Source organism: Sinohyriopsis cumingii, chromosome 14, assembly GCF_028554795.1.
Source record: "Sinohyriopsis cumingii isolate HCF-2022 chromosome 14, ASM2855479v2, whole genome shotgun sequence".
Taxonomy (NCBI): Eukaryota; Metazoa; Mollusca; class Bivalvia; order Unionida; family Unionidae; genus Sinohyriopsis; species Sinohyriopsis cumingii.
Genome location: NC_142974.1, coordinates 32,314,924 through 32,459,102, shown reverse-complemented (window position 1 = coordinate 32,459,102; position 144,179 = coordinate 32,314,924). Strand labels below are relative to the sequence as shown.

General features: G+C 38.9%; 2 protein-coding genes across 9 annotated transcripts; one reads left to right on the top strand and one right to left on the bottom strand.

Moving 5' to 3' along the window:
• The first annotated feature begins 30,725 nt into the window (after positions 1-30,725).
• LOC149783528 (copine family protein 1-like) lies at positions 30,726-40,494 on the top strand. Of its 5 annotated transcripts, none has more exons than XM_089931775.1 (6): positions 30,730-30,927; positions 32,179-32,363; positions 34,424-34,524; positions 35,440-35,556; positions 37,148-37,279; positions 38,150-40,494. In XM_089931775.1, exons 2-6 carry the CDS (start codon positions 32,198-32,200, stop codon positions 38,465-38,467), a joined length of 834 nt encoding a protein of 277 aa, XP_089787901.1. In that variant the 5' UTR covers positions 30,730-30,927; positions 32,179-32,197; the 3' UTR covers positions 38,468-40,494. The 5 variants fall into 5 exon arrangements, with proteins under 5 accessions (XP_089787903.1, XP_089787901.1, XP_089787905.1 ...); XM_089931776.1 differs by lacking the exon at positions 30,730-30,927 and adding an exon at positions 31,137-31,424; XM_089931777.1 differs by lacking the exon at positions 34,424-34,524 and having other exon boundaries at positions 30,726-30,927.
• A 7,084-nt stretch (positions 40,495-47,578) lies between these two features.
• LOC149783527 (uncharacterized) lies at positions 47,579-125,643 on the bottom strand. Of its 4 annotated transcripts, none has more exons than XM_089931774.1 (6): positions 125,511-125,643; positions 62,101-62,293; positions 56,389-56,489; positions 52,944-53,060; positions 50,694-50,825; positions 47,579-48,457 (listed from the first exon to the last, which is right to left on the bottom strand). In XM_089931774.1, the coding sequence occupies exons 2-6, from the start codon at positions 62,288-62,290 to the stop codon at positions 48,146-48,148; spliced, it is 852 nt and encodes a 283-aa protein (XP_089787900.1). In that variant the 5' UTR covers positions 62,291-62,293; positions 125,511-125,643; the 3' UTR covers positions 47,579-48,145. The 4 variants fall into 4 exon arrangements, with proteins under 4 accessions (XP_089787900.1, XP_089787898.1, XP_089787897.1 ...); XM_089931772.1 differs by lacking the exon at positions 125,511-125,643 and adding an exon at positions 64,724-65,224; XM_089931771.1 differs by lacking the exon at positions 125,511-125,643 and adding an exon at positions 64,798-65,223.
• Positions 125,644-144,179: the final 18,536 nt, after the last annotated feature.

Genomic DNA, 144,179 nt, shown 5'->3' with positions numbered 1-144,179 from the left:
CCTATAAAACCTACAGACTAAAACAAGCCGGATATTTGGGGATGGAACACGAAGACACTGGCGCAAACGTTTTGATTGAAAACAAATGTTGCACAAGGATAAATCTTGAGTTGGGTGAGTAATCAGGTCATGAAAACTGGGAGATCATACCTTTCAATCGGTGAATGATATGAGGGTTGAGACAGTTCTTGTAAACGTTTGCATTTTCAGCAGTAGTCTGTAATATCGCATTTAAAATGACAATGTGCTTACTAAATGAATAAATGAAGGTGGGTTCTGGGATCCGATGATGGTGTAGTTGAAAAAAATGGCGTAACACACACACACACACACACACACACACACGCACGTATGTTAGGATTGAAATGGTAGGAATTTTTATTCAATGCATGCTTTACTCTTAAAATGCAATTGTGTATAATAGTTTGTCTTTTTGTTTTCTACGTCAGCGAATTCTGTATTCAGAAATATTGTACCAGTCTAGCTAGGAAGAACTCGAATTTATCAGCAAGTTCTTCTTGACTGGCGTTCATTAGCCCATCATGAAAGTGCTTCTACAGACACGTTTTTCTATAATGACGTGTTTCAATCTATTAGAACAGGTACTGGAAAGTTTGTAAACTATGAAGTTAAACAGAAAGTGAATGTTCCCAAGAGGCAACCATATCTGTAAAACAAAGTTATTATATTACAGTTCGTAAATTTTTGTAAAAAATCCAGAAAATGGACCTTGTAGTTTTTCTGAACGATAAAGCATAGGTTAAATTAATCACTCGAGGTCATTACCGTTTTGGGAAGCGAGTTATGATTTTCCTTTTTCCAGAATTATGATAAGCAACGCCTTAGCCGTGCGAGATTAGGTTTCCGCTGAACTTCATGATGAACAGTTCGCCTTTTCTATACAGCTGGAACCCATTACCTCTCGCACCCTAACGATGTAAAATAACACCATCATTGCCAGTGGTGACACCTCCGTAAAGGAGGCTCGAATTATCTGTCATCTCTCTATTTATCGGAGAGTGCCCGTGAAGAAATTGGGCATGATGAAGAGAACTCTTACCATCATCACATCATAATACGCTGAAATTATCGGCAAAAACAATTCTCATAAAAGTTATGAGAAAAATCTCTCATGACACATACATGCATACATTCAGACATACACATACACACACACACATACATACATACATACATACATACATACATACATACATACGTACGTACGTACGTACATACATATATACATACGTACGTACATATGTAGGTACGTACATACATGGAACTGAGAGAGAGAGAGAGAGAGAGAGAGAGAGAGAGAGAGAGATGGGTAAAGTGGATAAAGGATTTTCGGAGTATTTGTAGCAAAGCTTTTGCCAAAAGTTACTCAAGAGAATGGTGTTTAGTATACTCATATGATGCTGTGAGTTCGTTAACATTTTAATGCCGCGATGGTCTCGGCGCTGGAATGTTTTTGTATGTCTGAAGGCCGTTTAAGGTGTGTGATGTTGACGAATGAAACGATGGGACAAAGGAATTTTGGCGTTTTTATGAAATAATCAGTCTGCAGCACAACTGATCTTAATCTATCTTACGTGCACTGTTATGTTCGTGAAAACCATTAACGTGTACAGCGCCGTCCTAATTTAACTCGATCTTAACATTGAACAAAGTCAAATTCGGAACACTGTTGGCCTTTTCTATCACTACATGTGTGGTGTTTTCCTCTGGAGGAGAATCATCAAGTCCATCAAATTCATGTGTATTGCTACAGCAACGTTGGAGGTTATTTGACTGAAATGACTGAGTAATGTTCTCAGTGACAGCCACGAGTCTTGCGACGATGTATCGCCGCTTAGAAAGTGCATCTTTTTATCTGGCGATCCACTTTATGTTGTATATTATCCCTACTCCGGCCAGGTGGTTGGACACATGCATGTAAAGACTACCAAAATAGTTCCACATATTTAACCCCTTTACTTTACTGTGATGCCTTGATAAAGGCCGTATGTTATATCCACTGATTGTAATTTCAACTAAATGTGTGTGTGTGTGTGTGTGTGTGTGTGTGTGTGTGTGTGTGTAACCTCGCGACTGGGATTTTCTTGTCTTGGTACAAAAGCCGACATAAATTATTTATCTCACCCATTTTGTCCTGTTTAAATTAAAATAACTGTGCTTTTGCAATATATTTATCAGATTCAAAGCACAGTATTCATCAGGTACAATGTGTTGCTTTTGATCCTATATAAAGTTTTTGTACTCTTTTATGAAACTCTGAACAATTGTCAAAACGAATATTGCTATAAATGCTGCTCTTAAAAAAGAAACACAAAATCAATTAAGAAAGTTATAATTTTTACATGCTGCAAGTATTGCATCATGAGCGTCTCGAGCCACGTGCTTTTAGTTTTGTAAACGCGCATTAAATTGAATATGTTAATGGGGGCAAAAGGGTGCCCAGTCGATTATAACTGTACAAGTTCTACGCCTAAAAAGATAGAAACATAAAATCATTTGATATTATTAATGTATTATCACATTTAATCGATGGATGTCATATGAAAATAAGAATAAGTAATTAATATATATTATAACGATAACTTTTAACTTTCTTCCGTTCTAATTTGGAAAAGCTCTATGGTAGGCAACAGTACAATAAAGTACACAGCTTTAACGAAGTGTGTAATGATTGTGAGGTGATTTCTGATTCATGATATTCTTGGAAATTTATATTTTCTGTCCTGGAAATGTAATATGATGTGCTATTACTGATACTATAATACGCTTCATGGAAAGTTTCTTGTGGAATAGCGTGTAGACTGATGAATGAACAACTCTGATTGGTAAGTGCAGATATTTTCGTTCGTTTAACATGTTTGATCGAACTGGGGCTGGTTGGGGGTGTTTGACAAAGTTTGAAGAACGCAAGTCTGACATAACATATTTCTGGTTGTTGCCGGTTTTGTTAATGTTCTAGAGAGTTTGGATTTGTGTAGCCAGTGATGAGTATTGTCTGTGTGTCTGGAACAGTGTTTCCTTTATATTTCGTTCCACACAGCATCGTGAATTGTATCCTATTTGTAGCACAGTACATTTTCAGGACATCATCGTTAAAACTAGCTAAAAATACCTAATTCGTTTCACATTGATTATTTAAAACTAGTTAGATACTTTTAACTACATTGAATGACACTAACCTGAAGATTTACTGTTATAGATAGGATATAATTCGCCACGATGTAGGTAGTTTCTAGCGTAATACCAGATAGCTCAACTTTGTGTGCGTGTGCTGTCTCTCTCAAAATGTTTTGTATGATGTGTTATCAAAGTTGGAAAGACCTTCGGTTGCTTTTTGAGTGAATTTCTTCTTGTCATATATCTGATATTGCTGTTTTATGATTTTATAACAACTTCGTCAGGTGCATTAAAAGACAATAGGGGTTTATTCTTTTTAAAATTAGTTTCTGGCGTGTGGACACCATGGATGGGTACATAAACGTCTTGCATATAGATAAATCATTTGTAGTAACTGCCTGGTTATAATAGGTGCATAATTGTCTTGTATATAGGTATATTAACCACCTTGTCTTGATAGACCCACGAGTGTCTTGCATATAGATAAGCAATGTTGAATAACCGTCTTGTATTGATTGAAACATAGGTGTCTTGCATATAGATAAGCAATGTGGAATAACCGTCTTGTATTGATTGAAACATAAGTGTCTTGCATATAGATAAGCAATGTGGAATAACCGTCTTGTCAATATTGACTGAAACATAAGTGCATATAGATAAGCAATGTGGAATAACCGTCTTGTATTGATTGAAACATAAGTGTCTTGCATATAGATAAGCAATGTGGAATAACCGTCTTGTCAATATTGACTGAAACATAAGTGCATATAGATAATTAATGTTGAATAACCGTCTTGTATTGATTGAAACATAAGTGTCTTGCATATAGATAAGCAATGTGGAATAACCGTCTTGTACTGATTGAAACATAGGTGTCTTGCATATAGATAAGCAATGTTGAATAACCGTCTTGTATTGATTGAAACACAGGTGTCTTGCATATAGATAAACAATGTGGAATAACCGTCTTGTATTGATTGAAACATAGGTGTCTTGCATATAGATAAGCAATGTGGAATAACCGTCTTGTATTGATTGAAACATAGGTGTCTTGCATATAGATAAGCAATGTGGAATAACCGTCTTGCATTGATTGAAACATAGGTGTCTTGCATATAGATAAGCAATGTGGAATAACCGTCTTGTATTGATTGAAACATAAGTGTCTTGCATATAGATAAGCAATGTGGAATAACCGTCTTGTCAATATTGACTGAAACATAAGTGCATATAGATAAGCAATGTGGAATAACCGTCTTGTATTGATTGAAATATAAGTGTCACGCATATAGATAAGCAATGTGGAATAACCGTCTTGTCAATATTGACTGCAACATAAGTGCATATAGATAATTAATGTTGAATAACCGTCTTGTATTGATTGAAACATAAGTGTCTTGCATATAGATAAGCAATGTGGAATAACCGTCTTGTACTGATTGAAACATAATTGTCTTGCATATAGATAAGCAATGTGGAATAACCGTCTTGTATTGATTGAAACATAGGTGTCTTGCATATAGATAAGCAATGTGGAATAACCGTCTTGTATTGATTGAAACATAGGTGTCTTGCATATAGATAAGCAATGTGGAATAACCGTCTTGTATTGATTGAAACATAAGTGTCTTGCATATAGATAAACCATTTCGAATAACCGCCTGGTATGGAATGATACATAAGTGGCTTGCATATAGATAAACCATTTCGAATAACCGCCTGGTGTGGAATGATACATAAGTGTCTTGCATATAGATAAACCATTTCGAATAACCGCCTGGCATGGAATGATACATAAGTGTCTTGCATATAGATAAGCAATGTGGAATAACCGTCTTGTATTGATTGAAACATAGGTGTCTTGCATATAGATAAGCAACGTGGAATAACCGTCTTGTATTGATTGAAACATAGGTGTCTTGCATATAGATAAGCAATGTGGAATAACCGTCTTGTATTGATTGAAACATAGGTGTCTTGCATATAGATAAGCAATGTGGAATAACCGTCTTGTATTGATTGAAACATAGGTGTCTTGCATATAGATAAGCAATGTGGAATAACCGTCTTGTATTGATTGAAACATAGGTGTCTTGCATATAGATAAGCAATGTTGAATAACCGTCTTGTATTGATTGAAACATAAGTGTCTTGCATATAGATAAGCAATGTGGAATAACCGTCTTGTATTGATTGAAACATAAGTGTCTTGCATATAGATAAGCAATGTGGAATAACCGTCTTGTCAATATTGACTGAAACATAAGTGCATATAGATAAGCAATGTGGAATAACCGTCTTGTATTGATTGAAACATAAGTGTCTTGCATATAGATAAGCAATGTGGAATAACCGTCTTGTATTGATTGAAACATAGGTGTCTTGCATATAGATAAGCAATGTGGAATAACCGTCTTGTATTGATTGAAACATAAGTGTCTTGCATATAGATAAACCATTTCGAATAACCGCCTGGTATGGAATGATACATAAGTGGCTTGCATATAGATAAACCATTTCGAATAACCGCCTGGTATGGAATGATACATAAGTGGCTTGCATATAGATAAACCATTTCGAATAACCGCCTGGTATGGAATGATACATAAGTGGCTTGCATATAGATAAACCATTTCGAATAACCGCCTGGTATGGAATGATACATAAGTGTCTTGCATATAGATAAGCAATGTGGAATAACCGTCTTGTATTGATTGAAACATAAGTGTCTTGCATACAGATAAGCAATGTGGAATAACCGTCTTGTATTGATTGAAACATAAGTGTCTTGCATATAGATAAGCAATGTGGAATAACCGTCTTGTATTGATTGAAACATAGGTGTCTTGCATATAGATAATTAATGTTGAATAACCGTCTTGTATTGATTGAAACATAAGTGTCTTGCATATAGATAAGCAATGTGGAATAACCGTCTTGTACTGATTGAAACATAATTGTCTTGCATATAGATAAGCAATGTGGAATAACCGTCTTGTATTGATTGAAACATAGGTGTCTTGCATATAGATAAGCAATGTGGAATAACCGTCTTGTATTGATTGAAACATAGGTGTCTTGCATATAGATAAGCAATGTGGAATAACCGTCTTGTATTGATTGAAACATAAGTGTCTTGCATATAGATAAGCAATGTGGAATAACCGTCTTGTCAATATTGACTGAAACATAAGTGCATATAGATAAGCAATGTGGAATAACCGTCTTGTATTGATTGAAATATAAGTGTCACGCATATAGATAAGCAATGTGGAATAACCGTCTTGTCAATATTGACTGCAACATAAGTGCATATAGATAATTAATGTTGAATAACCGTCTTGTATTGATTGAAACATAAGTGTCTTGCATATAGATAAGCAATGTGGAATAACCGTCTTGTACTGATTGAAACATAATTGTCTTGCATATAGATAAGCAATGTGGAATAACCGTCTTGTATTGATTGAAACATAGGTGTCTTGCATATAGATAAGCAATGTGGAATAACCGTCTTGTATTGATTGAAACATAGGTGTCTTGCATATAGATAAGCAATGTGGAATAACCGTCTTGTATTGATTGAAACATAAGTGTCTTGCATATAGATAAACCATTTCGAATAACCGCCTGGTATGGAATGATACATAAGTGGCTTGCATATAGATAAACCATTTCGAATAACCGCCTGGTGTGGAATGATACATAAGTGTCTTGCATATAGATAAACCATTTCGAATAACCGCCTGGCATGGAATGATACATAAGTGTCTTGCATATAGATAAGCAATGTGGAATAACCGTCTTGTATTGATTGAAACATAGGTGTCTTGCATATAGATAAGCAACGTGGAATAACCGTCTTGTATTGATTGAAACATAGGTGTCTTGCATATAGATAAGCAATGTGGAATAACCGTCTTGTATTGATTGAAACATAGGTGTCTTGCATATAGATAAGCAATGTGGAATAACCGTCTTGTATTGATTGAAACATAGGTGTCTTGCATATAGATAAGCAATGTGGAATAACCGTCTTGTATTGATTGAAACATAGGTGTCTTGCATATAGATAAGCAATGTTGAATAACCGTCTTGTATTGATTGAAACATAAGTGTCTTGCATATAGATAAGCAATGTGGAATAACCGTCTTGTATTGATTGAAACATAAGTGTCTTGCATATAGATAAGCAATGTGGAATAACCGTCTTGTCAATATTGACTGAAACATAAGTGCATATAGATAAGCAATGTGGAATAACCGTCTTGTATTGATTGAAACATAAGTGTCTTGCATATAGATAAGCAATGTGGAATAACCGTCTTGTATTGATTGAAACATAGGTGTCTTGCATATAGATAAGCAATGTGGAATAACCGTCTTGTATTGATTGAAACATAAGTGTCTTGCATATAGATAAACCATTTCGAATAACCGCCTGGTATGGAATGATACATAAGTGGCTTGCATATAGATAAACCATTTCGAATAACCGCCTGGTATGGAATGATACATAAGTGGCTTGCATATAGATAAACCATTTCGAATAACCGCCTGGTATGGAATGATACATAAGTGGCTTGCATATAGATAAACCATTTCGAATAACCGCCTGGTATGGAATGATACATAAGTGTCTTGCATATAGATAAGCAATGTGGAATAACCGTCTTGTATTGATTGAAACATAAGTGTCTTGCATACAGATAAGCAATGTGGAATAACCGTCTTGTATTGATTGAAACATAAGTGTCTTGCATATAGATAAGCAATGTGGAATAACCGTCTTGTATTGATTGAAACATAGGTGTCTTGCATATAGATAATTAATGTTGAATAACCGTCTTGTATTGATTGAAACATAAGTGTCTTGCATATAGATAAGCAATGTGGAATAACCGTCTTGTACTGATTGAAACATAATTGTCTTGCATATAGATAAGCAATGTGGAATAACAGTAGTGAAAGGGGGCACCCTACGTACAATGGGAATTAGCATTACAGGGACCCCTGGGTCAATCTACGTACAATGGAAATTTAACATGGCGAAAAATCGTGGGTCAATCTACGTACAAGGGGAATTTAACATGGGAATAAATCGTGGGTCACTCTACGTACAAGGGGAATTTAACATGGGGAATAGAGTTTGGGCTTGTTTAGGGACAAGGGGAATGGAACATGGGATTTTTTTAAAAAAATTTTTTTAAAAAAGGGGTAGGCAATTCAAAGGCTACCTCTTTTCGAGATATATGGCTGGCCCTGAAAAGGGCCTTTGGTTTATGTTAATATGCCCTTAACATAAAGGGCATTTGCGACATCTTCTTTTCCTCAAACTTCGTCTTACAGCAGGGCCATACATCAGAGTCCTCTTGAGGCAACCTTGTCTCTCTATATACACTCTTCTTATCCACAGACTGCTGTTGGTCCTGTAGACAACGGTCCACTTGGATCGGACATACATGAGCATGTCCGTCCTGAACATCATTGTTGACACAAGGGTTGAAGATTCAACGTCGGTCCACATGTTGAGGCTCCGAGAATAGGTGAATCAATGCAGTGAACTGCGCTTATTTATAGGGACAGAAAGGATTGAAACGGATTGAGTTCATTCACCAATCCGAACACGCGTTACAGAATTCAGTCAGCTCGCATCCAATCCGAAGAGAGCAGTCTGTGACGTCACGTAGTCAATATAGATTCGCTAGCGCTTGTGTGCAGTCAATCTATGCGATAGTGATTCAACATGACGGAAACTCAGAAAACGATCCAGTGGGGTGCACCAGCAGGGGAGACCGCCCAAGGGAACCCGGACTTACTTTCAGAAGAGGTACATTGGGATTTTGTGGATTTTCTCTCCTCGCAAGAATTTGTTCCGGAACCTTCGTTACCTTCTTCATTACCGCAAGTGGAGAATTTTAGACAGAGACAGAAAGAAGAATTGGAGAAATTTATACAACGACAAAAGGAAGCGGAACAGGCTTTTCTCCTACAGCAACAGCAACAAGAAGAAGAGGTAAGAAAAAAACAACAGCAAGAAGAAGTAGCAGCAAAGAAACAAGAGGGTGAAAATCAAACGGTCACGGTACTGTTGGACATTTTAGCGGAGTTAAGAAGTCTGAAACAAATGTATCAGACTTCTTTATCACGACCGAAGAGAATACGACCTTCCCGAGCTAAACACGTCAACCCTGTGACCAAGCCTACCGTACCACCCTTAGTGATTTCAACCCAATCATTATCAACATTACGCAGTCCAGAAGTAGGCCTTGGCCGTGGCAAAGGCATAAGGCAGTTAAAGTTGATTGCTTAAACTCACCCCTTCACCATGAAGAAAAAGGCCCTTTTCAGGGCCACCCACATTTCTCGAAAAGAAGTACAATTTCAATTTGCCAATAACTCAAAAAAAAAAAAAAAACCACCCATTTTACCCTTATCGTACGTGTCTGTGTATGAGTGCGTGAGTGTAGCTTCTTATTTTAAAATCACAACTCAAAGACACTTACCTTTTATCATTCATTTATTCTTTTCTCCATTTTTTACAATCCAATTCACAACACATCACTTTAATAAAAAGTTCATTGACTTCTTCTTTCTCCTTGTTTACTCTCTCTGTTTTTTAAATTTCTTCACCGTCTTTTCCTCATTTTCTTCCCTTCTTCTTTTCTTCTTCTCCTGTTTCTTTGCCTCTTGTAAATAGAATTGTCTTTTTTCTTCCTCTTCTTCCTCAGAAGAATCCCTCTCTTCCTCTGAAGAATCCCTCTCTTCTTCTGAAGAATTCCTCTTTTCTTCTGACTCCTCTTGTTTCTTTTTTGGGCAATCTGGAGACCAATGTCCTTTTTCTTTACAATAATAACAGGTATCTTGACTTTTGTCTTTTTTATCCCCTGTTCTTTTTCTTTTTTGACGGTCTGGACACTCTGAAGACCAATGCCCTTTCTTCTGACAGATATAGCAAGTATCTTGACTTTTATCTCTAAAGGAAGGAGAGTAGTCCGTAGGCTGGTCTGAAGAGAATTTTCTAATGACCCCTCGCAAAGCTCTGACGAAACGTTCCATCTGGTTAGTCTCTTCCATCGTTGTGCTCGGCTTGAGAGTGAAATGAATAGTGAAAGGACAAGACACACACCCTTTTATATACGCTGGTCTGCTATGACTATAAAGTAGCTTATGGTGTTTGAACTTGAGTCATTTGACTTTTTGCTTTCAAGATGAAACGATCCCATTCATTCGAGAAGAAAGAAGAAGAAAGTAAGAGGCAGAAACGTGATCTATCGCCTCGTACCAGGGCTGAAATCTTGGCACAAATTCATGCCAGTGATTTTGAAGAGGACATGAGTGAACCAGAATCCGAACCCTCTAAACCAAGTTCACCACCCTTAGTTAACCCTGAAAATTACTATTCCATTCGAGAGACGGAAAAGCGCTCCTCTAGAAAATTTAGAACCACGGCTTACAAATACACGGTGAAGTTTAAAGATTTCAAGGCTGAAGTGCCGTTAGAGAAAGCAGAAGTGTTCATCACTGAGGTGTGGGATTCTTTGCTCACTGCACTCAAGCGACAATGTCAACCCAAAGAAGACGATCGCTTGAGACTTTCCATACAACACGACGGTTTGAAATCCCCTGTTTGGATCGAGTTTAGCACCCCTGCAGAATTGACTGCTTCCAAAGTCATGGACAAGATTCAACACGTACAACAATCTAATGATCAGTTTGACATCACCGATGGTAAAGCCACACTGGACATGACCCACGTCTCTCCTCCTCAAGGGACAGGACGCAAAAAGATGTTATTGGTGGACGACCTTCGCAACACCAAAACGAGTCTCGTCCGAATTAACAACCCTCATGACCAGATGTGTTTAGCCCGTGCCATCGTGGTGGGACGAACCTATGCCAACAAGAACGACACGGTAGAATGGAAAAGAACCTGGAACACTATTCAACGTTCCGACCGAGCCAAACAACGAAACGAAGCAGAACTCCTGTTACAACAAGCCGGACTACCCAAAGACACACCCTGTGGCATTCCTGAGATGCAAAAATTGCAAGATGTCCTAGCTCCACGATACACCTTGAAAGTGCACCCTCAAGAAATGCGCGGGCCTCTATTGTTTCGAGGCCAAGATTTTAAGGACGGAAAATACATTCACCTTTATCATCACGATGACCATTTCGATACCATTACCAGTATCACTGGATTCCTGGGATATACTTATTATTGTGAGAAATGTGACTATGGTTATAATAATCGAGAGCAACACAAACATTGTGGATGGAAATGCTCAGGATGTTTGGCCTCTCCACCCTGTCTGAGCGAAGAACCAGTGCCTTGTTCAACTTGTCTGCGCACGTTTGTCAGCCCTACCTGTTACCAACAACATTTGAAGACGCAAGGTTCACAGAAGAAATGCGCTTGTCAACTGCTGAGATTGTGCCCTACGTGTGGACAAGGCATACGTACCAATAATACCAAGGCACACGTATGTTCAGGAAAGAAAAAATGTCACATTTGTCACCACATCGTGGACTTGGAACACGAATGTTACGTGCAAAAATAACAACCCCCACCAGAGAAAGAGGACGGTCACAAGAAGAAAGGCAAGTTCATCTTTTTCGATTTCGAATGCATGCAAGAGACCGGCATTCACGTTCCTAATTTTTGCGTGGCTCATCGAGCGTGCGAGAAGTGCATTCAAGAACCTATCTTCAGTCATTGCCCTCACTGCAGCAAGATTCCTGGAGGGCGTGAAAAAATCTTTCGGGGACCGAACACGTTAGCCGATTTTGCCCAATGGGTCTTAGACCCCGTCGACAAGACGTGGAGCCAAGAGGACATCGAACGTTACCGAGATTGTCATCGCCATGCCACAGTGATGGCTCACAATTTCTCCGGATACGATGGACAGTTTCTTTTGAGGTACTATACGGAACATGGCACCGAACGTCCTAAAGTCACTTTGAACGGAGCCAAAATCATTTTCATGCAAGTGGGACAAGTGCAGTTTAAAGATTCGATGAGTTACTTGGCCATGCCTTTGAGTCGAATGCCTAAAACGTTTGGAATGACAGAAATGGCTAAAGGGTACTTTCCACACTTTTTCAATACGGAAGCCAATCAACATGCCGTTCTACCCCATTTGCCTGAGGCTCACTATTACGACCCCGACAACATGCGTACCGAACAACGAGAAGCTTTCTACGCTTGGTACCAGATTCACGCCTCGGACCCTTTCGACTTTCAGGAAGAAATGCTAAAGTATTGTCGTTCCGACGTGGACATTTTACGGCGTTGCTGTGGAAAATTTCGAGAACTGTTCATGGAACACGGAGGGGTCGATCCTTTGAAAGAAGCTTGCACCATTGCCAAAGCGTGTTCCTTAGTGTATCGACAACGATTCATGCCTGAAACGACCGTGGCTGTCATCAGTCCTCAAACGACCCACTTTGTCAAACGTCAATACTCGGTCAAAGCCCTACGTTGGTTACATTACTTGTGCGACAAGGAAGACAAGTGGATTCAGCATGCCCGCAACGGAGGGGGCGAAAAGACCATCGGAACGTATTCGGTCGATGGTTGGGACTTAGAAAACCCCAAGATCGTGTACGAGTTTAACGGTTGCTTATTTCACGGATGTCCCGTCTGTTACCCTGACCGTGGCACTAAAAATCAGTTTTTGCAACGAACCATGGAAGACTTGTACCAGGACACTTGTCAGCGTCGCCTAAAGTTAGAACAGGAAGGATACCAAGTGGTGGAAATGTGGGAACACGAGTACGATCACCGTATGAAAACCGATCCCGAGTTTAAACGTCTCGTGGAAAGTTACCAGTTCATGGACCCGCTGAACCCGAGGGATAGTTTGTACGGAGGAAGGACCAATGCCACCTGTTTGCTGTACCAAGCCGACGAAGAGAAAGGAGAAGAAATCAAATACTTGGACGTGTGTTCGCTGTATCCCTACGTGTGCAAATATTGTCGCTTTCCTGTAGGGCACCCGCAATTGTTAACGGAACACATCGACCTGAAAAACATTCGACAATACGAAGGCTTGATCAAGTGTAAAGTTTTGCCTCCCACGAACCTATACCATCCCGTCTTACCTCACCATTGTCAAGGCAAACTGATGTTTCCCTTGTGCCGTACTTGTGCCGAAACGTGCAACCAAGACCAGCCTTGTCAGCACACCCAGGAAGAACGGGCCTTGACGGGAACCTGGGTCAGCGTAGAATTGTTCAAAGCTCTGGACATGGGATACCAACTGTTAGAAGTGTACGAAATTTGCCACTTTCCCAAGACACAACAGTACCGCAAGGGTGATCCCAGTCAGAAAGGCATTTTCGCAGACTACGTGGATGCCTTTTTGAAACTGAAGCAAGAAGCCAGCGGCTATCCTTCCTGGTGTCACACTCCCGAAGACCAAATACAATTCAAAGAGAAATACTACGAACAAGAAGGCATCACTTTAGACCACATCGAGAAAAACGAAGGCAGGAGATCGTTTGCCAAAGTGATGTTAAATTGCTTGTGGGGTAAAATGGCACAACGACCGTGTTTACCGAAGACGGAATATTTGACAGAACCTTCCCGCTACTTCCAGATGATTCACGACAAAACCAAATACATGAAACACGTGGACGTCGTTCGAGAGAATTTGATCTTGGTCAATTACGAAGAAGATCTGGACTTTGTACAAGACGACCCTTTTGGAAATGTCATCATTGCGGCTTACGTGACAGCCCATGCTCGCTTAAAATTGTACGAAGCTTTAGAACTGTTAGAAGAACGCGTCCTGTACTTTGACACGGACAGTTGCATTTACATCCATCACCCGATTCAACATCACCCTAACATCGAAGGAGACCGTTTAGGAGCCTGGACAGACGAGCATCCCGACGACAAGATTCTAAGTTTTGTCAGTGGCGGTCCCAAAAATTACGGCTACGAATACCGTGACAAACAAGGAGAAGTGCACACGACGTGCAAAGTGAAAGGACTGACTCTGAATCATCGTACCAGTCGAGTGGTCAACTTTGGGGTATTGAAAGAAGCCTTGCAATCGGGAGAGGATGGAAACTTTAAAGTGACCACCTATCAACCGAACAAGATTGTACGTTTACCCACTCACCACATCGTCAGTCGACCCTTGGAAAAAGTCTATCAAATCGTGTACCAGAAGCGAGTTCGACTTCCCAATCATTTCACCTTGCCGTATGGACACGTTGGTATAAAACATTGGTTGTAAGAGGATAGTTACCCCACCAGAAAGATGACTTCGCCACAGCAAGAATCGAGTGAGAAACCCGATGAGAACTCCAAGTTCAAACCCTACCATTTTCCAGCCTTCTTACCTGACTATTGTGATTGTGCCCGTCGATTGGACACGTTTCAGAAATGGCCTACGGATAGGGAAGGATTACCTTCTTCGCATGTTTTAGCTAGAACAGGATTTGTCTACTTGGGACCTGAGTCAGGATTGGGATACGAGGTACAGTGTTTTGCTTGCGGACTGAAGTTACGAATGGATCTATGTATCTATAAAGATTCAGCTATTCTGGAACATACTCGATGGTCTCCGCACTGCCCTTACCTTTCTATGGCCTTTCCACCCATCACACTACGGTACAATGTTGACGGTACCTTAGAGACGGTACCTTCCGAAACAAGACATAAAAAACGTAAAAAAGGAAAGATGTACAAGCTGGAGACTGCATTGCGACTAGTATAAAAAGGGGGCTATGGTCAAGATCGATAGTTCATTGTGACTACCAAGACCGAGCGAACAAGATGAATACTTTGAAAAAGACATCGTTCCAGTTTGGGGATTGTAAAAAAGTTGTATCTTCCTCTAGTGTGACTAATATTGGATGGATAAGACCCAGGCATTGCGACGGAAAATGTCCGGAAGGAAACTGCGATTGTCCATGTGGTTACCATTGTAATTGCGTAACGGAGTTTGCAGACGAGTGCGATTGTGAGCCTTGCGATGGGACCGATGCTGTACGTTGTGACCTGAGCGATGCCGTAAAGCATCATGGGAACTTTGTTCTCACTGCCCCTGTCATGGAAAGTGATGCTGTGCGTGTCAAACCTGAGGGATGCGAAAGCGATGCCGCTCGTCCTCTTAGACATTTTACCGGGTTTAAAGGGGAATGTCAACCTTCACGTTTACCTCCCTACGGATGTCATCCAGCCCTGAGCAAACTCCTGTTCCTGTCACCCAACCCTCATCGAAACGAACCTGTGAAAGACGAATATTCGTTCCCTGTGCGTTTGTCGGAATACTGCGACTTTGAAAATCGTCTTCAATCGTTCAAAGGAAAATGGCCAAAGTATCTGGGAGGACCGACCCCCGAAGAATTAGCCAGAGCCGGATTTTTCTACTTGGGCTAAGGAGATAAAGTCAAGTGCTTCAGTTGCGGTGTGTCACTTCACCACTGGGAACCGCAAGATTCGGCCTACGTTGAACATGCTCGATGGTCACCGAATTGTCATTACTTACCCTTAGTGGGACCGAGACATTGAAGTAACTTCTTACCATAATAATCTGTTCATGGATACTTTACAAGAGAACATTCGTGCTTTGCCTGTGGAGTTGAGAGAACGCATTTACCGAGAGCTGGTCAAAATACAAGTGAAACGTAAAGAACAATTGCATCCGTTACGTCACCGGTGTTTGAACCACTGGTACCTGAAGGCTATACAAGGACTGATTGAGTTGAAAGTGTTCCATTGGACAGACATTGATCAACGATCCTCTAGTTTTAAAAAGGATTGGTTTGGTATGGACGATTGTAGTTACATCATTGTAAACGTACTGCATCGAATTCCAGAGGAAGAGTTAACGAATTACCAACATCTTGAACACAATGTCAACTTGGTGAAAGAGGAAACTTCTGAACGAATTGTAATGTGTAGATTAGTGACTCAACGATTTAAATTCGACACTGAAGTAAAACCATGTTTGTGCAAACAGTACATTTCTTGTGTCAGACCAAAGAGGATTTAGTATAACCTATTCATGGATACTTTACAAGAGAACATTCGTGCTTTGCCTGTGGAGTTGAGAGAACGCATTTACCGAGAGCTGGTCAAAATACAAGTGAAACGTAAAGAACAATTGCATCCGTTACGTCACCAGATCTTTAACCACTGGTACCTGAATGGTATAAGAGAACTGATTCGTCAGAAATTCTTTCAATGGTCAGACATTGTTCAAAACTTTGAGGTCGCTAATGATCGACATGTTCATAATTATGGTTACTTCGAGATTCACCTACAGCAATACATTGAGGAAGACAAGGTAAAGGATTACCAACATTTGTTACGTGGAATCTACTTAGCGGATAAGGAAACTTCTAAACGAACTCTGACGTTTCGGTTACAGTATGCAAGTTTTAGATTCCCTACTGAAGAACGAAGATCTCTGGCTAGAAAGTACGTGTATTGCATCCAAAAAAAAGAGAATATAAAAACAGGCTGCCATGCCACGGTTTATGTCACATGTCATCCAACAGATTCCGTGGAAGGAACTCCATGACCATATTCAAACCGTGGATCATTACCATCAATTATTACAAGAACTGTATCCATTCAATTTTGGACGACAAGTGGTGTGTGTTTTAGTGACTTGTTTTCTGGGATTTCGTTTACCAGCCGATTCTTTGTGGACTCTTTACGATCAGTACTTACCACCTCCATGGCCTTAAATGGTCACGAAAAACTTCTTTTGCTCAAAGCCTTGCGTTTTCATCTGGATACTTCTCGACCTCAACAGGAAAAAAAGATTCGTCAACTTTTAGCTACCCAAGACGTGTATGACGATGTGTGTGTAGCTTGTGACTTACATCCCCATTGGACAGATGTCCGTGCCTGGAAAGAATGGGATTTTGAGGCTTGGACCCAAGAAGTGGCCCAGTATGCACGAGAGTTGTTCAAGGAAAAAAGTTACTTTTCAACCCGTGTTAGTGACGGTGCCAGAAGAAGAACCCGTCACCCAAGACAGGACTGTCGTGGACAGACCTGAAAGACCCTTTCGGGAGGACACTTGTGTGACTTTACCCCCTGTTGAACTGGTTAGAACATTACCCAAAACATGTGGTTGTTGTACAGACACTTGTGTTTATTCCACGTTCATCGTTATCATGTGCCTTTTATTCTTGTACTTAAGCCTTTGGCTTTTATGTATTTTTGTCTTTCGTATTCATGTTTGAAACATTCAATAAACGTGTTCTGAAAAAGTATATAAACTCTTGTCTTGTTTGTTTTTCGTGTCACAAGTGACATTTCTCACACCATGGCTACCTCTGCTGTCTCTGCTCCCTCTTCCTCTACTGTCAAAGTCATCGACGAACACTTAGATCGTGCCAGTTGGGAGGCTTTGTATCTTCGCCATCCCTTTAACATGCTCATTGCTGGACCTAGCGGTTCAGGCAAAACCGAATTCGTCAAACGTTTGATCGAACATAAACATCATTTGATCGATCGGCCCCCTCAACGGATCGTGTGGTGTTACAAAGAGTGGCAATCGGCGTACAGCCTCTTGCGAGAAAGTCAAGGCGATTCCATCGTGTTTGTGGAAGGCATTCCTAAAGAAGACGACGGCATCGTCTCTGACTCCCGTCTAACCCATTTGGTCATTTTCGACGACATGTTAGGAGAAGACGAAGAAGAAATTAAATTGTGGTTTACGCGCAAAGGGCATCACCGTAATGCCAGTGTCGTTTACATCACACAAAATTTGTTTCAACAAAGTAAAGCCCATCGCACCATCAGTCTCAATGCGCATTACGTGGTCTTGTTTAAAAGCCCTCGAGATAAATCGCAAGTGCAAGTCTTAGCCAAACAGTTAGGAACGCCTTGGCTGACTCAGGCGTACGACGATGCCACTCAAACTCCACACGCCTATTTACTCGTCGATTTGACACCTACGACCCCCGAGGATTTGCGATTTCGTACCCACTTGTTTCACCACTGGTGCCAAGACGGAGGGCCTGTCCTGTACACGTCTCCGTCCTCGACTTCATTTCACTCCCCATGAAAAAATCTATAAAAACCTCAGACCCTTTTTCGTCTGTCTCACACAGTGTGAACATGACGTCCCTTCAGTCGCATCTTCCCGTCAAATTGATTCGTGCCTTGTATGGCATCAGTCGAGAAAAAGATCCACAAACACGAGCCCGTGTCTTAGAAGCTAGTCTCAAAGAAGTCTTACGATGGTTCACGGTGACGGCACGTCAATTACTCCAAGGAATCATTCAGATTCCTCATCAAACCCAACGCTTTTTCGATCGAAACAAAGTTGCTTTGGTCCAACTGGCCGGTCCCCGCATCGACACTCAAACCAAAAAACAAATCATTTTGAAACCTGGAGGGAGCGGTACTCTAGGAGGGGTCATCATTCGCTCACTCTTAAGATGGGATCCTAATGCCCCCAAAGTTATCCCCAAGACAAAAGTCCAACGAAGCCCCAAGAAGAAAAAGAAAAAGACCAAGTCCCCAAGAAGAATAACTTCTCCAGTGGCAGGACCCTCCTCTGACCAGACACCACCACCCCGGAAAAAGAAAAGAAGCCCCCAGAAAAAGAAACAGAGAAAAAGTCCTCAGAAAAAGAAAAGTCCACAGAAGAAGAAAACTAGTCGCAAGAGAGGCACTTCGGCCAGGACGCAACCTTACACTCGCAAACCACGACCTGCCACAGCGTCTCCGGCAGCCTCACGTTTGTCCACTTCTCCGTTGATGTCACCAGGAACTGAAGAGTACTTGGAGACGTTGATCACACCAAGAACTTCTCCGTTGATGACCCCCAAAAGAACTTCCCCAGTGGCAGGACCTTCCAATTTAGCAGCAGTGGCTGCTGCTCACAAAGTACCTTCTCCCAAAATCAAAGTCCATGAAAGATCGGGCATGTTACAAAGTTTACTGGATTTGTCCAAGCAAGAACTGGCTCGATTTAGTCCGTTACGTACCCCTGCACGACGTGTCATGCCTGTCCTCAAACTGATAAAACGTAAAGACAATCAGTGGCGACGCGTTCCAGTATAAAAAAGGCCTGTGACCGAGTAGGGTATCAGTGTTTTTAGGTGCTCCTAAAGACTCAAAGATGTCACCCTCCAGAAAACCCCAAGGAAAGAAAAGGAAAGGACTGCCACCACGTTTAGCCAAACATGGGGACATGTTATCTGTCCTGTCCAAAGCTTCTCCACCCCTACGAAAAAAACTCATTCAAACGGCCTCCAAAGAGGTCATCGATACCGTGTGCGAATGTTGTTTGAACGTTTTGAAAGGCACGATCCCTTTGTCCAAACACCAGAAACAATGCTTAGGCAAACATCGTCACGTTCTTCGGAAAATGGTTCAAAAGAAAGTTCCCATTCGTCAGAAAAAGAAGATGTTGGTCCAACGTGGAGGCATTTTACCTCTCTTGTTAGGCCCCATACTGAAAGGAGTCTTGGGAACCATGTTGGGAGGACTGGTGGGAGCAAGATAAAAAGGCTTCGGAAGTCCCAAGATCTCAGAATTCACCCCTGACAACCCCATGGAAGGACGAAAACTAGCTTTAGTGCCTTACAAACGATGGATGGAATACCATCGGTGGCAAGAACAACGCACCCCGCATTTACCTCCCAATCCCAATTTGAGCGAGATGTCCCAGTTACAACACGAATTGCAATCCTTGATGGATCGCCAAGATTTGTCCGAAACAGAAAAATCGCAAAAGTACGGTCAACTCTTGCAACGATTGCAACTCTTTCACCAGAAAGCTTTAGACGAAACAGCTTTACCCACTCTAAAAGATTTTAAGACCTTGATGAAAAGTCCAGCACCAGTACCAGTACCAGTACCAGTACCACCAGTACCCGTGACCAAGACAGAAAAAGGAGAAGAAGAGGAAGGGTTTCAAACTCCACCAGAAAAAGTACGCAAGTTAACAACACCACCTACCTCCAGAATTGGATGGATTAAAAAGATGATGGCCACCCCTTCTTCCTCACAAGAGAAAAAGAAAGTGAAGACAGAAGTGAAGACAGAAGTGAAACAAGAACCGATATCCCCCGCTCAGACATCCTCCTCCTCTTCGACACCTATTGCCGGTCGCACACGCAAAGCCTTGCAATCCAAGAAAATACCCCAAGAGAAAAAGAGTAGCCTCTTCGAAGAGTGGGTGCCTTATTAACACACCAATCAACACAAAAATGGAAAAAGTCTTAGCCAGCATTTACTACGATCCCTCGCATCCTGCAGGTTACGCAGGAGTTCAAAAATTGTATCGTGCTGCCAAAACGCGACTGAAAAGTCTCCGTTTACCTCAAGTGCAACGATGGTTACAAGAACAAGCTACCTACACTTTACACAAACCCATTCGACGCAAGTTTGCCAGAAGTCGCACCCGAGTGGAAGGCATCGATCATCAATGGCAAGCCGATTTAGCCGATGTCTCTCATTTGGCCAGCTACAATCGTGGCTACAAATATTTGTTTTGTGTCATCGACGTCTTTTCCAAATTTGCCTGGGTCGTGCCCTTGACTTCCAAATCGAGCAGCGAGTTAGTGCGAGCCCTGCAACGGGTGTTGAAACAAAGCGGTCGTCACCCTCTTCGATGGCAAACGGACAAAGGCACCGAATTTCTGAACCAAGCTTTCCAAAAAGAATTAAAGAAACGTGACATTCATTTTTTTACTACCGAGAATCCCGAAACCAAAGCCAGCATCGTGGAACGTTTTCAACGCACTTTGAAAGAACGCATGTGGAAATATTTTACGCATCACCACACTCTGAAGTACATCGACATCTTACCGCACCTGGTGCAAGCGTACAACCAATCTAACCATCGAAGCATCGGACGTGCCCCGCAAGACGTGACTCCCGACAACGAAGTGCTAGTGTTCGAGCGCCTGTTCGGTACGTCCCCGACGAGGGCTGTCCCCAAGAAAAGTGGAGAGTTGACCATAGGAGATTGGGTGCGCATTGGCAAAACCAAACGCACTTTCGACAAAGGTTACTTACCTAACTGGACGACCGAATTGTTTCGCGTCACTGGACGAGTACATGGCCGTCATCCTGCCGTCTATAAATTGGAAGACATGAACGGAGAAGTACTCAAAGGAACGTTTTATTTGCCCGAGTTACAACGTGTCACCAAAAAAGAAGACGACGTGTACGACATCGAAAGCATTCTCGAACGCAGAACCCGTAAAGTGGGCAAACGACGTGTCAAAGAAGTCAAAGTACGTTGGAAAGGATATCCACCCAGTTTCGATTCTTGGATCGACGCTTCGCAAGTCATCGACTATAAAAAGAAGAAGTGACCATCATGCCCTTTCACACATCAGACGCAGCTACGTCGACCAGTCCTTCTTCCCCTAGTTCTTCTGTGCAAGATTTACAAAAACAACCCTTGTGGGTGTGGTGTGGAGAACGTGTGCCTAAAACGCAAATCGTCTTTTTCTGCCAAATCTTCGTGGTGTATTGTGTCATCGGGGCAGCCATTGCCAATTTGAGTTTGCAACAAGGAGACAAACAATTGTGGACCATTTTATTGAGCAGTTGCATCGGTTACCTGCTTCCCAATCCCTCCCTGAAATTCTCCTCGAACGGGAACGTTGTGTCCAGTGCCAGTGCCAGTCACCACTCCAACAACCACAACCAGAACCCCATTTTGGGCGGAGACACGCCTCTGACATCCACTAACCCCTCGGACAGCCACAGAACTCTGGAATTATGAGTCACCAAAACCAATTTTACTTAACCTTACCCAGTGACAGTTCCATGGAGGTGTTTCCCCACAACACGTTGTGCTGTTAGACAGCCAAATTACCTCAGGCCATCCCCTTAGATCACGAAGCCCATTGGGAAGTGGCTTTGGTAGAAATGATTCACCCGACCCAAGTCCTCAATGTCATTGACGATCAAAGTATATTTACGGTGGAAGTTTATGACGAACCATTGCAAAAGTGGATGAATGACAATAACTATAACAAATATCCCCATAAAAAACAAAACAAAGTCAATCCAAAGTGGACCGACTATGAGTTGTTCATCCCCTCAGGCTATTATTTTAGTGGTCAACATTTGGTCAGCGCCATAGCCTCCAAGTTTAATGGCGTGTTTGGGGAAGCTTTTAAGACTTTCAAGTCCAAAGCTGTCACCCTGGAATACCACAAAACAGCTCGTCGCTTCCTGATGAAATTTCCTGAGGGGGAAAAAAATCATGGGTTTCTATTTTAATGATGAATTGTTTGACATGTTGGGTGGTGACATAAAGATGAGGAAGAAAGTAGAAAATACACTAAAAGAAAAAACCGTCATTTACAGCAACGAGTCTTTTGGCCAGTATTTTCGTACCCCGGTAGAACTGAACCAAGGACTGAATTTGATCTTTGTGTATTCCAATGTGGTGGAATACAACGTGGTGGGACACACCTCCGTGCCGTTACTGCGTGTCATTCCTTTCAAAGTGGATTCTGCCACAATCGCTGACGAGGAAGGTGGAAACACTTACCACGTCCACCGCGAATTTGTCCATCCTCACTATTTGCCGGTCAGCAAATCGTATTTGGACACGGTCAACATTACTATAAAAGGAGATTTGGGACAAAATATTCCATTCACCAAAGGAAAAGTCACGGTGAAACTCCATTTTCGAAAACGGTTCTCTCACGACTCGTAAGTAAGTAAGTCATGTATCCAGTGTACCGAGGGGTTGCTCGACAGCGAGGACACGGTTTAGGAGACAAGTTAAAATCGGCCTTTCGTTCGGTGGCTCCAGTCTTGAAACCGATGGTGACACGAGGATTGCACGCCTTGAAAGATGCGGCACTGACGCAAGGCAAAGAATTTCTCCAAAATGTCATCATCGACAAACAAAACCCTAAAGAAGCCTTCATGAGGGCAGGCAAAAATGTCTTGCTGCAAACAGGCAAAGACATTTTAGGCCGACGAGACACACCTATAAATGCCCTGCACGCTACCGAGTCAAGCATTCAGCAAGGACAAGGCAGAAAGAGACGACGAAGAAGAAAACACCCTTTCACCAGACTTCAAGCGAGAAAGGCCAAGAAAAGAAGAACCGTTCGAGACTTAGACGTTTTCGATTATTGAAACACAGAAAAAATGATGCACCGAGAGTCTTGTGCTTGTTCCAAGACGGAACTGGATCTGTTTGCCATGCCCCCCACCATGATGACGATGCAAGAATCCCAATGGGTGGAATTTCTTCCTATCTCCTCTTTGACCGATTCTGCTCCCATCGAGTTCGAAATCAAAGGACAACCCGAAGATTACATCGATCTAAATAGCAGTTACCTGTACTTGAAAGTCAAAGTAACCGAAGCGAACAACGATGCCATAGACAATACTGATGCAGTAGCTCCCGTCAACAATTTCATGCATTCCTTGTTCAACGAAGTGGACTTGTACTTGAATAACAAACTGGTCAGCAGCAGCATGGATACTTACCCTTATCGAGCGTACCTGGAAAATCTCTTGACGTATGGAATAAACGCCAAGAATACTCATCTAGATGCTTGCGTGGTATGGAAACCTGACCCAGCAACTAAGTTCAACGCTATTGTACTTGCTGCGGATGCTGCACATTCAAAGGGATTTGTAGACCGACGAGCGAAAATTGCACTAAGTCGTAGTTTAGAACTGATGGATCGCTTGCATTTGGACATGTGGTTGCAAGAAAAGTATTTGCTGAACGGGGTGGATATCCGCTTGAGACTGAATCTCAGCAGTGCCGCTTTCCATTTGATGGCTGCTCATGATGCCACTTACAAAACCAAAATCCTAGAAGCCAGACTCTACGTACGTCGTGTGGAAGTGTTACCTAAAGTAGGTAACGACATCAGTCAAACATTGAGCAGAACGACCACCAAGTATCCGATCCGACGTGTGGAAGTGAAAACGTTCACCATTCCTGCTGGACATCGATCCATGATCCAAGATCATCTGTTCCAAGGACAGTTACCCAAACGTTTGATTGTTGGTATCGTCAAGAATTCAGCCTTCAACGGAGCCTACCACGAAAATCCTTTCAACTTTCATCATTACAATGTGTCCAAGATTGAAGTCAGTCACGACGGCAAGACCTTGTGTACCCGGCCTTTAGAACCTAACTTTGGTGACGGGAATTATTTGAGGTCGTACTTGTCCCTGTACGAAGCTACCGGACAGTTAGGAACCAACACCAGTCACGGCATTACGTACGACGATTATGCAGGAGGCTACGCTTTGTGGGCTTTCGATTTCACTCCAGACCAAGGCAGCGACGAGGGACATTTTCACCCTATAAAATCAGGCCAGATTCGTGTGGAACTTCAGTTTGCACATCCACCTCCAGATCACACAGTGAACGTCATCCTGTATGCAGAATTTGACAATACCATAGAAATCAACAGTTTGAGAGAAGTCATTCTAGATTACTAGAAGTCATGGAAGACTGTTATCCCTCTTTACCTAGTGGAGAAACTTTGGACATGAAATGTGAGGAGACTGTGGAAGAAGAAGAAGTGATCATAATGAAGTCGAGATGGCCAGAACAAGAAGCCCATTTAGTCTCCTGTTTTGCCAAACACTTGGTCGATAAAATGACGGAATTGATCAAGAAAAATTGCTATGGATGTCAAAACGATCATCCCAGTCAAATTCAACACGATAAATGCCTAATGTTAAGTCAAGAAGAAAAATTGGACGAGTATCTGGACGAAGCTTGGAGTCTCATCTCGAACAAAGACGTGTTGCACCAGTGGTATAAAGACTTGCGTGAACATTCTTGTCCACCATTAACCACTCAAGAGATCCATCGTATCGAAGCTCTCCTGAATCAGAGTGAGGAAACAGAACGAATAACCGTTTATTCGTCAGACATTTTCAAGCAAAAAGTCAGGATCGAATTGACGACTTATTATTACCTGTGAAGAAGAAAACACAAAACAATGGATACCTGGGAACTTTATTACCTTTTGAACCACAGTTCGTATACGGCTTCTTGGAATCCCGTCGTCTGTGCTAAAGATGAACTCCCTCATCGCAAACCTAAAGACCATCAAGCTTACGTAATCAACACGGACGACAGTCATCTCCCAGGAACCCACTGGGTAGCCGTCTACTTTCCTCAAGAAGGATGTGTGGAATATTTCGATTCGTACGGATTGCCCCCTTTGGAAGACGATATCATCGACTTTATGAGAAGAAATGCTCAAACCACCCGATTCAATAATGTGAAATTACAAGGCACAGATTCCTTGGTGTGTGGACAGTACTGTGTGTATTTTCTGCATCATCGCAGCCTGGGCTATTCCTTAGAACATTTAGTGACTCATTTCGATCCTCGTTCTTCTGCTAGAAACGATGTGAAAGTAGATCGATGGTTTTGTGACCATTATGCTTATCTTTTGTCTCAAGCTAGGAAACGTAGTGTCCATCAATGGCCTAATGATTTCCAACAGTGGAAATCACAATTTCATTCACAACGTTGTCAGCCCTGTTTAAAGTAGATTGTCCATTGAGAAAAAAATGTTTGGTATTTGAAAAAAAATTGTTTGATTTTATAGTGTTATATTATTGTTAAAAATGTTGTTGTTTAGTGTTAAGTGATTTTTGAATAAAAATGTTGTGTTTTGAAAAAAAATGACTTTGTGGTTTGTTTAGCTATAAGAATGTTGGATTGATGCTCTTTCATTTCTTACTATCCCTCTCATGACACTCACTAAACGTTGCGGCTCGAAAACCGTGTGGGGGATGTTTTCCTTCACGTCCGCGCTTTAACTTTAAGAACCGGTTTGTTCCCAGTCTAACCATCCATTGTCGACTCATCCTCCTACGAAGATGTGCTCCAAACTAGCTAAGCTCAACGAAGCCTACGTGAATTTGCATAGGGTCAGACACAGTCTGATATCGAAGCCAGAAGAAATAGAGAATGTGAGAATGTTAAAAATCACTGAAGACCTGATAGAAGAGCTCTTCAGAGAAGAAATGAACAGGGAAAAAGAAGAATGGACAGAGAAGTACAGACTTCAGAGACAGCAGCAACAACAGCAACAACAGCAGCAACAACCTGAAGCTGACAGAGGCTTTGTCGATTGTCGTATCGACACCAAAGAGTTCTTCTTCTCTTTCCGAAGAAGCAGACCTATTGCCAGAAAGTCTATCCTCAGAGGACATCGCATTCTTAGAAACTAAAAAAAGAATGCCATAGCAAAACAAAAAAACAGCCCTTTTCAGGGCTACCCAATACTCTAGAAAAGAAATAACGATCCATTTGCCAATGTGTGTAGGTAGAGTAGTGTGAAAATAAACACTAACTCTTTATTAATAGTGGAAGTGTATGTGTTTGTGTTAGTAAGTGGTTAAGTAAGTTGGTATGGATAGTAGATTAAAATGATGTTTGTTTTTTTTGGCTGTTAGAGGTGTATATTTTGGGTTAGATTGGATTGCTTTGCGTATGTGGATAGTCTGTTGAAGTGATTTATAAAAATTTTACAATAGTGATGGGTAGCATAAAAAAGTGAGCGAGTGTTTCTTTTAGGTCCGCGCGTTGTTGTTGTTTTTTTGGTCATGATCTAGGTAAGATGAATTTTATGTTTTTAGGGGGATGTTTTCCATCACGTCCGCGCTTTCACTATAAATTGAAACTCGTTCGGCAGTCCAGCTACCCTTTTTGATTGATCAACAGTAAAAAATGAGCAGCAGACTGACTAAATTGATGGAACTTCAGATGCATCTGGAGTATGCCAGATACCTACTGAACGAGCTGACTGCGGAGGCCCTTGTGGAAGAAGTGAGAATAGAACAGGAGGAGGAGGAGAGAAAAATGAAAGAAGAGAATGAAAGAAAGAGAGAGATCAGGTGTCACCCTATGATGAACCATGTGTGCAAGGTGACACCTGAGGCAAGGACATCTCGCCAGCCTGTAGCTGAACCACAATCACAACGACGACAGAGGGAAGAAGAAGTGTTCACTATTCCGCAAACGGAGGAGTGGGATAGTGAAGCCACTCACCCCCCGTCTGCTCTTCAAACAAGTCATGTGAATTGGACTAATGATTGGAGTAGACGTTGTGTCTGTGGTGCCAGACCCGGAAGGTGCCACCATTAACCAGGGGTCTCTGAAGTTAAAAAACAGCCCTTTTCAGGGCTACCCAATACTCTAGAAAAGAAATAACTATTAATTTGCCAATGTGTGTAGGTAGAGTAGTGTGAAAATAAACACTAACTCTTTATTAATAGTGGAAGTGTATGTGTTAGTGTGTTTGTGTGTTTGTGTTTGTAAGAGTTGAGGTATGTTTGTGTGAATAGTAGATTATGGGTTTCTTAGCGTATGTGAAGAGTATAGTTAGGGTTTTATTATATGAAAAAAGTAGGGGGATGTTTTCCTTCACGTCCGCGCGTTGTTGGGTCATGATCTAGGTAAGATCCATTTTATGTTTTTTAGGGGGATGTTTTCCTTCACGTTCGCGCTTTCACTATAACAACCCACAGTGTTCGTCGTTCAAACCATTCTGCAAAGAATAAAAAGAAGATGGCGTCAAACCAAATGGACAAAATACAAACCTTGCAAGACGTTTTAGACAACTTAGGAATAATGGAACAGATGCTAATAAGACTGGTTGAAGACCATTATTCCTATAGTCCCCATCGTGTAAAGATGGAAATTAACAACTTAAGAAAAGCAAAGGACAAGATTAGTGGTGTGATGAAGGAAATAAAGGAGGAGAAGGAGGATGAAGAGGAAAAGATAAGAATAAGAACATGGAACGAAAAAATTGAAAAAGAAGAAGAAAATGAGAAGAGGAAGAAAGAAGAAGAGGAGGAAGAGAAGAAAGAAGAGAAGGAGGAGAAAAAAAAGAAGAGAAAGAGTGTTGGAGATAAAATAAGAAGTTGGTGGAGGAAAAGAAGAAATTAGAAGCAGAAGAAAACCCAAAGGCCCTTTTCAGGGCCCCCATATTTCTCGAAAAGAGATAGCCTTTCCATTGCCTACCCCTTTTTTAAAAAAATTTTTTTAAAAAAATCCCATGTTCCATTCCCCTTGTCCCTAAACAAGCCCAAACTCTATTCCCCATGTTAAATTCCCCTTGTACGTAGAGTGACCCACGATTTATTCCCATGTTAAATTCCCCTTGTACGTCGATTGACCCACGATTTTTCGCCATGTTAAATTTCCATTGTACGTAGATTGACCCAGGGGTCCCTGTAATGCTAATTCCCATTGTACGTAGGGTGCCCCCTTTCACTACTAATAACCGTCTTGTATTGATTGAAACATAGGTGTCTTGCATATAGATAAGCAATGTGGAATAACCGTCTTGTATTGATTGAAACATAGGTGTCTTGCATATAGATAAGCAATGTGGAATAACCGCCTGGTGTGGAATGATACATAAGTGTCTTGCATATAGATAAGCAATGTGGAATAACCGCCTGGTGTGGAATGATACATAAGTGTCTTGCATATAGATAAACAATTTCGAATAACCGCCTGGTATGGAATGATACATAAGTGTCTTGCATATAGATAAACCATTTCGAATAACCGCCTGGTATGGAATGATACATAAGTGTCTTGCATATAGATAAACCATTTCGAATAACCGCCTGGTATGGAATGATACATAAGTGGGTTGCATATAGATAAACCATTTCGAATAACCGCCTGGTATGGAATGATACATAAGTGGGTTGCATATAGATAAACCATTTCGAATAACCGCCTGGTATGGAATGATACATAAGTGGCTTGCATATAGATAAACCATTTCGAATAACCGCCTGGTGTGGAATGATACATAAGTGTCTTGCATATAGATAAACCATTTCGAATAACCGCCTGGTATGGAATGATACATAAGTGTCTTGCATATAGATAAGCAATGTGGAATAACCGTCTTGTATTGATTGAAACATAAGTGTCTTGCATATAGATAAACCATTTCGAATGACCGCCTGGTATGGAATGATACATAAGTGTCTTGCATATAGATAAACCATTTTGAATAACCGCCTGGTATGGAATGATACATAAGTGTCTTGCATATAGATAAACTATTTCGAATAACGGCCTGGTATGGAATGATACATCAGTATCTTGCAGACGTATAAACCACTTGAAGTAACCGTCTGGATTGATTATGGTATATATTGATAGATCCACTAATGACTTCTTATTCTTCCAACTTCTTATTCTTCTTATTCATTTTTTATACGCTAACCATTGTTGATGTAGTATGATAGTACTGACATCATTGTATCTATCTTATAAACCTCTTATAATTCGACCCTTAATGCTTTCAGATCCTAATGTTCAAGGTTACTGAATGAGTCGACTGAAAAATGGTCAGTTGTCTATGTGTCTAGTTAATTAGGTCTTATCAGCAGTAAATGTCATATGATTGGTCAGATCTTATCTGTGGTGGATGGGTATGATAAGTAAAGGTTAAGGTGGATAACGATGGGTCAAACTAATTTTTTCCTAGTCAACGGATATAAGGGAGGTAACTCTTAGTAATTTTGAATAAAATCGGCGGAGTTGTTTCATTCATTGTTTTCTGCTGTCAGCCTCAGTTGAATGTGGCAGCTCGGTCTGGGATCTGCACGTAAAAGGAATTATCAATAAAACTGAGATGATGATTCCGCACTTTCGTATGTCTGCCATTCTGCCGATATTAGGATGGAGGGTTTGGAACCGAGAAATGTGAACGTAGGTGAAGTTAGTGGTGGGTTTGATATGTTTTCGCTGCCTTACTATTTCTCATAGTAAGAATTTAATATTGACGATTAGCAGCAAACTGTCACAGTCTTCCAGTACGAAACTTTGGTAAATCTTCGCCAAACTATTTTCCTCAAACCCAACTAAAAAGCCATAATTATCTCACACTTGACATGCTGCTGGTGAGAGAAGAGAACGACATCCACTTATTCTGACGTGTTAATTCTTGACACACGCAAAGCTACCTCAGGTAAGGACGAGACAACAACAACTTACACACACATGTACACAAACATACAACACATACACACAGAGACATAGTAACACACACATTCACACATACACATACACATATACACAGACACATACACAAGCACATACGTATAGGAAGTATAATTTTGTAAGAATATCAATCATTAAAAGACTTCTTTCAAGAAATATGCTAATTTGAAACTTTGATTAAAATGAAACCCTTTAAAACTTTAATGATTCTTTTCACTTTTATCTATCCATACTATTATTTGGGCTACTAATTTAACTCCTAGCAGAGCTTTGGATAATACTGTAGGATAGAATAACTTTCTTTTCGTAAAATGTAATTACCTTTCATGTATACGTGTAAGGAACAAAACTTGAGGAAATCCTTTTACTTAATTTGTAATAAGTAACGAATTTCATACTTAATTAGTACTAGGCAATGACTGAACATATATTGGCTTCGTTTTAGTGAAGACATAATCATGACCTCAAGAAAATGGCGACTAACATAAAGATCACGTACATTATATTGGGAAAACATCATTTCCCCGAATGAAAAGGGCGAGGTCAAAGTGACGAAAATAATCCCCTTGCAGTATTTACTGACATAAATCGTATCGGTGTGTATTTACTGGGGAGGGCTAACACGAGTAATTAAATACTTCCTGTTCGAGAACTAATATAAACGATCCACATTGTTCCAGATCCTAGGTAGTGTATTCTGAGTCACACATGGCTATTTTACAACACAGAAGAATGCTTCCATACCTATGTCCTGCTGGTATTGTAATGGAGTGTGATATAGCGTTCACTTGAGAAGGTGAGTTTTAACATGTTCTCTATGGGACTAATTGGTAGCGTCGATATGTGGACAGCTCAAAAGAAGGGTGAAATTCCGTTAATTCCCCTACCCGGAACTGTTATGTATCGGTGAGTGACACGGTTACTGCTTGACGGGAAAGGGGTGGGTTGGGTGGTGATATTTTGAGCTGGGATATTACCGTTTCATTTACCTTAAGATTTGATGTTGTTTTTTCGACTGATATAACGAGTGTAGTATATTTGTTGTTTTGTTATAAAACAGTGTAAAATATTTGTTCTCAAAAAGATCTCAGGCCCCATCTCACAATTCCACCTCCCGCCATTTCCTCGAAAATGAAATGGTCGGTGCCAAAGTCTCCTACCTCGAACTGTTGTTTATATGTTGGTATAGTACAGAAATGTAACATGGACTTCACTAGGGGAGAAGGGGAGTTTTAACAGTTAATCCTTGTTACATATTGGCGGCAACTAGGTGTAATGTGTACAGTTCACAAGGTACGTGATATTCTGTTACCTGTAGCTGTTCTTTTGTATTAGTATGGCATAGTTATATAATATGACCCTTGCTTGGTAGGAATGTATTTTTATGTCAGTAGACCAAACAGTTGTTCTGCGACAGTTCATATTTATGTGCTACTCTGCCTGGTGCTGTTTTGCAGCAGTTAGTGTGGGCAGTTCACGAGGGACGTAAAAAGTTAGTCGAATCCGAACACCTGTAAATAACGCAGTCCAAAATGGCTCTTCAGTACAAATGTCATGTGTCAAAATGTTTAATTAGCCTCATTATGTATGATGTAGGTCAAATAGAAAGATGTCACGGGAGTACGTATTCGTGGTAGAAAGAGGTCGGAGGTGATCAGCAGTAATTACAACAAACCAACATGGCAATCCATATTTATGCTGTGTTTAATTCTACTGATTTTATGCTTTTTTAAATTGAATGCTCAAATATCTTTTACAACTGGAAATTGGGGATAGGGGTAAAGATCGTGCGTATTTGTGTGTGATGTGGGGTTATTGGATTTCGTGATTGATTACATTATAATATGATTGTTGCTCTGCATGTATAATAACACACACACACATACACAGACACACACACACACACACACACACACACACACACGAGATAATATCAGAAACTGAGAATACGTATCATGTACCTACATTCTTATGTATCCATGGATGGATGTACGAGTTGGTTCGTGCATGCTTTTAATTGATTTAAAAAAAACCCAAACTATTACAGGTCTAAGCTATTGCTAATCATGAGCGAAGAGGACTACGATTACTTGAAGGCTAGCGATGTTTTCGAAGAACGGATGCTACGCAAAGCAGTTTCTTGTCCCATCATACGGGACAGATTTACCTCCCTTGAGGCAGTTAGCAAGGCTATCAAGTTGGAAGGGGTCAAAGAATGTGGACTTATTCTGGGTAACCTTCTGATTTCATGTAATGTTTTCCATTTTTTGTTTACATTGTGTAGGGTTTACAAACAGTGTGCTATGTACAAATGTTTCACGAACCACCATGGTCCAAGGTCTTTCATTACAGTGTGCACACAGTAAGACATGTGTCGCCATTGGCTTACTAACGGGGTGGAGGGTGGGGAGACGGGTCGCTTGCCGTGGCCTCCAGAGGTTTTGGGGCGCCTAAATAGCTTATAATTGTTTTTCAAAAATGACCAGATTTGTGTGTTTGTAAATTTGTTACTCTTGAATCTCTACCTTTCATCAAATTACATAACGCATCCGTATAAAAAGAATTTGAAAACTCATTTCTGCTGCCAGCGTGTGCTTCATTAACAAATTGTTATTCTATCCATCGGCGCCCAACAACACCCCGCTAATCCTCTGTCTCATCACAGTAAGTGAGAGGGATCCAAACATCGATCAATACTGTTGCATCAGTTAAAACGGACGTATATCTTCGAATAGTAATATGTTTGAGGTGAAATTACTACGCCTAATGTGGAAATGACAGACATGCATACAGTGGTACATGATTGTCCTGTGTGAATTAGAGAATGTATACGTTTGGAAAAGTCACCAATTAGCATTAAACTGCAGAAAAATCTCTTGCCTAGAGTATGGAGCACATGTGTAATAAACATGGGGATGGACGGGGGAACGAACCAGTCGAGTCGGGTTCTCCGCTCTGGTTTTGTCCATCTCCCCATCCCGCTCTTACTCCCATGTTTGTCAAACCATGAAATAACGTTGTTTATTTTGTGTTTTTCCCGACAGCCAGAAAGAACGGGGAAGTTGTGGGGGAAAAACCTGATACGGCAAGTTACATTTTTTTTTTTAGTTAAAACTCAGCCAGGTCTGGGTGGCCGGTCCAGATACCCAACCATCCCAAAATAGGTGCAGTTCTTTTAATTATGACGTATCTTATTACCTAAGTTCTCTTTTTTTTTTCTTTTTTTTTTGGGGGGGGGGGGGCGGGGCGGGTATCCTATTGAAAATGACTTCCATTTCATTGTTACAAGTATACTATATAATGATTAATTCTTTTTTTATTGTTTCAGGAACTCAAAGCTATTAGGTCTGATATTGATATTACAAACTTTTGATTACAGAATGACTCTTATTCCGTTTAACAAAGCATTGCTATTCAAAAGCCAGTGCAGAAATCCATGATCAAAACAAGATTTCCTAAGACATAACTAAAATTAGTTTTCAACAAAATTACGTATAGTCCTATTCTGTTGTCATCGCCAATCACATAATCAGTAGAATATAACATACACAGATGGCAAATCCCCCCCATATATAGTCAAGTTCATTTTTGGATTGAATATTCATTTTGCTTACATATTTAAACTTCCATAATAGAGAGCAACCAGTGACGTGGACAGCTTGATTCTGAATTATTTATCTTGTATCAGTCATCTCTGTGCAATGAAATAAATTTAATCTGTTGTGATCATATTTATTTGCTTGATTTATGTATACATTTTAGAGGAAAATTCTTTTAGTTTAATCAACTACAACCAATTTCATCTATCTGTACCTTATTTCCAGGTGACACAATGTTCTCTAGTAAGGTAAAGTAAATATATTTGCGTGGACAATTCCGTCAGTAAAATGGTAATATATTTTCTATTAAGTTCAGTTTTATTAAAACAGACGAATTACCAACAAAGTTCAGAATAAAATTATGACCTAGTGGTCTACCAAGAAATAAACCCGATAGTGCAGATTAAATATAATCCAAAGCCCAAATCTTCAAAATCTTCTTATGTGTCATCAAGAATTAACATCTTTTGGATCAATATTTGTATAATCCAGCCCATCACCTTTGGAGAAATAACAAATTATGGCATCACATTATATCGTTCTAGGCTACTTGCCTTCAAGAAAATGGTAGACCGGGCCCTTCACTTTGGTAGCCACTGGGCACTGGCCATACGATTTGTCCACTTTGGTAGCGACTGGGCACTGGTCATGCGATGTGTCAGTCCCTGATGCAAGAATATAATGTCTTTTCAGGAATAGACTACACGATAAGCAATCGCATACAGGGCCAGAAGACATTCGGTGGAAAATCGTTACACGATGTCTCGACTACAGTATTCAACCCATATCAACAGGTTTTCCGTCTCGTGCTCTTTTATCTTATCTGCAACACATATTACAAGAAACAAAACAAACCAGGAAATAAAAGTTAATACTCATTTATTCCGCTTGTTGGTTTGTCTTCCATCGAGTCATGGTTTGTGACGTTTAAGGCCAAAAAGAAAAGGAAACTTCAGAAGCATTTGCACATGGGTTCACAAAAATGAAGTGCCAAGATATAGATTACAGGCGATAGTCACGAGTATTAATGTCAAGGAACATAGAAATGTGAATAGAAATATTTTTATTGCCAGAAGTAAACATTAAATGTTCTAATGATATTAAAGGTTCGACAGAAATAAACCGCCTCGAATGCGGGTTCAAACCCTGGCCGAGTCATATCATTGACTTATGAAATGGTACTAGCAGTTGATTCGTTTGGTGCTCAGCATTAAGAGAGGTTAGCGTTAGGACTGGTCGGCCTGGTGTCAGGATAATGTGACTGGGTGGGGACATGACGTTACGTGTCTGTGGCATGATGCCTCAGTACTAGACATCGCTATAAACTTCCACACTGCAGATATCGTAGTGATGTGACTGAAAAATTGTTATGCTACGTTAAAAATCCAAATTCTTTTCACACACACACACACACACACACACACACACACACACACACACGGAGACACGCAGAGAAGTAACTTGTCTGATGATATTTCTGACATGGAATACTGAGTCGAAAATGAGATTATACAGTTTATAAAATTATCTAATAAGCTAGGAGTGTGTATTAAATGTGGATGGGAGACAGATATAGTACATACAACTATCAAATATAGATGGAAGACAGACAAAGTACATACAATTATCACATGTATTTTAATCGTAATATTAATTAAATATTGTATAATTATCATTAAAATGTAGGATATCAATTCAATTTATTGCAGATAATATGCATATTTGGGGAAACACTGGAGTCATTTGATGACGATGGAATGATCCCAGTTTTTGGATTTGGTGACGCAAAGACCAAGGGAGAGACCGTATTTTCCTTGAAAGAGATGGTATGCATTTGTTATAATGAGTTTGTATTATATATATATATATATATATATATATATATATATATATATATATATATATATATATATATATATATATATATATATATATATCTTAACCTTCTCATTTCTTGCTATGAGAAGGAAATGTTCATAATTTAAGAATGTCTTTACCCATGGTTAGCGAGAGGAAGAATGAGTGTAGATGCGTCTGCATCTTGGGTAAAATGGCGATGAGAGGTATGGAATCGCTGTAAGGAAAGACAGTCATCTGATTCTCGATGAACGAATTTTATTTAAATAATAATATATTTAGAGATACATGTCTAAAGCTTTATATTTAAAATGCACGAAATACATATAAAATTACACTTTTCCTTCGAGCGTACGAACTTTATACATTTGTATAATTTTTGCCTTTAGAATACAATACAGATAATTAGATCTCGACTAAATTCATGATAGCCAAAAATTCAATAGTTGTAATATAATGCAAGAATCATTTTGAAGAAATGTATTTTACTAAATTTAAAATAGAATAATAATTTGGATTAGGTTACTAAAACATTATTCTTTATTACTTAAAGAATCTTTTTTTTCCAAATTAAATTTAAACATGAAGTTGGTAGCGAATTCGTCTTTTCAAGTAATATATACATAAACACAACTGAATAGAAATTCTTTACAACAATTAAACATTCCATTATATTATAATATAAAATAGAAAGAACTCGCAAAATATTGCAAAAATATGAAGTCTAGATTGAACTTTACCGTGAAAATCTCAACATTAAAATGTCCTTATACTTAAAAGAAGTTTATGAACACAGACGATTATTACCTGTAAGGAAAGACAGTCTTCTGATTCTGCGATGAGCGAATTGATTTTTTTTTTTTACGTAAGCTTGCTCTCAATTTATAAGCAGTTGTGAACGTGGTATCACGACCAAATATGGACATTCGTCGAATCAAAACAAGGCCCTCGTCCTTTCCCACGAGAAAAGTGTGAGTCATCTAGCTTACTCATCCATTACGGATTTAGGAATTTGCCTGTTCAGCAGCTGCTCACCAAGTCTAAAATTTGCTGACCTTTGGATTGAAGTGAAATGTATTTTATGGGCTTTTTGTACTTGCTCGTAAAAGCGCGCTCTTTATTAAAATAGTATACAGTTGTAGTACATAAATATATAAAATTAATCTCAATATATTTTAGTGGAAAATTACTTTCAATATAATGTAATGAAAAATTACTTTTATTATAAATTTAGAGAAAACTTAATACTTTTACTAAAAAATTCTGTCCTAATACATTCTTTTTCAAAGTAGAGTGCACACACCTGCAGTTTGTTACCAAACGATATGACATACCTGTCAATTAATAGGTAAGCCTGAAAGGAAAGTTCTGTGTACCTACATTTGCCTTCTTTTACCCCCACGTGTATATATGCTTTAATGTATATGCCTGTTTATGTGTAAGGGCAAAAAAGTAAAGAAAGAAAAATAGGCAGATAGATGGAAAGATAAATATACAGGCAGCGTTTTTTTACATTAATCCTGAGTGAGATTCAGAATAATTTTTGTATCCTTTTTTCAGGGAAACTGCAAGGGGTTTGATGAAGTTCTGAGTATATACAATACAGTCACGCCAACTGTTAAAATGAGCGGTCCGACCAATCTCGCACCACTGATCAAGAAAGCAATTGAAATTTGTAAAGAAACAAAAAAGGTTTGTTCATTTATTCTTTGAACTTAGATAGAATTTCACTTTCTCAATGTACACAAATATCTTGACGCAGCATTCCGTAGAAGTTCTTTCACGCTATTCTCCCATTTTACTTTTCAGGGCATCAATGTGGGCTTCAAAGGTTCAACAAAAGGATCATTTTCTTCTTTCGATGAATTTGCTAAATACACGTTTACTCTTTCCTTTACTTTATATCACTGATCTAAGTAACGCTAATATGTATTTAATTAATTCATTATGACGCATGTTAAATTCACGTATTTGTCGGTATTGTTCTGTTCGTGCTGCATGTATTGGGGCTGATGGCGGATAGCACACGGCAGGCTATACAGAGAGGCCAGTATATTTGGTGAAGAACGCGAGAAGACCCCTGAAGAGCTACTGATCCATGGGAAGCTACTGGCAGACTTTCTCACTTACCCACGTTGGTGGAGCCGAGACTCAAACTCACGCATATACAGGTAACATGTTTGAGTGATTGTGTAAAGGCGACCGCTTGAGACTACTCGGCCACCCAGGGACCCCGCTGAAGTCCGGGATGGATTCTGATGGAAGTGGATATTCCCTACCCACCCCCTCTCTCAATATGAGTTTTTAATATTCAAAGGTCTAAAATCAAAGTTTGAAGAACTAAGTTTAATTTACTTGCCTTTTGAAAAAATACAAATAAAATGTATTAAATGAAATATAAATGAGTGACGTTAAAAACTGAGGTTAATGTTCATGAAAGCAAATATGATCATCATCACAAAAATATGAAATAAAATCGGTAGCATATCAGCTGGATTACTTGTTTTTGAGATCTGTAAAAGTAAATATAACGATTCCATATTTTCTTCCTTTTAATTCCAGTACCATATTCTCGTGATTGCTGCAGATGGCCAAGTCACAGACGAAGTTAAGACAAGGGAGGCCCTTGTTGAAGCATCTAATTATCCCCTGTCCATAGTAATGGTAGGGGTAGGCGATGGACCCTGGGAGGTCATGGAAGAATTCGACGATGGGTTGCCCGAACGAAAGTTCGACAATTTTCAGTTTGTGAACTTCCATGAAGTTATGTCATCGAATGCACGAAATCCACAAGCTGCTTTGGCCTTGCAGGCATTGATGGAGATACCGGATCAGTATAACGCTATCAAACAATTGGGACTTTTAGAACAAGAACTTTGATCTGACTGGTATAATGCTGCAATTACAATGCTTTGACGAGAACACAGATTTTACTTGATAGAAAGGAATGTTTAAATCGATCAGTGAAATGTGGTTATGCTCCTGCAGCCCTTTAATTGCTAAATGTTGTCTCCCTGCCTCGCATAAACCGGGTTAGTAGCATTAAGCTGGCCACCAGTATTGTTGGTATTCTTTTATGGTGCCAGTGTTGAAAAAGAATCGAGGCAATCGTATATATCAATATGTGCATACATGAACATTATGCTATGCATAGGTATACATATTTCACCTAACTACCAGAATTCACACATATGCAGAAATAAAACGCACACGCACAGGCACACACACACACGCGCGCGCGCTCTCAATTCAATGACACAATTCTGGTGGAAACGAAAGTTTTCATTCATGAAATAGAAGGTGATTAAGCTTCCCTTTTATAGATAATCTCAACCATTAACTCGTACAACGCAAATGCAATAAACAGGGAACTGTTATATAGGCGTGTGTGTGTGCATTGATATCATGTGTGAACACGTTTAAATCGTGTGCATGCACATACACGTTTCTTCGGTAGTCTCCTTTTGGTTACATGTGAGTCATTTCTTACACTTAATGATCCCTGGAGTCCTTCTTTAATTATCACAAGATATTTATTATGTTGAATGACTATGTAAGTCTATCATATTTAATGCAAATCGAAATATCACTCGACATTTTGCGACAAACTAAGATAAAAAATTGAAATGTAAATGTAGGAGTACACATGTATTTCAACAGTTGAGGCAATTCATACAATAATTAATGCAGCGCGAATAGTATCTTGGCATCCGTCCGTCTACGAGAGACGATGGCATAGCTCCAAAGTACGCTTTTGCTTATCCTTCTAATTCTGATTCTGATTATCAATCTATATCTTTTCGGTGTATATATATACCGTCTATAGTCGCTTATAAGTCGAGTCCAACTACAAACAAGATTAACCATGATCTGCCCTGGCATAATGCGTTGGTAGGTTCGGGTCAGTGTTGGTCATTCTACGGATTACTACAAACTTCATAACTCCAGATGTGGATGGCATATCGTGTCGAGTTTATTGTTGGACTCGAGTTATAAGCGAGTGCATATGGTAATTGCATTTTATTGGCCTCCATATATGCAATGCTAGCCAACCCTTTATCTTTAAAGTTTGTAAGTGTGTCAAACGGTATCCTAAGTAGCCAGTTACTATCCATTGCACATGTATACTTTAAGGATGTATGTAATTTTAGAGTGGACTCTTCGTGTATATTGACTTCTCTATCTTGAATCTTTGATAAAAACAAAAACTTTTAGTTTAATTTAATGCATTGTAGCATTAAAAGAAGATTGTGAGTATGTATGTATGTATGTATGTATGTATGCTTATTAAAGATAATTGTTACATTATTGTACATTATCTGTAAAATATCTCCCATTAGATAAATTGTTCTTAATTTTTAAATGCAAATCGACTTTAAAGAAGATTTATCGGTGTCTATTGCCCGCCATATATTGCTTTGTGATAGTGTGATCAAAAGGTTTCAATAATGTCCAATCACACAATTTTTTATTTACTTTGTGTGTGTGTGTGTGTGTGATGTCACATGTGCTCTCTCTCTCTCACACACACACACACACACACACACACACATATATATATATATATATATATATATATATATATATATATATATATATATATATATATATATATATATATACAAATGCAATAAACTGACAAGTGTAAAACTAGTATCTAACTAGCCAAAGCGCTTTCGACTCTTAATGAGTCTTTTTTAAAGTCAACTACAAAACATAGGCAAGACAAACAAATAAAAAATGAAAAAACGCTGTGCTTGCAAAACACGGTTGAAACAGCCTTGTAAAGTTTTGCAAACACAACGGTTTTTCTGTTTTATTTGTTTTATATGCTGTTTGGAAGTTGAAATAAAACAATCTCAAGATCCTGTTACAAAACATACATGAATAAATATAATGCAAAACAGGCTTTCTGTTAATATCTATACTTATAACTTATAAGTTTATTTTGTCTCAGCGTTCCTTGTTCAGTATGGTCAGTTTTGATGGTCACATATATGAGAAACTACCAGGTTGCCCATCGTCCAGGTAAAATGGACGGAATATCGTCTGCTATTAATCTTATCGGGAAGCATCTTTTGAGCTCGAAATTTGTGTTTCCCAAAATTTCAGGTTGTCCTGCCATATGCGTGCCCGGTTCTTTATAACTTATTAGTCGGGGGAAAGGCCAGCGCGAATGAAGGCAGATGGGGTAATATTATGTAAGGTGAGGGCGGACAAGAATGTCTGACCAAAGGGCGGATGCGAAATTTCGTGTTAGTTTGACACCGTTGATAGAGGTTTGACCGGAATCATTGAAAATACCCCATGCAGGACACAAATAGACCAAACCGAGACACAAAGTACATACTGAATAACACTTAGCTTAAAACCCTACTAAATTCTTCTATATCTTAAAAACCATACAGCTCAAGCACTGTATGGTTGACCAATACACAATGATGTGGTCTCGTAAATAATTTTGGATCTTTTCAATAAAGAATAATCAGATAAACTAAATAAAACTCGATCCAGGAGAAACACAAAGAGAATAAAAAAGTATGGATCTTGGATCGAGTGTAACCTACCTATCAACATCTTTAAAAACTATTACGAGGAACCACACATGTTATCACTCGAATAATACAATAGGAAACGTTTCTTTTTAACAAAACCTAAACAGTACACCGTTCCATCGTCAAAATTAGAAAACCAATAAATAAATTAAAACAAAATAATATAATATATCATAACGGATCTTAAATCCAAATTAGGAAGAAATACAACTGGGAAAGATATTTGATCTATACTTGCTGTCTCAAACATACAGAAAATATAGCATACACACAATATAACACCACTACATAAAGCAAACACTGAGACCTAGGCGACTTCTAGCAAATGTCACACAAATTTCAAGGGAAGGAACTTCGAGCAAGGTGAAGAAAACCAGGCTCGGACGAACAACCTTTTAGATAACACTAAGGAAACATAAATACCCCATCAAAATTTCTAAAACAAAATTTTTGAAAATAAAATTCTGTTTTAAATAAAACATACAACACATCTGAGGGGGAAACACAAACATAAAATACTTTTTAAGTATTTTGAAAATGGGGGGCATCTGTCTGGTGCCACCCCCCATAAGTAGTGATATCGTTTTGATAAAAAGTATCTGCACAATACAAATCGCTCCGGTGGCCTAGTGATCAGATCGTCTGCCTCGGATGCGGGAGGTCGTGGGTTTGATCCCCGGCCGAGTCATACCAAAGACTTGCAAAAACGGTACAAACAGCTGCCTCGCTTGGCGCTCACCATTAACAGGTTAGTGTTAGGGCTGGTCAGCCTGGTGTCAGGATAATGTGACTGGGTGGGAAATCATGCTACATGTCTGCGGCATGATGCCCCAGTGCTAAACATCACTATAAGCTGCCACACTGCATACATCGTAGCGATATGACTGAAAAATTGTTAAAGCTACGTTAAAAATAAAATCAAAATCACACACACACACACACACACACACACACACACACAGCACAATACACAAAAAAGTCAAGGGAGGGGCTACAAATAACATCATCAATTAAATCCTTTGGATAAGAGGGGGTATGATGGGTTCACAATAAAGGAGTAGCTAAAAATGGCAGGTAAAAAAGGAAATGTGCATAATAAATTATGTATCTCTGTATTTTTGAACTTACCGAGATACGTACCATGGTATGCAGCAATTATATTAGGGGCTAGCGATTTGATTATCTGGACGGCAGTCTTTAACTTTTAAAAACAAATTTTCCGGCTTTCAATTAGCCGAAAAAGTGTCTTATTCTGATTCATAACTGAATAAAACCATATTATACCCGTTGTATTATTTCAAACAAATTAACTGTCTCGTGTTGAAAGAAAATAAAATGTCTTGTGTCGAAACAAATCGTAGTCCCCTCCCCCATAAAATGGCAAGTACCTTAAAAGTAAATGAATATGCTATATGTATATTAACTGCTGCATAAGTTGTCATCTAAAAAACTGTAAATAAATCGTGATGATTAAATTAACACTATAACTAAAACCCCGTGAAACACAGTATGCTGACATTAGAGACCTTGTAGATATAAATACGTGCTGACATTGAATAGGGCAGTTTATTGCTACACTATTGGTATAATTGGCAAGGAAACTTTTGGTGGGATGCTGATATCTTGGACTAGATATTTATCAGAGAGGTACACTGAAAATAAATCACATTGACTCAAGAAACGAGAAAATATTGCTGGACTATAGAAACTGTGTAAAATCCAGGCAGAAAACAAATGCTTTCATGAAAATATGAGAATGATTATCGGTCTTGGAGTTAACCAGGATATCTTTCACAACATCGCATTCGGATTTCATGCTGGCATGCGTGACACGTTTTAAAGATATGATGAGAGAGTCGGAACATGATTATATTTACAATATTTTGGAAATTACTTTGTGACATATACAACTGAATGGTAAAAAGATAATATGTTTTGCAAATTATTTTGTTGTGACGTGTGAAAACACGCTGTTATTATCATAAAATTAATAACAAGATCCCTCGGGAATTTCAGCGCATTCTTTTCTGACTCAAGCTAACAAGGTACCGGTACAGTGAGAATGTACAACGGAAAAGATGCCGCGGTAAACCAGGATATTGGTGTTACCTCTCCTCTAATATATATATATATATATATATATATATATATATATATATATATATATATATATATATATATATATATATATATATATATATATATATATAGAATTACGATATAGATTTTAACAAACATAAATACAGCATACGTTCATGTTCTGAACATGAGCTGCCTTATTTATATGAGCATGGAAAAGATTTTTCCATACTTATTCTCTGGACCTGGCATCATAGTTACTGTATGCAACTAATATCACGGTTATTCTATGTAACTAGTATTAGAGTTATTCTGTGTAATTAGTATCACACTTATTCTTTGTAACTAGTATAACATTTATTGTATGCAGCTTGTATCGTAGTTATTCTATGTAACTAGTATCACAGTTATTCTATGTAACTAGTATCACAATTGTTCTGTGTAACTAGTATCATATTTATTCTACGTAACCAATATCATAGTTATTCTATGTAACTAGCATTACATTTATTTTATGTAACTAGTATCACAGTTATTCTATGTAACTAGTATCACAGTTGTTCTATGTAACTTGTATCATAGCTGTTCTTTGTATCATAGTTCAAGTTTAAAGAGATCTGACTAAAATCGTACTGAAAATGTTTGATGTAATGTTAGTCATGAACTAAATATAACAAAAAAGATTTACTCTGAATAAACCTTTGTTTCCACAGACAGAGAGGATTGGGTTGGAATCAAGGAGAGTTTTCATTATTCTTTTCACAATCTTCCCTTATATATGTATCAGTTTAAGTCATATCCTTTTGTGTATTTACTGGTTGCGCTAATCGGGCGTAAATTGCTTCTTAATAGACGGGATGAAACGCTTGAATGGTTTACAATATGCAGTGAATGGACTTAATATAATAGCAAAAGCTGCGGGTACTTAGCACGATTAATGGTTCGAACTAGTCAGTTTATAAAGGTGTATTGTATCCATTTCTCTATTGTATTTTAATGACCACGTAGGGGTGAGGGTAAAGACATTAGATAAAAATGGGGATGTTAAATGTAGCCAAATCCAATAAGGGAAGTAACTCTAACTGAAGAATTGTGCTGTAACTAGCTTCGGTTATTATTACCCTCTTGCTTGCAAATACAAAATTGCTAGACATATTTGGGTGGAAAAGCCGGAGTTTGTCAGTGATGTTAGGAAGGAGTTCTTTGGGGATATGTATGTATGTATGTATGTATGTATGTATGTATGTATGTATGTATGCATGCATGCATGCATGCATGCATGCATGTATGTGTGTGTGTGTGTGTGTATGTATGTATGTATGTATGTATGTATGTATGTATGTATGTGTGTGGGAAGAGATAAAGTGTTCTGATCAATCTGATCAGAAACTTGATTTCTAATAGTTGTGCCAGAATGAGATTTGGAAGTTCTCGTATTAGACTGAAATTATCTTTTACCAGAAGACTGCTGAGTGGAAGATATACTGCCATATGAGCTAAGGAATAATCGTCAGCTGTATGAGCAGCATTTTCTAAGTTTCGACCTTGTGCTCATTTGCAGATGAACACTCCTTAATCAAATGCAAAGAACGTTTATCCAAAACATTCATTTCAAACAGCTATTGGGCCAAAATAGTTTTCAATTCTTGCATTCGCCTCAGAAAGATCATAGTTTCTAGACAGCTGAAGCAATTAATCATATTTCAAAAGAGTCTAACCGTTCATGGGTTGGAAATAGAATAATTTGAAATAAATTTCTTCCCGTTCGATGACATTGTAAAAAGTTTGTTGGTTTCACCAAAGATTTCAAAAATGTGAAATAATACATGGGACTTAGAAAATTTCGAAACAAAGTGAATTTAAATTTTAAAAATACATTTTCTGAAATATTTTAGAGCTTCCACATTTCTATTACGAATCTATGGTCTTAAAGTAAGTAATTGAAAAGAGCAAAAGCCAACGAATTGCGTCAAAGTCAATAAATAATTTGTTTCCTTAGAACACAAAGTGAAAAATGTGTGTCAATGTACATCAATGTACAATATAAAACACAGTGAAAAATGTGTGTGTTAATGTACATCAATGTACAATATGGAACACAGTGAAAAATGTGTGTGTTAATGTACATCAATGTACAATATGGAACACAGTGAAAAATGTGTGTGTCAATGTACATCAATGTACAATATAGAACACAAAGTGAAAAATGTGTGTCAATGTACATCAATGTACAATATAGAACACAGTGAAAAATGTGTGTGTCAATGTACATCAATGTACAATATAGAACACAGTGAAAAATGTGTGTGTTAATGTACATCAATGTACAATATGGAACACAGTGAAAAATGTGTGTGTCAATGTACATCAATGTACAATATAGAACACAAAGTGAAAAATGTGTGTCAATGTACATCAATGTACAATATATCAAAAGGTTGAGAGTTACAAACTCGCTCAGTACACTCTAGGTCGGCGGCCTCTGTTTGCCCTTGGGAAGGAAACCATGCTCTCATTGCACTGGCAGTTCCACTGACAATATAGCATGAGTCAAATAACATAAGTTTTCCAATATTGTTTTACGAATCCTGGTACCGAATACAAGCGAGTCCAGCTTTTGGCGCTTGTAGTTTTATACGTTTAATTTTAAGGGTGTGTTAAATGCATAAAGACGTGTCAGTTTAGGACCGGCGAGCTATAATGCAACCCACTTTTTTTCACCTGACAGGGCACATAGTGGTCTATATAATAGTGTAAGACACCCTACCACTATCCACACAGGAATTAGATACAGGTCATATTTCGGACGAAGAATAGCCCTTTAAGGACTTTCTCTTTTAACTAAAAAATTTAAAACATTGAAATAATATTTCTCAATCTAAGAACTAACGTTACACATTTAAATTTATCTCGTTTTTATGTCTTAATTGTTTCTAATATAAATGTGATAAAATTAAACTTGCTTTTGATGCTTATCAAAAGTCATTCGTAGGTAACTCAGACAAGTTCATTCCATACGCATTTCAACCCATGATGATTTTCCGTAACTTTATCTTTCCCAATATCTCATGAACTAACTTTGTAGTTTTTTTTTCTTTGTATCGGACGTTTCTAAGAAATCATTGAGACAACGTCTTTTTTGTGCAACATATCTCTTTTGCTTTCGTCTGCCATGTCATTTATTACCCTGCTAGGAAATTGTTTTCGCCTTTCTCATGTATATACTTTTCTATTGCACCTTTTGTAATTGGACATGCGTATTCTGTTTGTCCACATGTCAAAAATATTTTACTTCCTTTATTTTCTGTTGCACCGTTTTGCACATCTGGTATGTTCTATAAACTAATTATAAAAAGCAAATATTTCTTGCTATTTGATTTGGAATTTATGCATTGCTTTTTCTTCGGAAATATGTACTTTTGGAACATCGTCTCAGAAAGAGAAGCGTCCCTTTAACAGTTTCTTTCTTTAATGCTATTTTTAGCTGTTTCCGTACTGTTCAATGATTCATGTTATCCTTTGGATTTGACGAGTCTATACTTTTTACCATTCATGGCCTTTAAAATTTTTTTTCAACTTTATATATGTCATCTTGTTTTTCATATACACATACATCTTGTCTAAAATACACCATTTAATCCTACCTCTTAAAATTGTTTGTTCCTCGTGTATCTGTTGCATGCAACAAAATATGTTGTTCCATGCCTCTGATCTGTTTATTTCCTTACTTGCTTCTATTGCAGTTTAATCTCCAGACATGCGATACGTGTTACTGTATCCCTCAATGGCCATTGGTTGACCAGTAAATACTATCTGATCTCACTTTGAGCGAAATGCGTATACGTTGTTGTCTTTATAGTTTTGTTACAATTACCCGCCAACATGTGCTCTTTGTCTGAGTAAGGTAAAAGAAATCGATATTTTCTTTACCAGTAAACCAAGGACTGACTTGTTGTAAAATGTAGACTTTATCTGCTTGAGTTCTCCCTCTTCTAGAATCTTCTCATCGTTTATGTCATGTTCCTATCTTGTTTTAACGTTTTTAACCCAAGCGTATTTTTAAAAGATATATATCACTGTCAGAATTGCTTTGTATCTATCGTCGTCTTTGCTTTAAGACTGCATATAGCTTGTTTCTAGACTGTTCAGTGAACGATTTTTATAGCTTTTGGCGTGTTTTCTTTTCTTTTTTCTCATTTAATGTGTTGTTGCAATTGACTGAGGTTTGTTTAAGGACTATCTGGATGTAGTAAATTATTTTCCTTCTTGATAAATGAAAATTAAATATAAGATTCAGGGTCTATGTTATGCTTGATAAATTGGATTTGGAGTTATCAACAAGCCAATTGGACACCCATCGACAACGCAAAGTTTATTTGCATCAACGTGTAACATAATCCTTTTAATCCAAGTCATGCAACTTGTTGTAGCCATGTTCAAGAACTATGTTTGTTTTCTGTTACTTTGCTCAAATGAGGTCGGATGCATTCCATATTCAAATCATGATTAGACAAGTATGTCTGTTTACAACTTTGTTCTTCACAGAACATATAAAGGATGAGGCTTATGATATTAAAGGCACAATTTTGACTGCTTGATATATAAAAAACGGCAACAATCTCCGAAAACAAATGAAGGTTTCAAAAATATTGTGCTATGTTACTTAAATAAATGCTGAAAATAACATTAAGTTTTTAAAACTCTGGATAGAGACTGATTTAGTTTGTTAATTTAATTGATGTGATCTTCACGTTTTCAGTTAATTATTTATAACCAATGTCATTCGATTGGTAAGGGAATGGGGCTCTTTAGGCATGTGTATAAAAGGAGCATAGTGCTACAATAAATTTTAAAGGTAACTTCGTAAAAATATGAGACGTGTACGTAGTCCAACTCGAGGTTTCTTTAACGATCTGCGAGTAATTCATCTGTTCATCAAGAGTTCATGGTCCTTGATAATCTGATATTGTTCTGGAATCTCCATTAACGCACGTAAAGCAAGGGCTGTATTCGCATTCTCTGCACCTGTGACAGTTTCGTGAAAGTTCACAAACTGGAAGTTGTCGAATATGCGGTCAGGTAATCCATCGTCAAAATCTTTCATGGCATCCCACGGGCCGTCCCCAACCCCTATCAAGACGATGGAGAGCGGCCATTTTGAGGCCTCCACAATTGCATCTTGGTTGATTTTCTCGTTTGTTACTTGGCCATCAGCTAAGATTACCAGGATGTGATACTAAAATATACAAAAACAAAAGCCTTTTAATAGAAAGATTGTCTAGTTTTCCATTTTCTTGCCGATGAGTGCCCAATCATCATTCGTATTAAAAAATATCAACATCCACATCAAATAAAAACTTGATGGAAATGGCTTTTAAATTTGCTCGACATTTTGTGGAAAGCAATGGCAAACTAAATACATCTTTGAATCCCTCCTGTGTAACGTCTGATATATTGCTTGGGGTATTCATTTGATTGCATAAGTGAATAAATTGTTAGGATGGACGGGTTGGGAAATTTTGCCGGGTACCAGGCAGGGAAATACCCGGCCAGGTCGGTTTTTATCGGTTAGGTTTCTTAACTCCCATTTTGCCCAGTTTCCCGAACACCAGATCTCACCCCCCCCCATATGTTCAAACCACAACATAACGTTTCATTTTTAAATTACCGACACCAGAAAGACGGAGTTAGGGTGGTGTGTGTGCGTGTGTGTTTAATCCGACCTGGTCGTAAGATCAAAGAAATAATTGTGTTAGGGTGAAACAAATAATCAAAATCCGATAAGTTAATTTTTGGCCATATTTTACAGACACACTCAAAGAATAATTGGCATAGTAACAATAACTGGATCAATAATTGGAAAATTATGAATCTTAAAATAAATAATTCTTTAGTGAACTATATTTACACCTAAAAAAACCCTCACAGGATAACTAATTTCGTATATATCGTGTGGGGCACGAAACCGTACCTTCTGTTTACGGTCAATTTGACTATCCTCGAAGAAATATATAGGTCCCCTAGAAAGCAAAATGTAGATGCGTTCATGATTACATCGTTTGTTAAGATTACTCTTGGAGGCATTACTATGATCGTGTCTTCTAGGTATGGTAATCGTAATAGCAATAATTGTGCCTGTAACTTTAATTTTGCCACTTGCATTTTCCTTTAGTTGCCATATCGATATGTCGTAAATGTTTTATTTTATAAATACCTGATAATTTTATTCGTTCCATACGTTTCTTCTTCGATTCTATATGCCTTCATTCTACTGTGAATTCTGGAATATACACTATGCTAAACGTAGAGGTTGGTTTATGCAAATGAGGCATCCGCAAAGGTTAAATTCTACAAACACCAAATAGCATAGTTTGCAGAAGGAAACAAAGGTCACACGAGGTGTTGCTGCAGACAATACACGTGCCATAAATAATGTTCACTCCATATAAGGAAGAATGTATTTCTATCAGCAGTGGCATAACTATCTCACACTGAGCCACACAGCAAACCTTTTGTACCGCATCCCCTCCCGCTCTTACTGTCACTTTAACTTTGTTCTGGTTGGGCTAGGCCCCCGTCAGAACCGGGCCCTACATCACGGCTGTATCTGCTATTACTGTAGTAACGCCCCAGTCCATGAAATGATGATGATGATGATGATGATGATGATGCGTATAACTGCAACAAATGTACTATTGCTGCTACTACTACTACTTCTTACAGGAAAAAATAGATTACTAGTATTGGTTTTGTTGTTGTTATTATTATTATTATTATTAATCCACTTTAAACATACTGCTGATGTTGAGGGCGATGATGTCCTTGGTGATATATAAAAGTATCATTTTGAAATCTTCACGACGTTGTGTTTAAGGTAGTATGCGAGATATTTCATAAACTTTAATGAGTGTGGAATGGGATGGGAGAGAGTTTCAATAAACTATTAAGAGGGTACAATAGTATGAAATAGAATATAAAAAACTGAAAAGAGGCTGGAATGGGATGGGACAGAGTTTCAATAAACTATTAAGAGGGTGGAATCGGATGGAATATAATTAAAAAAACTACAAGGAGGGTGGAATGGTAAGGGACAAAGTTTCAACAAACTACCAAGAGGGTGGAATGGGGTGGGATAGAGTTTCAATACAATTAGATGTAATGTTTGCTTCCCGCAGTTCTAATTGAATTAACGTTTTCATAGATTTCAGTCTTTGAAAATAAGGAAATGCATTTATTCTGAGAAAAAAAACCTGATAGCTATAATAACCTCTGAAGATTTCTTCCTCCTTCGAAAAAGTACATTTTTATAAGAAGCATTTAAAAACTCATCCTTCAGACCTATATTACATTAATCACAGGTAAAAAAACCCCACAAAACCCCCCAAGAAAAACAAAACCAACTGAAACATATAATTTATTACCTAAAATTTATTGCAATTTGATGTACTTGAGTAAGCATGGTTCATATCTACCTTTTTCGTCTCCTTAACGATTTTCACTGCCTCTTCTATGAGAGGGACGAAATTTGTCGGTCCACTAAGTTGTACTCCAGGTGTTATTTGAGTGTAGATGTCCAAGACCTCGTTAAACCCCTCGCACATTCCCTAAATTTAAGTACAAATTAGATACTGCATTGAAACCTAATTTTTATGATTAGGGAATGTATGAATTATTTTGTTATGAACAATGAAAACATGCTGTTAAGATCATTAAATTCGTGACAAAATTACTTAGAAACTTTAGCACAGTCCTTGCTGACGGAAACTACAGAACTGCCGGTAAAGTTAACAACATAAATAGACAGCGATGTAACGTATTTTCCCTGGATCCAACAGGAGGATGTGTGATAACATAAAGTGGAACTAGAATGTTATCACACAAGACGAATGCTATTTAATTGCGTCAACTACTGGAATTGGAACCCATGTTCGCGGGCTTATATCCCAATCGCATTTTCTTCTCGCACAAATCCGGACACCATCTCGCCTAGGCGTACCTTCTCAAATGATTAAACGTAGACTTGAGTATAATCATTCTTGCGTAGTTGACACATTCGGATGACGATCCGGTAATTACCTCTCATCGAAATACAGTCCCCCCCCCCAATTCATCTGTCATAAATCAAGTCATATAGCGGTTAATATAGAACATTATAAATATAAACCTATGCTTAAATCCGCGACTAATGGGGATGTGCACTTGCTCGAAAATGCATGTGTATGTGTGTGGATGTGTGCATGGGCTAAGGTTCGAATCTAGGTAGAGTACGAATTATATGTGTCTGTGTGTGTCTGTGCTCAAATGCAATAATATCTATAACAAGCAATAACATGAGTATAAAATGTTATGATGCTGAGACACCAAAATAAGTATAATTACAGGGACACCAAATAAGTATAATTACAGAGACACCAAATGAGTATAATTAGAGATACACCAAAAAAAGTATAATTACAGAGACACCAAATAATTATAATTACAGATAAACCAAATAAGTATAATTACAGATACACCAAATAAGGATAATTACAGATACACCAAATAAGTATAATTACAGAGACACCAAATACATATAATAATATATGTTGCATTTAGATACCGTTAAATAATTAACGAGTGTCTAAAATCATTCAAATCACGGATAAGCCCAGAGAACCAATAAGATGCTATAGTTTAGACATGTATATTTTGTCTACACGCATGCGCAGTCCTAACACTCAACATAACCTCGATGCAGTTCTATTTAAGATACATGTCATAACAAATATTAATTAGCAATTATCCGTTTAATGTACGAGATAATAAAAAATTGTGAGTTTGTTATCACGCTCAGCGAATAAATACAATGCACAGATCGTACAGCCAAAATATAAATGTACTATGGCGTCATTATGGATGGTCCGTTAAGAGGCTGTGCTTTGTAAAGTCATACAATTAATTTGTTGCATTGTTGCAGAAGATGCGTGTAAAAATGCTTCTTAAACATTTCCAATAGGTCCCGAGTGAACATATTAGTGATAATTGATTATCGTGATTGAATAGAAATGAACAAAACAAACACCATTACAAAATTAAACAAAAGCAACACAGACAATTATTAGAAATAACAGCGAGAAATATAGTACCAAATTAACCTTATCTATATAATAAGGGCAGTTAGGATTACTGGGCAGTTATCCCTTTGCTCTTGTAATCTTTTGTTATTTTAACTTTAGACTTTATACTGTAATCATTACATATTAAAACCATATGCGTATTGCTCTCTTTTCACAATCAGTGGATATTTTCTGTATGGAATACACGCATTGTAACCACCGAAAATAAAAGCTTTGCACTATACAGACTTACTTAAAAGATGAGAGATTTATCAACGTTAATGTTGATATGATTGTTATAGCATGAGTACATTCCGTTAGTAAATCGTACAATTGATTCTAGTAACTATTCCGTTAGGTAATCGTGTAATCGATTCTAGTAACTATTCCGTTAGGTAATCGTGCAGTCGACTCTAGTAACTATTCCGTTAGGTAATCGTGTAATCGATTCTAGTAACTATTCCGTTAGGTAATCGTGTAATCGATTCTAGTAACTATTCCATTAGGTAATCGTGTAATCGATACCAGTAACTATTCCGTTAGTTAATCGTGTAATCGATACTACTAAGTACGTTTTATGTCTTTTTATCACCAGAACTTTCACACATATATGTTCGTGCAACATACCTCAGATTTCAAAGGGAATATGGATTTGTCCCTGGTTTTTGAATCCCCGAAACCAAACGCTGGTATTTTACCGTCGTCATCTAGCTCCTCGAGTGTTTCTCCGAGAATATATATCGTCTGGAGAATAAAGTCAATAGTAACTATCAGTTTTCTGTTTAGCTAATAAGCCAGAGTTGTCTTTAAAGTCCCTTTGAACTTAATATGGACTTTTTGTAAAACTTTCATGTTCTTTAGAGTTTCATTACTTTCGGATATATATATTATCCTTCTTTGTTCCTAAATATTTTCAAACAAAATTCAACCTCGTTACATGTACTTATTTTGCCGCATATTTTAAACTGCTGACTGATAACAAAAATACCATAACAAACACCATCAGTAAAAAAAGAAGTAGATGATAACCAACTTCGGACTATTCACGAATATCAGAAGATAAATTAAGATGTTTCCCCCCCCCCCCAAGATTTGCAAAATATGAAAACATTCAACACATTCTACTTGAAGTACTAGTGTTTGAGAAATAAGTGTCATAAATGTAGAAAAGACGACAACCTGATAAAATGACTGTATCTAATGAGTTAAAAACAACTTTTTCATGTTGTGTTATTTGACAAACACACATTTAGGATATAAAGTGTAGTGTGTATCAAAATGACTGTCTGGTGTGGTATATATAGTTAATAGTATATACATAGGACAGTCTCGGTTAGGATATATAACTAATAGTAAATTGGTAGGACTGTCTCAGTTATCGCTCCGGTGGCCTAGTGGTTAGAGGTGTCCACGTCGGATGCGGGAGGTCTTGGGTTCGATCCCCGGCGGAGACTTATAGAAAGAGGTTAGTGTTAGGACTGGTTGGACTGGTGTCAGGATAATGTGACTGGGTGGGACATCATGCTACATGTCTGCGGCATGATGCCCCAGTGCTCGACATCACTATAAAGTGTCACACTGCAGACATCGTAGCGATATGACTGAATTTGTTTTAAGCTACGTTAAAAATCTAAATCACACACACATACACCACACTGTCTTAATTAGGATATATAGTTAATAGTATATCAATAGGACTGTCTCAGTTAGGATATCTAGTTAATTGTATATAAATAGGACTGTCACAGTTAGGATATATAGTTAATAGTATATCAATATGACTGTCCCAGTTAGGATATCTAGTTAATTGTATATAAATAGGACTGTCACAGTTAGGATATATAGTTAATAGTATATCAATATGACTGTCTCAGTTAGGATATCTAGTTAATTGTATATAAATAGGACTATCTCAGTTAGGATATATAGTTAATTGTATATAAATAGGACTGTCTCAGTTAGGATATCTAGTTAATTGTATATAAATAGGACTGTCTCAGTTAGGATATCTAGTTAATTGTATATAAATAGGACTGTCACAGTTAGGATATCTAGTTAATTGTATATAAATAGGACTGTCACAGTTAGGATATCTAGTTAATTGTATATAAATAGGACTGTCACAGTTAGGATATATAGTAAACATATATCATTTTATCAGGATATAATTAATAGTTTATCAGTTTGGATATATAGCTAGCAGCTAATAGTATATCAATAAGACTATCTCAGTTAGGATATATAGCTAGCAGCTAATAGTATATCAATATGACTATCTCAGTTAGGATATATAGCTAGCAGCTAATAGTATATCAATAAGACTATCTTAGTTAGGATATATAGCTAGCAGCTAATAGTATATCAATATGACTATCTCAGTTAGGATATATAGCTAGCAGCTAATAGTATATCAATAAGACTATCTCATTTAGGATATATAGTTCAGGATGTATTAATAGGACAGCCTAAACTAGGGTAGCTAAAGTTGTATGATGAGTATGTGAAATTTCATTAAATTCAAAAGCTTGATATCATTATGGAAATCTTGTCCATCCCCGTAGCAAAAATAAAACTACTGCAACCCCACCCACCCCAAGCACATCAAATAAAAAGATTACAAAACAAACTAAAGCTAACAAACACACGGAATAACCAACAAACGAAACTAGACCCGAACATAGTCGAAATTTGAAAGGAAATTATACATTAACAAGTATGTAAACACAGTAGTATGCACTCATTGTACATACTGAAGAGGCACAGAGGTATGCGTGGAATGTACATGCAAAAAATAGCACAGTAGTATGCACGCATTGTACATACTGAAGAGGCACAGAGGTATGCGTGGAATGTACATGCAAAAAATGGCACAGTAGTATGCACGCATTGTATATACTGAAGAGGCACAGAGGTATGCGTGGAATGTATATCCAAAGAATGGCACAGTATTATGCACGCATTGTACATACTGAAGAGGCACAGAGGTATGCGTGGATTGTACATGCAAAAAATGACACAGTAGTATGCACGCATTGTACATGCTGCAAAAGTCACAATAGTATGCACGCCTTGTACATGCTGAAAACGTCGCAGTAGTATGCCATTCGACAATTGGAGAGCTGGGTGGGAGGTCAGAACGGCTTCCTTGTTGCACAGTCAGATTTTGTCTAAACCGCGATTGGCGGCATAAGCTAGCCGATTATTTCCGTGCCTAATCAACTTAAGCGAACTTGCATATATCCCTACTTGTATGAACTAGATGTAAAATTATCAAAATACATTTCATCTCTCTTAATAAACGAACACTCGAGCCAAAAGCACAATGCTCAAGAACTCGATCTTGTATAGCCATATCTCATATTGCTTGCTCACATGATCCAACTCTAATGACGTACATTTTCATCAACATCGAAGTCAAAATAATTTGGTATGTGTATGTGTTATTTATATCGCTACGAGGTCTGCAGCGTGACAGTTTATAGTGATGTCTAGCAATGTGACATCATTCTTCAGACATGTAGCATCACTTTATCCTGATACCAGGCCGACCAATCCTAACACAAATTCTGAATGATGAGCGCCAAGCTGCAAGTACCATTTTAATAAGTCTTTGGTATGAATCGGTCGGTGTTCCCTCGACCTAGCAGATCTGAGGCAGACGGTCTAACCACTTACGTTTCCGCAACGGTTCAAACTATTTTGGAGGAGAAAGACCGACGATAAGTCAGTTGCGTTCGAATAAAAGTAAGCGGTGCGTAAGTAACTAGTCTACGCCACGATTGCTAGGTTTAAGCGAATTATAACTTTTCAATCCGGGATGAGATTGACTTCCCATCCATACATAAATGGCCATATATCTAATTCAGGATCGGAAATAAAATCATATGAAATTTGACTAGCCTTCCAATAATTATATTTGATGATCCCAGGCGTCAGAATATTCAGCTGGAAGTTCAAACGGAGCAGATCAGTGTTGTTGGCCTATGCGTTAATTCATATATGCATGCTGGCATACAAACACGTAGATATATACATGCATTCATCCATATATACATACATATTTGAACATTACCTGCTGGTAGGGGTTCATTTGGGGCCCGCTGGTGTCGTGTAGGGAACGTCCCCCAAATGTCTTTTGACCCTGGATGCGGTTGCTCACCGTGTAATCAATACCTAGGCGAAACGAACTAGTTAACGAAATATTTTTATTTTGTGCGTTTGTCATCCCACTTTTTTCCAGCTGTTGGGTATACCGTTATACCTCTGTCTCTGCCTGTCCGTCTGTCGTCTATCCGTTCTTTTGTTAATTCATGTTAATTAAGCATTCGGGATTTACCAAACTTGTTACTTGATTTGTCAATGGGGTAACTCTATGCAAATAGAATAAATATGTTTAACCTTAATAACTGACACATTTATATTTGCGCTAATATACACAGATCGCTGCGTAAGAAAGCAAATCCTCATCCTGTTTAGGAAAACTATATCAGCGCTGTCAAGTACATACCCGGCTAAGTACAAACCTATATTGTAAGTTTGAGTTCGGAATAATATATTGGACCCTACAAATCCAAATCTCATCCAAAAAGCACGCAATTATTTATTTGATATTTTTTAATGACAGACGACAATTTATGATTAAATAAATATCCCCAATACTCTGACAGTTTCCAATCTGTATTACTATGTATAAATTACAATGGAGTCTCCTGTCCTGTATTACTATGTATAAATTACAACGGAGTCTCCTGTCCTGTATTACTATGTATAAAGTACAATGGAGTCTCCTGCCATGTATTCCAATGCATACATTACAGTAGAGTCTCCTGTCCTGTATTACTATGCATACATTACAACGGAGTCTCCTGTCTTGTATTACTATGCATACATTACAACGGAATATGCGAGAAAAAATATAAAAAATAAAAAACAAACAAAAAACAAGCAAAAGACAAACAAACCAAAACACATAAGTAATGAGCCGGATATTCAATGATAAACCAACAAAATAAAAATATTTATGGCACAATTTTATCAGACAAATAAAATCGATGCTAATTAAATAGGGCTTTCACAATTCAGACAGAAACAATGACACAATGACCCTCAGAGAATCTACTGCAGTTAGTTTGATTGGCTGCCCAATTTTAAATCCTTGTTTTTACCAATTAAACACAGAAATTTACTTCACTTTGTCCATGAGTTGAAAGTTTCTACATCAAATATTGGGTCTAAATCTTGATAGAATTTTATGTCATATTATGTCACACTTGAAAGTTCTTCGATACATTTTGAAGAAGAGACTTTATGAAATGCTTCGTATTATTTCACACTTGAAAGTTGTTCTATACATTTTGAAGAGGAAACGTTATGAAATGCATCAGGCGAAAATGCAAGATAAAATCCGAGATTAACACAAGTGGAGATGTCTACAAAATGAAGCCTTAGTTTGACGATTCATTTGTATTGCTTGACCATTATGATTGTATTCAAGACATGCTCCTACCTACCAGAAGTAATTTCTATCAAAGATAATGTATGTGATTACGAAATGCGCAACTCTGCATGTTTAATAACTATAATTGGTCATTCATGCAATGTCTGGGGTAATAATACATTTACTTGCATAACGCAATTTGATTATTGATTAATAATTTTTAGCAAATTGTGTTATTATGAATTTCATATCAGGATTTGATGTTTCTGACGCAGATGAATAAATACATAATGCCGCTTTTGATACGCTTGTTTGGACTTCGTAGTGGACACAATAACTTAACTGAAAATTGAAAAGTAACCACACCTAACAGATAAGATGCATGCTTTACGAATACAGAACATACTTTTCAGGGCTGTCCGCATGAAACCTTTAATGATATTTACACGCAAATCTGAATTTAGTAATTCTCTGCAATAACATATACAAGCTTTACAGAACTACCATACTGACGTACGGGCAGGAACTTCAGAATGTCACGCATTGTTACTGTCTGTAGGTAAATGACAAAACTTTATGGTAACTTGTATTCGCTAGAAACGTACAAACTATTAGTGTTGTAAATATATTTAGGTTATATTTAGGTTTTATTAATATGCAGTCAAGATCGTAGGCGATAGTTTGTATTTCTGTCGAGACAAAGAATTGTGTGACGTGTTCAAAGTGCTTTGCAAGCCGTGCCGTGAATGCACGTTAGCTAACGAATTTAAGAAAGGATGAAACGGCTGGATGTTATGTACAAAATGTATAAATAAATGAAAGACAGAATGGAATAAAACCGTTAGGATACCAGAAATTGAAAACATGGTGGTCAAAAGTAAATTCTCATCGTGTCAAAAGATGGAAGCGAATACGATTTAAGGAGAAAAGAGTCAATAATACTAAATTCAGTGATGGGAATGACCGGAATCTATATGTGTTTCTTTTCCAAAGAAAGTCTCAATGCAGAAAATAAAAAGTATACTTTTATTATTTAAATAATGCAGCTTGCTATCAAAAATAAATTTGCAAAGACAACTTTTAAAAGATTCGGATTTTTAGAATGAGAATGGAAAAAAAACGTGTAGTATTCAAGTACTTTTAAAGTAATGACGAACAAAGCAGAACTAGATAATGTATTAAATACTATGTCCGATGACCTAACAACTCAGTTCGAGTAATAGATCACAACCAGGTTTCAACAAAAATGAGGTTCTATGTTTGCCTCACATTCAATGTTAACTCTTCTCCATAAAAGTCTAACCTGGCGAAAAATCACAAAGCTATCATTAATGTTAAATCTCCAGAAATCTAAAGGAATCAGGTCGATAATAAAAACACAAACTCAAGACCGACAAAATACAGAATATACTAGAATGGAAAATGATTTTATTGATCTCCGATAACAGTTAAACAGATCACTGTTTTTGAGGGCGTAATTAACATATCTCTTAGGATCCAATGAATAATAGACCACACATGTATTAACTTGATTAGGGTTATAGAAAAAGAAAGGGGTCAACATTGATACGTTGATCATTTTCCACTGTATACATACAGGCCTGAAGCCAGTGCAACATTCATTATTAAGAAATGCCATATTCATTTCAAAATACATGAAAAATAAACGAATTTAAGATGTTCTGCTACAAAGTCCGTAACAACACGGTTGGTATCACACCAGTCGACGGTAACAACATTATGCGTGGCGATGGTTTAATTGCAATCGTCAACACATCATTATAGTGTTCTCCATAATTTATTTTGATGTTAAATCTCCTTCGGGTAAAGCTAACAATGGCGAAACATTTCTCAAAGTACAGGCATTAAGGGCACGGTACATATACCCAAAAATGACATCCGGGTTTTGCGCATACCTTTAGACAATGGCTGGGACGTACAAGCCGATAATTAACAGAGATAGGGATTGTCTTTTTATGAAAAATTCGATGAAGTTTTAAATTCATGTGTAGACTTAAATAAAACCCAAACTTATTTTATTCCGTTCATTTTTGTCACATTTGTGAAAGAAGATAAATAACACAAAAACAACATTAGCGATCATAGCTACTTAAATGGTTTGCGTACAGGTCAACTCCTGCAAATTTTAATTTTATCTTCAGATTCGTCAAGTTTGTCTTCTTCATCATTCACTGCTTATCCGTATATGATCTTTTCATCAAGAATCCAGGCAGCTGAGACCGTGATAATGAGGGTCAAATTCGGATAATAAAGGTATTTTGTTTCTAAAAGACTTCATAGTTGACAGGTTTATTTTTAAAAGAAATATAACATGGAAATTACTCTCAGATGAACACTTAGATTTGTTGATATTTACAGATTTGTGAGCAATCGTTTCAAAACCGGGCTAAAACCATGGAAGACGAGATGTTCGTTAAAAAGACGCGATGGACTGAATAAACCCAATTATGATTCCCATGCTTATACGTAAACTAATACGAGTAATTTGATAGATTTGATATGTTCAACGAGTCCTCATTTCAAGAAGAAAGAAAAGTTATATCCAACATTGCTTAAAAGAAATATTTCATATGTTGACTATCAGTACGCGCATAATGTTATGACACACTTCAACCTTATTACAGTAGATGACTTTTACGACGACTACATTAAGATGGATACATTCATGCAGTAAGAGATCTTCGAATTATTTAGGAATGTGTGTATAAGCGACTGCAAACTTGGACCATATACTCTGCTATCGCACCAGGACAAGCAAAATATACACGTTTGATATTACAGGTGCAAATCCAGAGCTACTGGACATGTTTGTAATGGTTGAGAGAGGGATTCATGGGAAAATATCATGATACCAAGTAAACAAGCTAAACTTTATAATATATGATGGCGATGAAACAAATATATATGATGGAGTGTACGATAAGTCCAAGATAATGTACTTTTCAATTTATCTCGTAAAAATAACCTCCATAAATAGACAATGATCCCATACATGCCAGTAAGTAAGAAACTGAAAGCTAAATTAAATTTGATGAGTGACACATGCTAAACAACCAGGATGACAATTATACAGGCTATACGTTAGAAGCTGATTTGAAATTTTAGAACATCTACACGAACATGCTAAAGACAATCCTCGCGCACCTGAAGAATTAGTAACAACTATGGAAGGTCTTTCCGATCTGCAAAAACAATTCACAGGAGAGAAAATGGCAACAAAACCAACCGTGCTGAATATATTATGCACGCAGAGGAAAAAAACAATAACTATGCGGATGAGAATATAAAATGATTTATACCGTTGAAAAGGATGAATACAAGTGAAGACAAACATTGTGTATTTGCACATAATGTAAGATTTGATATTATATTGATGGTTTATTAAGGCATGAAGACAACTATTAAGATATAACATTACTTGGATTATACAATCATAAAATGTACACGATAAAGACAGGTAAGTGGTCTATAGCGTGTTATGATACTATTTTGAACTGGTAGCGTATATACATTGTTTACGGCGATGTAAATTAAATACATTTTAAAGATTTATAGCTTATATCAGTTCAATATGAATGTCACACACACTAGATACATCCGTTATTCAATGCATATATTGGACCGGTCCAATTTGTCCTATAACATATATCGGTGACAAGACTAAAAATTTACAAGTGTCCTTAGTGTTTGATGTTTTCTCATAGCTTGAAAGGAATATAAACACATGTCTAGCTTACACAAATCCAGGTGTTCATGGAGTCATTTACTACGAAATCATGAAAGAGTACAGTATTCCTTCAACATTTAGATAAGTAAAACAGATTAGGCACACACAATCGAAAGAAATAAAAACAAGACCTATGTTCTACTTCTGGACGAGTTTCACGTACTGATGTACCTATGGTACACCTCGATGGCAGGGCCAACAACGAAGGGGTATCAAGTACTAGCATAAAATACAGTTGTAAATACAGTTCATGAAGGAATAACACGCAATTAAGATTAAAAAGTCCTAAACTAAGAGAAGAAGGAACACTAATAAAGATATTTCAGTTTACAATTTATTTAAATGTTTTGTGTAGCAGCAGAGTGAAACAAGGCTTGATTCTTATTTGGTATTCTATCCGTTTCCTAGCATACCTTAAAAATGAAAAGAATTAGCCTCCCCCAGTAATAATTACCCCTTCAAACATACAAAGGCAATAACAACAAAACCACCAAATAAAACGATAGCAAATGCGCTAGAAGTCACCATTTCTGTACAACTAGGAATGGTGCCATCATTTGCCTTTTAAATGATCTACACGTTAGGGTGCAAAAACGTACCGAATATAAGTCCGCAATCATTTACACCGGCGGTTTTCATAGCTTTAGTGACGTCCTTAAGAGATTTGAAATTATCCCTAATGACGTAAAATTGCTTCACGCTTGGTTCTGCCTCCTCCACGTCGTCCGAGCCGATACTACTGCCATGAAAGAACGCAGTAGGCTTTCCATGCATGCTCATGCCAGACATATCCTTAAATAGGAAATAAAAAAACAGATCATTAAAATCTAAATCTTAATCACGCAGTATATATGTGTTGCATTTTATGTGACTTCAATAGTTATTGTATTTTGTATTTATTTTTCTTAGAAATATTTATTAGTACTTGATTTCTGTGTCCTATGCCATTATATTTTATTATGTTCTAAGCACACATTTTATGCTTAAGTCTGAATATTTATAATTCAACACTAATCCCAGTAAAATATGATTTCAAAATTAGATGTTTCGAACTCTTCGAGTATAAATCCATGTCCCGTTCTTTACAACCAAAAAGATTGGGTTGTAAAACTTGCCAGTTCTTTAAATATAATTGTGCATGATTAGCACGCATTTATGTCCACACACCTTATTTCACTTTGTACTGTTATTCTCCAGACCAACGTTGTATACTTATTTGTACGTCGACCATAAATGTTTTAAGGTCAATTAATATTATCCATGTATGTCTGTCTGTCCGTATCTCCGCAAAATTTGCATTTAGATCCTTTTCTCGGACATCATAGTGAAGCATTTGTGTTCCATGAACATATTGTGGCACATATTGCAATTGTCAAGTAGAAATTTAATAAAAATGCAATCATTGATACAAATCAGTGAACCGGTTTTGCTTTAACTTGTGCGCGATAGATAATTTGGGTAGCAATCGAATCCATACTAATTATTGTTATGGGATTTGACCATAGATCTATATAACTGGTCATTACACCAACTGATTCATGAAGAAATGGATACATATATACATGCAAGCATGCATACATAAATAAAAAAATAAGGAAAGAAAGAAAGAAAGACAAATATTTGCTGAAAATAAATTTTGAATTACGTTCTATCTTTTTAAATCTTCTCTGTATATATGCACGCGCGCGCGCGTGTGTGTGTGTTTGTGTGTGTGTGTGTGTGTGTGTGTGTGTGTGTGTGTGGAGAGAGAGAGATTATATAATTAGCCAATTTCTTAAAAGAATAGATCTAAACATGCAAATCATATGTATCTCAAAGGAGTTATTCTGATTTAAATTTGACAGTACTCATCCAGTAAACAGGTTAAATCTTGCTCGGCATAAGAACGCGTTTCATTACTTTTTAAAGACAAGTTATGATTTTGTATCATGAAAGCGACGAGGATTATAACTTCCCTCAATGTCAATGCAATATCCATCCTTTGAATGAAATTAAATGCACAGAAAAACAAACCCTTTGTGTGCACTCAGAATATAGCAGTTATCCCAATCACTGCACTGCATAACACAACGGCTCTTCTAGCTTGAATGCAAATCCTTGTTTCAACACTTGCCAAAATCAAACCAAGATTTATCTCCACTTTGTTGTTATTTCAACGGTACAGATGTCTCTCCTAAGCTTATCTAGACTAGTGTTTTATCCTAAGTCATATAGATAACAAAATTTATTACCGTTTTCACTCGCTTATAGGTTCAATCCTACTGCAAACCGCATATACTCTGATATGCGGTCGCATAATGCGTGGCAGATCTGGGTCGATGCAGTTGTCGGGAACAACCAGTAGTAACAAATCAACAAAGAGCCAGATCTGCCATCGCATGATTGCGACTGCAGATTGGGTTTATTTTGTTTGTAGTTGGACTTGGACTCGTCTATTCGCGAGTACAGATGGTATTGATAAGGTGCTTGTCTTAAGTTAATGACAAGGACATAGGTAAGAATAGCAGACACATGTTAGTTAATACTTAGTCTACACCTAACAACGTTGTACACTTGTATTGAATATTGATTATTTTCTAGAGAGTTAAATATCATTTGCTAATATTTGCCGTTTGTATTAGTATCTATTAATGAGTAATAATATGATATATGCGTCACATATGTTGGATAAAATAGTATTTTTTTTATAGATATATGTAATAATATTAAATTTATATATGTGTCCAACTATACACAAAACAAGAATAAGTTTGGAAGAACTTAGTTATAGTGAGCAATAACAGTTCACGATTTTATCCATCTAGCAAGTCATAACAACGCTGGTTTGGATTGATCTGATTACATACAATATACATATATTTTATAGTTGATTCACATATGTGTTGGTATCATACATACATGCATACCATACATACATACATACATACATACATACAGAGAGATGCTAAGAAAAACATATACATCATATTAACTTTCTTCTAAGCTCTAATATATATATATATATATATATATATATATATATATATATATATATATATATATATATATATATATATATATATATATATACATACATACATACATAGAATCCTTGCAGTGTATTGCTTTATGATGTTTCCCAAATACAAAGATATCAACATACAATTTACTTTAAATAATGTACAGAATTGACATTCAAATAACTATGTTCCCATATATTTTCAGAATATTCATGTATATTACCTTTTATTCCATTTTGTCAAGTACATCCAAAATATACTGATCAGAATATCTCTCTCTACCTTTCACTTGATTACCTTTCTTTATCCGTTTATCCGCTATACACCCAACAATACTAATTTGTATTTGTACAGGCGGTCATATATGTTTCGTTAGACATGAATTGGCGATACAGTTCTGTTCTTTTCTGTCCCTTAAAACAGCATACATGTGCAAACACCGATACTTGGCTAAGAGTTCGATTTATTCACATTATCACTCGCCTAAGTATATAACATAGTTGTAATTTCATCTGCACAGACAAGTCTACCTGTACCGTTTTGAAAGATACACAATGTATAAAACCTTAAAATATTAGTCTGCATGTAGATAAAGTAATCGGCCAAATCAGGAAGTGAAATGTATTCAAACAGGTGTCTGCTTATGCAGACACAAACACAAATATGCATACACTTCTTATAAGTGTGGTTTATCACACGAACATAAATACCATCAGAAACCAAAGAGTTTTATTCGTTTTCCTGTGCGTTTCGTAACTCATACACATGTATCAATTCCACATTAGGCGGAACCGAGGTGCCCGGAATTAGAAGTATTCCTTCTGGCCCTCAATCAACAAGAACAGCAGCATGAAGTCCCACTATGAGAAATAGAATATCATAGATATGGTAGTGTCTCATGGTTTAGTGTGTCGTATGGGAATATCACTCATGGTTTTTGTGTGTCGTATGGGAATATCAGAAATTCAATAGTATCACATGGTTAAGGTGTCGTACGTGAATAATATAGTTACAGTAGTGTCTCATGCATTTTTGTCTCGTATGGGAATATCATAGATACGGTAGTACCACATGGTCTGTGTGTGTCGTATTGGAATATCATAGCTACAATAGTGTCTCATGGGTTCGTGTTTCGTACGGGAAAATCATAGCTACAATAGTGTCTCTTGGTTTTGTGTGTCGTATGGGAATATCATAGATAGTATAGGGTCTCAGGGATTTATGGGTCATTTTCGATTATTCTAGCTACAGTAGTGCCCCATAGCTTTGTGTTTCGTATGGGAATATCATAGCTACAACAGTGTCTCATGGTTTAGTGTGTCGCATGGGAATAACATAACTACAGTAGTGTCTCATGGCATTTTCTGTCGTATGGGAATATCATAGCTGCGTTATTATCACATGGATTGTGTGTCGTAGAGGAATATCAAAAATATAGTAGAATCACATGGTTTGTATGTGGTGTGGAGATATCATAGCCACGGTAGTTTTTCATGTTTTCGTTTGGTATATAAGAATATCATAGCTGAGGTAGTGTCTCATGGTTTTGTGTATCGTATTATAATATCATAGCTACAATAGTGTCTCATGGTTTTGTGTGTCGTATGGGAGTATCATAGCAAGATTAGTGTCTCATGGATTTTTGTTTCGTATGGTGTTATCATAGATACGGCAATAACGCATGGATTTGGGGTCGTATGGTATTATCATCACTACAGTAACGTCTCGTGGCTTTTTGTGTCGTATGGGAATATCATAGGTACACTTCTGTCTAATTGGTTTGTGTGTCGCATGGGAATATTATAAATTCATTATTACAACATTGTTTGTGTTTGTGTTTGTGTGTCATATGGGAATATCATAGCTACAGTATGTATCATGGTTTTGTTTTTCGTACGGGTAAATCAGAGCTTCGGTACGTCCCATTGTTTTTTGTGTCGTATGGAGATATCATAGCTACAGTAGTGTCTCATAGTTTAGTGCGTTGTATGAGAATATCATAAATACAGTGGCATCACACGGTTTGTGTGTCATATGGGAATATCACAAATACAGCAGCGTCTCATGGATTTTTGGGTCGTATGGGAATATCATAGATACAGTGGTGTCTCATGGTTTTGTGCGTCGCACGGGAATATCATAGCTACGGTAGTGTTTCATTGTTTATTCTTTCTTATGGGAATATCATTGCTACAGTAGTTCTCTTGTTTTTTTTGTCGTATGGAAATTTAGCTACAGTGATGTCTCATGGTTTTTTATGTGTCGCACGGGAATATCATAGCTACGGTCTTGTCTCTTTGTTTATTCTTTCTTATCGGAATATCATAGCTACAGTAATTTCTCATGGTTTAATGTGTCGTACGGGTATATCATAGCTACGGTAGTGTCTCCTGGTTTTGTGTTTCGTACGGGAATATCAGGTCTACAGTAGTGTCTCATGGGTTTGTCTGTCGTATGGGAGAATCATTGCTATTGTAGTGTCTCATGGGTTTGTCTGTCGTATGGAAGAATCATTGCTACAGTAGTGTCTCATGGCTTTGTCTGTCGTATGGGAGAATCATTGCTACTGTAGTGTCTCATGCCTTTGTTTAGTCGTATTGGAATGTAGTATTACGTGGCTTTGTGTGTCGCATTGAAATATTACTTCAGTAATGTCTCATGGCTTTTTGTGTCGTATGGGACTAACATATCTACTGTAGTATCCCATGGCTATGATTGTCGTATGGGAATATCATAGCTGCAGCAGTGTCTCATATTTTTGTGTGTCGTGTGGAAATATCATAGCAACAGTAGTGTCTAATGGTTTTGTGTGTGGTAAGTAGTTAAGTGGGCCACTTTACCGTCAATGGGAATTAGCATTACAAGACCCCTTGGGCAACTCTAGCGTCAAGGGAAATTTAACATGGAGAAAAATCGTGGGCAACTCTAGGGACAATGGGAATTTAACATAGAGTTTGGGTCTGTCTAGGGACAAGGGAAATTAACATGGGGAATAGAGTTTGGGCTTTTGGGATTTTTTTTTTTTTTTTAAAAAGTTTTTTTAAATTTAAATTTAAATTTAAATTTAAAAAAGGGGTAGGCAATGGAAAGGCTATCTCTTTTCGAGAAATATGGCTTGCCCTGAAAAGGGCCTTTGGGTTTTCTTCTGCTTCTAGTTTCTTCTTTTTCTCCACCAAGTTCTTATTTTATCTCCAACACTCTTTCTCTTCTTTTCTTTCTTTTTTTTCTCCTGCTCTTCTTTCTTCTTCTCTTCCTCCTCTTCTTTCTTCCTCTTCTCATTTTCTTCTTCTTTTTCAATCTTTTCGTTCCATTTGCTTATTCTTATTCTTTCCTCTTCATCCTCCTTCTCCTCCTTTATCTCTTTCATGACACCACTAATCTTGTCCTTTACCTTTTTTAAGTTATTAATTTCCATCTTTACACGATGGGGACTATAGGAATAATGGTCTTCAACCAGTCTTATCAACATCTGCTCCATCATTCCTAAGTTGTCTAAAACGTCTTGTAATGTTTGTATTTTGTCCATTTGGTTAGAAGCCATCTTCTTTTTTTATTCTTTGCAGAATGGTTTGAACGACGAATACTGTGGGTTCTTATACTTAAAGCGCGTACGTGAAGGAAAACATCCCCTAAAACGTAAAATTGATCTTACCTAGATCATGACCAAACAACGCGCGGACGTGAAGGAAAACATCCCCTACTTTTTCATTTCATATAATAAAACCCAAACTTTACTCTCCACATACGCTAAGAAACAATAAACAAATCCATAATCTACTATCCACACAATCGTACGTGAGCGGGTACAAACACAAACACACAAACACATACGCTAAGAAACAATAAACAAAATCCATAATCTACTATCCTCACAATCGTACGTGAGCGCTTACAAAACCCAAACTATACTCTTCACATACGCTAAGAAACAATAAACAAATCCATAATCTACTATCCACACAATCGTACGTGAGCGGGTACAAACACAAACACACAAACACATACGCTAAGAAACAATAAACAAAATCCATAATCTACTATCCTCACAATCGTACGTGAGCGCTTACAAAACCCAAACTATACTCTTCACATACGCTAAGAAACAATAAACAAATCCATAATCTACTATCCACACAATCGTACGTGAGCGGGTACAAACACAAACACACAAACACAAACACACAAACACATACGCTAAGAAACAATAAACAAATCCATAATCTACTATCCACACAATCGTACGTGAGCGGTTACAAAACCCAAACTATACTCTCCACATACGCTAAGAAACAATAAACAAAATCCATAATCTACTATCCACACAATCGTACGTGAGCGGGTACAAACACAAACACACAAACACATACGCTAAGAAACAATAAACAAAATCCATAATCTACTATCCTCACAATCGTACGTGAGCGCTTGCAAAACCCAAACTATACTCTTCGCATACGCTAAGAAACAATAAACAAATCCATAATCTACTATCCACACAATCGTACGTGAGCGGGTACAAACACAAACACACAAACACAAACACACAAACACATACGCTAAGAAACAATAAACAAATCCATAATCTACTATCCACACAATCGTACGTGAGCGGTTACAAAACCCAAACTATACTCTCCACATACGCTAAGAAACAATAAACAAAATCCATAATCTACTATCCACACAATCGTACGTGAGCGGTTACAAAACCCAAACTATACTCTCCACATACGCTAAGAAACAATAAAGAAACCCATAATCTACTATTCACACAAACATACCTTAGCTCTTACAAGCACCAACACACAAACACATACCCTCACACTATCTTAGAAAAGAGTTAGTGTTTATATTCACACTACTCTACCTACACATTGGCAAATTGATGGTTATTTCTTTTCTAGAGTATTGGGTAGCCCTGAAAAGGGCTGTTTTTTTGGAACTTCATGGACACCTGGTTAATGGTGGCACCTTCCAGGCCTGGCGCCACATACACATCTTATCCCCCAGTTACTTTTTACTTTTTTGGGGGAGAGAGCAGAGGCAGGATATGTCGCTTCAGAATCCCAATTTTCGCTCTCTGGGATTCTGAAATTTATTCTTCTTCTCTTCTTTTCCTTCTCCTCCTCCTCCTCTTCTTTGTTTCTTCTCTCCTCCTCTTTGTATTTTCTTTCCTCTTCTTCTTCTTCTTTATATCTTCTCTCCTCCTCTTCTTTTTTTCTTCTTTCCTCCTCCTCTCTTATCCTTCCCTCCTCCACAATGGCTTCCGCGGCCAGTTCATTCAACAGGCGCCTGGCATATTCCAGATGCACATGAAGTTCCAACAGTTTAGACAGTCTCGTGTTCATTTGTGGTGTTGATCAATCAACAAGGGTAGCTAGACTGCCCAGCGAGTTTCAATTTATAGTGAAAGCGCGGACGTGAAGGAAAACATCCCTCTAAAAAACATAAAATTGATGTTACCTACATCATGACCAAAAACAACAACGCGCGGACCTAAAAGAAACACTCACTCACTTTTTTATGCTACCCATCACTATTTTAAAATTTTTTATAAATCACTTCATTAGACTATCCACATACGCAAAGCAATCCAATCTAACTCCAAATATACACCTCAAACACCAAAAAAACCATGATTTTAATCTACTATTCATACCAACTTACTTAAGCACTTACTAACACACAAACACATACCCTCACATTTTTTAAAAAAGAGTTAGTGTTTATTTTCACACTACTCTACCTACACACATTGGCAAATCGATCGTTATTTCTTTTCTAGAGTATTGGGGTAGCCCTGAAAAGGGCTGTTTTTTTGTTTGCTATGGCATTCTTTTTTTAGTTTCTAAGAATGCGATGTCCTCTGAGGATAGACTTTCTGGCGATAGGTCTGCTTCTTCGGAAAGAAAAGAAGAACTCTTTGGTGTCGATACGGCAATCGACAAAGCCTCTGTCAGGTTCAGGTTGCTGCTGCTGCTCTTGTTGTTGTTGTTGCTGCTGTCTCTGAAGTCTGTACTTCTCTGTCCATTCTTCTTTTTCCCTGTTCATTTCTTCTCTGAAGAGCTCTTCTATCAGGTCTTCAGTGATTTTTAACATTCTCACATTCTCTATTTCTTCTGGCTTCGGTATCAGACTGTGTCTGACCCTATGCAAATTCACGTAGGCTTCGTTGAGTTTAGCTAGTTTGGAGCACATCTTCTTAGGAGGATGAGTCGACAATGGATGGTTAGACTGGAAACAACCCGGTTCTTAAAGTCAAAGCGCGGACGTGAAGGAAAACATCCCCCACACGGTTTTTGAGTCGCAACGTTTAGTGAGTGTCATGAGAGGGATAGTAAGAAATGAAAGAGCATCAATCCAACATTCTTATAGCTAAACAAAAGACAAAGGCATTTTTTTCAAAACACAACATTTTTTATTCAAAAATCACTTAACATTAAACAACAACTCTAACATTTTTAACAATAATCCAACAATAAAACATCAAACAATTTTTTCAAAACACAACATTTTTTATTCAAAAATCACTTAACACTAAACAAAAACTCTGACATTTTTTAACAACAATGCAACACTAAAAGTTTCTCCACTAGGTAAAGAGGGATAACAGTCTTCCATGGTTTCTAGTAATCTAGGATGACTTCTCTCAAACTGTTGATTTCTATGGTATTATCGAATTCTGCATACAGGATGACGTTCACCGTTTCATCAGGGTCTCGGTCTTTAAACTGAATTTCCACACGAATCTGGCCGGATTTTGTAGGGTGGAAATGTCCCTCGTCGCTGCCTTGGTCTGGAGTGAAATCGAAAGCCCACAAAGCGTAGCCACCTGCATAATCCTCGTACGTAATACCGTGACTGGTATTGGTTCCTAACTGTCCGGTGGCTTCGTACAGGGACAAGTACGATCTCAAGTAATTCTTCTTGGTAAAGTCAGGTTCGAAAGGTCGGGTACACAAGGTCTTGCCATCGCGACTGACTTCGATTTTGGACACGCCAAAGTGTTGAAAGTAGAAAGGATTTTTTTCGGCAGCTCCGTTGAAGGCTGTATTCTCGACGATACCAACGATCAAACGTTTGGGTAACTGTCCTTGGAACAGATGATCTTCGATCATGGATCGCTGTCCCTTGGGAATGGTGAAGGTTTTCACTTGCACGCGTCGTATGGGATACTTGGCAGTCGTTCTACTCAACGTCTGACTGATGTCGTTTCCCACTTTAGGTAAAACTTCCACACGGCGTACGTAGAGTCTGGCTTCTAGGATTTTGGTTTTGTAACCGTCACTATCAGCCATCAAATGGAAAGCGGCACTGCTACGATTCAGTCTCAGGCGGACATCCACCCCGTTCAGCAAATACTTTTCTTGCAACCACATGTCCAAATGCAAACGATCCATCAGTTCTAAACTTGTGTCGGCTCCCGTGATTCTCTTTCTTCGTTCTAGAAATCCATCATTGTTGTCTTTCTTTTCATCAGTTTCCAATATTTCAAACTTGGTAGGTTCGTCAGCTTCCCATAGCACACAGGCATTGAGATGAGTGTTCTTGGCATCTATTCCGTACGTCAAGAGATTTTCCAGGTAGGCACGATAAGGGTAAGTATCCATGCTGCTACTGACCAGTTTGTTATTCAAGTACAAGTCCACTCCACTGAACAAGGAATGCATGAAATTGTTGACGGGAGCTACTGCTTCATCGTCTATAGCACCTCCAGTCTTATCTAGAATTTTGACTTTCAGGTACAAGTAACTGCTATTCAGATCGATGTAATCTTCGGGCTGTCCTTTGATTTTAAACTCGATGGGAGCGGAATCGGTCAGTGAGGAGACGGGGTGAAATTCCACCCACTGGGATTCTTGCATCGTCATCATCGTGGGGGGCATGGCAAACAGATCCAGTTCCGTCTTGGAACAAGCGCAAGATTCTCGGTGCATCATTTTTTTTGTCTCTTTTTTATCAATAATCGAAAACGTCTAAGTCTCGAAAGGTTCTTCTTTTCTTGGCCTTTCTCGCTTGAAGTCTGGTGAAAGGGTGTTTTCTTCGTCGTCTCTTTCTGCCTTGTCCTTGCTGAATGCCTGACTCGGTAGCGTGCAGGGCATTTATAGGTGTTTCTCGTTGGCCTAAAATGTCTTTGCCCGTTTGCAGCAAGACATTTTTGCCTGCCCTCATGAAGGCTTCTTTAGGGTTTTGTTTGTCGATGATGACATTTTGGAGAAATTCTTTGCCTTGCGTCAGTGCCGCATCTTTCAAGGCGTGAAACCGCGTGTCACCATCGGTTTCAACACCGGGGCCACCGAACGAAAGGCCGATTTTAACATGTCTCCTAAACCGTGTCCTCGCTGTCGAGCAACCCCTCGGTACACTGGATACATGACTTACGAATCGTGAGAGAACCGTTTTCGAAAATGGAGTTTCACCGTGACTTTTCCTTTGGTGAATGGAATATTTTGTCCCAGATCTCCTTTTATAGCAATGTTGACCGTGTCCAAATACGACTTACTGACAGGCAAATAGTGAGGATGGACAAATTCGCGGTGTACGTGGTAAGTGTTTCCACCTTCCTCGTCAGCGTTCGTGACAGAATCTACTTTGAAAGGAATGACACGCAGTAACGGTACGGAGGTGTGTCCCACCACGTTGTACTCCACCACATCGGAATACACGAACATCAAATTCAGTCCTTGGTTCAGTTCTACCGGGGCACGAAATAACTTGCTAAAAGACTCGTTGTCGTAAACGATGGGTAATTCGTTTTTCTTGAGCATGGCCTTTCTCATGTCCATGTCTCCGCCCAACATGTCAAACAATTCAGGACAAAATAAAATGGACATGATTTTACTTCGTTCAAATTTCATCAAGAAGCGACGAGCTGCTTTGTGGTACTCCATGGTGACACTTTTGTTGACATGCTCCAAAGCTTTCAGAAACACGACATTAAACCTGGAGGCTATGGTGCTGACCAAATGTTGACCACTAAAATAATAGCCTGGGGGAATGAACAAGTGATAGGTGGTGTACTTTTGTGTACGGGTTTTCTTGTCATATTTGACATTGCTATCCATCCACTGTTGCATTTGCTCGTCATGAACTTCCACATCAAAAAAATTTTGATTGGGAAGGACATTGAGGACTTGGGTCGGGTGAATCATTTCTACTAAAGCCACTTCCCAATGGGCTTCGTGATCTAAGGGGATGGCCTGAGGTAATTTGGCCGTGTAACAGCACAACGTGTTCTTGGGAAACACCTCCATGGAACTGTCACTGGGTAAAGTTAAGTAAAATTGGCTTTGGTGACTCATAATTCCAGAGTTCTGTGGCTGTCCGAGGGGTTAGTGGACGTCAGAGGCGTGTCTCCGTCTAAAATGGGGTTCTGGTTGTGATTGAAGTGGTGACTGGCACTGGCACTGGACACAAGGTTCCCGTGGTTCCCGTTCGAGGTGAATTTCAGGGAGGGATTAGGAAGCAGGTAACCGATGCAACTGCTCAATAAAATGGTCCACAATTGTTTGTCTCCTTGTTGCAAACTCAAATTGGCGATGGCTGCCCCGATGACACAATACACCACGAAGATTTGGCAGAAAAAGACGATTTGCGTTTTAGGCACACGTTCTCCACACCACACCCACAAGGGTTGTTTTTGTAAATCTTGCACAGAAGAACTAGGGGAAGGAGGAGTGGTCGACGTAGCTGCGTCTGCTGTGTGAAAAGGCATGATGGTCACTTCTTTTTATAGTCGATGACTTGCGAAGCGTCGATCCAAGAATCAAAACTGGGCGGATATCCTTTCCAACGTACTTTGACTTCTTTGACACGTCGCTTGCCCACTTTACGGGTTCTGCGTTCGAGAATGCTTTCGATGTCGTACACGTCGTCTTCTTTTTTGGTGACACGTTGTAACTCGGGCAAATAAAACGTTCCTTTGAGCACTTCTCCGTTCATGTCTTCCAATTTATAGACGGCAGGATGACGGCCATGCACTCGTCCAGTGACGCGAAACAATTCGGTCGTCCAGTTAGGTAAGTAACCTTTGTCGAAAGTGCGTTTGGTTTTGCCAATGCGCACCCAATCTCCTACGGCCAACTCTCCACTTTTCTTGGGGACAGCCCTCGTCGGGGACGTACCAAACAGGCGCTCAAACACCAACACTTCGTTCTCGGGAGTCACGTCTTGCGGGGCACGTCCGATGCTTCGATGGTAAGATTGGTTGTACGCTTGCACCAGGTGCGGTAAGATGTCGATGTACTTCAGAGTGTGGTGATGCGTAAAATATTTCCACATGCGTTCTTTCAAAGTGCGTTGAAAACGTTCCACGATGCTGGCTTTGGTTTTGGGATTCTCGGTGGTAAAAAAATGAATGTCACGTTTCTTTAATTCTTTTTGGAAAGCTTGGTTCAGAAATTCGGTACCTTTGTCCGTTTGCCATCGAAGAGGGTGACGACCGCTTTGTTTCAACACTCGTTGCAGGGCTCGCACTAACTCGCTGCTCGATTTGGAAGTCAAGGGCACGACCCAGGCAAATTTGGAAAAGACGTCGATGACACAAAACAAATATTTGTAGCCACGATTGTAGCTGGCCAAATGAGAGACATCGGCTAAATCGGCTTGCCATTGATGATCGATGCCTTCCACTCGGGTGCGACTTCTGGCAAACTTGCGTCGAATGGGTTTGTGTAAAGTGTAGGTAGCTTGTTCTTGTAACCATCGTTGCACTTGAGGTAAACGGAGACTTTTCAGTCGAGTTTTGGCAGCACGATACAATTTTTGAACTCCTGCGTAACCTGCAGGATGCGAGGGATCGTAGTAAATGCTGGCTAAGACTTTTTCCATTTTTTTGTGTTGGTTGGTGTGTTAATAAGACACCCACTCTTGGAGGATGCTACTCTTTTTCTCTTGGGGTATTTTCTTGGATTGCAATGCTTTGCGTGTGCGGCCAGCAATAGGCGTCGAAGAGGAGAAGGATGTTTGAGCGGGGGATATCGGTTCTTGTTTCACTTCTGTCTTCACTTCTGTCTTCACTTTCTTTTTCTCTTCTGAGGAAGAAGGGGTGGCCATCATCTTTTTAATCCATCCAATTCTGGAGGTAGGTGGTGTTGTTAACTTGCGTACTTTTTCTGGTGGAGTTTGAAACCCTTCCTTTTCTTCTCCTTTTTCTGTCTTGGTCACGGGTACTGGTGGTACTGGTACTGGTACTGGTACTGGTGATGGTGCTGGACTTTTCATCAAGGTCTTAAAATGTTTCAGAGTGGGTAGAGCTGTTTCGTCTAAAGCTTTCTGGTGAAAGAGTTGCAGTCGTTGCAAGAGTTGACCGTACTTTTGCGATTTTTCTGTTTCGGACAAATCTTGGCGATCCATCAAGGACTGCAATTCGTGTTGTAACTGGGACATCTCGCTCAAATGGGGATTGGGAGGTAAATGCGGGGTGCGTTGTTCTTGCCACCGATGGTATTCCATCCATCGTTTGTAAGGCACTAAAGCTAGTTTTCGTCCTTCCATGGTGTTGTCAGGGGTCGATTCTGAGATCTTGGGACTTAAGAAGGCCTTTTCATCTTGCTCCCACCAGTCCTCCCAACATGGTTCCCAAGACTCCTTTCAGTATGGGGCCTAACAAGAGAGGTAAAATACCTCCACGTTGCACTAACATCTTCTTTTTTTGACGAATGGGAATTTTCTTTCGAACCATTTGGCGAAGAACGTGACGATGTTTGCTTAAGCATTGTTTCTGGTGTTTGGACAAAGGGATCGTGCCTTTCAAAACGTTCAAACAACATTCGCACACGGTATCGATGACCTCTTTGGAGGCCGTTTGAATGAGTTTTTTTCGTAGGGGTGAAGAAGCTTTGGACAGGACAGATAACATGTCCCCATGTTTGGCTAAACGTGGTGGCAGTCCTTTCCTTTTCTTTCCTTGGGGTTTTCTGGAGGGTGACATCTTTGAGTCTTCAGGAGCACCGAAAAAACACTGATACCCGACTTGGTCACAGGCCTTTTTTATACTGGAACGCGTCGCCACTGATTGTCTTGACGTCGTATCAGTTTGAGGACAGGCATGACACGTCGTGCAGGGGTACGCAACGGACTAAATCGAGCCAGTTCTTGCTTGGACAAATCCAGTAAACTTTGTAACATGCCCGATCTTTCTTGAATTTTGATTTTGGGAGAAGGTACTTTGTGAGCAGCAGCCACTGCCACTAAATTGGAAGGTCCTGCCACTGGGGAAGTTCTTTTGGGGGTCATCAACGGAGAAGTTCTTGGTGTGATCAACGTCTCCAAGTACTCTTCAGTTCTGGGTGTCATTAACGGAGAAGTGGACAAACGTGAAGCTGCCGGAGACGCAGTCACCGCCGTGGCAGGTCGTGGTTTGCGAGTGTAAGGTTGCGTCCTGGCCGAAGTGCCTCTCTTGTGACTAGTTTTCTGTGGACTTTTCTTTTTCTGGGGGCTTCATTTCTTTTTCCTGGGTGGTGTCTGGTCAGAGGAGGGTCCTGCCTCTGGAGAAGTTCTCCTTGGGGACCTGGTCTTTTTCTTCTTGGGGCTTCGTTGGACTTTTGTCTTGGGTATAACTTTGGGGGCATTAGGATCCCATCTTAAGAGTGAGCGAATGATGACCCCTCCTAGAGTACCGCTCCCTCCAGGTTTCAAAATGATTTGTTTTTTGGTTTGAGTGTCGATGCGGGGATCGGCCAGTTGGACCAAAGCGACTTTGTTTCGATCGAAAAAGCGTTTGGTTTGATGAGGAATCTGAATGATTCCTTGGAGTAATTGACGTGCCGTCACCGTGAACCATCGTAAGACTTCTTTGAGACTAGCTTCTAAGACACGAGCTCGTGTTTGTGGATCTTTTTCTCGACTGATGCCATACAAGGCACGAATCAATTTGACGGGAAGATGCGACTGAAGGGACTTCATGTTCGCGCTGAGAGTGAGACAGACGAAAAAGGGTCTGAGGTTTTTATAGATTTTTTATGGGGAGTGAAATGAAGTCGAGGACGGAGACGTGTACAGGACAGGCCCTCCGTCTTGGCACCAGTGGTGAAACAAGTGGGTACGAAATCGCAAATCCTCGGGAGTCGTAGGTTTCAAATCGACGAGTAAATAGGCGTGTGGAGTTTGAGTGGCATCATCGTACGCCTGAGTCAGCCAAGGCGTTCCTAACTGTTTGGCTAAGACTTGCACTTGCGATTTATCTCGAGGGCTTTTAAACAAGACCACGTAATGCGCATTGAGACTGATGGTGCGATGGGCTTTACTTTGTTGAAACAAATTTTGGGTGATGTAAACGACACTGGCATTACGGTGATGCCCTTTGCGCGTGAACCACAGTTTAATTTCTTCTTCGTCTTCTCCTAACATGTCGTCAAAAATGACCAAATGGGTTTGACGGGAGTCAGAGACGATGCCGTCGTCTTCTTTAGGAATGCCTTCCACAAACACGATGGAATCGCCTTGACTTTCTCGCAAGAGGCTGTACGCCGATTGCCACTCTTTGTAACACCACACGATTCGTTCAGGGGGTGGATCGATCAAATGATGTTTATGTTCGATCAAACGTTTGACGAATTCGGTTTTGCCTGAACCGCTAGGTCCAGCAATGAGCATGTTAAAGGGATGGCGAAGATACAAAGCCTCCCAACTGGCACGATCTAAGTGTTCGTCGATGACTTTGACAGTAGAGGAAGAGGGAGCAGAGACAGCAGAGGTAGCCATGGTGTGAGGAATGTCACTTGTGACACGAAAAAACAAACAAGACAAGAGTTTATATACTTTTTCAGAACACGTTTATTGAATGTTTCAAACATGAATACGAAAGACAAAAATGCATAAAAGCCAAAGGCTTAAGTACAAGAATAAAAGGCACATGATAACCATGAACGTGGAATAAACACAAGTGTCTGTACAACATGTTTTGGGTAAAGTTCTAACCAGTTCTATAGTAGGGGTAAGGTCACACAAGTGTCCTCCCGAAAGGGTCTTTCAGGCCTGTCCACGACAGTCCTGTCCTGGGTGACGGGTTCTTCTGGCACCGTCACTAACACAGGTTGAAAAGTAACTTTTTTCCTTGAATAACTCTCGTGCATACTGGGCCACCTCTTGTGTCCAAGCCTCAAAACCCTGGTCTCGGTGATGTCCAACATTTGACTCCTAACCAATCTGGTTTCTTCTTCGTCAACGACATGGTAAGTTTCTTCAATGAACAATGAACTATCGATCTTGCCTAGGGTTCCTTTTCATATACAGACCAATACCGACGTGACCGTACGGTAAGGTGAAGTGATTGGGAAGTCGCACTCGCTTCTGGTATACAATTTGATAGACTTTTTCCAAGGGTCGACTGACGATGTGGTGAGTGGGTAAACGTACAATCTTGTTCGGTTGATAGGTGGTCACTTTAAAGTTTCCATCCTCTCCCGATTGCAAGGCTTCTTTCAATACCCCAAAGTTGACCACTCGACTGGTACGATGATTCAGAGTCAGTCCTTTCACTTTGCACGTCGTGTGCACTTCTCCTTGTTTGTCCCGTTATTCGTAGCCGTAATTTTTGGGACCACCACTGACGAAACTTAGAATCTTGTCGTCGGGATGCTCGTCTGTCCAGGCTCCTAAACGGTCTCCTTCGATGTCAGGGTGCTGTTGACTCGGGTGATGGATGTAAATGCAACTGTCCGTGTCAAAGTACAGGACGCGTTCTTCTAACAGTTCTAAAGCTTCGTACAATTTTAAGCGAGCATGAGCTGTCACGTAAGCCGCAATGATGACATTTCCAAAAGGGTCGTCTTGTACAAAGTCCAGATCTTCTTCGTAATTGACCAAGATCAAATCCTCTCGAACGACGTCCACGTGTTTCATGTATTTGGTTTTGTCGTGAATCATCTGGAAGTAGCGGGAAGGTTCTGTCAAATATTCCGTCTTCGGTAAACACGGTCGTTGTGCCATTTTACCCCACAAGCAATTTAACATCACTTTGGCAAACGATCGCCTGCCTTCGTTTTTTTCGATGTGGTCTAAAGAGATGCCTTCTTGTGCGTAGTATTTCTCTTTGAATTGTATTTGGTCTTCGGGAGTGTGACACCAGGAAGGATAGCCGCTGGCTTCTTGTTTCAGTTTCAAAAAGGCATCCACGTAGTCGGCGAAAATGCCTTTCTGAGTAGGGTCACCCTTGTGGTACTGTTGTGTCTTGGGAAAGTGGCAAATTTCGTACACTTCTAACAGTTGGTATCCCATGTCCAGAGCTTTGAACAATTCCACGCTGACCCAGGTTCCCGTCAAGGCCCGTTCTTCCTGGCTGTGATGGCAAGGTTGGTCCTGGTTGCACGTTTCGGCACAAGTACGGCACAAGGGAAACATCAGTTTGCCTTGACAATGGTGAGGTAAGACGGGATGGTATAGGTTCGTGGGAGGCAAAACTTTACACTTGATCAAGCCTTCGTATTGTCGAATGTTTTTCAGGTCGATGTGTTCCGTCAGCAATTGCGGGTGCCCTACAGGAAAGCGACAATATTTGCACACGTAGGGATACAGCGAACACACGTCCAAGTATTTGATTTCTTCTCCTTTCTCTTCGTCGGCTTGGTACAGCAAACAGGTGGCATTGGTCCTTCCTCCGTACAAACTATCCCTCGGGTTCAGCGGGTCCATGAACTGGTAACTTTCCACGAGGCGTTTAAACTCGGGATCGGTTTTCATACGGTGATCGTATTCGTGTTCCCACATTTCCACCACTTGGTATCCTTGCTGTTCTAGCTTTAGGCGTCGCCGACAAGTGTCCTGGTACAAGTCTTCCATGGTTCGTTGCAAAAACTGATTTTTAGTGTCACGGTCAGGGTAACAGACGGGACATCCGTGAAATAAGCAACCGTTAAACTCGTACACGATCTTGGGGTTTTCTAAGTCCCATCCATCTACCGAATACGTTGCGATGGTCTTTTCGCCTCCTCCGTTGCGGGCATGCTGAATCCATTTGTCTTCCTTGTCGCACAAGTAATGTAACCAACGTAGGGCTTTGACCGAGTATTGACGCTTGACATAGTGGGTCGTTTGAGGACTGATGACAGCCACGGTGTTTTCAGGCATGAATCGTTGGCGGTACATTAAGGAACACGCTTTGGCAATGGTACAAGCTTCTTTCAAAGGATCGACCCCTCCGTGTTCCATGAACAGTTCTCGAAATTTTCCACAGCAACGCCGTAAAATGTCCACGTCGGAACGACAATACTTTAACATTTCTTCCTGAAAGTCGAAAGGGTCCGAGGCGTGAGCTTGGTGCCAAGCGTAGAAAGCTTCTCGTTGTTCGGTACGCATGTTGTCCGGGTCGTAATAGTGAGCCTCAGGCAAATGGGGTAGAACAGCATGTTGATTGGCTTCCGTATTGAAAAAGTGTGGAAAGTACCCTTTAGCCATTTCTGTCATTCCAAACGTTTTAGGCATTCGGCTCAAATGCATGGCCAAGTAACTCATCGAATCTTTAAACTGTACTTGTCCCACTTGCATGAAAATGATTTTGGCTCCGTTCAAAATCACTTTAGTACGTTCGGTGCCATGTTCCGTATAGTACCTCAAAAGAAACTGTCCATCGTATCCGGAGAAATTGTGAGCCATCACCGTGGCATGACGATGACAATCTCGGTAACGTTCGATGTCCTCTTGGCTCCACGTCTTGTCGATGGGGTCTAAGACCCATTGGGCAAAATCGGCTAACGTGTTTGGTGCCCGAAAGATTTTTTCACGTCCTCCAGGAATCTTGCTGCAGTGAGGGCAATGACTGAAGATAGGTTCTTGAATGCACTTCTCGCACGCTCGATGAGCCACGCAGAAATTAGGAATGTGAATGCCAATCTTTTGCATGCATTCGAAATCGAAAAAGATGAAATTGCCTTTCTTCTTGTGACCGTCCTCTTTCTCTGGTGGGGGTTGGTATTTTTGCACGTAGCATTGGTGTTCCAAGTCCACGATGTGGTGACAAATGTGACATTTTTTCTTTCCTGGACATACGTGTGCCTTGGCATTGTTGGTACGTATGCCTTGTCTACACGTAGGGCACAATCTCAGGAGTTGACAAGCACATTTCTTCTGTGAACCTTGTGTTTTCAAATGTTGTTGGTAACAGGTAGGGCTGACAAACGTGCGCAGACAAGTCGAACAAGGCACTGGTTCTTCGCTCAGACAGGGTGGAGAGGCCGAACATCCTGGGCATTTCCATCCACAATGCTTGTGTTGCTCTCGATTATTATAACCATAGTCACATTTCTCACAGTAATATCTGTATCCCAGGAATCCGGTGATACTGGTAATGGTATCGAAATGGTCATCGTGATGATAAAGGTGAATGTATTTTCCGTCCTTAAAGTCTTGGCCTCGAAACAACTGAGACCCGCGCATTTCTTGAGGGTGCACTTTCAAGGTGTAGCGTGGAGCTAGGGCATCTTGCAATTTATGCATCTCAGGAATGCCACAGGGTGTGTCTTTGGACAGTCCAGCTTGTTGCAACAGGAGTTCTGCTTCATTTCGTTGTTTGGCTCGGTCGGATTGTTGAATAGTGTTCCAGGTTCTTTTCCATTCTACCGTGTCGTTCTTGTTGGCATAGGTTCGTCCCACCACGATGGCCCTGGCTAAACACATCTGGTCTTGAGGGTTGTTAATTCGGACGAGACTCTTTTTGGTGTTGCGATGGTCGTCCACCAATAACATCTTTTTGCGTCCTGTCCCTTGAGGAGGAGAGACGTGGGCCATTTTCAGTGTGGCTTTACCATCGGTGATGTCAAACTGGTCATTAGATTCTTGTACGTGTTGTATCTTGTCCATGACTTTGGAAGGGGTCAGTTCTGCGGGTCTGCTAAACTCGATCCAAACAGGGGATTTCAAACCGTCGTGATCTATGGATAGTGTCAAGCGATCGTCTTCTTTGGCTTGACATTGTCGCTTGAGTGCGGTGAGCAAAGAATCCCACATCTCGGTGATAAACCCTTCTGCTTTCTCCAAGGCTACGTCGGCCTTGAAATCTTTATACTTCACCGTGTATTTGTAAGCCGTGGTTCTAAATTTTCTAGAGGAGCGCTTTTCCGTCTCTCGAATGGAATAGTACTTCTCAGGGTTGACTAAGGGTGGTGAACTTGGTTTAGAGGGTTCGGATTCTGGTTCACTCATGTCCTCTTCAAAATCACTGGCATGAATTTGTGCGAAGATTTCAGCCCTGGTACGAGGCGATAGATCACGTTTCTGCCTCTTACTTTCTTCTTCTTCTTTTTTCTCGAATGAATGGGATCGTTTTATCTTGAGTGCAAAACGTCAAATGACTCAAGTTTAAACACCATAGACTAATTTATAGTCTTGGCAAACCAGCGTATATTAAAAGGGTGTGTGTCTTGTCCTTTCACTATTCATTTCACTCTCAAGCTGAGCACAACGATGGAAGAGACTACCCAGATGGAGCGTTTCGTCAGAGCTTTGCGAGGGGTCATTAGAAAATTCTCTTCAGACCTGCCGTTAGACTACTCTCCTTCCTTTCGAGATAAAAGTCAAGATACTTGCTATATCTGTCAGAAGAAAGGGCATTGGTCTTCAGAGTGTCCAGACCGTCAAAAAAGAACAAAAACAGGGGCTAAAAAAGACAAAAGACAAGATACCTGTTATTATTGTGAAGAAAAAGGACATTGGTCTCCAGATTGCCCAAAAAAGAAACAAGAGGAGTCAGAAGAAAAGAAGGATTCTTCAAAAGAAGAGAGGGATTCTTCGGAAGAAGAGAGGGATTCTTCAGAGGAAGAAGAGGAAGAAAGAAGACAATTCTATTTAAAAGAGGCAAAGAAACAGGAGAAGAAAAGAAGAAGGGAAGAAAATGAGGAAAAAACGGTGAAGAAATTCAAAAAACAGAGAGACTAAATAATGAAAAAGAAGAAGTGTACGAACTTTTTAAAGTGTTCTGTGGTGAATTGTGAATTGGATTGTAAAAAAATGGATAAAAGAATACATGAATGATATAAGGTAAGTGTCTTTGAGTTTTGATTTTAAAATAAGAAGCTACACTCACGCACTCATACACAGACACGTACTATAAGGGTAAAATGGGTGGGTTTATTTTTGAGTTATTGGCAAATTGAAATTGTATTACTTTTCGAGAAATATGGCTGGCCCTGAAAAGGGCCTTTTTCTTTATGGTGTAGGAGTGAGTTTAACCAATCAACTTTAACTGCCTTAAGCCTTTGCCATGGCCAAGGCCTACTTCTGATGATTGGGTTGAAATCACTAAGGGTGGTACGACAGGCTTAGTCACAGGGTTGGCGTGTTTAGCTCGGGAAGGTCGTATTCTCTTCGGTCGTGATAAAGAAGTCTGATACATTTGTTTCAGACTTCTTAACTCCGCTAAAATGTCCAACAGTACCGTAGCCGTTTGATTTTCACCCTCTTGTTTCTTTGCTGCTACTTCTTCTTGCTGTTGTTGCTGTTGTTTTTTTTCTTACCTCTTCTTGTTGCTGTTGCTGTTGCTGTAGGAGAAAAGCTTGTTCCGCTTCCTTTTGTCGTTGCATAAATTTCTCCAATTCTTCTTTCTGTCTCTGTCTAAAATTCTCCACTTGCGGTAATGAAGAAGGTAACGAAGGTTCCGGAACAAATTCTTGCGAGGTAAGAAAATCCACAAAATCCCAATGTACCTCTTCTGAAAGTAAGTCCGGGTTCCCTTGGGCAGTCTCCCCTGCTGGTGCACCCCAATGGATCGTTTTCTGAGTTTTCGTCATGTTGAATCACTGTCGCATAGATTGACTGCACACAAGCGCTAGCGAATCTATATAGACCAACTGACGTCACAGACTACTCTCTTCCGATTGGATGTGGGCTGACTGAATTTTGTAACACGTGTTTGGATTGGTGAATGAACTCAATCCGTTTCAATCCTGCCTCTACCTATAAATAAGCGCAGTTCAGTGCATTGATTCACCTGTTCTCGTCGCTTCAAGATGTGGACCGATGTGTAATCTTCTACGCTTGTGTCTTCCATGATGTTCCGGACGGACATACCCATGTATGTCCGATCCAAGTGGGCCGTTGTCCACAGGACAAACACCAGCCTGTGGATACGTAGGATCTACGTAGAAAGACAAGGATGCCTGAAAAGAGTGCTGATTTACGGACCAACACTGAGACGTAGCCTAAGGACAAGAAGAAGACCAATGCGGTATCATTTATGTTAATGAATACATTAACATAAACCCAAAGGCCCTTTTCAGGGCCAGCCATATTTCTCGAAAAGAGATAGCCTTTCCATTGCCTACCCCTTTTTTTTAAATTTAAATTTAAATTTAAATTTAAAAAAACTTTAAAAAAAAAAAAAAAAAATCCCAAAAGCCCAAACTGTATTCCCCATGTTAATTTCCCTTGTCCCTAGACAGACCGAAACTCTATGTTAAATTCCCATTGTCCCTAGAGTTGCCCACGATTTTTCTCCATGTTAAATTTCCCTTGACGCTAGAGTTGCCCAAGGGGTCTTGTAATGCTAATTCCCATTGACGGTAAAGTGGCCCACTTAACTACTGTGGTATAGGAATATCATATCTACATGATTGTCTCATGGCTTTGTGTGCCGTATGGGAATTTGATAAATACAGAAGATATACAAGGTCTGTGTGTCCTATGGGATTATCAGAGCTACATTAGTGTCTCGTGGTCTTGTGTATCGTATGGGAATATCATAGCTGCATTAGAATCAAATCGGTTGTGTGTAGCATGGTAGTATCATAACAACGGTTTTTTCTTATGTATTTGTGTAGCGTACGGTAAAATCTTAGCTACGTAAGTGTCTCATGGTTTCGTGTGTCGGATGAGAGTATCCTTGGTACAGTAGTGCCTCATTGTTTTGTATGTCGCATTGGAATTTCATAGCCACATTAGTGTGTTATGGTTTCGTGTGTCGTACGGGAATATCATGCCTACAGTAGTGTCTCATTGTTTATTCTTTCTTATGGGATTATCATGTCTACAGTAGTGTCTCTTGCTTTTGTGTTTCGTATGGAAATATCTTTGATACGGTAGTCTTTAGTGGATTTGTGGGTCGTATTGGAATATCATTGCTACAATAGTGTCTCATGGTTTCGTGCGTCATACTGGAGTATCATACATTCAGTATTGTCTCATGGTTTAGTGTGTCGTATTGGAATATCATTGCTAAAGTAGTGTCTCATGTTTTTGTGTGTCGTATGGAAATATCTTTGGTACTGTAGCGTTTAGTGCATTTGTGGGTCGTATGGGAATATTATAGCTACAGCAGTGTTTCCTGGGTTTGTGTTTCCTAAAGAAATATATTATAACAACAGTTTTCTCTCACAGAGTTGTGTCGTATGGGAATACCATATCTACGATAGTGGCTCATGGTTTTCTGTGTGGTATGGAAATATCAGAGCTACCGTAGTCTCATATTGTTTTGTGTGTAGTATGTGTAGTATGTGAATAGCATAGCTACAAAATTTGTCTCATTGTTAGGTGTGTCGTTTGGAAATAGAATTGATACCATAGTGTGTCAAAGATTTGTGTATGGTGGTAGTGGTGAGAAAGCGTACAATTCAGTGTTCGAATCACTGACACTGGTTTGTGCCAAAGTCAGGGTCAAATGTCTGTAATAGACGTTTTCTAAAAATGAATGGAAATATTAATTACTCTGCCATACACTTAATTAAAATGGGACACAATATAATAAATTCATTCAAGATGTGTATGCATCCATTATTATTCGATTACATATGAATGCCGTCCTTTGCGATGAATGTCTCATATATATATATATATATATATATATATATATATATATATATATATATATATATATATATATATATATATATATATTAATGAATAGATGGATGGATGGAGGAAAAGATGGATGGATTGATGGAGAGAAGGAGGGAGTGGGAGGAGGAGGGAGGAGGGAGGGAGGTAGGGAGGGATGAGACTGGTCTTGGTCTCATTGATAATCAAAATCCCATTCGGTATATCCATGTGACAATGGTGTCAGAAATGGGATTAAATCAGTATTGAGATTGTACAATTTATCTTCTAATGAAAAACATGAGGAGTGAGCCGATTCATCTGGTGCGCGTTGTTAGCGTGTAAGGTACTGAATACATTCTCCTTTATTTTATTGATTTATTATTGGATTTAATCAAGACGTCAGTGAAAGAGTTCGTACAAATGAATAACAGTTGGTATATGATGGGAGTCCCTTAGCACGGATGTCTGATATGAGCTTTCAAAGGATATATTACATGTATTAAAAAGGACACGGATCGGAAAGGACAATTTTGTTTGAAGAAACATAGCATAGATACTAACTGTATAGTTTCGAAAGGTATGCTACTGAGCAGAAGTAGAAAAGAATTGATTGGTCTCTACGTCTTAGTGTCCTGTTATTGCTGTTGCTTGCCTTGGAGTTCAAAGACAACCATGACATTACTAACTGGCCTGGTTTCTGTGAGCTTCTGAGTAGCAAATTCAGGCAATTTGTGTACTGAACTATTTGTAGGACAATGGACGGGATATGCCGCTTTGGGAGCAACAGAGGACGTGAGATTTACTCTGCTCGCACTGCAACATTGCCTGTGCTCTCCTTTGTAGGGAATGAAGAGGCTCTCGAGAGATCCTTCTACAGACTGGGAGGTAGGGTCATATGTAGTGACTCCTTTATTATCGAACAGATTTGATATCAGTCCTGTCGTTTCTCCTGACTTTGACTAGTCATCAACACCATATATATATCCCATGTTCTTTACTGGGGTACTTATCCTGGACTACAAAGTGACTGCAGGAACTCTGTTTATGTGTCATGCACAAGTCGCCAGCGTTTTTAGTCCTCTGCTGGTGTAAGATGTGCTTCGCCATTTGACAGCTGGTCAACTGCTTTTGCAGTTTTAACTAGCCTTGTAGAATTTGTAAATCATGTGCTGATTTCTATTTTAAGCAGTTCATCATTTGCCTCCTTGCTGGTAGATGACTGTTGATTGAGGATGTTACTGAGTTTCGTAGTTTCTATGTTTTGTCAATAAAAGACGTCATCCTTTACTTTCAAAACATTTCGTGCCTGAAGAAGCATACATTAAATGCGAAACTAGCTGCACAGAATTTTCGGCGTTTGTGTTGTTTTTTATCACAATTATGTTTTGTCAATAAACAATGTGGTGCCGTCAACAGTTCGTTTTGCATAATTTGCCGATGACCGTAGCCCTTAGACTGCTGTCAGAGCATGATAAACGTTCTTCCTGTCATTCCTGTCTGCGTAGGTCCGATCCTTCTCTGCCTTGTTGCTTAGCATTATCATGAATATAATTGGACTGTCTTCGTGATGCTGTTGAAGGCTGCTTTCTTCGATGACGAAGTGCTGGCTCGGAAATAGGCTTTTTGGAACCGACATTTTTCGTTTAGTAGTCTCCGTATGGCAATATGATCATTAACATCAATCCAGTCTTGATGTGTACGTGTGGTGGGACCGGGGGTTTGAATGATGCTTATTACCGAATTCTCTGACGGATTCCCTGTTGTCCTCTGAGTTCTCTTTGTGCGGATCAACTATTTCACCTTGGCTGCACGAATATCTAACAAATGTACTTATCACCAACTACTGCTTCAATTTGGAGACATTGGTCTTTGCGAGTGGTTCTTTTGTCTTGTGGTCGGTGTTTGGTTCATCAGATGTTTATATGTTCTTAGGACTCTCCTTTGATTGAGAAAATGTGATAATGGCTGGTCGATATTTCACTTCTGATTTTAGCACTTGAGCTTTAACATGAAGTTCTTCTCCGTTCAGTCCAAGTATTTTATGTATTTCCTTTTCTTCCGTTTTGTATCCTCCGTTGTCTCTTTTTCTACAAGTCTGAAAAAAGCTATAATCACTTATTGACAACACGTTCTTTGAAGCCCTGTTTCTAACAGGTTTACTGTTTCGACAAGTTTATTAAGTTTGCAGTTCAGCACATGATTCCCCTTCGCAAGGTATTCGCTTTTTCGATTTATTTCATGCAATGAATTTTCAAAAGTGTGGTATCGTTTCTTTAGTTTTCTAGTGTGACTCTGCATTATTATCAATACCGTTTTTAAATCATTAAACCAAGGGCATTATTCATATCTCACCAGAATTTATTTCGACACTGTAAAGGTGTATTAAGGATGTGTGTGCGTATGTGTATGGTGGTAGTGGTGAGAGAGCGTACAATTCAATGTTCGAATCACTGACACCGGTTTGTGCCAAGGTCAGGGTCAAATGTCTGTGATAGACGTTTTTAAAAATGAATGGAACTATTAATTACTTTGCCCTACTCTTAATTAAAATGGGACACAATATAATAAATTCATTCAAAATTTGTATGCATCCATTATTATTCGATTACATATGAATGCCGTCTTTGCGATGAATGTTTCATATTGTAGATGCTTCTCAAATCAGTTAAAATGTGATGGTTGCTTCCGAGTAATGATGATGAAAAATTACTTTATACATATATTTACAAAATTGTTAATATTATTTATGGTAACCTAACTTAAATATTTTCCTCTCAGCATTATAGTTCCATTAAGCTGTTTTTATCTTGTTCGATTTTGTTTATCACGCATGTTCTGCGAAAGGGTTTGTAACACATTCATTATCAAAATGATTTTTTCTAACGTTGGAAGTTTGTTAAAACCTAAAGCATTATAAAATAGTTCGTCAAAAGCAACTGGATCGGAGAAACAAACTAAATGGATTTCGTCACATCAACTTGAAATTTGTATGTACCAAAAATTAGTTTGAATTATTTTCTATCATTACTAAAATATGTTCTGCTTCAATTTACAAAATTACTTTGAAAATTGACATGGGAAGGAAACAAAATAATTAACTGAATTAAAACCATCGATTTCTCAAGTTAAAGTCGTTTGTATGCGACAGCTTTAAACACAACTGCTATGGCTTCGTTGATGATTTGAATAATTTTTTAAGATTGCGTATAGGTAGGTTGCATATTTTAGAGACGAGCGTAAGAGCTGTCTCGCTTGATAACTTTCATCATCTACAGGAGAAGGGTCTTACTGTTATTATACTTAAAGTAAGAAAGATAAGTTTACGTACAAAAACGTTTTAGGTAGGTGGGACACGTTTACAATAAGAAAGACTAATTAAGACTTTGCGTAAATCAAAGCAGCTCTTGTGGATTGATCATATTTAAGAGATCGGACGAACTATTTAATCTATTCCTTTGATAGTCGACTGATTAATGGTACCCATTCATTTTTTTCTAGCTCTATAATGTTCTCATGAATCGAGATCAAAACATGAAAACAAAGTTTCATCACGTTTGAAAATCTCATTCAAATGTCTATGATCATTCGTTTTATATTTGGCGAGTAGCGATTTGAACCCGAGTCTGTGTTGTTGGTAAGTCGTGACGAAATGAAGGACATATCTTGAACACTCCTTTCCGAGCCTAATATGATTCATCAGTATATTAAAAACAGCGGACGATATAATGCCAATAATAACAAATATTTCCGCTGTGTTTCGAGTAGCTTCATTGTTTTCTCGTTACATAGGACCCGCTAGCGCTTACTAATTGCACTCAAAGGTCTTTCAAATCTTGGCTCATCTTCCTTGCATTTGCGACCAGATTTGAAACGATTGAACGAGCTTAAAATTGTCAGTGAATTACTAATAATGATATCAGTGGGAGAGAGAAAGCCATGATAATACTGTATGCTCCTTGCTTAGTAGCGGAATTGTTCTCCCTTACCAATGTTTTGAGGTCACAGTTACCTATCAATATTATTTCATACACATATATGTAGAGGCTTCTGGGTGCTGTACATGCAGCTGCATATGATTTTATACCATCGGTTTATATTTAGGAAAATTATCTGATTGTTCGGATTTCAAAAGTACATTCTTGTACAGGTGCGATCTCCAAGATGTTATATAAATATTACAAGAAGGTCATGGCCTTCACGTCAAGCATGCGAGCGAAACATAACTGTCAAAAGTGAGATCTAAAGCAAAGGTCATAAAGGTTGAACTGGATTATCGCTCAAACGAAATTTTCTTAGCTACATAATGATTAATTGTAATTGAATAAATTCATCTAATGTAAAACGTACGCAAATGAATGCTTCGCGCAAATGGAATATTACATTGACCTTTTTCCAAATATCAAAGGTCAAGGGGGTTTGCTGTAGAATGTATTGTCTGAGCTTATAATGATTTATTCCAATTACATAAGTAATATAGTGGAACACTATAGCGACAATGGAAAACCAGTCATAACGGTTGTGGACACGTATGGCCACAAGGATTTTGCGGACCCCCTGGGCACGTATAGCTAGCTGCAAGGGGAATTTAACATGGGGCATATTGGGCCTGTATAGCGACAATGGAAAGTGAAGTTGTTGTATAGGACAATATGAATGGAACAGGTGAGGTGATGTCACGTTGCGGAAGATTGGTAACAATGTAGGAAGGGGCTGACCTGATTACATGCTTCTATATGGAGAGACAACTACAGAAGAGATATAGACAGATACATAGGCATATATAATACAGACATACATACAAACACACTCATATATACATACATACATACATACATACATACACACATACATACATACATACATACATGCATACATACATACATACATACATACATACATACATACATACATACATACATACATACATACATACATACATACATACATACTCTTCCTCAAACTTCTTTAGACTTCTGGACAGTTGATGAGGTCTCTCTTCAAATAGCCTTGCCTTTCCACATATATTCTTCTTTTCCAAGCGCTCGTAGCGGTGATAAGGATGATTGTCGATGAAGATTTTACATACATGGGTAAGTTTGTACGGAACAGCATCGACGATACGAGAGTAGATGATTCAACATTAGTCCACATCAGGGGACGAGAACAGGTCAAAGGAATGAAATGAATTGTGGTTATTTATGGTGGAAGAGCGGATAGAAACGGATTGAGTTTTTTCACCAATCCTAACACGCGTTACAAAATTCAGTGCCAGTGTGGAGTCTGTCTTACAATCCGAAGAGAGCTGGCTCTGACGTCACATTCCATTTATAGATACGCTAGGGTCTGTGCGCAGTGAATCAGTGCGACAAAGTTTTCAAACATGACGGAAAATAAGAAGACGAGAAATTGGGGTACGCATGCAGTGGATACAATGGTATAGCAGAGGGCAACAATGTCAACACAATCTTACTTCCAAAAGAGACCGATTTTAATTGGGATTTAGCCGATTTTCTTTCTTCTTTGCAATATTTTTACAATTGTACAACAGCAGAACGAAGCAGAACAAGCTTTGCTCCTTCAACAGCAACAGCGAGAAGAAGAAGAGGCAAGAAGGAAACGACAGGAAGAAGCAACAGTAGCAGAGAAGAAATAAGGTCTAAGAGAGTGAAATTATCACGGGGGGGGGAGATATTGACGCTTAATATACGGAAGACCCTGGTTTGACATGGATACAGGGATCCATGGCGTTTAAAATGTAGTCATTGGACTCTTTGCAGTAAAGATACAACGATCGCATCAAGTCTTGGCTCAAATTCACGCCAGCGATTTTGAAGATGACATGAATGAGCCAGAACCCAGACCCAGAGAGTCTACGCTCAACAAATGTTCACTACTAACTCCTCAAAAGTACTACCACATTCGAGAGACAGAAAAGCGCTCCTCTAGAAAATTTAGAACCACGACTTACACATACACGGTAAAGTTTAAAGATTTCAAGTCCGACGTACCGTTGGAGAAAGCAGAGTGGTTCGTCACTGAGTTTTGGGATTCTTTGATAACCACACTGAAATGGCAATGTGAAGCGAAAGAAGACGATCACTTGAGACTTTCCATTCATCACGACAGTTCGAAGTCCCCTGTTTTGAATCGAGTTTAGTAGCCCACTAGAAATAACACCTTCCGAAGTCATCGACAAGATTCAACACGTGCAACAACCCTATGACAAGTTTCACATCACCGACGGAAAAGCGATACTTTTCATGACCCATGTGTCTCTTCCCAAAGGGATCTGGCGCAAAAAGGTGTTATTGGTGGACGACCTTCGTAGCAACAAAAAAGAACCTCGTCCAAATTAACAACCCTCAAGACCAGATGTGTTTAACCCGTGATATCATGTTGCAAGGAATGTACGCCTACAGGAACGACAATGTAGAATGGAAAAGAGCCAGGAAAACTATTAAAAACGCGAATTGAGCCAAAGAACGAAGTGAAGCTGAACTCTTGTTACAGCAATCGGAGCTATCCATAAACACCCTGTGACATTCCTGAATGAAAAAATTGCAAGACGTCTTGGCTCCACGCTACACGTTGTGAGTGCACCCTCAAGAAGCGTGCGGTCCTCTATTGTTTCGAGGCCAACATTTTAAGGATGGAAAATACATTCACGCCTATCATCAAGATCAACATACCGCATTCCCGGGATACATATATTACTGTAAGAAATGTGACTGGTTATAACAATCGAGAGAAACGCAAACATTGTTGATCTAAATGTGAGAGACGTTTGACCTCTCAACCCTGTCTGGACGAATTACAAGAAAGGGTGCATTGGCCATCTTGTCGGCGCACTTTTGTCATCCCTGCCTGTTGCCAACAACATCTAAAAACGAATGGTTTACATAAGAAAAGTATTGTCCTGAGTTAATGCCATACTTGTGGACAAGGCGTACGTACCAACAATGGATAGACACATGTATATTCAAGAAAGAAATGATGTCACATTTGTAACCAAATCGTAGACTTGGAGCACGAATGCTACATTCAAAAATACCATTCCAAATATCAAGAAGAAGACAATGACCAGAAGAAAGGCAATTTCATCTCTTTCGGTTTGCAATGTATGCAAGAGACGGACATTCACATTCCTAATTTCTGCGTGGCTCATCGAGCGTGCGAGATGTGTATCCAAGAGTCTATCTTTTGTCATTGCCCTCACTGCAGCAAGATTCCTGGAGGACGCGAAAAAATCTTTCGGGAACCAAACACGCTAGCCTTCTTCGCCCAAATGATCGTACACCCCAGCGACGAGACGTGGAGCCAAGAATACGTCGAATATTACGGAGATTGTCATCGACATGCTACGGTGATGGCTCAGAATTTCTCGGGATAAGCTGGACAATTTCTTCTCAAATACTATACGGAACAAAGTACCGAACGTCAGAAAGTGACTTTGAAAGGAGCCAAAATCATTTCCATTTAAGTGGGGCAAGTGCATTTTAAAGATTCAATGATTTACTTGATCATGCCTTTATGTCGAATGCCTAAAATGTTTGGAATGCCAGAAATAGCCTAAGGCTATTTCCTCACTTTTTCAATACAGAAGCCAATCAATACGCCGTTCTAACCCATTTGGCAAAGACTGACCACTTCGACCCCGACAACATGAGTACCGAACAACAAGAAGGTTTCTATGGTTGGTACCAGACTCACGCCTTAGACCCCTTCTACTTTCAGGAAGAAATGTTAAAGTATTGTCGTTCCGACGTGGACATTTTACTGCGTTGCCGTGGAATATTTAGAGATCTATTTATAGAACACGGACGGATCGATCCTTTGAAAAAAGCCTGCACCTTTACAAAAGCATGTTCATTATTGTACCGCCAATGATTCAAGCTCGAAAACACCTTGGCTGTCATAAGCCCTCAAACGACCAATTGTGTTAAACGTCTATACTCAGGCAAAGCCCTACATTACTTGTGCGACAAGGAGAACAAATGGATCCAACATGCCCGCAACGGGGGAGGCTAAAATACCATTGAAAGGTATTCGGTGGATGGCTGGGACCTCGAGTTTAACTAATGCTGATTGTACGGATGTCCCCTCTGCTACCCCCAACGTGACACTAAAATCAGTTTTTACAATGGACCATGGAAGGTTTGTGCGAAGCCACTTGCCATCGACGCCTGATATCAGAACAGCCAGGATACCAAGTGGTGGAAATGTGGGAACACTAGTACGATCACTGTTTGAAAACCGATCCCGAGTTTAAGAGCATCGTGGAAAGTTACAAGCTGGTGGACCTACTGAGCCCGATGAATAGTTTGTACGGACGGCGGACGAATGCCACCTGTTTGTTGTACCATGCCGACGAAGAGAAAGGAGAAGAATTCAAATACCTGGACCACCGGGCATCTACAATTGCTGACGAAACACATCGACGTGGATAACATTCGACAATACAAAGGATTAATCAAGTGCAAATTCTTGCCTCCCACGGACTTGTATCGTCGCGTTTTACCTCAACATTGCAAAGGAAAACTGATATTTGACTTGTGCCGTACTTGTGCGGAAAATGCAACCAAGATCGGCCTTGTCAGTTCACCGGGAATGAACGTGCTTTGACGGCAACGTGAGTCAGGATGGAATTGCTTAAGGCTCTGGACTTGGGATGCCAACTGTTATAAGTGGACGAAATTTAACACTGTTCCAAGATAGAACAACACCACAAGGTTGGCGAAACTCAGAAAGGCATTTTCGCAGACTACGTGGATGCCTTTTTGAAACTGAAACAAGAAGCCAATGGTTATCCTTCCTGGTGCCACACTCCCGAAGCCGAACATAAATTTAATGATAAATACTGAGAGCTGGAAGCCATTACTTTAGACTACGTGGAGGAAAACGAAGGAACGCGATCGTTTGCCAAAGTGATGTTGAATAAATTGTAGAGCACAATGGCACAGCGACCGTGTTTACCCAAGACGGAGTATTTGACAGAACCTTCCGGCTACTCCAGATGATTCACGCCAAAATCAAATATATGACACACGTAAACGTAAATTACCAAGATGAACGAGCCCTTGCAGAAGCCGACGAATTTGGAAAAGTCATCATTACGGCTTCCGTGATAGCCGATGATCAATTAAAATTGTACTAAGTTTTAGAACTGTTAGGAGATCATGTGCTGTATTTTGACACGGGTAGTTGCATCTAGATCAATCGCCTGGATCACTAGTACCCTACAATCGAAGGAGACCGTTTAGTAACTTGGATGGACGAGCACCCCGACGACAAGATTCTAAGCTTTCCTAGTGAAGGTCCTAGAAAATTACGGCTACCAATACCAGGACCCACAAGGAGAAGTGAAGATCGAGTGTACGAAATTGATCAAGAAATATTACTCTGGATGTCAAAACAATCATCCGAGTCATATTTAACAAGATAAATATTTGATGCCGAGACAAGAAGAAAAATTGGACCAGTATCTGGACGACGCTTGGAGTCTCATCTCAGAAGAAGCCATGTTGCATCAATGCTTTTCAGATGTGCTTGATTATTCCTCTGCTCCACTGATTGCTCTCGGAATCCATCAAATCGAAGCTCTCTTGGCTCTGAGTGTGGAGACGGAGCAACGAAACGGTTACTTGTCAGAGGTTTTCAAGGAAAAGGATAGGATTTAATTGATGGCGTATCAATACCTGTAAGAATATACAACACACTACCACAAAAATGAATACCTGGGAACTTTATTACCTTTTGAAACACAGTTCATACACTGCTTCTTGGAATTCTGTCGTGTGTGTGAAGATGAACTACCTCATCTCAAACCTCAAGACCATCAAGCTTATTTCATCATCACGGACGATACCCATCTCCCAGGAACCAAATGGGTAGCTCCCCGTGATGGTTGTGTGGAGTATTTTGATTCGTATGGATTGCCACCTTTGGAATACATCATCGACTTTATAAGAAGAAACGACCAGACGAAAAGATTCAATGATGTTAAATTAAAAGGCACATATTTCATGGTGTGTGGACATTGTTGTGTGTATTTTCTTCATCAACGCAGTCTTTGATATCTTGTAGAACATTTAGTGACTTATTTTGATCGTCACTCTTTTAGAAGTGACGACAAAGTAGATCAATGGTTGTGAGACCATTATGGCTATCTTTTGTCTTTAGCTAGGAAACGTAGTGTACATCAAGGTCCCAATGACTTTCATCAGTGGAAGTCTAGGTTAGCTTCACAACGTTGTCGACCTTGTCAAAAATAGTTGGTTATTTGAATAATGTTTGGTTTATTGGTAATTGTTGGTTGTTACTTATTTGAATAAAAATGTTGCGTTTTGAAAAAATGTGTCGGACGTTTGTTTTCAAATGTTATCTTTGACTTCTCTCTATCTCTCGCACTAAAATCAATATATGATAGCGATCTGACTAGAAACATAGTAGGGATGTTTTCTATCGCGTCCACGCTTGAACCATATAAAGCGAAGGAGTCTCCAGTCTGACCATCCATTGTTGACTCATCCTCCTATGAAGATGTTTTCAAGACTAGCCAAGCTGAACGAAGCTTGCGTAAATTTACATCATATCAAACCTGAAGAGATAGAGAATGTAAGAATGTTGAAAGTGACCGAAGACCTGAAAGAAGTGCTCTTCAGAGAGGAAATCAAGAAATAAAAAGAAGAGTGGAATGAGAAGTACAGACTCCAGAAGCAGAGACAGCATAATGAACATCATCATCAGCAACAATATGAACCATGCAGAGGATTTGTTGAATGTCGTGTAGACACGAAAGCGTTCTCCTTCTCTTTCCGGAGAAGCAGGCCCTATCCTGTGGGAAAGCCTGCCGCCAGACGGGAACGCAATCTTAGATGAAAACTATTGCCATAACTTCCATTCCACAAAACAGTCCTTTTCAGTGCTACCCCAATACTCAAGCAAAAATATATTAGTTCAATTGCCAATTGTATATTAGTAAGGTAACAAAAAGAAGTGTGTACGTAGGCACATTGTTTCTTTGTTTTAAGTCCAAAATAAACAGACGTGTGTCTATAATCACTGCCTTTCCGTGGCTTGTCAAAAATAGTCTGTATATGTTTATGTTTGTAGTTATTGCTTGTAAGTAAAAGTGAGTGTTCCATGCTTTTTGAGTTGATCATATAAGCCTTGTGAATTTTGGTGACAGTGATGTTTTCATCCACGTCCGCGCGTAACAAATATAAAGGGAAAGCGTTCGTCAGTCTGGTTACCCGTTGTTAATTCATCAATTGAGAAACAGTGAGCATAACTACTACATTTCTTGAACTCCAAATGCACCTCGATTATGCCAGGCGCCTCCAAGACGAACTGGCCATGTTGACAATCCAGGAAAGTGCACCTCATGCAAATGCCTCTGTGTGATGTCAAGCCTGAAGTGAGGATACCTCCACAGATAGCAACACCACAGCCACATCATCTACAGTTACTGCCACAACTACAGCCTCTACCACAAGTAGCAAGAGTCATAATCGCACAGATGGAAAACTGTGAGGAGGAGTTGCTAGAGCAAACACATCAACAACAGCATCATCCCCGGATATGGCGTAGGAGAAGACAGAGGAAAGTCTTCAGGGTCCCGCAAACTGAAGCTTGGGATGATGAGGCCACTGAAGCTACATAAGCACTTATAGCAGCTACAGTCGATTGGGAGCAAGATTGGGGTAAGAGATGTGTGCGTGGGGCTAGGCCTGGAAGGTGTCATCACTGACAGGTGCACATGGAGTTAGAAAACAAATAGCTCTTCTCAGAGCTAACCAGATGTCTAGAAAAGATAATATTGAAGTTGCCAATTTGTGTGAATGTTGAGTAGTGTGGCTATAAACACTGACTCCTTCATGATAAGATTTTGCGTATGTGTGTGTTTGTATGAGTGCTCGGGCGTTTGTCTGTATGATAGATATTGTGTTTGTATGGATTAGCATCCGCTTGAGTGATAGTAGAGTGTGTGTTTGTATGCGTTCGCGTACGTTTGGGTGAATAGTAGATATGGTGTTTGTGTGGATAGTAGATATTGTGGTTTGTTGTCCCTCCCTTCTGTGTTGATAGTATATTTGTTTTTTTTTCTTCTTCTCCTTTCATTGTGTGGATAGTAAAATTTGGGTTTGTTTTCCCTCCCTTCTGTGTGGATAGTAGAGTTTGGGTATGTATGACTTAGATTAAGTTTGTGTTTGTATGATATATTGTGGATTTTTCTTCTTCCCGTCTGTGGAGAGTAAATGTGGGGTTTGTAGATAGTATACAATAGTTTTTGTTTTATTCTTCCCGTGTGTGGATAGTATATTTTGGGTGTGCATGAGTTAACGCATGTTTGTGTGGATAGTAGATAATTTGTGAAGTGAGTGTAAGGGATGTTTGCCTACAAATATTAATGCTTGGCAAATATAAAATCAAGCGTCCGTCATTTCCGCCATTCCACATCGATCGCCTGGGTCAACGTCACCATGACATCGAAAGAGACCATGACATGGACGGACGAGCACCCGAACGACAAGATTTTAACGGTGGTCCTGAAAGGTACAGTTACGAATACAGGGAACAACAAGGAGAAGTGCGCACCGAGTGTAAAGGGAAAGGATTGACTCTCAATCATCGCACCAGTCAAGTGGTGAACTTTCGGGCAATGAAAGAAGCCTTGCAATCTGGAGAGGTTATATGTTTTAAAGTGACTACCTACCAACCTCACACTATTGTACGTTTAGTCACATACTAAATCATCTACCGACCTTTGGAAACAGTGTATGCAATTGTGTACCAGAAGCGAGTGTGACTTCCCAGCCACTTCACTTTGTCTTAAGGACACAATGGTATACAAAATGGCTCCAAGACGATAGTCACCAACAAGAAAGATGACTTCGACACGACAAGAATCAAGTGAGAGACTCAGGTCCAACGAGAAAATCGAGTGAAGTGCTGTGCCTCATGATCACATCACCAGTGCAGTACCACATCTTAGCTGTTAATTTACTTATGGCAAGGAAAAATATGTGCAACCAGTACATCTTCCAGACTACAAGATGTTGCCTTATGGTCACGCTGATATCACCAAGTATAAAAATGGGACGACTTCCAAGAACGACACTTTATTGCGAGGACAAGCGACGAGAAAGATGAATCACTCATCGCAGATGAAACAAAGAGAAGGAACAAACATCATTGGTCTCTTTCACCACCATCATACCATGAACGCAGAGTGTTTGCAAGAAGGAAAAGGATTCAGTAGACCTAAAGGGGTATTTTATCATTCAAATGACCCTGACTGCAATTTTGAGAAATTTAGCACTACAACTTACCCCTACACGGTGGAATTGAAAGACATCGCGTCTGTCATTCCAGCCTAGGAAGCAGCAGGTTTCATTACGGACTTATTTGACTCACTGTTAGAGGAACTAAAACGTTAGTGCCAAGTCAAAGATCAATGTAGTTTGAGCCTATTTATGCATCACGACAGTTTGAACTCTCCTGTATATTTCAGGTTTAGCATACCTGCAGAAGTAACTTCTTCCAGTTTTTGAGAGCTATTGAATACATGCAGACGATGAGAGAAAAATTTGACACAACCAATGGAAAAGCGACCATTCAAATGGTATACGTTATACCTCGGTGCGAAGAAGACAACGATTGCACTTGATCTGCTTACCAATACGCGTACCTAGCACATAGGACATAACAGTAGATTTACGAATGAAAGGGAGTACGTGATGGGAAACATCTACGCTGGGACACAAGTGGTAGCTGACCATATTTAAAAAAGTAGTTTACTAGAACCAAGAACTAAATAACTCGTAAATAGGTTTGTTAAATCATGTATGTTTTGTCCCTTGCAATAAAATTGTCAAGTCCTTCTGGTTAGGTTCCAAGCACGAAATACTGATGGAAACATAATTAGTCCTTTGTGAGAACAGAATCGACTGTAATAAGAATGTAGGCAGGATGAAACTAGATATTTTTCCACCTAGGATCACTGTTGTTACCTATTCATCATATAACACGACCTGACATATAAAAACTTAATATCCATAAAAGAATAAATCTGTATGCATTAAACCATAAAATTACTTGTTTATCCCCATTTATATTACAACGATTAATTGTTCAATATCATGCTATTTTAAAAGTATTAATAATAGTCGCCTCTCCCTCTCCTCCCACTACAACGATAATAGTATGTTGAAAACACGCCTTGATACAAGACTGATGATTGACACGAAAACCGAAAAAAGTCCAGAACATCCATTTTTATGTAAATTATATAAAAGTCCATGATTGCTGATACCGTGGAGTTATTTAATTGTTGGTGAATTCATTAAGCCTTAAAGCGGTTGTTCCGTTTATCAAGGCAGGGTTCTCAATATGAAAATGAATTTCACAATTTCTCTTTCTCGTTTAATTGTTGTACCCCTCGCTGGAAAACGTATGCATGCATGCCTGTATGTATGCCTGTATGTATGTATGTATGCATATATCTATGTATGTATGTATGTATGTATGTATGTATGTATGTATCTATGTATGCATGTATCTATGTTTGTATGTATCTATGTATGTAACAATTTACATGGGTAGATTTGACTGCATTTCGAATGCTATCATTACATTAGAAATTTATAAATTTATTGTACCACAAGCCTTCTGATTAAGTTCCTAAACTCATAATTATCAAACTAACCACAGACGTATTCATCTATAAGCACACAAGATGCATATAGGATGGAAGAGCACAATGATATTCAATCAAACTCAGATCTATATATACATGTGAAGCATGCAAAATACTGTAGATGTGATCTTCAGCTATTGGGTTCAGCATTTTCTTTTTTTTTAAAAGAAGTATTATTCTATTCCTTTTTATGTTATATTAGAGGAATGCAATTATTTAGAAGATTTCAGAGATAATTGATTCGTGCCTGGCGGAAATAACCATCTTTCTGTCAAAAGAAATCATATCTGTCATTTTGCAAATTTTTATACTGGTTTTTTGTAGTGACACATTCAACGCGAGCTGATCAATAACGTTTTGATTTAGAATGCAATCATGTAATGCCTTCAGACCACGTCTTTTAGTGTTGTTTAATGGGGCAAACGATATAATGTCCTCCAGGATTATACAATAGCATTTATTGAATAAAGTTTAAGACGTGATAAAAGATGTGTATCATCTGCGTTGTCTCATATCTCACGCGTTTATTTCTTGGCTACATCTTAAAGTGTGCAGAATATTTCACGGGCAAAAAAGTTCCATTCACAGTATGGTCACAAACAAAAACGCTCTGTGCCTCACAAAGCTGAAAAGAAAAATTGAAGTTTGTCGGTTGAATAAATTTGTTAGCAAATACTATGAAACAGCTAACAATAATTCATTTATTACGCTACGTAGTTTAATAAAGTGTTGAAATAATGATTGAGGTATCAACAACTGTTAAGGTACAGCATTTAACAGGAAACGAACGTACTCACAGAAAGCTTCCATTCAAAATACGTTCGTACATTTAGGAATGCTTCGTCCATAACAATATATATCCTTCTTCAATATGTCGCTATTCACAAAATATGTCACGACCTGCAAGAAACATCACGTGAGTAGTGAATGGGGATACTATACGGACAATGGGAAAATACAGTACAGATCCCGTACCCCCCCCCCCAAGACATTATAAGGACAAAAGGTTGGGACTGCATAGGGACAATAGGAATGGGAGAGGTAGGGTGACGTCACGGTACTGGAGATTGACTGACCTCAATCGGATTGGCTGACCTCATTCGGGCCAATAACAGTAACAGCAGGAAAAAAACAACAGGTAAGTTCAGCTAGTTCAACGGGTAGCGGATGGAGGGTAAGTATAGTGGTTCGTCGGTGGCGGGTAGCTAGCGGGTGACGGGTAGTGGGTAAGTTCAGCTAATGCATAAACTTTACGAATAATAACGCTTGGCGGGGCGTGATTGGTACTCCTAGACATTTGTCAGAGTTAAGGTGTCTGAAACAAATGTATCAGATTTCATTAATACGACCCAAGAGAAAAAGACATTCCCAAGCCAAACAGCCCAACCCTGTTACTACACCTGAGATACCATCCCTAGTGATTTCTACCAAATCATCGACAGAAGCAAGTCGAGAAGTAAGCCTTGGCCGTGGCAAATGCTTAAGGCAGTTAAAGCTGATTACTTCCCGTTCCTGATTTTTTTTTGTTTTAAAAAATCAACACTTAATAGTCCTCTTTAGAGCCACCCACTTCTCACGAAAAAATAGTATTCATTTTTCCAAAATCAATTAAAACTCAAAATCCCCTTTTTCCCCATGATGCACGTGTCTAAGTGAGTGAGTGAGTGTAGGTCCTTATTTTTAAACATCAAAACCAAGAGACACATACGTTGTATGTCTGGTCTATTTTGGGACAGATTTTACAATCCAATTCGCATCAGAACATTTTAAAAAATTCATAGATTTATTCTGTCTCCCTGTTCACTCTCTCTCTGTTTTGGGTTTAAATTCCTTCACTTTCGCAGCTTTTTCCTCTTCTTCCTCGCTTTCTCCTAGTCTTTTTCCTTCTCTCGTTTCTCTTTCTGGACGTGTCTAGGTTCCCTTTTGGGAGGGTACCTCTTCTTCTTCCTATCCTGAACCACTCTCTTCGTCTTGGTCTTGTTGTATCTCAGGGCATTCTGAAGACCAATATCCTTTCTCTTGACAATGATAACAGGTATCTTAACGTTTGTCTCTTCTGACACCTGTCTTGCTTTTTTGACGTCTGGATACTCTGTAGCCCATCGCACTTTCTTCTTACAGATGTAGCAAGTATCTTAATCTTATCTGGTAAGCATGGGGAGTAGTCCGTCTTCTTGTCTGAAGAAAACTTTTAGTATTACACTTTGCAAAGCTCTGATCAGAAGTTCAATCTGTTTTGGCTCTTCCATCGTTCTGGTAGGTTTGAGAGTGAAATGAATACTGGAAGGGAAGACACTGGCTCTTTATATATATACACTAGTCTGACATGAATATATAAGGGACCATGCCGTTTAAAATGTAGTCATTTGACTTTCTGCGGTCAAGATGAAACGATCTCATCATTTCACTGAGAAAGGAGAAAAAAGTAAGAGCCAGAAACGTAATTTATCGCCTCGCACGGAAGCTTAAGTACTGGCTCAAATTCATGCCAGCAATTTTGAAGATGACATGAGTAAACCAGAATCTAGAACAATAGAGTCTACACTCAACAAAAGTCTAACACCAATAAACCCTGAAAAGTATTACCACATTCGAGAAACGGAAAAGCCCTCCTCTAGAAAATGTAGAACCACAGTCTACACGTACAATGTGAAGTTTAAAGATTTCACGTCCGACGTTCCTTTACATTATGCAAAAGAGTTCATCACCGTTGTGTGGAATTAGTTGTTAGCCACAAGGAAACAGCAGTGTGGAATTCTTTGTTAACCACACTGAAACGGCAGTGAGAAGCCAAAGAAGACGATCGCTTGAGACTTTCCATTCATCACCACTGTTTGAAGCGTCTCTTTGGATCGAGTTCAGCAGCCCGGCAGAATGAACACCTTCCAAAGCCATCGATGAGATTCAACACGTACAACAATCCAACGACAAGTTGAACATCACCGATGGAAAAGGACCGGACGCAAAAAGGTGTTCGTGGTGGATGATCACTGCATCAAGCGTAGTTTCGTCCAAATTAATTACCCTCACTACCAGATGTGTTTAGCCCATGCTATCGTGCTAGAACAAACGTATGAAATGCAAGAATAGCAAGACGACTTAGCTCAACGCCACACCTTACAAGTACACACTCAAGAAGTGCGTGGACCTATGTTGTTTCGAGGCAAACATTTTAAAGACGGAAAATACATTTACGTCTATCATCAAGATCAACATTTTTATATCATTACCAGTATTATCGGGGCCCCGAGTGGCCGAGTACTTTAAAGCGCTCACAGTTCCGGATCAGTGCCATCTCACCGCTGTCTGCGTAGGTTCGAGTCTCGGGCTCGGCTAACGTTGGTACGTGAAAAATCTTGCCAGTAGCTTCTCGTGGGTAGGTGGTTCTTCCTGGGGGTTTTCAGGGTTCTTCCTCCACCAGTTATACTGGCCGATATGTATATCCTATCTTGTGCTGAATAATGGCGTTAAACCCTACCACAAAAACAACAACCGTCATTACCGCATTCATGGGATACGATTATGACTGTGAGAAATGTAACTATGAAAATACAGATCGAGAGCTACACAAGAATTGTGGATCAAAATGTGAGGGATGTTTGGCTTCTAAACCGTGTCTTGAGAAAGGACAAGAACGAGTGCATTGCTCTGTTTAGAAGCTCACTTTTGTCAGTCCTACAAGTTATGAACATCTGAAACGCAAGATTCACAGCATAAAAGTGCTGTTCAGGTGCTGAGATTGTGACCTACTTGTGAAAAAGGCATACGTACCAATAATGCCAAGGCGCTCGTAAGTTGAAGAAGAAGCAATGTCAGATTTGTCACCAAATCGTGGACTTGTAACACGAATACAGTATTCAAAATTACTATTGTAAACATGAAGATGAAGATTACCAGTAGAAAGGAAATTGCATCTTGTTCGAATTGAAGGCATGCATGAGACCGGCATTCACATTCCTAATTTCTGCGTGGCTCACCAAGTGTGTAAGAAGTGTATCCAAGAGCCTATCTTTAGTCATTGCCCTCACTGCAGCAAGATTCCTGGAGGATGTAAAAAATCTTTCAGGGACCAAAGACGCTGACCGATTTCGCCCAAGGGATCTTAGACCCTATCGACGAAACGTGGAGCCACGAGGACATCTACCATTATGGAGATTGTCATCGCCATGCCACGATGATGGCTCACAACTTCTCGGGATACGATGGACAGTTCTTTTTGAGATACTATACGGAGCAATGTACCGAATGTCATAAAGTGATTTTGAACTAAGCCAAAATCATTTCCTTGCAAGTGGGACAAGTGCATTTTAAAGATTCGATGAGTTACTTGGCCATGTCTTTGAGCAGAATGCCTAAAACAATTGGAATGAGAGAAATGACCAAATGCTATTTTACCGCACTTTTGCAATACCGAAGCTAATCAACACGCCATTCTACCCAATTTGCCTGAGGCTCACTACTACGACTCCGACAACATGCGGACCGAACAACGAGAAGCGTTCTACGCTTGGTACCACACTCATGCCTCCGACCGTTTCGAGTTTCAGGAAGAAAAATTATAGTATTGTTGTTCCGATGTGGACATTTTACGGTGTCATTGTGGAAAATATAGAGTATTATTCATGGAACACGGAGGGATCAATCCTTTGAAAGAAGCCTGCACCATTGCCAAAGTGTGTTCCTTAATGTACAGCCAACGATTCATGCCCGAAAACACCCTGGCTGTCCTAAGCCTTCAAACGACCAATTTTGTCAAACGTCAATACTCGGTCAAAGCTCAAGGCTGGATACAGCACTTGCACGACAAGGAGGATAAACGGATCCAACATGCCCGCAAAGGATGAGGCAACAAAACCACCGGAACGTATTCTGTGATTATCTGGGAATTTAAAAGAAACCCCATGATCGTGTACGACTTTAACGGATGACTATTTCACGGATGTCCCATCCGTTATCCCCAACGTGGCACTATAAATCAATTTTACAACATATCACATAAGACTTGTGTCAGATCACTTTTCATCGGCGCTTGAATTTAGGACAGCAATGATACCAAGTGGTGGAAATGTAGGAACACGAGTACAATCTCACTTATCGTGGACATATAAAAGCTGATGGACCCTCTGAACCCTGGGATCATATTATAAAACGGACGTATGAATGTCCCCTGTTTGCTGTACCATGCCGACGAGGTAAAAAGAAAGGAAATGAAATACTTGGACGTGTGATCGATGCATCCTTACGTGTGCAAATTGTGTCACTTTTCCGCACGGTTACCGCAACTGCTGACGAAACAAATCGACATGGACAACATTCAACAATACAAAGGAATGATCAAGTGCAAAGACTTGCCTTCTATCGACTTGTACCATCCCGTTTTACCTCACGCTTGCCAAGAAAAACTGATGTTTCCCTTGTGCCGTACTTGTGCTGAAACGTGAAACCAAGACAGACCTTGTTAGCACACCCTAAAAGAACGCGCCTGGACGGGAACGCGGGTCGGCGTGGAATTGTTTAAAGTTTTGGACCTGGGTTACCAGTTGTTATACGTGTACAAAATTTAGAACTTTCTCAAGACAGACACATACCACAAAGGTGACGAGACTCAGAAAGGCATTTTCTCAGATTATGTGGATGTCTTTTTGAAACTGAGAACGAAGCCAGTGGCTATCCGTCCTTGGGCCACACTCCCGACGACCAAAAGAAATTCAAAGAGAAATATTTGGAGCAGGAAGATATCACTTTAGACCACGTGGATAAAAACAAATGTAGGCGATCGTTTGATACAGTTATGCTAAATTGCTTGTGGGGCAAAATGGCATAACGACCAAGTTTACCCAAGACAGAGTATTTGTCCGGACCTTTCCGCTACTTCCAAATAATTTGCTACAAAGCCAAATACCTGAAACACGTGGACGTCGTTCGTGAGGACTTGATCTTAGTCAATTACGAAAAAGATTTTGACTTTGCAGAAGGGGACAAATTTGGAAATGTGGTCAGCCTATGTGACAGCCCATGCTCGCTTAAAATTGTAGGTAGTTTTAGAACTGTTATGAGATCGTGTGCTGTATTTTGACATGGACATTGCATTATATCGATCGTCTGAATCACTGTCACCCTAAAATCGAGGAGACTGTTTAGGAGCCTGGACGGACGAGCAACCCGACGACAAGATTCTAAGTTTTGCTAGTTGTGGTCCTAAAAATTACAACTACGAATACCGGGACAAACAAGAAGAAGTCCACGCCAAGTGTATTGTGAAAGAGTTGACTACCAGTTATGGCACCATTCCAGTGGTGAACCTTAGTGTGCTGAAAGAAGCTTTGCTGTCTGGACGAGGACCAGAAGACTTTGGTGGCTATTCATCCTACTACTTACATGGCGACCGTACTAGGACGAATGCCAGAGGAAGAGTTAAAGATTTACCAAAATAGTTTAAACTATCAACTTTTCTCTGTAGAGGAAAATTGTGTATGCTGTGCAGTGTGTGAACTAATGACTAAAACATTTCGATTTGCTACTGGAGTATGACAAGTGCTGTGCAAAACTACACTTATAACCATAAGCAAACGAAAGGCATTGCTGTGAATGTCTAGTTTAGAAGAGGATAGTCAGATTCTACCTTTGGAACTGATACAACACATTTACCGAGAGTGGGTCAATATACAAGTGAAACGCAAACTCAAAATCATTTCTTTATTTTTAAGCTATGCTTTTCCAAAGTAAACGAAGACTGACTATGTGAGGACACTACTTCAGTCACAAACATAAACGAGGCTTATGGCCATGACCCAGCGATTCCTGATTCTTGGATGACACTTAACCGATGCTTCACAATAGCACATTCGTGGTTTGCCTGTGGAGTTGAAAGAACGCATTTATCGATGGCTGGTCAAAATACAAGTTCAATGCAAAGAACAATTGCAACTATTATTTAACCGATGTTTAATCAACTGGTACTTTAAATCTGTAAGAGGACTGATTCAGATAAAAATGTTCCAGTATTCAGACATTGATCAACTACTCACGGACAAGACGGATTAGGTGGTTACTTATTTTTTTTAAATACGAGATAGACATACTGCAACGAAGTCAAGAAGAGTCAGAGGATTACCCAAATCATCTACACAACGTAAACATAATGCTAGAGGAAATTTGTGAAAAGCGTGTGATGTGTATGTTAGTGACTGAACCGTTTAGATTCGCCACTGGAGTAAGATCATCTCTGTGCGGAAAGTACACTTATTGCTTAGAAACAAAGAGGGTAAAAAACGGACTACCATGCCACGACCTTTACCATTTGTGACACAACAGATTCTGTGGAAGGAAATCAATAAGAGTATTCAAAATGTAGAGGATTACCAACACTTAGTATGGGGTCGACGTGTGGTCTTAGTGACTTCCTTTCTGAGATTCCGTTTATCAGCCGGTTCCTTGTGGACTCTTTACCACCAAATAAAACATGAAAGTGGCCCCTTTAAATGTGAACGAGAGAGTCATTTTGTTAAAAGACTTGCGTTTTCATCTCGATACTTCTCGAACTCCACGGGAAAAAAAATCGTCAACTTTTAAATACTGAATATGTGTACGACGATGTGTGTATAGCTTGCGACTTACATTCTCACTGGACAGATGTACGGGACTGGAAAAGTTGGGGTTTGAAGGCTTGGGCCAAAGAACTGGCCAATTAAGTCCAAGAGTTGTGATCTTAAATTCAAACGTCCGGTCAAAAAGTAACTTTTAAACCCGTGTTAGTAACAGTGTCAGTAGAAGAACCCGTCAATTAGAACAACCGCTCTCTTCAGGACAGGACTCTCATGAACATACCCAAAAGGCCATTCTGGGAGGACACCTGTGTGACTGCACCCAATGTAGAGACTGTAAGAACATTACACATTGTCCCTAGGACACCAACCACATCTTGTACAGTGACTTGTCTATATTCCACATTGATCGTCTTGATGTGTATTTTATCGCTGCACTTTACCATTTTGCTTTTATATAATTTGTGTCTTTCGTGTTGTTTCATTTTAATAAATTCAAGAAACGTGTCCTCAATAAAGTATAAAAGCTCTTCTGTTGTCTGTCTTCGTGTCAATAGTGACATTCCCTAAATACTATTTCTTCCTCTGCTGTCTCTTCTCCCTCTTCCTCCACTTTCAAAGTCATCGACGAAAACTTAGATCGTGCTAGTTGGGAGGCCTTGTATCTTTGTCATTCCTTTAACATGTTAATGTTTTGACCCAAAAGTTCAGGTAAAACTGAATTTGTCAAACGTTTGATCGAATATAAGCATCATTTGATAGATCGTCCACCTCAATGGATTGTATGGCGTAACAAAAAGTGGCAATCAATGTACAGTCTCTTGCAAGAGGGTCAGGGCGATTCCATTGTGTTTGTGGAAGACATTAATGGCCAAGACGAGAGAATCGTGTCTGAACCCAGTCAAACCCATTTGGGTATCGATATGCTAGGAGAAGACGAAGAAGAAATTAAACCGTGGTTTACGCGCAAAGGGCATCATCGTAATGCCAGTGTTATTCACATCAGTCAAAATTTGTTTCAACAAAGTAAAGCCCATCGCACCACCAGTCTCAATGCTAATTACGTGGTCTTGTTTAAAACCCTAGAGATAAATCGAAAGTGCAAGTCTTATGCAAACAATTAGGAACGCCATAGCTGACTGCTGCGTACGACGATGCCGCTCAAACCCCACACGTCTATTTACTAATGGATCTAAAATCCACCACCGCTGTTATTTACGATTTCGTACCCATCTGATTCACCAATGATGCAAAGATGGAGGTCGTGTACACGTCCCAGTCATAGACTTAAAAACAACAACAACAAACTATACAAACCTCGGCTACTTTGGGTCTGTCTCATGCAGCGTCAACATGAAGTCCCTTCAGTCTGATCTTCTCGTCAAATTGATTTGTGCCTTGTAAAGCATCAGTCGCGAAAAAGATCCACAAATAGGGACCCGTGTTATAGAAGCCATTCTCAAAAAAGGCTTACATTGGTTTACGGCGACAGAACTTCTATTACTCCAACGCCCAATTCACATTCCGAATCAATCCATAGCCTTTTGAACGGAAATGAATTAGCCTTGAAGCAACTGGCCGAACATACCATCAACAAGGAAACCAAAAAGCAAATCATTTTGAAACCTGGAGGTAACGGTTCTCTAGAAGTTGTCACCATTCGCCCCCTCTTAATAAATGAGATCCACAAGAACAAAACTCTCCCTCCCCCAAGGTACCAAGAAAAAGAAGAAGAAGAGCAACTATGTCAAGACCAGGTCACATCTTCAGCAAAAGAAAAGTCCCCAGAAAAACGCCAAGAAAACAGCTTCAACTCACAAAAGAGTCACTTAGGCCAGGACGCAACATTCGCAAGCCACGAACTGTAGCGACGGTGGCTGTGTCGCCAGTATCCTCAGGTTCTTCCACTTCTAGTGATGCAACCAAGCCCAAGTTTACAGACGTTCTTTTTCATTTGATGAACCAATGGAAACCCACGTATCCAAGAACTTTTCTTCCAGCGGTGACACCCTCTTCCGCTGTAGCTGCAATAGCAGTTGCTCACAAAGTACCTGCCCCCAAAGTCAAAATCCAGTAAAGATCGGCATATTACAGAGTTTACTGGATTGATATAAGCAAGAACTGTCCCGATTTAGTCGGTTGTGAACCCCTTCGCGACGTGTGATGCCTGTAATCAAGTTGAAGACAATCAGTGGCGACGCATTCCACTATAAAAAGACCTAAGACAAACGATGTGATCAGTGTTTTTGTGCTCCTGAAGGCAAAAGGATGTCACCCCCCCATAAGTAATTCTCTTCTAACTCCAAAGGAAAGAAAAGGAAAGGACTGTCTCCTCGTTTAGCCAAAGATGAGGATGTGCTGTCGTTCCTGTCCAAAGCTTCTCCACTCATGCGAAAACAAATGATTCGAACCGCCTACATAAATGTCGTCGATACCTTGTGCGAATGTCGCCTGAACGTCTTGGATAGTACGATACCTTTATCTCCACATCGGAAAAAAATGCTTAGCCAAACATTGACACGTTATTGACCAAATTTTCCAAACGAAATACCCACCCGTCAAGAAACGATGTTGGTAAAACGCGAATAAATTTGTGCCCATGTTATTTGTACCCTTGCTGAAAGGAGTATCGGAAACAAAGCTGGGAGGGCTCATTGAAATAAGACAAAAAAGACTAGAAAGATAAAAGGGACCTTTGTGGCAGAAACATCTCAGACGTGACCATTGAAATCCTAAGAAAGAACGAAAACTGACTTTAGTACCTTACAAATGATAGAAGAAATTCCATCGTTGGCAATAAAAACGGCCCCCGCATTCAAATTCCAATCTTTATTTGTCCTAGATGTCCCAGTTACAACACAAATTTTCATCGTTGATTGATCGCAGGAATTTGTTAGAAATGGAAAAATCTCAACGGTACGGTCAAGTGTTTCAACGTCTGCATCTCTTTCACCAGAAAGCTTTAGACTAAACAGCTCTACCAACTCTGAAAGATCTGAAGACCCTGATGAAAAGTATATCACCAACAACGCCATCACCAAAGGATAAGACAGGCGCATCGACACGGATGCCAGAGGAAGAAGAGGCACGATAAGCCTTTCAAAAACCGCCAGCAACTCTCATCCCGAGTAAGAGCGCAGCGTCCTTGTTGATCCTTCCCCCAAACCTGAACGAGAACTCAGAGTTTGGGTTAAAAAGATAATGTCCTCTTCTACTTCGACAGAAGTCATAACAAAGAAGGGAAACCAAAGGTAAAAAAAGAAAAGAAGATCAAAGCCATCCTATTACCACCACCACCGCCACCACTATCCTTGACATCTACTCCCGTGGCAGGTCAGACACGTAAAGCCGTTTCCAAACCAGTATATCACCCCATCCAAAGTAGCATCAGGGAAGAGTGGGTGACTTATTAACATAACATTGGAGAAGGTGTTAGCTAGCAATTACTACAATCCATCCCATCCTACAGGTTACGTTGTATCATGCTGCCAAATTCCGTCTGAAGAGTCTCCGTTTACCTCAAGTGCAACGAAGGTTACAAAAACAAGCCACGTACACCTTAAAGAAACCCATTCAACGAACATTTTCCAGAAGTTGCACCCGAGTGGAGTACATCGATCATTAATGGAAAGCCGATTTAGCCGATGTCTCTCATTTGGCCACCAACAATCGTGCCTACAAATATTTGTTTTGTGTCATCGACGTCTTTTCCGAGTTGGCCTGGGTCTTACTATTGACGTCTGAGCCCTCAAACTGGTGTTGAAAAAAAGTGGTCGTCACACTCTTTGATGGCAATCCGACAAAGGCACTGCATTTCTGAACCAAGCTTTCCAAAAAGACGACCGAGAAACCCAAAACCAAAGTAAGCATAGAGGAACGTTTTCAACGCAACTTGAAAGAACGCGTGTGGACATATTTTATGCATCAACACACTCAGAAGTACATCGACATCTTACCACACCTGGTCCAAGCGTACAACCAATCCAACCATCGGAGCATCAGATGTGCCCCTCTCGTCAAGAAGTTACTCCCGACATCGAAGTAACTATTTCTGACCACCTGTTTGGTACGTTCCCGACGGTGGTTGTCCCCAAGAAAGGCGGATTGTTGGCAGCAGAGATTAGATGAGCATTGGCAAAACCAAACGCACTTTCGACAAAGGTTACTTGCCCAACTGGACCACTGTATTGTTTCGTGTCACTGGACGAGTGCGTGGCCGTCATCCTGTCGTCTATAAATTTGAAGATGTGAACGGGGAGGTGTTAAAAAGGAACGTTTTACTTACCCGAGTTACAACACGTGACTAAGAAAGAAGACGAAGTGTACGACATCGAATGTAATTATCGAACGAAGAACCCGTAAAGTAAGAAAACTACGTGTCAAAGAAGTCAAAGTACGTTGGAAAGGATATCCTCCCAGTTTTGTTTCTTGGATCGACGCTTCGCAAGTCATCGACTAAACAAAGAAGTGACCGCCATGCCCTTCAACACAACCTCAACTGCCACTACAACCGTGAACACTCCTTCACCCTGTTCTTCACTGCAATATCTATTAAAGCAACCCTTCTGTGTGGTGTGGAGAACGTGTGCCTAAAACACAAATCGTTTTATTCTGCAAAATCTCTGTGGTGTATTATGTCATCGGTGCTGCCATTGCGAATATGAGTTTGCAACAAGGACAAAAGCAATTGTGGACCATTTTACATTTGCATCAGTTACCTTCTTTCCAATCCTTCCCTGGAATACTCCTCTAACGATAACAACGGGAGCCTTGTATGACGTTTTGGGAGGATACATGTACATATTGAAGGGTGGACGCATATCAAACATTACTAGCAACATGGAGTTTGCAAAATAGTTTCGTTTCCCGGTAGAATTGAACCAAGGACTCAATTTGATCTTTGTGTACTCCGATGTAGAGTACAAGGTCGTGGGGCACTTCTATGTACCGTTACTGCGTGTCATTCATTTCAAAGTTGAAAACACCTACCACGTTCACCGCGAATTTGTACATTCTCACTTTTTGCCTGTCAGTAAGACGTATTTCGACACTGTCAACATTGCTATAAAAAGAGATCTGGGATAAAAGTTTCCATTCAACAAAGGGACAGTCATGGTGAAACTCCATTTTCGAAAATGATTCTCTAAGAACTCGTAAGTCATGTATCCAGTGTACCGAGGAGTCGCTCAACAGCAAGGACATGGTTTAGGAGATATGTTGAAATCGGCGTTTCGATTTGTTGCTCCAGTGTTGAAACCGATGGTGATACACGTATTACATACTTTGAAACATGCTTGTGTGATAATTCCTCTTGGCTCAGTGCTGAGAAGAAGCAAAGAAATTGTTACTTGTCAGAGATTTTCAAAGAAAAAGTCACGATTGAATTGATGACTTATCGTTACCTGTGAAACAGAACAAGTAAAAACTTCCCAGCTAAACAAAAAATGGATACCTGGGAACTTTATTACGTTTTGAACAACAGTTCGTGCACTGCTTCTTGAAATTTTGTCGTGTGTGCTAAAGATGAACTTCCTCATTGCAAACCTCATGTCCATTAAGCTTATGTCATTAACATGGACGATAGTCATCTCCCAGGAACTCACCGTGATGGATTGACGACATCATTGACTTTATGAGGAGAAATGCCCAGACTATACGATTCAATAATGTAAAATTTCAAAGTACAGATTCTATGGCGTTTGGACATTATTGTGTGTCTGTTCTTTATCATCGCCGTCTTGGGTATTATTTAGAATACGTAGTAACTTTATTTGATCGTCACTCTTCTAGAAACGATGACAAAGTAGATCAATGGTTTTGTGACCATTATGGCTATCATTTGTCATTAGATAGGAAACGTTGTTGTTGTTGTTGGGTTTAACGCCATTTTTCAGCACACGATAGGCTATACATGGCGGCCAGTATTAATGGTGGAGGAAGAACCCGGGAAAACCCCGGAAAGAACCACCGACCCACGAGAAGCTACTGGCAAGCTTTCTCACATACCCACATTGACTGAATCCGAGACTCGAACCGCCGCAGACAGAGGTGAGATGGCAGTGATCCGTAACGGAGAGCGCTTTAGACCACTCGGCCACTCAGGGCCCCGCTAGGAAATGTAGAGTACATTAATGACCCTATGACTTCCATGAGTGGAAATCTAACTTCACTACAAAACGTTGTCAACCTCGTTAAAAATAGTTTGTTTTATTGTTAATTATACTATTACAGTATATTCCGATCCAATATAAATCGTATAGATGTCTTCTATCGCGTCCGCTTTGAACCTAATAAAGCGAAGCAGTCTCCAGTAAGACCATCCATTGTTGACTCATCTTCCTATCAAGTTGTGTTCAAGAATAGCCAAGCTGAATGAAGATTACTGAAATTTACATCATGTCAGGCAAAGCCTGATAGCGAATCCTGATGAGAGTTAGAACTTCAGAATGTCAGGATGTTGAAAGTGACCGAGGACTTGATAGAAGAGAAAATCAATAAGGAGAAAGAAGAGTGGACGTAAATGTACAGAAGCAGCAGAGAGAACAGCAGCAGCAGAAGAAACCAGACAGAGGTTTTGTAGACCGTCGTATGGCACAAAAGAGTTCTCCTCTTTCCACAGAAGCAGACCTTATCCTGTGGGAAAATCTGCCAATACACATGGAGGCAATCATGGACCATAAAAGATAGACATAACACATCGTCAATAAAAACAGCCCAATTTTAGGGCTGCACCAATATTCTAGAAAAGAAATAATACTAATTCTATTACCAAACAATTGTGTATTTGTGTTTGTGTCTATGTTTAAAATAGTATGTCTATAAGCATTTCGTTTCCCTAGCTTGTCAGATAGCGTGTGTGTTTGTAGTTAGTGTTTTTAAGTAAAACAGGGAACGTGAGTGTTTCTTTCAGGTCCGCGCATTCCATATTTTATATCTATATATGTTGGATAAAAGAGGTTTGCGCTCTTCCGAGCATGTACCACTGATTTATGCTCACACGGTAGGCTGAAGGAATTGGAGCCACTTTCCCCAGGCGTTTATGTGCATATGGAGTACTTTTTAATTGAAGTTAGTTTTATAGGGTTATCATATAAACCTTTTGAGTTTTGGTATCAGGGTTATGTTTCCTTCCCGTCCGCGATTCACATATATAAAGCGAAAGCGTTCGTCAGTATAGCTCAAGTAGCCAAATATATGGAGATACAGCAAATAGGCCCAACCAAAGTGAAAATAACAAGGCACAAAACGCTCTCCAAAAACACTCCAAGTATAACCCAGCAGGACCAGACCATGAACAGGAAAAAAGAGGAAAACCTGATGCTGTCCAAAAAAAATATTACCAAACCAACACAGATGAATGGACCAAAATCAAATATAACTTACAAAAAGGTCATTAAATTACATCAAAATCTGAATCTCCTAAATAGCAACGACATATCCATAGAACTATTAAACCAGGGGGCGACATATCAAGAGCTTCCATGTTTATATAGAGCCAAGGACAACCGACCAACATAATCCTACTGGACGTCTACTCAATTCCACCACTACACGTCTACTTTGATGGCCACTCGTACCCAGTACAAGAATTCAACATCAAACATTGCTTCTGCAGTCATTGCAAGTCATGGGGACACCAAGACGGCAGCTGCAAAAATAAAAAAGATGCGACACCTGCGGCGGCAACCACAGCAACAAATGCACATACTTAGGACAAAAATGTGCTAGCTGCGACGGACCCCATCATCATATTTCCAAAGACTGTCATTACACCAGAAGAGAAAAGGAAATTATAAAAGTGATGAAAGGACAAAACTTGCCTTACGCAAAAGCTAAGTCAACTATCCAATCGAAATGCACCGTGCAGGAAAAGGAACCTACATCACAAATACCTCCTATAATTGCCAACACCTAACCAAACCCTTAGCCCGCACCTCTCCAAGCCCACCCAAATCCAACAAATCAGCTGACAATAGGAACCACCCTCTTGCCCACAAGCATCAATAAAAACCTGGTGGATCATAAACTAAAACAAGAAATCAAGGTTAACAATATTGCTACCAAACCAACGAAATCCGACATATCGACCTTCGTTCAGGGGGTTCGAAACCAAACAAAAACAGAAAATGCAGACCCACCACTACCAAGCAATGCAGTTAATAAGGGCGAAAGCAATGCAGGTAACAGAAGTGCGCCCCCACATGTGGAATTCTCACATGACACCATTATTCACTACTTAAAGGACCTCATGGTGGAATCACAGACATCTCTCTAAAATGTTTTATCTAAATTAATACATACCTTGTATCCCGTTCTTCAGGTTATTATCTGACCTATTGGAAAAACACCTCCAAACCAAACGCTAATTTGACCTTATAATTCACTAACATAATTGATTATAACATCAGGAATGGATACAACTAGGAAAACGAATATAATAATCTGGCAATGGACTAGCTGTGGATTAAATATCAATAAACCAGAATTAATGATCAAACTTCAACAATCTAATATTAAACCATTCAAGAAACACTTATTCACCAAAAAAACTTAAAATATACTAGCACTTTTACTACGAGAGACAATGAGTAAAGAGGGGATGGTTTAGCCATCTTTGTCTGTGACACACTCCCAAATACATCATTCCATCAGCACCCTTTAGCCACAAATGACCCCAATAAGCCCATACCCATTGAGTATCAATCAATATACGGTGGGCAATTTATATTCGAAGTTTTTAATATCTATGACCCGGGCAAGCCTCATGCAGTCTCCCCTCTTAGCTATGCCAAACTCATCAGCACAACAAATGAATACATGATATACAGCAACTTCAATCGCAAATACCAAAAGATGGGGAAGAAATCACTAAAACAAGAGAGGTAAATTAATTTATGAATGGGTCATCAACAACAATCTGGTCATACTTAATGACGGTACTAAAACCAGAATTTCACCAGAGGATGGCTCATTATCGGCAATTGATCTAACAATTTGCACACCCACATTAGGATCTATATCTAATTGGGAAGTAGATAGAGATTACAGGTTTGGCAGCGAGCATTTCCCCATAATTATTACTATTAACGTCACCAATCTAGTTGCCACTTCCTCTAAAGTTTCGAAGTGGAAACTGGACAAAGACAACTGCCATTCATTCAATTCCTTGCTCTCCGTAATAGCTATAGCCAACCTACGGGAAGACGACATTGACAAATACAAGAAAAAAAATCCTTGAACCGATCAATGCAGCTGCAACTCAAAGTATTCACACTACTGGAACCAATAACACCGCAAATGCAAAACAACCGATCCATGGTGGAACGATGACTATAAATATATAATCAAGGAAAAAAGAAAGCCCTCTATAAATTTCGCCGTACAGGTCAATCAACTGATTATACAAACTATAAAACAAAAGTAAAACAAGCACCTCCCAATATTGAAGAAATCATATTAGATATGATTAATCAGTCATGGCAGACAAGATAAATTCCCCACCAATGGAAACAGGCTATAGTTATCCTGATTCCCAAAGCTTGCAAGGACGCCACATATATATATCCTCCTACAGACCAATTTCCCTTACTGATACCATATGCAAGGTGATGGAGACAATGATAAACAACAGACTCAAACATCACCTTGAAAGCAACAATCTTCTCTCACAAAACCAAAGTGGCTTCCGCAACAAAAGATCCACACTAATCAACTAATAAGGCTCGAGTCCCGTATCAAACTAGCTTTTAATGCTAAAAGAAAATACGATATTCACCTCGTAGCTATTTTCTTAGACCTTGAGAAAGCCTTCGATTAAGCTTGGACTGATAGTCTCATTGCCAAATTGATCCATTATGGAATCAACTGCAACATGCATAAATGGATTAATACCTCTTTATAAGACACATACATCAGAACCAGAATAGGGGCGCATTTGTTTAGAAGAATATGTGCTAGAAAATCGCAACACACAAGGAAGTATCCTTAGACTGACCCTATTTAACATCGTGATAAACAATATAGAACGCTATGCTCACCTCAGTAAAATAGACATATCACAATTTGATGGAAAGTGGGCAACACACGCAGCCAACAACTATTAACAGAACTACAAGTCAGTTTAACTAATATCGGCAAATGTGCCGACACATGGGGGTTCAAATTATCAAAAGGAAAGACATCGGGAATACTATTCTCTCCCCATAAAGCATACAATATAGAGCCACCAACCCTATATATCCAAGGCAAACCAAACAAATCTGAAAGAGTGGCAACATTTGTTGGCGTGTACTACGACCAACATTTCACATGGACTCATCACATCTCCTAATTGATACGGAAATGTAGCAGAGGCCTTAAACTATTGAAAACCATGAAAAGGATACATTGGTAACACTCTACAGGGTCTTATTCAGATCCAAACTGGATTACGGATGCCAGAGCCATGCATCTGCCAAACCATCAATGCTCAAACGCCTTGACATCCAAGCAAAAGCTCTGTGTATATGTACAGACACATTCCAAAATACCTCTAAAGAAGAAATACAGATCCTAGCAGGCGGAACATCTTTAACATTAAGGAGAAAAGAACTAACATTAAGATATGCAGCCAGAATTTCTATACAAAATACGAGCCATCCCACAAGGAACATCATTAACAAATGCAACATCCCATTTAGCCGGAGACTCGTCTCCTTCCCACCATATGGGAAAATGATCCACAAATTGTGTAAAGAACTACAACTCGACTGCCTTCGAGCAGAAATACAGTAATACCTCGTGCATTTGCGTTTCTGGATTCGCGAATTCACGGATTCGCGAAATTTTCATTGGTACCCTCTACGTACATGTTTTCTTTATTTTATTGAAATGTACCTTCGTTATATGACTTCTGTGACATATGAAGTTTACCTAGTTTACCTTCCTGACAATGACAAAGAAAACGTCAGTCATTAAGTTTACAGTCCCATTCGTTACTTGGTTTTACCTTACTGTGAGTGCAAAAGAAAACAGCATCCAATGAATTAGTATAGGGGTAATATTAGTATACCGTACTGTAAATGCGCTAGTGTGGCAAATACCCATTAGGCGATACTGTACTCTATTTTTCCGTCAACCATTTATTTCTCTTTTTAAGGGTAATGTATTAAGCTAACTTTTAAATGAAATTAAAGTGCTTTGGGAGCATGATTTGGGTCATATTTAGGGTTTAAACCCTAGAAATAAGCATTTATTAGCATTTTTAGTGACTCGTACCAAACATTCGCGATTCCTCCTGATCCGCGACTGGTTCTGGAACCTACCCTCGCGAATGTTCGAGGTATTACTGTAATACGATATCTAGACCCTACGCCATGGACAAGGAAAACCCCCATTATCAACACCATAGCAACAACCCTCGGATCCAAAGAAGAACATCCTTTAGAAATAAGATCAAAGATCCTTACTATATTAAACAATTCTTACAAGGATTTGTCAAAATATACATAGACGGGTCTAAATCAAACAACCCAGACAAAAGTGCTGCAGCACTCACTAACTCGTAACTGAATAATGAAATAGGGAGCAGACTCCAGGATAAATGTTCAATATACACAGCAGAATTCTGTGGCATATTTGAGGCAGTAAAGACAGCATATCAACAGAGAATTCAGACAATACTAATAATAAGCGACTCACTTAGTGTGCTTAAAACACTGGAAACAGGCGCCTCAAAGGGGCGTGAAAACCTACTTAAAGAAACGTACTTGCTACTCAGCAACAGTGGAAACAAGACCAAATTGTAGAATTCACGTGGGTTCCGTCGCACATAAACATCCCAGGTAACGACAAGGCCGACCATACATCAAAGAACGCAATAAGCGAACTAGAACCAGCCAACGTGCCTTAAAGGACGTACCAATATCAATCATCATCAACGGATCATCAACCGAATCAATACAGGGAAAACCTTACTTGCAAGTAGTATGGGAAAATATGTCCTGGCTAATTGGGGATTTGGAGCAAAATGCCCCAATTGCGTTGATGATGAAGACCTTCAGCATGTTTTCAACATATGCCCGAAATATGACGCACAAAGGAAACAATTGGTAACTACATTAAAGAAAATTATCTCATCATATTCCTACCCCGAACATTTTTACCAAACCAGTCCCAAACCCAATCAAACAAATGATGCTGTGTTAATCTTACTTAAGGAAACTGCCAAAATCAATCACATATAACCCAAGCAATCCATATACTAAGACAGGCCTGACATCCCTGGAAGATTACATAAGCAATGCAGTTTAGTCACAGTCTTAGAAGTAGGAGTTAATCAATACCCATCAATACAATATCAGATTGTGCATTACCGGTCATCCCTATTAGTCGGCTGGGTGGAAAATTGGGGGCGTGGGTAGCATATGATTTACAGCGCGAATACTGGCGAGTACCGTCAGTGCGCGGGCTGATGCTACATCTGCACCTATCACCCACTTCGGCGCCTTGAACTGCCCAAATGTATAATCATTTAAGCAATGCAACAGGTGATCGGTAATTAAGTAACCATCATTCATACTAACATCTATCTGCTCTATCATTACGTAAGGCGTGATGAATCGTCTTAGAATATACTAATTATGACTGGCCAACAAAAATAAACATTATAAGGTGGCTTAAATTTCAGCCATCAGGACCCGCTGCACAATGCGGCAACAAACTGACTCATAAACGAATTAGAAACTAGAGTAACAACCCAAACTTAGACCTATAAGGTGGCTTACAATCCAAAGCCATCAAGGCAGCTAAACAATGTGGCACCAAATTACATAATTAGGAAATATGTCCTTAAGACATTACAACTATAAAATGATTGAATCCCAGTCATCAAGCACCTCGCACAAGGAGGAAATATTCATTTTTAGAATATAAAACCCAAATATTACTCGATTAAATAACATTTCCCTTAAAAAGACTAGAAGATTCATCTTTCCATCTATATCTGTATTTTATTCTTCAAACAGCACAAATTATTTTCCAGGTTATAAACGACGCCATTTACTATTCGGAAATTGGGACACAAAAATCGATAATGGATGTAGGGCGCATGCCTTCCATTGAGCCCGACCCTCCTTTGCCACCTCCAGACATGTATCATCTAGCCAGGAAGAAAGAAGAGGAGGAGGACAGGAAAAAGAAAGAAGAAGAGAAAAAGAAGAGAGGCATCCTGTTTCACCTCATGCTGAAAACTCTGTGTGAGGTCAAGCCTGAAGCGACGACTCCTCCACGGCCAGTACCAGTACCACAGCCACTATCAGCACCACATCCAGTACCCCCGTACAGTTGCTTGCATAGGAGATAAGGAGGCCACAGCATCCACGAGTGTGGACTTGAAGAAGACAGAGGGAATTCTTCACTTTCCTGAAAGTTAATACTGGGAGAGTAAAGCCAGTACACCTCTTCTCCGCGCTACCAGTCACAAATTTAAATTGGGAGAGGGACTGGAGACGGCGACGCGTCTGTGGTGCCAGGCATGAGAGATGTCACCCTTAGACAGGTGTATTTGGAGTTTTAAAAACACAGCCCTTCTCAGGGCTAACCAAATCTCTAGAAAAGAGACTATTCAAGTTGCCAGTTTGCATGAGTGTGGAATCGTGTGATTATAAACACTCACTCCTTTACTGACGTGATAGTGTGTGTTTGTGTGTGTGTGTTGCTTTGCGTGTGTACTTTTGTGCAGATAGTATATTTGGGGTTTGGTTTTTCTCCTTTCCGTGTGTGAACAGTATACTTTAGGGTGTGATTTTTCTCCTTCCCGTGTGTGGGTAGTATAATTTAGTTTTTCTTTTCTTTCTTCATTTACTTTTCTGTTTGGATTGAAGAGTGTGTGTTTGTATGCATTCGCGTACGTTTGTGTGGATACTAGATATTGTGTTTGTATGCATTCGCTTACATTTGTTTGGATAGTAGATATTGTGCTTGTATGCATTCGCGTACATTTGTGTAGATATTATATTTGGGGTTTGTTTTTAACTCCTTCCATTCTGTGTTGATAGTAGAGTGTGTTTGTATGTGTTCGCATACGTTTGTGTGGATATTATATTTTGGGTTGGTATGCGTTCATGTACGTTTGTGTGGATAGTATATATTGTATTCGCATGCATTCACGTACGTTTGTGTAGAGTTAATCTAAGGGAATATTTTCATACTCGTCCGTACTTGAAGAATATAAAGTCGAGCGTTCGTCAATGGCGAACGTAGATGAAAATAAATAGAAAGCGCAACGAGAGGAGGAAAGCGGGGCCCCGAGTGTCCGAGTGGTCTAAAGCGCTGTCCGTTACGGATCACTGCCATCTCACCTCTGTCTGCGTGGGTTCGAGTCTCGGATTCAGCCAATGTGGGTATGTGAGAAAGCTTACCAGTAGCTTCTCGTGGGTCGGTGGCTCTTTCCGTTTTTTTCCCGGGTTCTTCCTCCACCATTAATACTGGCCTATCGTGTGCTGAAAAATGGCGTTAAACCCTACAACAACAACAACAACAACAACAGAGGAGGAAAGCTGCCTTAGTAAAGACTATGAACCACTCTACAGCGTTAACGAGACCTCTACGGAAAGTCAACAACCCCCAGAACCGATCAAGGTCACCTCCACTGAAACCTAGACAATACCAATAGGACGGCAGATGAACAAAAGAAACTAGGAAGTACAAACTGAATGCAGTATTCCTGTCGACTCAGACGAGAGTGAAGATGAAGAACAAGCTGAAAAAGGATAAGTGAGTGAAGCTGACGAAGTTACTGACGAAGAACAAGGAGAAACAGATAAGCTGGTGAAACGACTCGGACTTACTGCAAAAGATGGTTTTAATAAAGCCCATAATTACGTATGAGCTGTAAAATATATCGACTGGCGACAATTCGCTACTAGGAGACCCAGAACTCAAGAATGGACATTTGGGGTTCACATACTTGAACAGTGCTACAGCGAAGCCTTTCACAAGCACTCAGTAGATACCCTGACAAGCTGCCAATCATCTGACTGCATTACACGGGTTAGAGGCATTCCAGAATCAGCGACGTAAAGAATCACGCAGCGCAGCGGAACTCGTAGACGTAGCAGACTACCACTGGTCTTTTGGACTGCCGCCATGAAGCCCTTTATGAGGGCTACTACTAAACAAATTGCATTTTTTTAAGGGTATCTATTTAGGCTTAGATACCCGATTATATCAAAATTGCACAACACACTTGATCCTCTGGTGACCGTTCAAAATCCTAATCTGTTCACAATGTAATATTGACACCAAATTTGTATATAGTCACTACGACTTCAATCGAGTTAGATGTTTTTGTTTTGGATTTTATGCTGTTTATTTTTAAAATTATGTAAGCTTAGTACGCTAAATTTGACGCATAGGATAGTAGGCAAAGTTTTAACTATAAATAACCGAGACTCTAATTACGAGTGTGCCTAACACATAATTGGAATAGGAATACCCATTAGTACAACTGGGTCGAATTTGATACAAAAGGCGTTTCAGCGTGAGCCTATTGTGGCCTTGTGCTTCGCTCCCCGGGTCTCTTTCCCTCTTCTTCCAAGCCGCAGTTAATTAAGTAGTGCGACATTCGCAAATAAAACTGGATTTGTAGTGGCACCATTCCTACATCCTCGACCAATTAAGAATCTTGACTTTCAAGATCTAACCAGTTGCAAAAGCAATAGTTTGCGTAAGCGACTTTAATCCATTATTGATTGATTGTCATTGGCGCCATTCAACCTTAAATAACCAAAGAAAAGGGTCAGCAAACGTATGGACAAGATGTTAAAGTTGCAGGACGTCGTGGATACCATAAGCATAGTAGACGTGATGCTAGTCAGAATAGAGAATGGTAGCTGTAGTCCACACATTTTGAAAATGTAAATGAATAATTGAAAAATAGGCGAAGGAACAACTAATATAAATATTTAACGAAGAAAAAGAAGAAAATGCAGATACAGAAGACAAAGAGAGGACGAAACCATGGAATGAGACGATAGAAAAACAACAGCAAAATGAAAAGAGGAAGAAAGAGGAGATATAGGAGAAGAAGAAAGAGGAGGAGGAGGAGGAACATGACAAGAAAAAGAAGAATAGTTCCCGAATGACGTCATCAGCCGCCATATTTGTGGTCAGCGGACAGATTTACCGTTAACTTTATAACGTAAGCTGAAATATATTCATTGAATCACAAGATACTTTTACGAAAATTAGATACATAAACAGAACACAACTCAAGCTTACTGTGTTTATCTATTTGTTTGATTTATAAGTTTACTTTGCTTCAGTGTGCCTTGTTAAAAAGGGTACATTTTGGTGATCGCAGAGGCTGCAAGTGCCAGATTGCCCATCGTCCAGGTAAAATGGGCAGAATATCATCTGCTAGGGACCTTATCGGGAAGCATCTATACGATGGGGAAGATAAGGTGTTGGTAGAGGAAAAGAAGACATTAGAAGAACAAGAAGAAGAGGGAAACGAAATGGCCTTTTCAGGGCCACTCTACTGTCTCGAAAAGATTTGCTATCTTGCCTAAAAATGTTTTTTGTCGATTTTACATTGTGGGTGTGATATATTGATGTTCTTCAATGCATGCATGTATGTATGTATGTATGTATGTATGTATGTATGTATGTATGCATGTGTGTATGTGCGTGTGTGTGTATGTATGTATGTGTGTGTGTATGTGTGTATGTATGTGTGTGTATGTGTGTATGTATGTGTGTGTGTATGTGTGTGTGTGTATATGTGTGTATGTATGTATGTATGTGTGTGTGTATTATGTATGTATGTGTGTGTATGTATGTATGTATGTATGTGTATGTATGTATGTATGTATGTGTGTGTATGTGTGTATGTATGTATGTGTGTGTGTGTATGTATGTATCTATGTATGTATGTGTGTGCATGTGTGTATGTATGTATGTATGTATGTATGTATGTATGTATGTCTATGTCCCACCACGCAAAGCGTTTTTATTCGTATAGTTTATGAAGTAGCTTAACTTACCCGCCATCCGCTACCCGCCTCTCGCTACCAGGTCAAATAGCTGAACTTAACGGCTACTCGGTTTTTTCCCCCACTGTCAGTGTTGTTTGGCCCGATTGAGATCAGTCCCTTGCAACATTGTTGCCAATCTCCCTTACCGTGACGTCATCCTACCTGTTCCATTCCTATTGTCCCTACATAATGCCAACTTTTTGTTCGTATATAGTCTCAACCGTTTTTCCGTATAGTGTCGAGGGTGGGTGGGTGGGTGGGTGGGGTGTCGGAAAATTCTTGTCCGTATATTGTCCCAGTGTGTGTGTGTGTGTGTGTGTGTGTGTGATATGTAGTGTATTTTTCCATTGTCCGTATGGTATCAACCTTCACTACTCAAGTGCGTCAGATTTCAGCCCGTCCAAAGTGAGAAATATATAGCAAATATAACTATTCTACACTTTTTTTTATAATATCTCCTACCTTACGAAACGAAGAAATTAAATATTACAATGAATCTCCACTGTTCAGACTGGCAAACCAATAACTTGGAAGGGAGCCCGCTGGCGGAACATTTCTCTTCCCCAGGCTATACTTTCAATGTTGTGATCCTGACATGTATCGCCCATAACTTAGTTTGGAGGACAAAAAGTAGGAAATCCAAAAAGTTTTTCGGAATGGCCGGCTGTGTACACTCAAATCAGTAAGAATCAAAACGGGCATTTGTCAATGCATATGCTTAAAGGAACAAACAGGTTACCAAAATCACATTTTCCTGCCATTTGATGGCTTTCTCAAATACATAGTACCAACTCAATAATGCATTGTTGCTTTAGAAAATAATTTTATGCAAGTTTAAACAAACATCAAGTTCAACAAAATATTATATCTAGTTAGGAAATATCATCTCCGGGATGGCAGATTTTACAGATGGCTCTAATATTTCATTGCTGACTTACTAAAGAAGACGATTAGGGTCAGTTGTTATCCATTTCTAAAATGTAAGAACACTCAACATCGTTCAACCCTTATATTTATTGTTTATTTTAGTGCGAAATATAGAGACTTAATGTCGAAATAATTTTCATATGTTTTATTCCTCTATTTTCACAGGCGAAAAACATATCCTTATATTTTTACAGTTGAAAATAACAGATTTCCTATCATGTCATGCGACACCTGATTGTGTAGGCAAACAGAAGTTGTACATGCAGCAATAAAACGAGTATTTTGTGAGGTATAGCAAATACATAAAAACTGCCATACATTTCGGACATGAAAAATTAATCTTTGGTACATAAATTTGACCAGACGCCCTTTGATTATCTCGGAAGTTATTTTCCCTTCCTTCCTTGACAACAACGACAAAAGCCGCTGTGCTACATTAATGAATCGACTTGAAGTGTTTTCAGATATGGTTAAATAGATTACAAAATGACAAAAATGTAATTTACTGAGACATATTAGGTCAACCGAATCCTTCCGCTTTCTTAAGTCAATAAATATATATATGATCAGACAGGCTATGAAAGTGAGGTCAATTCATGAAGACGTGGTTGGGGTGGGGATGACCGTATTGTGCAGAAGTTCGAGTCTCTTTTGACCTTCGATTCTGTTGATTTTGTTTTCTTCGTTAATACCGGGTATATTTTCTACGTTAATGACTGTCACATTTTATCGTGTGGCAATAAACACGATATAATTTAATTCATGGCTTCACCATTCGTTAATTTACCACTGGTACCACACGATGAAATATATCCGGTATTAACGTAGCAAAGGAACATATTCTCCATGTATTTAATTGTACTTATCTAAAACAAACACGATGTAGACATTGTGTAGTACGGGCGTTCTTGTATTATGTTATGTTTTCCTTTGTGTAATTATTTCTTGTGTTTTTCACACCAGCTTGGTACTTTTGTTTTTTCGTATTTTGTCTTATATCTTTTCTTTCCCTGACTTCAATGATATATTTTGATCTGAAGGACTGGGAATGACCGTGATCTCTCTCTCTCTCTCTCTCTCTCTCTCTCTCTCTCTATATATATATATATATATATATATATATATATATATATATATATATATAGATATATATTCTTCTATATGTATTCTTACAAGCCATGGGTATTTGCTTGACCAAAGACTTCCATGCAACTTCTGCTGTAAATTAGAAAGCCCAACGTGTCAAGACCACATATATCACAACTTTCCAATTGTCAGTCAACCGCACGTCCGCATAGTTTCTCATCAGCAGTTCAGGCCGTAAAATTATGCAATTATCCCCTAGCACAGGGAACTATTTTTACTACGCCACTTTAGGTCAGCTAATTCATTGTTTAGAGCCACATTTCGCCTATAAAACTGCATCTGCCGAGTCCATTCTGTTTTTATTTCATTTTGTAATTTACCAGTCTCCAACCACAAATATTGCTCGGGCGATGTTCACCACTAGATTATAATATGGCAATGGACCGACATGGACACTCATGTGGCTCTGACCTGAATTCATCAAACGTAAACCATGGCATCATTGAAACTCACTAACACTTCACTCTGTGACGTTTGCTCATACTAAGTGGCTAATTATTTCTGGCTAAGGAATATTTCCACAGGACCGAGTTCCAATAATCAAACACATTATTATTATTATTATTGTACAAATTGTGCAATTTTATCAGTTTATTAAACTACATCGTTGGGTCTGTCTTACGTCATTACAATTTTAACATCGGATGTGTCTTACGTGATTTAAATTTTAACATTGGGGGTGTCTACGTTCAAAAATTGGCAGATCACTGTGGTTGAATAACATCTAGAATAAACTCTTCTAACTTTGTTTGCAAAGTAAATTGTTTATCTTGTTAAAATAAAATGCTTCTACACTTTACACAATAACCATGGAAGAGGGAAGAGTACTATAAAGTGAGGCAGGAATGCCCGAAACAGATAATACTAACTCATGTTAGACAAAACATTATCGAAAGTTGTTTTTTGCTACTGTACATAAAACCAACAATAAATAATTAAGCCAGTACAAATAGCACATGGAAGCGTTTGTTACCCTTATATTACATATTAACCGAACAGCTTCATTAAAAACATTTGACTATTCTGAACTGAAAGAAGCTTCCTTATTAAAGACCCGAATCCCCCCTTTAAAATCAGAGTGTATATAAAAAACACAAGGACAGCAAAGCCCTCCTAAATTACATATTATTTTCTTTTAGATTTTTACTCGCCAAGATAAATTCATTAAATTAAATTAAAAAATCTGCAACGTGTACATAAATGAATTGTTTAGTCAATATAATATACAATATTACGGCTACAATCGATATCATTGGGTATAAGATTCGCGGACATAAATCCATTTCAGACTAAAAGAAGGAGTGTCAGTATTCTGGTTTTCCATTAATATTGACATTTTCTGTCTGAACTGATTTCTTATTATTACTTGAGTTCTATCACAGGAAGCCTTTTAAGTTATTTGAATTTCCAAGTCACTTAGCATCAGTAAATTACAAGTATCCCTGAGTGTCGTTAAATCAACTTCAAAATTACTGACCTCATTAAATCAATTATATTTCCGTCCCTACCGCAGATTGTGTTTTTCGGTCTGTATTATCTCCCTGCATTTTACTGCATTATTCAGAGAAATCTATCATTTTCATGAAGTAAACGTATTCAAGTCTGGCATATTGTTCTTTCATTATGCAAGACCGCATAGCATTTACCATAGACCATGACTTCTCTGGCATGAAACTGATAATCATATGATCTAGACAAGAGGTGGGCAAACTTTCCAGTGCAAGTGCCGCATACACAAATTTACACGTTGTTCATTATGTAAAAAAAATAATATCTGAAATAGCAAAAACAAAAGGATTTTCTAAATAACATCTAATTAAGTTTCAGTTGTTAATATGTTGCTAATATTTGAAAACTTAAACTTAAACTTCAAAAGAAGCACATTTATTTGATAAACAGAGTAACAGTCAGTGCGAATGATGACTTGTTCCTAGGCCGCATGAAAACCCTTGGCGGGCCGCATACAGCCCGCGGGCCGTAGTTTGCCCACCCCTGATCTAGACATATGCTTCAGTGCAGGTATAACATAGTAATCTTCTACTCTGTTTAAAGATCGATAACGTTTAATTTGTAATATACCCTGGTCTTGGTTTGTATGATACGACTATTCTGTCCATTTACAAATTCCGATATTGTATCATGCATCATCTTGTATGATCCAGGGATGTCACTTTTCGTTGTGTATAACGTATATTTCTAACTTACTGTAACAAATTAAATGTAATTTAATCTCAGTCGTAGGATTCCAGAGTGAGTGTTTAGATCAAGGGTCGGCAACTACGGCACGCGTGCCGCAAGGTGGCATGTGAAGAGGTTTTGTGTGGCACGCGAAAGGCAGCCGAATAAATCTAGATTTAACAGTGTTAGTCTCTTATTGGTGCCACGCGCTCGTTCATTTTGCAAATAATCCGGGAAAAAGTAGTACGCTATGTAAAATAGGTTGCCGACTCTAGGTTTAGATAGATAACAGCAAAGTAATGTTTAAAATGGTACTTGTTGTTCCTTGTTTTATTTTCTCAAAACTTAACAGAGATACTCGTAGATCAAAAGACGTTTAATAAGTGCGGCACCATTTGTTCTCCACCTTGCGTATGGTTTAAAATTTTCTACATTGACTAAATTAAGAATATCTAGAGATAAGGATTCCTGAACATCCCATTGTTCATTTTGTTCCTTACGATAAAGTATACTATCATAAAGCCTAAAGCTATTTTACTTGTTTTAGATATTTTTGTCAATTTGGTTTTACCTAATTTTAATAGCAACATACTTTAAAATTTTCTTACTTTCGATTTCGTCAGTAATTAAGTTCAATTATATCATCCAAATTCAAAATGAAATCTACTCAGAGTATTCTAACATTGACGAGTAATCAGTTGATATCAATTTCGGAAAATAGTTTGTAATTATTCATTTTATTTTAATTTCAAATTCTAATAGATTTTGATTTTAAAACGTGGCACTGTAGACTTGATGCAGGGGCAAAGTCGTTTAAAATCCGCACTCCCTTTCATCATAGAAAATGCCTATAATATTCGTGTTCTAATTTAGTTCGTTCTATTACAAGACTTTAGATGTTGAAGGTTTCCCTGGCAACAACCGCTCTCCAAATTGAAACATGGAGACAAATGTCCATTATTGATAACATAACGTTTTGATTTATTGCAGAATATTCCCAATTACGAACATATAGATTCACCAAAGCAAAAACGTTCAGTACATTATCCAGAAAGTCGAAAGCTTTTTCGAAGTCTATCAATATGAGAAGACCAGATTCCATATTTACTCAAGATTTTGATCAGGTCATATTAAATTCTTGTACTCCTCCTTTCTCATCATTGCTTCCAAATCTATTCGTTCTTTAGTCAGTTCTTTCATACCAGTAGGGTTATTATTTTTCATTCACTAAAGTATACAAGGTCTATATTTCAGCTTAAATTTTTATTTTAATTTTGTCTCTCCTGTTTTGCCATAACGTGTGATTAGTTAATTGATTCTGCATTTATATCCATTTTAAGGATTTCAAATAGCAATTAATAATTGCAATTTAATTTCACTTGAAGTGGGTTTTTCTTATCACCTTTACAATAGTATTCTTCTACTGTGTCAGATATACATCTTTTAACTAACTGAACAATATTCGTCTTGCTTTAATAGCTTTGAATTAAATTCCCAGTAATCAGTACGTCTGGGTACTGAGGATATCGATCCTATTAGTGTTATGGCTGAATGGATATTTATAGCAAGGAATATTAGATGTGTAAATATATTTCCAAAACATATCCTGAGAGATATAAAATAGCCCAGTCAACATTGTTTCACAGAATTTGCTAAAGCAGGTAAATATTCTACTCTCAGGATTGATAGCTCTTAATGAATCCAAGTCACTTGTGCTGGACTGCTGTTCGGAACATTGAGTGTTTATCGTGCAGGATATTATAAGAGTCAAGCTCCATGACCTGAAAAACATCCCAGTTACCACTTTTAAGAACAGAAGAATTGTCAACATGTAAATATCCTCTTTAAATTTCAATAAATCTCATTATCGTCAGTATGACTGTGTAGATTCACTAGCGCGAATCTCATTATCGTCATTATGACCCCGTAGATCCACTAGCTTGAATCTCATTATCGTCAGTATGACCGAGTAGATCCACTAGCGTGAATCTCATTATCGTCAGTATGACCGCGTAGATTCACTAGCTTGAATCTCATTATCGTCAGTATGACCGCGTAGATTCACTAGCTTGAATCTCTATATCGTCAGTATGACCGAGTAGATTCACTAGCGTGAATCTCATTATCGTCAGCATGACCGCGTAGTTCCACTAGCGTAAATCTCAGTGCATTGACTGATAAACACATAACGTATCTGCCCTGACCATCACACTGGTTTCTATTAATTCTATATATGGCTAAACGGCACACTTACAACCAAATTTAGACTCCCAATATTTTTAAATCTCAGTTGCATTTGGTGTCCTGTAAACAAATAAGCAATGCATTCTTTTGTTTTTTCAAACAGAAAATAAAAATATGTAGACCTCTAACATTCATTGATAAAAGTTTAATCTATGAACCCATTAGTAGCTTTATTTTTTCGTAGAAGTTTCACAAAGTTGATATGACCATGTGTTACACGACCAATATCATAAAAAGAACAAACATACACCTTGGGATACACTCTTACACGCGCAACCACGTGTTGAAAAAGGGATTAGTGAAGTACAATCTCATGCACCGCTGTTTACATATAAGATGTTGCCAAAATAAAGACACATGAGGTCGGTTCTACACTAAGGTGTTGGTATAGCTAAATAGTTTAGCAAGATAAAAAAAGTCCCTCAAAAACACCACTATTGCTCAATCATTTTCGTCCGTTACCAAAACGTGAAAATTCATTATATATCAGTTATCCTTCTATTTGTTGAATATTGAAATGTGTGCATGCATGTTATTGGTTATTTGTTTCGCTTTCTGAAATCAAGGGGGTCCCCATTATATTTAATGGCACAAACCTTGCATGTCAGAAGATCATTTGCATTTCTGACTCGACATCCTAACGTCGGATTGATCGATTAGCTAACAGTTGTCGTCGAACTGCTGAATGATTCGGTCTCGGGCACATGTCTGAATATTTGTCCGACAGTCAGATGTTATTTGAAGTTAATTGGCACGTATCAGATGGATTTTGAGATGTTTAGCCATATGATATACAACACAATGAACTATCTATAACATAACCTTCCAGTTACTGACGATTTAATATGATATCAATGCTTCCAAACGTTTTGTTTTAGGCTTTATGTATTGCGGTGGAAAGTAATCACGAATGGAGTTCTCATGTTTTGTATTTCAGAAAGGCTGCTCTATAGAGTTCTATGTTAATCGACTCCATTACTTCCATATCCGTTCCTTCTAAAGTGTCCTTTGATCTTTCCGAGTCACTTTTCAAAAGTAGCGATATTATAGCATATGAAATTGGAACGAACATACCGAATGGAGGATCTCTTTATTACGTGCTGGGGGTGGCAGATTTTCGGGAGCGGTTTCTAGCGAGAGAGAGAGAGAGAGAGAGAGAGAGAGAGTCAATCGGTATAGAAAACAGATCAGTTTCTATGCTTCCTTCCAGAAGGATAGATCGTGTATCCAGCACTTTACTGGATATGTTTGATGACTACAGCGTAAATATTAATCAAAGGATAAAAGTTCTTGACGAATTGAAAAAATACTGTTAAATTTTAGCACGTTTTGATCTGCTTTGATTGTACCTCGTCAAAGAATCTACGCCAGCTTAAAAGTATATTGGGTGCGTCAGTGAGGAGATTTTGCTCTAGTCTTCCCAGAAAACAGTCTCACGAAGGTGCCATTTTAACGATCATTGCAGTCCCTATAATTTCTGCTTGTGAGGATTACAACTGAATCTTATACGGACAGTGCATTATTTATATATCGCAGAAGTGTACAAAAGATGGCAAATGGGCTCAGCATTTTTGAAAAAAATTACAACAAAAGTACAGATCACAGTTTAGCGGAGATAATTTTAGCAAGGACACTATAGAACCTATACAAATATGCATTGACATCTTTAGTTTACGTCATGATATGATGAGAGATGCAATTCAGTCAGATAGTGAGTCGTTTTTATTTTATTTTGATTTCGTCGATAACCATTTCCAATACTCGATGTAGAATTGATTATCGCGTTAAGCAACCAGCATCTTTTGTAATCGATAGCGTAGAATAATCGCTATATCTTTGATCGATCAATATTTATTATACTCGATAGTGGTGAACTCGATAGTGGTTAATATTCTTCATCGCTTTAAGCGATAAGCATTTATTAAACTTTGTAGGGTATAAAATTTATCATCGCTGTAAGTGATAATCATTTTTATAATCGATTGTCAATTCGATATAAAACTTATAATAGCTTTAAAGGATAAACATTCATTATACTCGATAGGGTTAATATTCATCATTCCATTGTTAAGTACACGCCTTATGGGTCATATTAAATTTCATGCATGATTGGTCATTGTTAAATCCACGCCTGATGGGTAGTTTTAAATTACACACATGAAGGGTCGTTGTTAAATCCACTCCTGATGGGTCCTAGTAAATTCTATACATGATGGGTCGTTGTTATATTCATGCGTGATGGCTCATAGTACAATCCATGCATGATTGGTCATAGTAAATTCCATACATGATGTTTCATACTCAAATCCATCCTCGCCTGATGGATCATATTAAATTCTATATATAATGGGTCGTTGTTACATCCACGCCTGATGGGTCATAGTTAAATCCAAACATGATGGGTCAGACTTAAATCCGTATATAATGGGTCCTAGTTAAATCCAAACATTATGAGTCAGACTTACATCCCTATATAGTGGGTCATAGTGAAAGCCAAACATGATGGGTCAGACATACATCCGTATATATTGGGTCAGACTTAAATCCGTATATAATGGGTTAGACTTAAATCCGTATATAATGGGTCATAGTTAAATCCGTATATAATGGGTCAGACTTAAATCCGTATATAATGGGTCACACTTAAATCCGTATATAATGGGTCAGACACAAATCCGTATATAATGGGTCAGACGCAGATCCGTATATAATGGGTCATAGTTAAATCCGTATATAATGGGTCAGACACAAATCCGTATATAATGGGTCAGACACAAATCCGTATATAATGGGTCAGACGCAAATCCTTATATAATGGGTCAGACACAAATCCGTATATAATGGGCCATAGTTTAATCCAAACATGATGGGTCAGACTTACATCCGTATATAATGGGTCATAGTTAAATCCAAACATGATGGATCAGACTTACATCCGTATATAATGGGTCATAGTGAAAGCCAAACGTGATGGGTCAGACTTACATCCGTATATAATGGGTCATAATCCAAACATGATGGGTCAGACTTACATCCGTATATAATGGGTCATAGTGAAAGCCAAACATGATGGGTCAGACTTACATCCGTATAGAATTGGTCATAGTGAAAGCCAAACATGATGGGTCAGACTTACATCCGTATATAATGGGCCATAATTAAAGCCAAACATGATGGGTCGGACTTACATCCGTATATAATGGGTCATAGTGAAAGCCAAACATGATAGGTCAGACTTACATCCGTATATAAGGGGTCATAGTTAAATCCAAACATGATGGGTCAGACTTACATCCGTATACAATGGGTCAAATTTATTATCGCTGTAAGAGATAATGATTTTTATAATCGATTGTCAATTCGATATAAACTTATAATAGCTTTAAATGATAAACATTCATTATACTCGATAGGGTTAATATTCATCATTATATGTCTACCCACTCGGGCAAGCCTCGTGGGGAGACAAATAATATAAACCCTTGACTGAGATTTCCTTGTCTTGGCCCAAACCCCAACATAGATTCTATATATATTTTTCACATATATACCGGAATGAAAAAAATCTAAAAAAATATTTTGCGAGTAATTGTTTTTATATAATTTACAGTAAAGTATATAATAACAGAATATAAGCAACTACTTCATTTTGAATACCTCTATCATTTCCGATCACTTTAGTTAACAAAACCTTTAAATATTTTTTCATTCATTTTCTCCCTTTGTCTCATTCGTCAATTCTACATTTTCCTAAGCTGAACATTATATAAAAAAATTCAAGGCTTCGTTCGCATTTGTTTTGGGATTTTCAATTTTGGCGTACAACGTTTGAAATTTAGAGAATGCAACACATTTTATTGCTGCGTTCTAACTAAGAGCTGTAATAGGGAATATGTTTTCATATCTTTTTAGTATGCTTTCGTCAGCACGTAGTTTGGTTATGTTTTCCTCGCTTTGGGGTGGGTGTGGGAGTCAGTTATGTCATTCTTCATCAGCAACTCTGACAGAGGATTAGCACTGGTAATTAATTTGAGGTCCCAGTCTGTTATTTTGGCAAGTTTTTGTATCGTTTAATTCAAATAACTTTAGTTTACTATAGTTATAATGAGGTAAGATGGATAATGTAAATGTGTAATAGGTTACTATTATTATATGCTAATTTTGTTCTCCGTTAACTTTGCATTGTCAGAATCGTTCAGTATTTTACGATATTGCACACCTTCATATTACAACCACGCGCAGGACACGTGTGCTCAATAGTGGATTAGGAACTACTTTGTAAACAAATCATGTATATTCGTGTAGCAGACGCTTTACGTTTTGGTTTATTAAATTTGTTTTTTGAATGAACTAAAGCAGACTTTTCGTGGACTGCCAAATACCAGCTGTTTTGCTGCATTCCGTGTTAACTTTTTTGATAGAATCATTTCGGATTTTGGCGATAGACGCCATATTTCATAAAATTGTTGGGTACCTACAAATAACATGCAAGTTACAAGGCATACATTGTCTCTTTGACTTGGTAATAAGAATATTAGAAAGGCACAACAATATACTTACAGTTTTACATCATGAATTTCCTTTCTTAGTTCTGCAAATCTGAATTACATGAGCCATGTCATGTAATCTCAAGCTTGATTACACAGTTCGAAATTATACTGTAATTTCGACTATTTTCCAAGTGCAATTACATCCTCCTTACTGCAATCAAAATGAAATAGACATTAAATTCCATAGCGTATTTTTGATAATTGCAAATGAAAGACTTCATATTTTCCCCATATTATGATTTCAAATAGTCAATGACAGAACAGAAAACACTTGCAGATGTCAACACTCTTCTCCCTCGCTGCTTCAGTTGCTTGTATTTCATGTACAATTTGCACAGATGAATCCAGGCCATGATCACGAAATTTCGTAGCATCGACAGCAATACCAAAATCTATTTATTCCAGATCAAACGGAAAAGTTGTGGCTATGCACATTCATTCACAATATGACTCCAAATTTCAATTTTAAGTAGACAAAAACGCCATTTGCTTTCAAAAGTTAAAATTTATCTGGGCGGATTTATGTGCGCAGTAATAATGTTGTCGTGTAATGATGAATCTGCGCTTGTTGTTGTTACAGGGTTTAACGCCATCTTTCAGCACACGATATGCTTTACATGGCGGCAAGTATTAATGGTGGAGGAAGAACCCGGAAAAAACCCGGAAAGAACCACCGACCCACGAGAAGCTACTGCCAAGCTTTCTCACATACCCACATTGGCTGAATCCGTAAAGGAGAGCGCTTTAGACCACACGGCGACTCGGGGCCCCGAATCTGCGCTTGTGTATTTAGTTTGGAATACGGCATACATTCAGTTACTTTGTTTCTTGTAGTGTATATTTGTTTTAGATAATTAAGCCTTAGAAAGAAAAGAACATGAACATGTAATAGAAAGGTTACTAAATTTGTATGGGAAAATATGAACTCGTTTTCTCAAATAGATATATTGCACTCCCAAGGTCTTGCAGTATTTCATTCAAAAAACTTGTCCATACTTTCCCATACAAATGCATTAACCTATAATTGTGATTTAAATCACTCGTAGTTGTTTAACCTTAAGTGACATCAATGTCCTATGTTTTTATTTAATTTTAAAACAAACCGTATTCCACCGCGACTTCTTAACAATATAACAACATTTGTCTTAATTGTATAGTTTTGAAAACGATAAACACATGCTGCAGGCAAACAATATTAATATATCTCTTTGAAATCTTTGCTATTTATGTTGATTCGGCGTGTCTTTGGTACATCTTTGGGATGGCGTATGATTGTTAACGCTGCATAAAACAAAGGCACTAACGCTGTATAAATCAAAGTCACTGAGATAAAACACTTTTGACAAGAAGGAATCCTAACAAAGAATAATACTTAGCATTTAATTGATTGTTGTTATTGATTAGAGAAATATATAGATTTTGGGTCCTAACAATCCACAAACTATATTAGATTCAGCAGATGCCCGCTTAAGTGTTTGACTGATGAATCTTAAAAAAAGATATTACACATGGTGACTTTAGACTTTGACTTGTGGTTCAAGCACTGAACATCTATTTTATGTCGCTCCCATCACTTGCAGTTATTTAATCTGAATTGATTCACTGCACGTCCCAACCGCATGACTGCTTTCGTATACTCTGCCTCTCAGCAATTCTTTGTAAACGGGATGCAGGCAATGATCACCTGTTACTAAATCAGAACCATATGGAGGATGTGGTAAGGTTTGGGTGCAGTGCCAGTCGGGAAATATGTAAGGACGGCGGCTTTATGCGCCTGTGCCTTGTCATGGAGTAGACAGATACATCATGCATCGGTACGATGCGCGGAAGGATAGTTCGGGAGTGTCCCATAAATTATGGCAACGCTTGGGAGGCATCAAAAAATGTTCGTGATATTATCAGAGTCAGAACAGCACATGGAAGACCAGACCATTCTAACCGTCCAAAGTGCATATAAAACTATACTGACTGTGCGACTGTATCAAACGCAGCAGTCTCTGCATGGGTTTTCGAATCCATTTTCTTTTCCAGACTAGTCAAAAAAAGTAAATACACGTTTCATCAACTCTGACAAGTTTTCGTTTATTCTTTTCGTCTTTGACGAGTAGTTGTTTGGCGATTTCAACCTTATCAGCATTCGCCAGATGCGGGATCGGTCTTGCACAAACCATTTTGGTCTTCAAATGATTCTGCAATATATTAAATAAACCGAAGAATTAATACATGTGATAATTGAAATATTCAACATCTTCCAGTGTGTATCCATCATCTTTATCATGATCCTCTTCAGAGCATCCGAATTCCAATCAGCAATCACACAACAGGAGGCATCTTCCATTAATTCGTGGGAATCTTTGAAACCACCACCAGCTTGCAGGATATCACAGTAAATTACATCCGTACAATTTTTCGTCTCGTCTTCGGCCTTGAAATCAGTGAGAGAGCACCCAAAGAGCACCCTTTTTACAATATGATATTACCTGTTGCAGAAATGTTCGTTCTTCTGTGAGTGACACGAAGGGTCATTTCTACTTTTGTCAATTGTAAATTTCAGTTATTTTCCTAGACGTGTCTCGCCTATTTCTTTGTTATATAAATAGCCGAAAGTTAGAATAGAAACACCATATTAAAGACAATTTAATAGTACTGTAAATCATGCAAGGTTTTATTTTGGGGTAAACCTATTATATTTTGAAGATGTTGCCACGAATAATTCCGCTATTACTAACCCAAAGGTTCCAACGTGTACATGGAGAACATAAAGGGCAGCCTTATTACAATATGACTGGGAAAGCAATAACTTTAGAATGAAAAACTAAACACTCTAGAGTAAGAAACATAATCGTAAAACAGTCTACATTTTAAGAAAATACAGCATCAGATTATGCCCGCACCCAACATTGCACCTGGACGAGACAGAAAGGGGTTTTTGGTTGACATAGTCGAGATAAAACTAAGGCGATAAATGGGTGCAGTCTATTCCAGAGACAAAATCTAATAATCCGCTATAGTCCACTCCAAGACAACCAATTAAACTAGTTAGTAAAATAGATTTGGAAAAACAGACTCACTCAAGCTTTAATGTGGCTTTCTATGAACATTGATAATATTCTTCGCAACAACTCTGAGGAAACATTCGGTAAAAATGCCCGAGACTAATGTATGATACAATAACCATGACGACAAAAGATGATGGTTGTTCTTTTTAATTGATATTAAATATATTTGTAGACCAGCATAAGTATGCAACTCAAGTTTAATAGAAAAGTGGCTTGCCAGGAAAATTAAATATTGAACTTTATACACTTTCAAACTTTAGCTGCAAAGCTAAAAATATAAACCGCGTTTAAAGTTATGAAACTTGTGTATTGAGCTCACACGTCCTATTAAGAAAGAGGAAACATCAGCTAATCATAATATACGAAGCTATTGTTTTATATATTGTAAGTTGTCTTCATCATATATACTTTATATGCTTTTAAAGTTTGCCATTATCCACAATGATAGTTGTATGTGCATGTAAATGTATGCTAAACAGCCTGCTGAACTGTCGATGGTGAAATTTACGACCATATATGGTATGTTAGATATATAACGTATTCAAGTCTTCTCAATTAGATTTATAGTTTTAACTGCATCAACACAAGCTGTATTATAGCACGTTTGTGTTGAACTATAGCACGTTAAGGTTGTATTATAGCACATTTATGTTGTATTATAGCACGTTTATGTTGTATTATGACATGGTTATGTTGTATTATGGGACGTTTATATTGTATTATGGCACGTTTAATTTGTATTATGGCATAATTATATTGTATTATGGCACATTTATATTGTATTATGGCACGTTTATATTTTATTGTGGCACATTTATATTGTATTATAGCACATTTATATTGTATTATTTATTATGGTACGTTTACATTGCATTATGTCACTTTTATATTGTATTATGGCACGTCTATATTGTATTATGGCACATTTATATTGTATTATTGCACGTTTATATTGTATTATTGCACGTTTATATCGTATTATGATACGTTTATATTGTATTATGGCACGTCTATATTGTATTATGGTACGTTTATATTGTATTATTGCACGTTTATATCGTATTATGACACGTTTATATTGTATTATGGCACGTCCATATTGTATTATGGTACGTTTATATTATATTATTGCACGTCTATATTGTATTATGGCACGTCTATATTGTATAACTGCTCGTTATATTGTTGCCTAAATTCAATAACAATACTGAAAGGGTCTAAAGTGACAGCCAAGAAGACCAGATACCTTACAATAACTAAAAGACTAACATGATGTTAAACAAATTTTCTTTCTTTTTCCTTTGTTTCTTGCTAATCGAGAATTTAACTGGTGGTGTAATTATTACAATCTTTAAGTTAGAACAATCAATTATTTCAGAAATTGTGTCTTTGTCCCGTTCATTTGAAATGCCAGATTCGCCCCAAATTGTTTTCTGCAATCGACAGGGGCGTCGTAACGTCCGTCCGTTGTGTAGTATTGAACATCTACTTGATATTTGAATGTTCTAGGATGCATCTAAGTGCTGATACAACAATAACTCAATTTATGTTTTCAATGTCTATGATTCTCAGTTAACCCTTTTAAATGCGCATTTAATCAAATCAAATTTAAAATGTAATATTGATATTTTTATTGCAATACAATATTTCCATAGTTGCTTAAAAGAAGGTACCATTTGCAATATCATACCAGGCAGTATGCAAATGTTGTTCGAAAATGAGACATGAATCGCATTTGTATTTCTCGAAAGTAATAGCAAACCCAAAATAGTTTCATAGAATTCACACTAGACCTAAGCAAGCAACCAGAGATTACACATCTTTTACAGTTGATTGGCATTTAAGTCTATGCACTAGAAGTGAAGATGAAGGTAAGTAAAAGCCAGAATTAAAGGACACGCGGGAGAGTAATTATTTATATAAAGGCATACTGTCAGCCTTAAATTGTTGCATACCCTCTCTTGCCGATAACTGGTTTATTGCAGCAAAAAACTATTAAATTAAATCCTGATCGTTTTTTTTGGAAATGTTTGCTAACATATTATTGACTGTAGAAACACATTATCTACTATCTCTGATATAACACGCTGTGCAAATTTATATTTTTGAAGCAATACATTTTGCATGCTTTTATTTCTGAGGAAATGCATTTGGTATACTTCTCTTTCGAACGGGATACGTTTTGCATACTTCTATTTCAGAACCAATACATTTTGAATGCTACTGTTGCTAGAGAAATGCGTTTGGCAAACTCCCGTTGGTGAGGAAAACTTTGTGCATGCTTTCTTTCTGAGGAAATACGTTTTAATTTCTTATTTTCATTCGTGATTATCAAGGGGTGTGTCAGTATAACGTTTCTTCTTGATATTAATATTTCCTGTTAGCCGTTTTTGTTTAGGCCGATAATACTTTTATATTATTTCAACCATTAGGCGTGTAGCATAATTAAACTAAAGTATCCTTTTTACTCTTGATGGCAGCAATCTTAAACGATCCCATTATTGAAGTTTCTTACTGCCCTTCTGTACTTTCCAAATTTCCGGAGTTAGAAATTACTTCTCTTTTATCTATGCGGCTTCCAAAAAGTAATCAATCAATATATTATATCTAAATGGGGTTTCCATTTGAAGTGGACGATACTTATTTGAATTCAAAACAAAAAGATGAAATATCTAAATACGCTTTTGAAGTAGAAAAAAGTTAAGTCCAGCAGAAAATGTTATGTCATTTAAATCATTTCTGTCGATTTGGAATAAAATTTAATTTTTCTTTTTCAGAATGGCATCGTACAAAATTGACCTCTTTCTCCTAAACCAAGTAGAACAGAACACTCAAACTTACGAACGTATGTAACGTACATATCACAACATATTGGTTTTGACTGGGTCTGGTGCCCCGAGTGGCCAAGTGGTCTAAAGCGCTCTCCGTTACGGATCACTGCCATCTCACCTCTGTCTGCGTGGGTTCGTGTCTCGGATTCGGCTAATGTGGGCATGCGAGAAAGCTTGCTAGTAGCTTCTCGTGGGTCGGTGGTTCTTTCCGGGGTTTTCCCGGGTTCTTCCTCCACCATTAATACTTGCCGCCATGTATAGCCTGTCGTGTGCTGAACAATGGATTTAAACCTAGAACAACAACACAATTGACTAGGTCTTCCCTTAGGTCGTGAGTGTATGAAAAAAATAAAATAAAACCCCCATATGCAACGTTGTATTTGGATGTCATTTGGCGAAGGAAGAAAACGTTTCGCACAGTGACCCATATTCAACACCTCCTTTATTATTGTATTAATGATACAAACAACGACAAGAAAATTACCCCCCAACTGGGAAACTGGGAAATATAAATGACATGCTACGTGCAGTACATGTAAGTCTAACTAGCTTTACTCGTATGCATTGCCAAAGCACGGACAAATTGGACAGTAAGTACTAAGCTAAGAAAACCCCAGTGCACTGAACGCATGACACAGTGACCCATATTCAACGCCTCCTTGAGTGTGTGATTTGGATTTTTCAGTCATATCCCTACGATGTCAGCAGTGTGGTAGTTTATAGTGATGTCTAGCACGGGGGCATCACGCTGCAGACATGTAGCTTGATGTCCCACCCAGTCACATTATCCAGTTCTAACACCGACTTCTTAATGCTTAGCGTCAAGCGAGACAGCTGTTTGTACCATTTATATAAGTCTTTGGCATGACCCGGGGTTTGAATCCGCGACCTCCCGTGTCCGAGGCGGACGCTCTATCCACTAGGCCACCGGAGCGGTTCAACGCCTAAATGGAACTGTTAGCTAGTTCTATTTCAACGCCTCGGTGAAATGAGCTAAATATTCAACTCCGACTTGTCGTATGGACATTTTTTGAATTCACAGTAATACAGTGTATGTGTGGATGCATCTGGTGGATTCAACGCCATATCATTAAAAGCTGTTCACAATTGTACGGATAGATTGTTCTTCTGTGAACGCGTTTTTAATTTCTTTGTATAAGATCTGCTGTATTGAATTACAACTATTACTCAGAGGTAGTGATTCTAAGATATATACCGTGTCGCTGTAATAAAATGTTTCCGAAAATTCTATCAATGTAATCCCTGCTAACGTTTCTTACGAATGTCACAAAGGTCTGAGAATTGGGCACCAACCCACTCTAGGAGTTGACCTTATTTTTATCCTAATGATTCTCGGATGGCCTTCATGTACTTTGTAGCCCTGAACAACGTCCAGTATAAATGTTTCTTGGGATGTGATGCATATTGGGATTATTGTTCATGGATAGTTGTCGTATTGTCCGATTATTGATACAACTATTGGGATGTTATCTTTACAGAGCCGTGCTTGATTGTATCGTTTTCAGAATCCTGAACTGTGATCTGATTTCGATAAATCCTCGACGTACACTGTTAGCCAGCTGAAATTATGCCTTGACATTAGCATGTTCGCATAATACTTATCGTTGTAAGTTAGCTGGTCTTCTCGGCTGTCATCTATTGTAACGAATGGGGTAACGAACGTTGTACGTAAGCATAGAGATATACATTTTAAATCGTATGCTTCCGGATTTGGTATTGGCC

Coding starts and splice junctions, on each gene's coding strand:
- LOC149783528 (XM_089931775.1), top strand. CDS start 32,198: ATGAGCGAAGAGGACTACGATTACTTGAAGGCTAGCGATGTTTTCGAA. Junction 32,364..34,423: donor AGAATGTGGACTTATTCTGG/GTAACCTTCTGA, acceptor ATGTCTTTTCAG/GAATAGACTACACGATAAGC. Junction 34,525..35,439: donor TATTCAACCCATATCAACAG/GTTTTCCGTCTC, acceptor AATTTATTGCAG/ATAATATGCATATTTGGGGA.
- LOC149783527 (XM_089931774.1), bottom strand. CDS start 62,290: ATGTCTGGCATGAGCATGCATGGAAAGCCTACTGCGTTCTTTCATGGC. Junction 50,826..52,943: donor TATTCCCTTTGAAATCTGAG/GTATGTTGCACG, acceptor ACTTAAATTTAG/GGAATGTGCGAGGGGTTTAA. Junction 48,458..50,693: donor TCGTTAAGGAGACGAAAAAG/GTAGATATGAAC, acceptor TGTATATTTTAG/TATCACATCCTGGTAATCTT.